At 48.2% G+C, this 130,000-nt stretch overlaps 1 protein-coding gene, 4 long non-coding RNA genes and 1 pseudogene across 7 annotated transcripts in view; 1 reads left to right on the top strand and 5 right to left on the bottom strand.

The window, feature by feature from the left end:
* The window catches only part of LOC130368221 (uncharacterized), an 18,046-nt gene extending 8,791 nt beyond the window's left edge, over positions 1–9,255 (bottom strand). Inside the window, exon 1 of one of the 3 annotated variants that reach the window (XR_008892374.1) lies at positions 8,889–9,255. This is a non-coding gene — a long non-coding RNA (uncharacterized LOC130368221). Of the gene's footprint in view, positions 1–6,560; positions 6,788–8,888 lie in introns of those variants that run through there. The other 2 variants (XR_008892373.1, XR_008892375.1) reach the window with 2 other exon arrangements.
* Positions 9,256–29,730: 20,475 nt separating this feature from the next.
* Positions 29,731–56,967, bottom strand: LOC130368220 (uncharacterized). Its single transcript, XR_008892372.1, has 3 exons — positions 56,817–56,967; positions 30,142–30,306; positions 29,731–30,039 (listed from the first exon to the last, which is right to left on the bottom strand). It is a non-coding gene; the product is annotated as an uncharacterized LOC130368220 (long non-coding RNA).
* A 21,102-nt stretch (positions 56,968–78,069) lies between these two features.
* Positions 78,070–78,207, top strand: LOC130267910 (U2 spliceosomal RNA; annotated as a pseudogene).
* Positions 78,208–83,804: 5,597 nt separating this feature from the next.
* LOC130368223 (uncharacterized) lies at positions 83,805–84,653 on the bottom strand. Its single transcript, XR_008892377.1, has 4 exons — positions 84,612–84,653; positions 84,451–84,517; positions 84,186–84,350; positions 83,805–84,083 (listed from the first exon to the last, which is right to left on the bottom strand). It is a non-coding gene; the product is annotated as an uncharacterized LOC130368223 (long non-coding RNA).
* Positions 84,654–91,123: 6,470 nt separating this feature from the next.
* On the bottom strand, positions 91,124–94,718 carry LOC130368219 (collagen alpha-2(I) chain-like). Its single transcript, XM_056571541.1, has 2 exons — positions 93,783–94,718; positions 91,124–91,181 (listed from the first exon to the last, which is right to left on the bottom strand). Exons 1-2 carry the CDS (start codon positions 94,614–94,616, stop codon positions 91,146–91,148), a joined length of 870 nt encoding a protein of 289 aa, XP_056427516.1. The 5' UTR covers positions 94,617–94,718; the 3' UTR covers positions 91,124–91,145.
* A 10,584-nt stretch (positions 94,719–105,302) lies between these two features.
* LOC130368222 (uncharacterized) lies at positions 105,303–106,154 on the bottom strand. The gene is made up of 4 exons (XR_008892376.1): positions 106,132–106,154; positions 105,971–106,037; positions 105,706–105,870; positions 105,303–105,603 (listed from the first exon to the last, which is right to left on the bottom strand). It is a non-coding gene; the product is annotated as an uncharacterized LOC130368222 (long non-coding RNA).
* Positions 106,155–130,000: the final 23,846 nt, after the last annotated feature.

Genomic DNA, 130,000 nt, shown 5'->3' with positions numbered 1-130,000 from the left:
GAGGGTCCACTACCTGCCAGCCGGCATCGTGACAGTAGATCCGGCCATGGATCCCGCTGAAGTTCCTCTGCCAGTTGTCGCTGACCTCACCACGGTGGTCGCCCAGCAGTCACAACAGATAGCGCAACAAGGCCAACAGCTGTCTCAACTGACCGTTATGCTACAACAGTTGCTACCACAGCTTCAGCAGTCATCTCCTCCGCCAGCTCCTGCACCTCCTCCGCAGCGAGTGGCCGCTCCTGGGATACGCTTATCCTTGCCAGATAAATTTGATGGGGACTCTAAGTTTTGCCGTGGCTTTCTCTCCCAATGTTCCCTGCATCTGGAGATGATGTCGGACCTGTTTCCCACTGAAAGGTCTAAGGTGGCTTTCGTAGTCAGTCTTCTGTCCGGAAAAGCCCTGTCATGGGCCACACCGCTCTGGGACCGCAATGACCCCGTCACTGCCTCTGTACACTCCTTCTTCTCGGAAATCCGAAGTGTCTTTGAGGAACCTGCCCGAGCCTCTTCTGCTGAGACTGCCCTGTTGAACCTGGTCCAGGGTAATTCTTCCGTTGGCGAGTACGCCGTACAATTCCGTACACTTGCTTCAGAATTGTCCTGGAATAATGAGGCCCTCTGCGCGACCTTCAAAAAAGGCCTATCCAGCAACATTAAAGATGTTCTGGCCGCACGAGAAATTCCTGCTAATCTACATGAACTTATTCACCTAGCCACTCGCATTGACATGCGTTTTTCTGAAAGGCGTCAGGAACTCCGCCAAGATATGGACTCTGTTCGCACGAGGCGTTTCGTCTCCTCGGCTCCTCTCTCCTCTGGTCCCCTGCAATCTGTTCCTGTGCCCCCCGCCGTGGAGGCTATGCAGGTCGACCGGTCTCGCCTGACACCTCAAGAGAGGACACGACGCCGTATGGAGAACCTCTGCCTGTACTGTGCTAGTACCGAACACTTCCTGAGGGATTGTCCTATCCGTCCTCCCCGCCTGGAAAGACGTACGCTGACTCCGCACAAAGGTGAGACAGTCCTTGATGTCTACTCTGCTTCTCCACGTCTTACTGTGCCTGTGCGGTTGTCTGCCTCTGCCTTCTCCTTCTCTACAGTGGCTTTCTTGGACTCTGGATCTGCAGGAAATTTTATTTTGGCCTCTCTCGTCAACAGGTTCAACATCCCAGTGACCGGTCTCGCCAGACCCCTCTACATCAATTGTGTAAATAATGAAAGATTGGACTGTACCATACGTTTCCGCACGGAGCCCCTTCTTATGAGCATCGGATCTCATCATGAGAGGATTGAACTTTTGGTCCTCCCCAATTGTACCTCGGAGATTCTCCTTGGACTTCCCTGGCTTCAACTTCATTCCCCAACCCTGGATTGGTCCACTGGGGAGATCAAGAGTTGGGGGTCCTCTTGTTCCAAGAACTGTCTAAAACCGGTTCCCAGTAACCCTTGCCGTAACTCTGTGGTTCCTCCAGTAACCGGTCTCCCTAAGGCCTATATGGACTTCGCGGATGTTTTCTGCAAAAAACAAGCTGAGACTCTACCTCCTCACAGGCCTTATGATTGCCCTATCGACCTCCTCCCGGGTACTACTCCACCCCGGGGCAGAATTTATCCTCTCTCTGCCCCAGAGACTCTTGCCATGTCCGAATACGTCCAGGAGAATCTAAAAAAGGGCTTTATCCGTAAATCCTCCTCTCCTGCCGGAGCCGGATTTTTCTTTGTGTCCAAAAAAGATGGATCCCTACGTCCTTGCATTGACTACCGCGGTCTTAATAAAATCACGGTTAAGAACCGCTACCCCTTACCCCTCATCTCTGAACTCTTTGATCGCCTCCAAGGTGCCCACATCTTCACTAAATTGGACTTAAGAGGCGCCTATAACCTCATCCGCATCAGAGAGGGGGACGAGTGGAAAACGGCATTTAACACCAGAGATGGACACTTTGAGTATCTGGTCATGCCCTTTGGACTGTGTAATGCCCCTGCCGTCTTCCAAGACTTTGTCAATGAAATTTTTCGTGATCTGTTATACTCCTGTGTTGTGGTATATCTGGACGATATCCTAATTTTTTCTGCCAATCTAGAAGAACACCGCCAGCATGTCCGTATGGTTCTTCAGAGACTTCGTGACAACCAACTCTATGCCAAAATTGAGAAATGTCTGTTTGAATGCCAATCTCTTCCTTTTCTAGGATATTTGGTCTCTGGCCAGGGACTACAGATGGATCCAGACAAACTCTCTGCCGTCTTAAATTGGCCACGCCCCTCCGGACTCCGTGCTATCCAACGCTTTTTGGGGTTCGCCAATTATTACAGGCAATTTATTCCACATTTTTCTACCATTGTGGCTCCTATCGTGGCTTTAACCAAGAAAAATGCTGATCCCAAGTCCTGGCCTCCTCAAGCAGAAGACTCCTTTAAACGACTCAAGTCTGCCTTTTCTTCGGCTCCCGTGCTCTCCAGACCTGACCCTTCCAAACCCTTCCTATTGGAGGTTGATGCCTCCTCAGTAGGAGCTGGAGCTGTTCTTCTACAAAAAAATCCTTCCGGGCATGCTGTCACTTGTGGTTTTTTCTCTAGGACCTTCTCTCCAGCGGAGAGGAACTACTCCATCGGGGATCGAGAGCTTCTAGCCATTAAATTAGCACTTGAGGAATGGAGGCATCTGCTGGAGGGATCAAGATTTCCTGTCATTATCTACACCGACCACAAGAACCTCTCCTACCTCCAGTCGGCCCAACGGCTGAATCCTCGCCAGGCCCGGTGGTCTCTGTTCTTTGCCCGATTTAATTTTGAGATTCACTTTCGTCCTGCCGATAAGAACATTAGGGCCGATGCTCTCTCTCGTTCCTCGGATGCCTCAGAAGTTGATCTCCCTCCGCAACACATCATTCCACCTGACTGCCTGATCTCCACTTCTCCTGCCTCCATCAGGCAGACTCCTCCAGGAAAGACCTTTGTTTCTCCACGCCAACGCCTCGGAATCCTCAAATGGGGTCACTCCTCCCATCTCGCAGGTCATGCGGGTATCAAGAAATCTCTGCAACTCATCTCCCGCTTCTATTGGTGGCCGACTCTGGAGACGGATGTTGGGGACTTTGTGCGAGCCTGTACTATCTGTGCCCGGGATAAGACTCCTCGCCAGAAGCCCGCTGGTTTTCTTCATCCTCTGCCTGTCCCCGAACAGCCTTGGTCTCTGATTGGTATGGATTTTATTACTGATTTACCCCCTTCCCGTGGCAACACCGTTATTTGGGTGGTCGTTGATCGATTCTCCAAAATGGCACATTTCATCCCTCTTCCTGGTCTTCCTTCTGCGCCTCAGTTGGCTAAACAATTTTTTGTACACATTTTTCGTCTTCACGGGTTGCCTACGCAGATTGTCTCGGATAGAGGGGTCCAATTCGTGTCTAAATTCTGGAGGGCTCTCTGTAAACAACTCAAGATTAAATTAAATTTTTCCTCTGCATATCATCCCCAGTCCAATGGACAAGTAGAAAGAATTAACCAGATCCTGGGTGATTATTTGCGACATTTTGTTTCCTCCCGCCAGGATGACTGGGCAGATCTCCTTCCATGGGCCGAATTTTCGTATAACTTCAGGGTCTCTGAATCTTCCTCCAAATCCCCATTTTTCGTGGTGTACGGCCGTCACCCTCTTCCCCCCCTCCCTACCCCCTTGCCCTCTGGTCTGCCCGCTGTGGATGAAATTTCTCGTGACCTTTCCATTATATGGAGAGAGACCCAAAATTCTCTCTTACAGGCTTCTTCACGCATGAAGAGGTTCGCGGATAAGAAAAGAAGAGCTCCCCCCGTTTTTTCCCCTGGAGACAAGGTATGGCTCTCCGCTAAATATGTCCGCTTCCGTGTCCCTAGCTACAAGTTGGGACCACGCTATCTTGGTCCTTTCAAAATTTTGTGTCAAATTAATCCTGTCTCTTATAAACTTCTTCTTCCTCCTTCTCTTCGTATCCCTAATGCCTTTCACGTCTCTCTTCTCAAACCACTCATCCTCAACCGTTTTTCTCCCAAATCTGTTCCTCCCACTCCTGTTTCCGGCTCCTCGGACGTCTTCTCGGTCAAGGAAATTTTGGCTGCCAAAAAGGTCAGAGGGAAAAATTTTTTTTTAGTTGACTGGGAGGGTTGTGGTCCTGAAGAGAGATCCTGGGAACCTGAGGACAACATCCTTGACAAAAGTCTGCTCCTCAGGTTCTCAGGCTCCAAGAAGAGGGGGAGACCCAAGGGGGGGGGTACTGTTACGCCGAGCGCTCCGGGTCCCCGCTCCTCCCCGGAGCGCTCGCTTCACTCCCTCCGCTGCAGCGCTCCGGTCACGTCCTCTGACCCGGGGCGCTGCGATCCTGCTGCCAGCCGGGATGCGATTCGCGATGCGGGTAGCGCCCGCTCGCGATGCGCACCCCGGCTCCCCTACCTGACTCGCTCCCCGTCTGTTCTGTCCCGGCGCGCGCGGCCCCGCTCCCTAGGGCGCGCGCGCGCCGGGTCTCTGCGATTTAAAGGGCCACTGCGCCGCTGATTGGCGCAGTGGTTCCAATTAGGGTTTTCACCTGTGCACTTCCCTATATATCCTCACTTCCCTTGCACTCCCTTGCCGGATCTTGTTGCCTTAGTGCCAGTGAAAGCGTTCCTTGTGTGTTCCTTGCCTGTGTTTCCAGACCTTCTGCCGTTGCCCCTGACTACGATCCTTGCTGCCTGCCCCGACCTTCTGCTACGTCCGACCTTGCTTCTGCCTACTCCCTTGTACCGCGCCTATCTTCAGCAGCCAGAGAGGTGAGCCGTTGCTAGTGGATACGACCTGGTCACTACCGCCGCAGCAAGACCATCCCGCTTTGCGGCGGGCTCTGGTGAAAACCAGTAGTGGCTTAGAACCGGTCCACTAGCACGGTCCACGCCAATCCCTCTCTGGCACAGAGGGTCCACTACCTGCCAGCCGGCATCGTGACATATACATACACACACATACACACATATATACATACATATACATACACACACATACACACATATATACATACACACACATACATACACACATATATACATACATACACACACATACACACATATATACATACACACACAGTGGTGTGGAAATTGAAAAAAAAAACTACTTGTCCAAGGGACTAAAGCGGAACACAATCTACTTGTCCCTCAAGAAAATCTACTTGTCCTGGTTGATGAAATAATTTCAACCAAAATAGTCTGATCCCCCCCCACTAGACCACCAGGGATGGATATAAGATCCCTTTAGACACTGCTGACAGCGGTGATCTAATGGGTTAATAGGTGATCGCAGCATGCCAGGCTATTAGCGGAGGGAGAGCTGTAGCTCCTCTTACACCCCAGACAAGCCCAGAAAAGTCTAGATGTAACTTTTTGATCACCTTATAAAACATTTCTCATATGAAGTGACCAAAAATTAGCAATTCTGGACTATTCTTTACATTTACACCGTTCACTGTACGGTTTAATTAACATTATATTTTAATAGTCTGGACATTTCCACATGTAGCGATACCACTTATGTTTATTTTTATACATTATTTTTATTTAAAGAAAATTGGAAACTTTTATTAGGAAAGGGGCTTATTCACATGTATACGCACTTTATAAAATATTTTAATCACTATTTTTCAGTCTCAATAGGGACTTATGTGTTACTGGGGGGGGGGGGGTTCTGCTTCTCCAGTTTATGTGCTGCATTTTGTGTCAGAAAATGCTGGAAGTTGCATTTAGTTACTAGATAACTACAACACCCAGCATGCCCTGATGCAGCCTATGGCTCTGCAGCTGGGGGATTCTGGCGGTGCAATTTAGTGCGGGTGCCACTAAAAATAAATAAAATTAGATGGCACAACTGCCCTAATGCCCGACGTGACAGTCCGCTCCTACACCCGCCACACACACACCCGCCACTGCACCCCCCCCCAACATCATACATTACATACACTCACACCATACATATACACCATACATATGCACACATCATACATACACCTGCCGCTGCCCCCCCACATCATACATCACATACACACACATCACACTTAGACATTATACACACATCATACATTACATACACATCACACATAGACAGACATCATACACACATCATGCATTACATACACATCACACATAGACATTATACACACATTATACATTACATACACATCACACATAGACATCATACACACATACACTCACACCATACATATCCACCAGTGTTTCCCAACCAGGGTGCCTCCAGCTGTTGCAAAACTATAACTCCCAGCATGCCCAGGGCATGCTGGGAGTTGTAGTTTTGCAACAGCTGGAGGCACCCTGGTTGGGAAACACTGATATACACCATACATTTATATCATATACATCATATACATATACATATCATATCATATATATCATACATATCATATATCATATACATCATATACATCATACATACACCTGCCCCCCATCATACATTACATACACACATCACACATCCACTCACACCCTACATATACAACCACCCTTCCTGCCGCCGCCGCCTGTATTCTCGGTCTCCTCACCTGAGCCGCCATGAGTGGACATCAGAGCTGTAGTCCCGGCCGGTGTGAGGTCAGATTTCCGTCCTCCCCCTCCCCCCCTGCTCTGTGTTTTCCCCGTGCAAACAAGCAACCTCCCCGTGGTGGATTAGGTCCTGTGGAGACAGGGGGAGGGGGAGGGATAGAGCTGTGTGCGGGGGATGGAGCTGTGCACGGAGCTGTCTACATCCTCTCTCTCCCCCTGCTGTGTCTTCTGAGCTCCGTCCATCCTCCGGGAGGGGAGATAAGGGGGCTCTGCAGTCAGCTGGAGGCCGCCGCCCCCTCCATACACTCTGAGCGCCGGTGTGAGGTGTAGACTTCCATCGGCTCCTGCGCCTCACACCGACATTAAAGAAAAATAAGGGGGGGGAAGTCTGTCTGTCCCTGCCCGATACAGGGCTAAATCTATAAACAATTCACCTGCCCGGCGCCCAAAACTACTTGTCCCGGGCGTCGGGCTATAGGATTTCCACATCCCTGACACACATACATACACACATATACACATAGATACACACATATATACATACATACACATACATACATATACACATAGATTCACTTGCTCACATATATACATACACACACACACTGACATACAATCACTCACATATATACACACACACTGACATACAATCACTCACATATATACATACACACTGACATACAATCACTCACATATATACATATACACACTGACATACAATCACTCACATATATATATACATGCACACACACACACTGACATACAATCACTCACATATATACATATACACACACTGACATACAATCACTCACATATATACATACACACACACTGACATACAATCACTCACATATATACATATACACACACACTGACATACAATCACTCACATATATACATACACACACTGACATACAATCACTCACATATATACACACACACACTGACATACAATCACTCACATATATACATACACACACACTGACATACAATCACTCACATATATACATATACACACACACTGACATACAATCACTCACATATATACATATACACACACACACTGACATACAATCACTCACATATATACACACACACACACTGACATACAATCACTCACATACATACATATACACACACTGACATACAATCACTCACATATATACATACACACACACTGACATACAATCACTCACATATATACATATACACACACTGACATGCAATCACTCACATATATACATACACACACTGACATACAATCACTCACATATATACATATACAAACACTGACATACAATCACCCACATATATACATATACACACACTGACATGCAATCACTCACATATATACATACACACACACACACACTGACATGCAATCACTCACATATATACATACACACACTGACATACAATCACTCACATATATACATACACACACACACACTGACATACAATCACTCACATATATACATATACACACACACTGACATACAATCACTCACATATATACATACACACACACACACTGACATACAATCACTCACATATATACATACACACACTGACATACAATCACTCACATATATACATACACACTGACATACAATCACTCACATATATACATATACACACACACTGACATACAATCACTCACATATATACATATACACACACTGACATACAATCACTCACATACATACACACACACTGACATACAATCACTCACATATATACACACACACTGACATACAATCACTCACATATATACATACACACACTGACATACAATCACTCACATATATACATACACACACTGACATACAATCACTCACATATATACATACACACACTGACATACAATCACTCACATATATACATACACACACTGACATACAATCACTCACATATATACATACACACACTGACATACAATCACTCACATATATACATATACACACACTGACATACAATCACTCACATATATACATATACACACACTGACATACAATCACTCACATATATACATACACACACTGACATACAATCACTCACATATATACACACACACACTGACATACAATCACTCACATATATTTACAGTTACTTACAGTAAGGCCCCATCCATCCCTCTCTGCACATACATAGAGATAGACACACACACATATATGTATATATATATATATATATATATATATACACACACACACTGACATACAATCACTCACATATATATATATACACACACTGACATACAATCACTCACATATATATATATACACACACTGACATACAATCACTCACATATATTTACAGTTACTTACAGTAAGGGCTGCTTAGACTGGTTTGTGGCCGGACATGTTGTGGGCGGGGCCTCCCTCTGCCTCCTCTGCTCCTGTCTCCTCCGTGTGGAGAGAAGCAAAGAAATGGCAGATAATGACAGGGTGAGTGGCGCCCCCTTGCTGCAGGGAGGGCACAGCACCCTCCATTAAACCACATACAAATCTCCAGCAATGGATCCTTTTTACTTCACTTGTCAGCCTGAGTCTGCACCTCCTTTTGTGAGGGCACTAGAGGGGCAGGTGAGGAAAAGGGCAGGGGCTCCAGCCCCCTTTCACTCCTATGTGTGCACGTCCCTGCTGCAGACCCTCATTAAATATTCCCTTTTCTCTGACCCCCCTCCTCCTAACAGTGGCGCATATCCTGTTTCCATAATCCCCTGGACCCTGAGCATACCCTTACTTACAGTATGCAGGCCGCAGGGACGGGTCCTCCAGGCGCCGGCGCGATGATGTGACGTCATCACGCCGGCCTTTAGTGGATCTCGTCCCCGCAGCTCACACGCTGTGTACTCACAGCGTGTGTGTAAGGTTAGTGCAGTGTTTCCCAACCTTTTTCGGGTCGGGGCACACCTCGGAAATTTTTTTTTTCGCGGGGCACCGCTACCGAGGTTGACGAGCAAAAAAAAAGAGGGAAAAAACGCACTGCACTATATCTATTTATCTGTCTCACTGTCACTCAGTACTTACTGCACTTGTCTCCTTGGAGGACCGGACTATAGTAAAAAAAAAATATATATATATATATGAACAAATTCCTATGCACACTGCATATATCTTATCTTGCATATATCTTATTTTCCCCCACATTAGGTTGGCAGTATAGTCCCCACACATTAGGTTGGCAGTATAGTCCCCCCACATTAGGTTGGCAGTATAGTCCCCCCACATTAGGTTGGCAGTATAGTCCCCCCCACATTAGGTTGGCAGTATAGTCTCCCCACATTAGTTTGGCAGTATAGTCCCCCCACATTAGGTTGGCAGTATAGTCCCCCCACATTAGGCCCCGCATAGTCCCCCCACATTAGGCCCCCGCTTAGTCCCCCCACATTAGGCCCCCGCATAGTCCCCCCACATTAGGCCCCCTATAGTCCCCCCACATTAGGCCCCGCATAGTCCCCCCACTTTAGGCCCCGCATAGTCCCCCCACATTAGGCCCCGCATAGTCCCCCCACATTAGGCCCTGCATAGTCCCCCCACATTAAGCCCCGCATAGTCCCCCCACATTAGGCCCCGCATAGTCCCCCCACATTAGACCCCGCATAGTCCCCCCCCACATTAGGCCCCGTATAGTCCCCCCACATTAGGCCCCGCATAGTCCCCCCACATTAGGCCCCGCATAGTCCCCCCACATTAGGCCCAGTATAGTCCCCCCACATTAGGCCCCGTATAGTCCCCCCACATTAGGCCCCGTATAGTCCCCCCACATTAGGCCCAGTATAGTCCCCCCCCACATTAGGCCCAGTATAGTCCCCCCCACATTAGGCCCAGTATAGTCCCCCCCCACATTAGGCCCAGTATAGTCCCCCCACATTAGGCCCAGTATAGTCCCCCCACATTAGGCCCAGTATAGTCCCCCCCACATTAGGCCCAGTATAGTCCCCCCCACATTAGGCCCAGTATAGTCCCCCCACATTAGGCCCAGTATAGTCCCCCCACATTAGGCCCAGTATAGTCCCCCCCACATTAGGCCCAGTATAGTCCCCCCCACATTAGGCCCAGTATAGTCCCCCCACATTAGGCCCAGTATAGTCCCCCCACATTAGGCCCAGTATAGTCCCCCCCACATTAGGCCCAGTATAGTCCCCCCACATTAGGCCCAGTATAGTCCCCCCACATTAGGCCCAGTATAGTCCCCCCACATTAGGCCCAGTATAGTCCCCCCACATTAGGCCCAGTATAGTCCCCCCACATTAGGCCCAGTATAGTCCCCCCCACATTAGGCCCAGTATAGTCCCCCCACATTAGGCCCAGTATAGTCCCCCCACATTAGGCCCAGTATAGTCCCCCCACATTAGGCCCAGTATAGTCCCCCCACATTAGGCCCAGTATAGTCCCCCCACATTAGGCCCCGTATAGTCCCCCCACATTAGGCCCAGTATAGTCCCCCCACATTAGGCCCAGTATAGTCCCCCCACATTAGGTCCAGTATAGTCCCCCCCACATTAGGCCCAGTATAGTCCCCCCACATTAGGCCCAGTATAGTCCCCCCACATTAGGCCCAGTATAGTCCCCCCACATTAGGTGCAGTTCCCCCACAAACATACAGCCTTCAGCCATACAGTGTATTACTGAAGGCTGTATGCCTGTGTACTGCCCCACTTCGGTGTTCCGAGCACCACTCCTCCGGTCCGGCTATACAAGTAGGTCCCGGGACCGGAGGAGCGGTGCTCGGAACACCAAAGGTGACGCGCCGCTGGAAACACTTACCAAGTAGACAGCGCGCGTCCTCCTCGCTGCTCCGGTCCTCTGCGATTGTTGCTATGGGTGCACCCATGGGACGTCAGTGACGTCCTGCGTGCGCTACCTCCCGGCGGTCCCCGCGTTTTTAAAGTAAACTCGGGGCCGCAGGGACTTAGAGGCATCCCTGTGTCCCAAAAGCATCTTTCGGGACACAGAGGTGTCCCGCGGCAAAAACACCCGGCGGGTGTTTTTCCCACGGCACATCTTACACTATGTCACGGCACACTAGTGTGCCGTGGCACAGTGGTTGAAAAACACTGGGTTAGTGAATGGTGGAGCCGGAGCTTACAGCTTCGGCTCCACCATGCTAGGGAGCGGGGGGGCAGCAATCTCGGTGGGGGGGGGGGGCAATTGCCCCGTTGCACCCCCCCTGGATCCGCCACTGGCTGGGAGTTGTAGCTTTGCAATAGCTGGACAGACGTCTGTCGAAAGGGGGGAAAAGCACCAGAAATAAAGCAATGTGGGCTTTGAAAAACACCATTTATATGTTGTTTTTAATCACAGCCTAAGCCTAGGAACAAACACAATTCTTGTTTGATGTTTTTTTCTTTTTTTGCAAAAAAACAAACAAACATCAAAATCTTCCCCCTCATGTCTTTTCTCAGCTATCTTTGTGTTATTTTTGCTAAAAGCACTGGGGGGGGGGGGGGGGTGTCTTACAGATTTGTGAAAGAAGCGATCTGATTGGTTGCTATGGGCAACTGGTCCACTTGACCTCTGCACAGGTTTTCATACATCTGTCCCAATGTGTATTATTATTATCATCATCATCATCATTATTATTATTATTATTATAGGAAGTGTTTTTTCTTTAGTGTTTTTTTTCCCTCTGGCTTTTCTAATTACAAGTCATGTGATTATTTCATCATTTGACTGAAGGATTTCTATAGAAAAAAAATTGTGAGAAAATACCCCCCCAAAAATAAAAAAAAAACATGCTCTCGGCATCCCACAGATTTGATAGCCTAAAAACACCATAAAAGGATGAAGAAACCCCCATTAGTGTCTGGTGTTTCATATTACCCTATTGATTCCAACCTAACATGTGCCCGCAGCGAGCATGGTGTTTTTTATGACAAACACGCCAAGTGTAATCCCAGCTGAAATGAATGTTTTCACAATAGGTGTGAACAGGCTGCAGGCTGTGCTATATATATTTGCATAGTTGCGGCATACAGCACGTGCAGCATTTATGTGGCGGCTTTCCGCTGGCATATATGGCTTTCTGTGCTGGTGAATGCAGCCGGCACTTACTGGCGGTTTTTTCCTAGCTGCACAGTTTTGCACCACAACCACTCCGGTTGGGACCAGGCTGACCGATCTAATGACCAAGATGCCGCAGTGAACGGCTTTCTTTCTGTGAAAGTTCTGGCGAACTACAATGCTCAGAAGAGGAGGAGCGCCATTGAGCTTTTGGAAAGAGAATTAGTTTGGAATGGTCAGGGCCATGTGCGTTTACAAAGCCCCCCGTGGTACCAGAACAGTGGACCCCCCACATGTGACCCCATTTTGGAAACTACACCCCTCACAGAATTTAATAAGGGGTGCAGTGAGTATTTACACCCCACAGCTCGTTGGAACAGTGGGCTGTGCAAATGAAAAATTTAATTTTTCATTTTTACGGACCACTGTTCCAAAAATCTGTCAGACACCTGTGGGGCGTAAATTCTCAATGTACCCCTTATTACATTACGTGAGGGGTGTAGTTCCAAAATGGGGTCACATGTGTCGGGGGTCCATTGTTCTGGCACTATGGGGGCTTTGTAAACACATGTGGCCTTCAATTCCAGACAAATTTTCTCTACAAAATCCCAATGGCGCTCCTTCTCTTCTGAGCATTGTAGTTCACCCGCAGAGCACTTAAAATTCACATATGGGGTATGTTCTTACTCAGAAGAGATGGGGTTACAAATTTTGGGGGGCTTTTTTCCTATTTTCCCTTGTGAAAATGAAAATTTTAGGGTAACACCAGCATTTTAGTGAAAAAATATTTTTTTTTTCATTTTCCCATCCAACTTTAAAGAAAATTCGTCAAACACCTGTGGGGTGTTCATGCTCATTATACCCCTTGTCACGTTCGGTGAGGGGTGTAGTTTCCAAAATAGGGTCACATGTGGGTATTTATTTTTTTGCGTTTGTCAGAACCGCTGTACAATCAGCCACCCCTGTGCAAATCACCAATTTAGGCCTCAAATGTACATGGTGCGCTCTCATTCCTGAGCCTTGTTGTGAGCCCGCAGAGCATTTTTTGCTCACATCTGGGGTATTTCCGTACTCAGGAGAAATTGCGTTACAAATTTTGGGGGTCTTTTTTTCCTTTTACCGCTTATGGAAATAAAAAGTATGGGGCAACACCAGCATGTTAGTGTAAATTTTTTTAAAATTTTTTTAAAATTACAGGCTGGTGTAGCCCCCAACTTTTCCTTTTCACAAGCGGTAAAAGGAAAGAAAGACCCCAAAAATTTGTAGTGCAATTTCTCCCGAGTACGGAGATACCCCATATGTGGCCCTAAACTGTTTCCTTGAAATACGACAGGGCTCCGAAGTGAGAGAGCGCCATGCGCATTTGAGGACTAAATTAGGGATTGCACAGGGGTGGACATAGGGGTATTCTACGCCAGTGATTCCCAAACAGGGTGCCTCCAGCTGTTGCTAAACTCTCAGCATGCCTGGACAGTTAGTGGCTGTCCAGAAATGCTGGGAGTTGTTGTTTTGCAACAGCTGGAGGCTCCGTTTTGGAAACCCTGCCGTACAAGACGTTTTTAATTTTTTATTGGGGGGGGGGGGGGGACAGTGTAAGGGGGTGTACATGTAGTGTTTTACCCTTTATTATGTATTAGTGTAGTGTGTTGTAGTGTTTTTAGGGTACATTCACACTGGCGTGCTACGGTGAATTTCCCGGTAGGAGTTTGCGGTGCGGCAAAAAATTTGCCGCAGCCCAAACTTGAAGCAGGAAATTTACTGTAAACCTGTCTTTGTGAATGTACCCTGTGCATTCACATGGGGGGTCAAACCTCCAGCTGTTTCAAAACCACAACTCCCAGCATGTACTGACAGACCGTGCATGCTGGTACTTGTACTTTTGCAACAGCTGGAGGCACACTGGTTGGAAAACCTTCAGTTAGGTTCTGTTACCTAACTCAGTATTTTCCAACCAGTGCGCCTCCAGCTGTTGCAAAACTACAATTCCCAGCATGTACTAATCACCGAAGGGCATGCTGGGAGATGTAGTTATGCAACAGCTGGAGGTACCCAACTATAATTCCCAGCATGCCGAGACAGCTGTTTGCTTTCTGGGCATGCTGGGGATTGCAGTTTTGCAACATCTGGAGAGCTACAGTTTTTTGACCACTGCACAGTGATCTCCAAACTGTGGACCTCCAGATGTTGCAAAACTACAACTCCCAGCATGCCCAGACAACAAACAGCTATGTGGGCATGCTAGGAGTTGTAGTTTTGCAAGATCTGGAGGGATATAGTTTAGAGACCACTGTATAGTGGTCTCAAACTGCAGCCCTCCAGCTGTTGCAGAACTACATATTCCAGCATGCCCAAACAGCTGTCTGGGCATGCTGGGAGTTGCAGTTTTGCCACATCTGGAGGGCTACAGTTAGAGACCACAGTCTCAGACTGTAGCCCTCCAGATCAACTTATCGGCTTTTGTAGGATCCCGGGAGCCGTCCTCTTCAGAAGCACATGACGCCGGCCGCCGATCAACGTCGCCACAGCCTCCGGACGGGTAAGTGGACGTCGGCGCCCGGTCCCCTTCGGTTCCCCGTTCTGCCCCGCCTATTGTGGGTGGACAAGACGGGGAAAACGAAAGTTAACCCCCCCGCCCCCGGTCTGCTATTGGTCGTCGCCTCTGACGATCAATAGCAGACCAATAGCAAGGATAGGAGGGGTGGCAACCCTGCCACCTCACTCCTATGCCTACAGGGGGATCGTGGGTGTCTTAGACAACCGCAATCCCCCTTCTATTCCTTGTCACCGGGTCACAATAGACCCGTATGACCCGGAATCGGCGCAAATCGCAAGTGTGAATTCACTTGCGATTTGCGCCGATCACCGATGGGCGGGGGGGGGGGGGGTGTCTGATGACCCCCCTGGGCATTTGCGCGGGGTGCCTGCTGATTGATATCAGCAGTAACCCCGGCCCGGTCCCCGCCCGGCGCGCGGCGGGGACTGAAATTCCCACGGGCGTATGAATACGCCCTGGGTCCTTAAGTACCAGGACGTCAAAGCGTATCCAAACGCCCTAGGTCCTTAAGTGGTTAAACACTAACCTTGAGGTTGGGGAAATTTGCCAGATTTGTAAATTATTTCTATTTAAAAATCTTAATCCTTCCAATACTTATCAGCTGCTGTATTCTACAGAGGAAGTTATTTTCTTTTTGGATTTCTTTCCAGTCTGACCACAGTGCTCTCTGCTGACACTCTTTTTATTAGAAAAATACAAAACTTATCAAATACAAAACACAAAGCAAGCTTAACCAGCTATAACATAAATAAGAAATACTCTAGAACCAAAAACAAAACCTCATAAACAAAACCCTGCCTAACCGGCCAGCCCAGCTTTACTAAGATACTAAAATACTAAGATATTAACCCCTTCCCGCAGAATGTCATATTTAAACGCTGGGTTGTGCAGTGCGTTCGCGCATCCCGACGTTTATAAATGACATTCCGATTAACCCGGCGATGCGCAGCATCGCACGGGTTAACTGGCAGAAGTCCCGCTGTTTCCAGCAGGGGACAACTTCTGCTTCACCCCCAGGACCATCCATTGATGGTCCTGGTCAGCGATCACTGTGATTGGTCCCTGTGGACCAATCACAGTGATCTAGGGTGAAAGTTCAGATCCCCCGCCGCACTGCCCGCCCCTGGAAGTCAGGCAGAACGGGGGACGATGGCTGCGGGGGCTCGGGGCATAGGTGGGGGAACACTCGGGGACCGGCGGCCTTACCCGAACCAGCGGTGGGACCGAGGAGCAGCGCGGGACCGGCCACGTTGACGAGCAGCGACGGGACCGGCAGGTAAGTACATGGTCCTCAGAAGCAGCAGTGAAGATCTTCACTGCTGCTTCTAGGAGTCTGAAAACTACAACTCCCAGCATGCCTAGACAGCCTTTGGCTGTCTGGGCATGCTGGGAGTTGTAGTTTTGCAACATCTGGAGGGCCCCAGTTTGGAGACCATTGTATAATGGTCTCCAATCTGTGCTCTTCCAGCTGTTGCAAAACTACAACTCCCAGCATGAACTGACTGTCCAGGAATGCTGGGAGTTTTAGTTCAGCAACATCTGGCCCTTCAGATGTTGCCGAACTACAACTCTCAGCATGCCCTTCAGCTGTCTGGGCATGCTGGGAGTTGTAGTTTTGCAACAACTGGAGACACACTGGTTGGGAAACATTGTTTCTAACTCAGTGTTTCCTAACCTGTGTGCCTCCAGCTGTTGCAAAACTATAACTCCCAGCATGCACTAACAGACCATGCATGCTGGGAGTTGTAGTTTTGCAACATCTGGAGGGCCCCAGTTTGGAGACCATTGTATAATGGTCTCCAATCTGTGCTCTTCCAGCTGTTGCAAAACTACAACTCCCAGTATGCACTGACTGTCCAGGAATGCTGGGAGTTTTAGTTCAGCAACATCTGGCCCTTCAGATGTTGCCGATCTACAACTCCCAGCATTCCCTTCAGCTGTCTGGGCATGCTGGGAGTTGTAGTTTTGCAACAACTGGAGACACACTGGTTGGGAAACATTGTCTGTTTCTAACTCAGTGTTTCCTAACCTGTGTGCCATATACACATACCCCTACACAGCCCCCCTCCCCTAATAAGAACATCCGGTACACCACTGTTTCCAAAGCAGAGCCTCCAGCTGTTGAAAAACAACAACTCCCAGTATTGCCGGACAGCCGTTGACTGTCCACGCATGCTGGGAGTTTTGCAACAGCTGGAGGCACCCTGTTTGGGAATCACTGGCGTAGAATACCCCTATGTCCACCCCTATGCAAATCCCTAATTTAGGCCTCAAATGCACATGGCGCTCTCACTTTGGAGCCCTGTCGTATTTCAAGGCAACAGTTTAGGGTCACATATGGGGTATCGCCGTACTCGGGAGAAATTGCGTTACAAGGTTTGGGGGGTATTTTCTTCTTTAACCCTTCATGAAAAGGAAATGTTGGGGTCTACACCAGAATGTTAGTGTAAAATTTTTTTATTTTTTACACTAACATGCTGATGTTGCCCTATACTTTACATTTTCACAAGAGGTAAAAGGGAAAAAAAGCCCCCCAAAATTTGTAACGCAATTTCTCCTGACTACGGAGATACTCCATATGTGGGCGCAAAGTGCTCTGGGGGCGCACAACAAGGCCTAGAAGGTAGAGCGCACCATGTACATTTGAGGTGATTTGCACAGGGGTGGCTGATTGTTACAGCGGTTTTGACAAACGCAAAAAAAAAAAAAAACACATGTGACCCCATTTCGGAAACGACACCCCTCAGGGAATGTAATGAGGGGTGCAGTGAGAATTTACCCCCCACAGGTGTCTGACGGATCTTTGGAACAGTGGTCCGTGAAAATGAAAACTTGTACAGCCCACTGTTCCAAAGATCTGTCAGACACCAGTGGGGGGGCAAATGCTCACTGTACCCCTTGTTACGTTCCTCAAGGGGTCTAGTTTCCAAAATGGTATGCCATGTGGGTTTTTTTTCTGTCCTGGCACCATAGGGGCTTCCTAAATGCGACATGCTCCCCGAGCAAAATTTGCTCTCAAAAAGCCAAATATGACTCCTTCTCTTCTGAGCATTGTAGTTCGCCCATAGTGCACTTCAGGTCAACTTATGGGGTACCTCCATACTCAGAAGAGATGGGGTTACAAATTTTGGGGGGTATTTTCACATATTAACGCTTGTAAAAATGTGAAATTTGGGGGGAAACACACATTTTAGTGGAAAAATTATTATTTTTTTTTACATATGCAAAAGTCGTGAAACACCTGTGGGGCATTAAGGCTCACTTTATTCCTTATTACGTTCCTCAAGGGGTCTAGTTTCCAAAATGGTATGCCATGTGTTTTTTTTTTTGCTGTTCTGGCACCATAGGGGCTTCCTAAATGCGACATGCCCCCCGAGCAAAATTTGCTCTCAAAAAGCCAAATATGACTCCTTCTCTTCTGAGCATTGTAGTTCGCCCATAGTGCACTTCAGGTCAGCTTATGGGGTATCTCCATACTCAGAGGAGAAGGGGTTAGAAATATTGTGGGGGGATTTCCTGCTATTAACCCTTGGGAAAATGTGAAATTTGGGGGGAAACACAATTTAGTGAAAAAAAATATATTTTTTTTATATATGCAAAAGTCGTGAAACACCTGTGGGGTATTGAGGCTCACTTTATTCCTTATTACGTTCCTCAAGGGGTCTAGTTTCCAAAATGGTATGCCATGTGTTTTTTTTTTTTTTGCTGTTCTGGCACCATAGGGGCTTCCTAAATGCGACATGCCCCCCGAGCAAAATTTGCTCTCAAAAAGCCAAATATGACTCCTCTTCTGAGCATTGTAGTTCGCCCGTAGTGTACTTCAGGTCAACTTATGGGGTACCTCCATACTCAGAAGAGAAGGGGTTACAAATATTGGGGGGGTATTTTCTGCTATTAACCCTTGGAAAAATGTGAAATTTGGGGGGAAATACACATTTTAGTGAAAAAAAATAATTATTTTTTTACATATGCAAAAGTCGTGAAACACCTGTGGGGTATTAAGGCTCACTTTATTCCTTGTTATGTTCCTCAAGGGGTCTAGTTTCCAAAATGGTATGCCATGTGAGGTTTTTTTTTTGCTGTTCTGGCACAATAGGGGCTTCCTAAATGCAACATGCCCCCCAAAAACCATTTCAGAAAAACATACTCTCCAAAATCCCCTTGTCGCTCTTTCCCTTCTGAGCCCTCTACTGCGCCCGCCGAACACTTTACATACACATATGATGTATGTGCTTACTCAAGAGAAATTGGGCTACAAATATAAGTATACATTTTCTCCTTTTACCCCTTGTAAAAATTCAAAAATTGGGTCTACAAGAACATGCGAGTGTAAAAAATGAAGATTGTGAATTTTCTCCTTCACTTTGCTTCTATTCCTGTGAAACACCTAAAGGGTTAAAATGATGACTGAATGTCATTTTGAATACTTTGGGGGGTGCAGTTTTTATAATGGGGTCTTTTGTGGGGTATTTCTAATATGAAGACCCTTCAAATCCACTTCAAACCTGAACTGGTCCCTGAAAAATAGTGAGTTTGAAAATTTTGGGAAAAATTGGAAAATTGCTGCTGAACTTTGAAGCCCTCTGGTGTCTTCCAAAAGTAAAACCTCATCACTTCTATGATGCAAACATAAAGTAGACATATTGTATATGTGAATAAAAAATTTTTTTATTTGTAATATACATTTTCCTTACAAGCAGAGAGCTTCAAAGTTAGAAAAATGCAAAATTTTCAAATTTTTCATCAAATTTTAGGATTTTTCACAAGGAAAGGATGCAAGTTACCACAAAAATTTACCACCATGTTAAAGTAGAATATGTCACGAAAACACAATCTCGGAATCAGAATGATAACTAAAAGCATTCCAGAGTTATTAATGTTTAAAGTGACAGTGGTCAGATGTGCAAAAAACGCTCTGGTCCTTAAGGCCAAAATGGGCTTGGTCCTGAAGGGGTTAAAATATGCCCAAAATATCTAATCAAACACTCACATGCTTACCGAAAATGAACATAAGAAAAATAAATAAATAAATAAAATAGCACAACTTGGCTTGTCAAAATATAAACATAAAAGTTATCATTACCCGACTATAAATCAAAACCATCCATACTTGGGAACACGCAACAAGAAAAGTAAACAGAAAAGTAGCAAGCACACCTAAAAAAAAAAAAAATGAATAAATAAATAAAATAAAAAATAATTATTGTATGTTTTTTTACATTTTATTTTTTTATATATTTTTTAATTTATTTTTTACATTTTTTATATTTTTTTAATCTATATATATATATTTTTTTCTCATATATTAAAATAATAAATAGATAAATAAATAAATAAAAAAATTACAAAAAAAATGTATATTGCAATAATAATAATAATAATAATAATAATAATAAAAATAATCAAAATAATCATATCACACATACATTCACTTACAAAACGTCCAAAGTAACTGGATCCTCTATCCGGGACTAATGAAAATACCAAAGAAAACATAAAACAGACCAAATAACTGAAATAAACAAAATAAACAACAAATCAACACAACAACTGGTCCGGCTACCATAACGCTATAACATGAAACAATATGAAACAATATAGATATAACACAATATAGGTACAAAATTACTAAATTTACTATATAAATAAAATATAATATAAACAAAATATATGCACTACAGAAAACACCTACAAAATCAATAGAAAACCCTAGGAAAAACCCTACACTAAAACTGTACCCTCACCCACCCCCCGGTCATCAGAGTTCCTACACTTCAAATTATCCCTCACATATAGCTTCCCCTGAAAGCAGCGCCAGGCCAAGTCCCAAAACTTCTGGGGGATCCTTTTCATGTTTAAAAGGTACAACCCCACCCTCAGATCCCGACCTGGGCAGTCCCTGAGCGCCAGAGGCTTCTGGAAGTGGGTCAACAGAACCCTTTTGTCAAGGAACTGCCTTCACTGGGTCCTGATCTCCCACACTCCCAGACCCCACCGACGTATCGCCTTCAGAGTCGGGGTAGCGTAAGCCGGAAGATATCCATGGGGCGTAGGGAGGTCCTTCACTTGCCCTCCTGTCTCCCATTCCTGGAAGAAAGGCCGAAACCATTCCCTGCAGGAGAGTACCCACGGAGAAGCCCTCTCTGACCAGAGGTTTGAGATGTTAGCTTTCAAGAAGGTGTTGGTTAAGAACACCACAGGGTTTACCATAGATAAACCCCCTAGTCTCCTAGTGCGGTACGTAACCTCCCTCTTGACTAGGTTCATCCTGTTTCCCCATAACAGTTGGAAAAACAGGCTGTAGATTCTAATGTAGTAAGCTTCTTTCAAGATACATACGCTGCAGATAGATAAACAAGGGGAGCAGGTACGATTTAATCAGGTGTACCCTTTCCCTGAGGGTCATAGACCAACCCTTCCATTGGTCCACCTTCTGAGCGGCATCCTGGAGCTTACCATCCCAGTTTTTGGTTGGATAATCATCCTGGCCGAATATGATGCCCAAAACTTTTGCTGACTCTTGGGGCCCGGGAAGAGTGTCCGGGAGATCAAACGTGGGATCTCCCCCTCCCAGCCAGAGACTCTCACACTTATCCCGGTTGATCTTAGACCCAGATGCCTCCGATTAGCGGTCCACTTCCGACATCACCACATCGACCTCCTCTCGCGAGAAGACAAAAATAGTGACATCGTCAGCGTACGCCACCACTCTCTGGGCGACATCCAGCTCCGCCAGACTCATCCTGACTCCCGCCAACGGCCCACAATGTACCCTCCGGACGAAGGGATCGATCGCAAACACGTATAAAAGCAGGCTCAAAGGACAACCCTGACGGACTCCGGACCCCACCTCAAAACAGCGGCCAGACCAACCGTTCACCAGTGGGAAACTCTCTGCCCCTGCATACAAGATCTTAAGCCAATTAACAAAAGTACTCGGTAAGCCATATCTCAGGAGGACGGACCAGAGGTATTCGTGGTTCACCCGATCAAACGCTTTGGCCTGATCCAGCGACAGCAAGTACCCCTTCCAGAAACCCGCTCTACTCCGCTCCACTGCCTCCCTGACACTAAGGACCGCACTTAAGGTGCTTCGGCCTGGAACAGAGCAGTGCTGAGCCCCCGAAAGGAGCCGGGGTGCAAACTTCACCAGCCGATTAAACAGTATCTTAGCCAGAAGCTTCCTGTCCGTATTGAGAAGAGCTATGGGCCTCCAATTCTCAATACGGCTGGGATCTTTACCCTTTGACAGAAGAATCAGGGCTGACCTCCTCATTGAATTCGGCAGACTGCCCGAGGAGAGACACTCATTGAATACCTCAGTCAAGAGGGGAGCTAAAGACTCCTTAAAGGTCCTGTACCACTCGGATGTTAAGCCATCCGGACCTGGCGACTTCTTAGGAGCGAGCCCCTCGATCGCCAGCCTCACTTCCTCTTCCCTGATTTCTTCTGCCAAAACATAAAGAGAGGGGTCTACCCCTGGCTCAGGAATGGTTTCAGCCAGGAAAGCCGACATCTTGTCTTGATCTAGATCCTTCCTTCCCAAGAGGTGCGAGTAGAAGGATCTGACGACCTCCAAGATCCCTGATCTGGACCGATTCAGAGATCCTGTACTATCAATCAGTCCTGAAATGACTTTACTACTCACTGACATCTTACAGTTTGTGTAAGGGTCGGGCGAGCGGTACTTCCCGAAATCCCTCTCAAAAACCAAAGATGCGTGCCTATCGTACTGACACCCCATCAGCAAGGATTTCACTCTGGAGATATCCTCACGGCTACCTCCAGTCGAGACAAGAAGCTCGAGTTTCCTACTCAGACCCTGATACAGGCGATACCTGTTCAGGGACCTGAGGCTCGAGAGCTGGTGGAAGAACCCCGCAACCCGCTTCTTGAATATCTCCCACCACTCTGACTTACTACTACATAGGCCCAGTAAAGGTACCTGACTCTGAAGAAAATCCTCAAAGGACTGTCTTATCTCCGCTTCCTCCAGGAGGGACAAATTCAGCTTCCAATAACCTTTTGCCATCCGGGGGGGTCTCTGAAACATTCAGGGAAAACAAAATCATACAGTGGTCGGAGAACTCCACCTCAACCACGGACACTGCGGAAGCTACGGCTTCCTCCTTTAAATAAAACCTATCTATCCTAGACCTGCGACTACCTTGATGATAGGGGAAACCCGTGTGGCCTGAGGGGCTCCGGATGTGGGCATCCTCTAGGCGAGCTTCTCTAGCTATGCTAATCAGTGCAACACTATTGCAAGTCAGCGGACCATTGGAGCCTCTCCTATCTTGAGACCTCGTGACATTATTGAAGTCCCCTCCAAAGATCACTTGCCGACTCGTAAAAAGAAAGGGCTTAATCCTCATAAAGAGATCTTTACGGCCCCGCTTAGTTTGCGGGGCGTAGATGTTAATGAGCCGGAGCTCTTGTCCCTTCATGAAGACATCTAAGATCAGGCACCTCCCCATTTCTAACTCAATAACCCGTCTGCATTCAACAGGAGCAGTAAAAAGGACCGCCACCCCACTATACGGCTCAGCCGCAAGAGACCAGTGGGAGGGACCGCGCCTCCACTCTCTTCTGGCTTTTACCAGGGAGGCTAGATCTGACAACCTGGTCTCTTGTAAAAAGAAAATGTCAGTTTCAACACGGCCGAGAATATCAAAGGCTGCGAATCTAGCCGTATCTGATTTTATGCTGGCACAGTTAATGGATGCCAACGTCAGTGGGGTGAGTGCCGCCATCCTAGGTGATTGAGTTAGATGGCCTCACCCCTTAAACCTTCTTCCTCTCCTTCCCTCGACACCCATCTGAATCGGAGGAAGACCCTTTGCCTCTTTTTAAACTCAGGGATATATCCATCCCAGGATCTTTACCTCCAGCATCTGGTGTTACCTCAGCCCCTGAGGAAACTGCCCCAGAGGAAGGAGGCTCGGCACCTCCTGGAGGCCGCACTGCCTCCGGACCCTCGAGAAGAGGAGGGGAGATGGTATCCCCAAGGGCCTCATATCGATTTGAAAGGACGATCAGAGGGTCAGAGACTGAGTTGTTCCTTCTATGGTCTGAGGCTACAACTGAAGAGGAGGACTGCGCAGCCTTACTCTTATCCTTCTTCTTCTTCCTCCTCTTCTTCTTTTCCTGGCCACCATTTACTGTCTGCCCCTCCTTCTCCTGCTCATCCACAGTTTCGGATTCAGAGGCATGACTGGAGGAAGGAGCATCTTGACCTTCTTCCCTACGCAGTCTCCCTATCTCCTCATCCAGTTCGGCCCCACCCAAAGCCTCAGAGTTATTCTGACCTCCTTCTGAGCCAGTGTCTGGAGTGGGACCCCGAGCCACCCCTGACACCTGGGCATTCTCAAGGGCCCTCTCCAACCTGCGCTTCTCCTCTCGCCTCCGCATAGAGGGGGTCTTATATTTTTCCTTCACTGGCTTTGGTGCCCCCTCTCCTCCACTAGTCCCCTCCCCCGCTGGGGCAACCGTTAGGCTCTCCCCAGCCGGGGCGGTCACAGTGTTAGAGAACGAGCGTGGACACCGGCTGAACGGGTGACCTAGGTCACCACACAAGTTACACCGAATCTGCCCACAGGTGGCCGCCAGAGGACCCACCCCACAGCAGAGGGCGCATATCTGCTGAGTGCAGTTGGCACTAAAGTGGTTTGGGTCACCACACCTGTGACACAGCCTCGGCTGCCCCTCGTAGAAGATCTGAATCCTGTCGCGTCCCAGAAAGGCGGCCGAAGGGATGTGGGTGACCGTGTTCCCTGAACGCCTGAGACGAACGGAAAACGTCCAGGCCCCAGACCATATATTGTGCTCGTCAAAGTTCTTCCGGGGGACGTCCGTCACCTCCCCGTACCTACCCAGCAAGGTCATAATGTCATAACAAGAAAGTGACTTGTTACGGGTCAAAACGGTCACTTTCTTTACCATACTCTGGCGAGATACCGCTTTTACAGCGAAATCTCGCCATCCGGGCTCGTTTTTCATCAGCTCATAATTAGACCAAAAGAGATCTAGTCCTTCCGGCCTAACAAAGCTGACGTCAAACTCGGAGGAGCCGAAGGGGTGAATCAGGTCAAAGATGTCCCCAGCCCTGAAACCCATCTGTAAAAGAAGCTCCACCACCACCACGCATCTTCGCCTTTCCAGACCAAACGGGCCACATTCCTGCGACCTACCTCCTGCCCGGGTGTCTGGAGGGACCATACGGCCTACCCATTCCTCTCTCGGAACGCTCCCAGACCGTGTCTCTCAACCCAAAAAGACAGGTCCATCTCCTTTCCCTCTACCTGGAGCATCCTTTCTCCTCTCTTTAGTGCCTCCAGGAGGCGCCGTTGCAACTGACCTTCACCAGATGCAGGAGGTAAAGATCCTACTGAACCCCCAGCTGCCACACTTGCATAACTCCTGACGACCGGGGGGGCAGCGGGACCAGACACCGTCCCTACATCCCCGCGTAGGCCACCTGTACTGCCACAAAAGCCACTCTTATTCCTACCATCCACACCACTACTACTACTCTCATTCACACCACTACTCCTCCCATCTGCACCACTACCACTCCTCTCATTCACACCACTACCACCCCTCCTCTTCACTCCACTATCACCACTCTTATTCACTTCACTGCCACTCCTCCCAATCACTCCACTACCACTCCTCCCATCTGCACCACTACCACTCCTCTCATTCACTCCACTATCACCACTCTCATTCACACCACTACCACTCCTCCCATCCACAACACTACCACTCCTCCCATCTACACCACTACCACTGCTCCCATCTACACCACTACCACTCCTCCCATCTGCACCACTACCACTCCTCCCATCTGCACCACTACCACTCCTCCCATCTACACCACTACCACTCCTCCCATTTGCACCACTACAACTGCCACATACACCCCTCTCATCCACAGCACTACCACTCCCATCTTTCAAACACCTTGTATTAACATTGCTTTTATTGACAGTATTTTTGGGATCAGCAGCTGCTTCACCCACTACCTCTGGGCTGGCCTGGACATGCTTTAGCTTGGCCTTTTTGTACATTCTCAGGTCACCGGCTGCTGCCATTATCGGCGACGCTGACTCCTCCTCCATTCGAGATGTTACCACCGACATCACCTCCCGAAGCTGAGGCTGCCCCTCCGGGCGCAACTTCACCCCTCCTCGTGCCACTGATGTGCAGGGACTCCCCTCTCTCACAGGGGAGATCCCTGCAGTGTCCAAACACTGTGCCCAACCGCACGGGCTCAGCAGCAGGTTCTGACACCTGGACGCTCCCCCCCCCCTCTCAGGGGAGTGCTCCGCAGCACCGACACTACTAGCAGCGCCCAGGGGACCGCCCCCCGAGCAGAAGATCTCACCACACACCTCAGGTGCCTGGACACTCCCCCCCCCCTCTCAGGGAAGTGCCCCGCAGGGCTAGTAAAATTGCCCACAATACTCGGGGAACCACTCCCCTTGCAAACTGCCGCATAACTATTGCGCACCATTAGCCCGTCCTGCTCTTCCCTACCAGCAGGACGCGTGACTGTAGCACCTGCGGCCATGTTGGATGCAGCACTGTACCCCCCGTGCTGGTCCCGTTCCACAGCAGAAGCGGGATCTGGCTGGGTGGGAGGCCCAGCAGCCTGAATCAACTTTTCAGGTGGCCCAGACTGCTGGATTGGAGAGAAAACAAACTTTATCTGCTCCTCAGCCTTTTTCTTCTTCTTCTTTTTTTTTCCTCTTCCTCCTCTCAGGGCCCAGGTCCTGGCCAAAACTGCAATTTTCCAGACGGTTAGGTGACTCCTGCATCACTATGGCCCGCAGGAGCCCCCCACAGACCAGTCCACTGTCACCGCCATCACTACTGTCACTTTCCTCAGAGGTGGCTGGTAAGGCGACTTGGGCAGGGTTGATGTAATCTGCACTCGGGGTGACAGAGGTCTTAGGGGTATACGGGGTATCACACATATCCCCCTCACTCTCATCTCCCTCACTGCCGCCATCTCCCTCACCACCTTCCTCCATCTTCTCCTCCGTGACACACAAGCACTCTTCCTCCCCCTGACTATCCTCTTCCTCCTTCACAGGGGTACGCATGGTTTTATAGCGGTCTTCATTCTTTAATTTTTCTTTAAACATGCCTGCACCCTCTACAATCAGCATTCGGGCTCTCAACACCTCCTGCTCCTCTGCCTTCAGCTGACACACCCTGGCAGCGAACCTTGCCCTCATGGCCTTGGCAGAGTTATCTGTTTGGTAGCGAGCAAACTTCAGGTCTTCCCTTATGATTTTCAGCTTTTTTCCCAGCTACTCATATTCTACTAGATTTGCCTGCATGCGGGAACCGAAAGTAGCTAGCGACTCCCTGGGACCCTTCACCCCCTATTGCTGGGGTTCCATAGTATCAGACACAGTCCCCGAAGACATAACCATAAGCTTCTTACCGGACGCCTTGCGGTTTCCAGCGACGGACGGGGGAGTGGGCTCCACATTACTGCGGAGCCTGCTGGATCTTCTCACCCTGTCCTGGGAATCGGCCGTAGCTCTCTCACTCCCACCCCCCGCCGTCCTAGTTCGAGGGGTGGAAGTCTGGGGCTCCATAGCAGGAGGCTCTCCCAAGGAAGCTGCCACCCTCCTGGGGAAAAGGCTGTAGGAAACACTGCTTCAATCCTCTCTCTCTGGAAAACTCTGGAAGTCAGACACACCCAACAGCTGCTGTGTTCCACAGGAAGTGCTCTCTGCTGACACCTCTGTCCATGTCAGGAACTGTCCGGAGTAGGAGAAGTTTACTATGGAGATTTGCTCCTACTCACAGAGAGCACTGTAGTCAGACCGAAAAGAACTATACAACTTCCTCTGTAGCATACGGCAGCTGATAAGTACTGTAAGGATTAAGATTTTTAAGAAGTAATTTACAAATCTGTTTAACTTTCTTGCACCAGTTGATTTAAAAAAACTAAAATAAAATAATGTTTTCCCCCGGAGTACCCCTTTTACGTAACACCTGTAAATTCTGCACTACGAATATCAGCAGCCACTGAAGAGAGGTCATCCAACAACTGAAGTCCCAAAAAAATCTGCCACTAAATCCCTCAAGCAACCGTTCAGCCCCAGTCCAGAACCATCTGACCGGACCACAGGGACCAGTGTGGAGGAGAACAGTGTCCAGGCTGTAAAATAGAAGAACACTGGAGCAGCCAGATACACTGACTCTAAGGCTGAGCCTCATACTTCTACCGAAGCTGCAGAGTTATAGGGGAACTGTAATAATGAAAGTACTACAACCCCCAGTGTGGTCAGTCTGTGCCCCCCTAAGGGTCAGGGTTGGAGGAGGCACAGGTTGAAAAGACACACTACAATGGGAGTTGTAGTACTGTAGTTGTTAAAGAAAAAAAAGATGTTTTCATCAGGTTGCCCATAGCAACCAATCAGATTACTTCTTTCATTCTTGAGAAGACCTCTGAAAAATAAAAGAAGTGATCTGATTGGTTGCTAAGAGCAACTGGACAACATTTCCTCTCCACAGGTACATTTCCCCGATTGTCTTCATATATAGGATGAGAATCTACTGACAAAGTGAGTAGCCAACCATTTCTGGGCATAAAACTCTGTAAGAGACAGCAGTCTGGGGGCGTCTGTGGTGGACATGAAGGAAGGGGGGGGTCCAGGGAAATTGAGATTTGACGTCTGCAGCGAGCGCTTCTCACTGAGCGACGGGTCTCATCCCAGGTGTTGCAGGGGGACCCCCCACGATCAGCTACTTATCCCATAACCCATGGATAGGGGATAAGTTAATTTTTGCCATAGTTTTCCTTTAATTGGCCAGAACACACCCAAAATCGGTCCCAGCCAAATATTGCTTTGTGTCCTGTCATTTCTCCCAGCTGTTCTTTTTCTACCTGCTTGTAAGGCATGCCTACACTCTCTAATTCCTTAAAGTGGTACTCCGCCCCTAGATATCTTATCCCCTACCTTAAGGATAGGACAAAAGATGACTGATCACTGGGACCCCCGCAATCTTCATGCAGCACCAGGCGTTCCAAATAATATATTTAGAACTCTGGGTTCTCGTGGTGCGGGTCGTGACCTCCCGCCACGCCCTTTCCATTTATGTCTATGGGAGGTGGTGTGATGTCACAAGAAGGTGTGGCATGATGTCACGAATCCCACCACAGGAACCAGTGAGCTAAACATACTATTTAGAATTTTGGTTGCTGCGTGGAGATTGCTGGGGTCCCAGCAGCAGGATCCCATTGATCAGACATCTTATCCCCTATCCTTTACATAGGGGATAAGATATCAAGAGGCGGAGTACCCCTTTAAGGGACAGTTCATGTACCCAAAAGTTGATCCTTTGCAACCGTATGACCCCTAGCAAGTTCCCTGCATGAGTCCCATTCATCAGAAAAAGGCTTGTGCATGGAACTTGCTGGGTGTTCTACGTTTGCCTCATAAACTGAACCAGCCAGCACCAGTTGCCTCTCTCCGCACCGCATTATGCAGATCGTGCAGGAGAGCAGCTTTGGTCATCCATGTTTTGCTAACTCTATTTTCACACACAGAAATAAATAAATGAGTCGAACAAGTCAAAGAACAGTTTAAAAAAAGGGGAACTTTATTTATTATTTATTAAAATGTTTGTGTAGGGGATTTTTTGTAACCTCCCATCACTCACAAAGAGCGTACAGTAACTAATACTCAGGACAGGAAAAACCTCCAGAGGGGAGGAAACCTGTAGGGAATCCATGGCTACTGTATGGCCCTTCCTCTGGGCATACTAAAGGAGGTTACCGCTAGAATTTGGGCAAATGTTTCTGTGTATGTGCATGATTCCTAGGCCTGTGCCTTCATCCAACGTCTTGCTGTAGGTCCCGAAATGCTACTCCATGTCCTGGAAATAGTGCATCTAAGATAGGGGACAAAAAAGATAGATTATTTACATGTTTATCATAGAAATACACATGGAACTGCAATAAAGACCTTTTGGACAAAACAATGTAACACTTACCAGTCACAGTCATGTGCATGACTTTGCATTCCCGTGTCCCTACACAGTGTCCAGCACCGGCCCCTCACTGATGAACAGGACCAGTGTTATTTCTGGGGCTATGCCTTCATCCAACGTCTTGCTGTAGGTCCGGAAATGCTACTCCATGTCCTGGAGATAATGCATCTAAGATAAGAAAAAAAAGATAGATTATTTACATGTTTATCATAGAAATACACATGGAACTGCACTAAAGATCTTTTGGACACAACAATGTAACACTTACCAGTCACAGTCATGTGTATGACTTTGCATTCCCACGTCCCTACACAGTGTCCAGCACCGGCCCCTCACTGATGGAGAATGAACAGGAGCCGTGTTATTTCTGCTCAGTGCTGCCCTTTGGTGGACAATGGTTATGACATCACATGTGTGACACGCTGTTACCTCCTGGGAGTTCTATTTCAGTAGTGCTGCTCTCTGATTGGCTGAAAATCAAAAAAGCTTTCTAATATATTCTGTATGACTGTTATCTAAGGTTTTTGACAATTTTTATTAAAATGGCGCCACTCCCTGTGGGTGTGTTATATTTGTTTCTCCTAACCAGACATTCTGTATAAGTAATATCATTTGGTGGCCCCAACAGCCTGGGCCCATAGGTTTCTTACATAGATCAATGCTACTCCGGTAGGCTCAATGAGCAGCACTGGCCGCCGGGACGTCTGACGAGTGACGTCCCTGACGTTGCGGTCTGGAGCGAAGGATGTCACTAGTCATACGTCCCAGCAGCCATTGATTTAAAGTGGTCGTGGCTCCTGCTGCCAGTTCAAGATCAGACACCATGGCCCTAGATTGACATACTGCAACACCGATCCCCTGTGGCTGCCCACCTGTTGCAAAACTACAACTCTCAGCCTTCGGCTGTCAGGGCATGCTGGGAGTTGTAGCTTTGCAATAGCTGGACAGACGTCTGTCGAAAGGGGGGAAAAAGCACCAGAAATAAAGCAATGTGGGCTTTGAAAAACACCATTTATATGTTGTTTTTAATCACAGCCTAAGCCTAGGAACAAACACAATTCTTGTTTGATGTTTTGGTTTTTTTTTGCACAAAAAAACAAACATCAAAATCTTCTCCCTCATTTCTTTTCTCAGCTATCTTCTTTGTGTTATTTTTGCTAAAAGCACTGGGGGGGGGGGGGGGGGGGGGGGGGGGGGAGGGGTTGTCTTAGAGATTTATCAAAACCAGGGAAGAGGGAAAGTGGACCAGTTGCCCATAGCAACCAATCAGGTAGTTTCTTTCATTTTTAAAAAGGCCTCTGAAAAGTGAAAGAAGCGATCTGATTGGTTGCTATGGGCAACTGGTCCACTTGACCTCTGCACAGGTTTTCATACATCTGTCCCAATGTGTATTATTATTATCATCATCATCATCATTATCATTATTATTATTATTATTATTATGGGAAGTGTTTTTTCTTTAGTGTTTTTTTTCCCTCTGGCTTTTCTCATTACAAGTCATGCGATTCTTTCATCATTTGACTGAAGGATTTCTAAAAAAAAAAATTGTGAGAAAATACCCCCCCCCCCCAAAAAAAAATTAAAAAAAAAAACATGCTCTCGGCATCCCACAGATTTGATAGCCTAAAAACACCATAAAAGGATGAAGAAACCCCCATTAGTGTCTGGTGTTTCATATTACCCTATTGATTCCAACCTAACATGTGCCCGCAGCGAGCATGGTGTTTTTTATGACAAACACGCCAAGTGTAATCCCAGCTGAAATGAATGTTTTCACAATAGGTGTGAACAGGCTGCAGGCTGTGCTAGATATATTTGCATAGTTGCGGCATACAGCACGTGCAGCATTTATGTGGCGGCTTTCCGCTGGCATATATGGCTTTCTGTGCTGGTGAATGCAGCGGGCACTTACTGGCGGTTTTTTCCTAGCTGCACAGTTTTGCACCACAACCACTCCGGCTGGGACCAGGCTGACCGATCTAATGACCAAGATGCCGCAGTGAACGGCTTTCTTTCTGTGAAAGTTCTGGCGAACTACAATGCTCAGAAGAGGAGGAGCGCCATTGAGCTTTTGGAAAGAGAATTAGTTTGGAATGGTCAGGGCCATGTGCGTTTACAAAGCCCCCCGTGGTACCAGAACAGTGGACCCCCCCACATGTGACCCCATTTTGGAAACTACACCCCTCACAGAATTTAATAAGGGGTGCAGTGAGTATTTACACCCCACAGATCTTTGGAACAGTGGGCTGTGCAAATGAAAAATTTAATTTTTCATTTTTACGGACCACTGTTCCAAAAATCTGTCAGACACCTGTGGGGGTAAATTCTCAATGTACCCCTTATTACATTACGTGGCGGGTGTAGTTTCCAAAATGGGGTCACATGTGTCGGGGGTCCATTGTTCTGGCACTATGGGGGCTTTGTAAACACATGTGGCCTTCAATTCCGGACAAATTTTCTCTACAAAATCCCAATGGCGCTCCTTCTCTTCGGAGCATTGTAGTTCGACCGCAGAGCACTTTAAATTCACATATGGGGTATGTTCTTACTCAGAAGAGATGGGGTTACAAATTTGGGGGAAGCTTTTTTCCTATTTTCCCTTGTGAAAATGAAAAATTTAGGGTAACACCAGCATTTTAGTGAAAAAAATATTTTTTTTTCATTTTCCCTTCCAACTTTAATGAAAATTCATCAAACACCTGTGGGGTGTTCAGGCTCATTATACCCCTTGTCACGTTCGGTGAGGGGTGTAGTTTCCAAAATGTGGTCACATATGGGTATTTTTATTTTTTTTGCGTTTGTCAGAACCGCTGTACAATCAGCCACCCCTGTGCAAATCACCAATTTAGGCCTCAAATGTACATGGTGCGCTCTCATTCCTGAGCCTTGTTGTGAGCCCACAGAGCATTTTACGCTCACATCTGGGGTATTTCCTTACTCAGGAGAAATTGCATTACAAATTTTGGGGGTCTTTTTTTCCTTTTACCGCTTGTGGAAATAAAAAGTATGGGGCAACACAAGCATGTTAGTGTAAACATTTTTATTTTTTTACACTAACAGGCTGGTGTAGCCCTCAACTTTTCATTTTCACAAGCGGTAAAGGGAAAAAAAGACCCCAAAAATTTGTAGTGCAATTTCTCCCGAGTACGGAGATACCCCATATGTGGCCCTAAACTGTTTCCTTGAAATACGACAGGGCTCCGAAGTGAGAGAGCGCCATGCGCATTTGAGGACTAAATTAGGGATTGCACAGGGGTGTACATAGGGGTATTCTACGCCAGTGATTCCTAAACAGGGTGCCTCCAGCTTTTGCTAAACTCCAAGCATGCCTGGACAGTCAGAGGCTGTCCAGAAATGCTGGGAGCTGTTGTTTTGCAACAGCTGGAGGCTCCATTTTGGAAACCCTGTCGTACAAGACGTTTTTAATTTTTTATTGGGGGGGGGGGGGGCAGTGTAAGGGGGTGTATATGCAGTGTTTTACCCTTTATTATGTGTTAGTGTAGTGTAGTGTTTTTAGGGTAAATTCACACTGGCGTGTTACGGTTAATTTCCCGCTAGGAGTTTGCGCTGCGGCGAAAAATTTTAAGTAGGAAATTTACTGTAAGCCTGTCCGTGTGAATGTACCCTGTACATTCACATGGGGGGCAAACCTCCAGCTATTTCAAAACTACAACTCCCAGCATGTACTGACAGACCGTGCATGCTGGGAGTTGTACTTTTGCAACAGCTGGAGGCACACTGGTTGGAAAACCTTCAGTTAGGTTATGTTACCTAACTCAGTATTTTCCAACCAGTGTGCCTCCAGCTGTTGCAAAACTACAACTCCCAGCATGTACTAATCACCGAAGGGCATGCTGGGAGATGTAGTTATGCAACAGCTTGAGATACCCAACTACAATTCCCAGCATGCCGAGACAGCTGTTTGTTTTCTGGGCATGCTGGGAATTGCAGTTTTGCAACATCTGGAGAGCTACAGTTTTTAAATCACTGCACAGTGATCTCCAAACTGTGGACCTCCAGATGTTGCAAAACTACAACTTCCAGCATGCCCAGACAACAAACAGCTATGTGGGCATACTAGGAGTTGTAGTTTTGCAAGATCTGGAGGGATATAGTTTAGAGACCACTGTATAGTGGTCTCAAACTGCAGCCCTCCAGCTGTTGCAAAACTACATATTCCAGCATGCCCAAACAGCTGTCTGGGCATGCTGGGAGTTGTAGTTTTGCAACATCTGGAGGGCTACAGTTAGAGACCACAGTCTCAGACTGTAGCCCTCCAGATCAACTTACCGGCTTCCATACCATCCCGGGAGCCGTCCTCTTCAGAAGTAAGTGACGGGTAAGTGGACGTCGGCGCCCGGTCCCCTTTGGTTCCCCGTTCTGCCCCGCCTATTGTGGGTGGACAAGACGGGGAAAATGAAAGTTAACCCCCCCCGCCCCCGGTCTGCTATTGGTCGTCCCATCTGACGATCAATAGCAGACCAATAGCAGGGATAGGAGGGGTGGCAACCCTGCCACCCCACTCCTATGCCTACAGGGGGATCGTGGGTGTCTTAGACAACCGCGATCTCCCTTCTATTTCGGGTCACCGGGTCACAATAGACCCGTATGACCCGGAATCGGCGCAAATCGCAAGTGTGAATTCACTTGCGATTTGCGCCGATCACCGATGGGTGGGGGGGGTCATCACAAATGCACCACTGGGCATTTGTGCGGGGTGCCTGCTGATTCATATCAGCAGTCACCCCGGCCCGGTCCCCGTCCGGCGCGCAGCGGGGACTGAAATTCCCACGGGCGTATGGATACGCCCTGGGTCCTTAAGTACCAGGACGTCAAAGCTTATCCATACGCCCTAGGTCCTTAAGTGGTTAAACACTAACCTTGAGGTTGGGGAAATTTGCCAGATTTGTAAATTATTTCTATTTAAAAATCTTAATCCTTCCAATACTTATCAGCTGCTGTAATCTACAGAGGAAGTTATTTTCTTTTTGGATTTCTTTCCAGTCTGACCACAGTGCTCTCTGCTGACACCTCTGTCCATGTCAGGAACTGTCCGGAGTAGGAGAAGTTTACTATGGAGATTTGCTCCTACTCACAGAGAGCACTGTAGTCAGACCGAAAAGAACTATACAACTTCCTCTATAGCATACGGCAGCTGATAAGTACTGTAAGGATTAAGATTTTTAAGAAGTAATTTACAAATCTGTTTAACTTTCTGGCACCAGTTGATTTAAAAAAATAAAATAAAATAATGTTTCCCCCCGGAGTACCCCTTTTACGTAACACCTGTAAATTCTGCACTACGAATATCAGCAGCCACTGAAGAGAGAGGTCATCCAACAACTGAAGTCCCAAAAAAATCTGCCACTAAATCCCTCAAGCAACCGTTCAGCCCCAGTCCAGAACCATCTGACTGGACCACAGGGACCAGTGTGGAGGAGAACAGAATGCCCTGGAAGGGAAAGCATTGGACTGTAGGGGCACATGACAGGGGGATTAGGCAGCGAGGAAAGGGTTAATGGGTTAGAGCGGGAGGTTCAAGGAGGAAAGGGAGGAGCTAGGTACAGGGGTCATAAGTAGGTAGGCAGGTAGTTAGGGCCAGTCGGGACACGAGGAGGAACGTGAGAAGAGCTCCCTACCTGATGGAGGACATGGACGCGATCTTGAGGCGAGTGAGGGAGGAGGCGCTGCTCCGTGGGCCCCAGTGGTTCGCGGAGCAGTTTCCGGGATTCGCGGCGCAGTCGGTGGGGGAGATCGGGCCCTGGTCCAGCAGCCGGCGCTCTCGCCCTCCGGAGCGCCTTTCACCTGCGGCCTCTCCCTCTGCTAGACGCCGGCGGGTGAGCCCTTCGGCCGTTGCCGGTGGCCTGAGGTCCGTGGCGGCCAGCGGTGTGCTGTCGGGGGGGAACGCCTGCCGGTTCGGATGCTGCGCTAGTGGGGACCGTGGGGCGTGCGGGCGGCGCGCCTCGCTCACTGCAATGGGAGCGTGGTGCGGCGGCCTGCTCCATGGGAGTGACGGTGATGGGGGAGCAGGCCAGGGGGAGGAGGACGACACGTGCCCCAGCTGACCCCGCCCCCCAGTCGGGGGGGGCGGGCTCCTGCGGGCCTGGCAGTCACCCAGGCCTTGATTCATGCTGCACCTGCGGCCTCCTCCACTAGAGGGGGCAGGCGGCATACTAGATTGTCGCAGGCTGCTGCTGCTGCAGGGGGAGCTGCAGTGTACGGGGGGAATGAAATTAGCCCCGCCCCTAGCGATGCCAGCGGTGATGAGCTGCTGCTGGCTGATGGTCCTGCTGTTGCCCTGGACCCGTTGGCCAATCCCCTGCTTCCCCTCGGGGTCGCAGGCACGGAGGTTAGCGGGGGCCGGAGTTCTTCGGCACATCGCAGACCGGGTTGACAGGTTGCTGGGCGGGGCTGGAGAGGACCCAGCAGTCATGGTACATATTGGCACCAATGACAAAGTAAGAGGTAGGTGGAGTGTCCTTAAAAATGATTCCAAGGACTTAGGCGGCAAGCTTAAGGCAAGGACCTCCAAGGTAGTGTTTTCTGAAATACTACCAGTACCACGAGCCGCACCAAAGAGGCAGCGGGAGATCAGGGAGGTAAACAAGTGGCTCAGAAGCTGGTGTAGGAAGGAAGGGTTTGGGTTCATGGAGAACTGGGCTGACTTCGCTGTCGGTTACCGGCTCTACCGTAGGGACGGGCTGCACCTCAATGGGGAGGGTGCAGCTTTGATTGGGGAGAAGATGGCTAGAAGGGTGGAGGAGTGTTTAAACTAGGGACTTGGGGGGAGGGAACCTACAGCAAAGAGGGGGAAGATAGTGTAGATAGAGAGGTGGGAATTATAAATGTACCTGGGGGTGGAGCGGAGGGAGGGGTTAGAATAGTTAATAGGAATAGGCTTCATAGGAAAATAAAACTTACACTCTTGAATCCCATTAACCCCAATAACATAAAGGATGGAAATGTAAAGTGTATGTTCACAAATGCCAGAAGCCTAGCAAATAAAATGGGGGAGCTTGAGGCCTTGATACTGGAGGAACATATTGATATAGTTGGGGTCTCTGAGACATGGCTGGACTCCTCGCATGACTGGGCTGTCAATCTGCAGGGGTTTACATTGTTTCGCAAGGATAGAATGAACAGAAAAGGTGGTGGAGTCTGTCTGTATGTAAGAAGTGGTATGAAAGTCAGTGTGAACGATGCCATAGTGTGTGATGATTCTGAGGAGGTGGAATCACTGTGGGTAGAATTACAAAAGGAGGGAAATACTGAAAAAATAATATTTGGTGTAATCTACAGACCCCCTAATATCACTGAAGAGATAGAAGGTCGGCTGCATAAACAAATAGAGAGGGCCGCCCGGGCAGGTACAGTGGTAATAATGGGAGATTTTAACTATCCAGATATAGATTGGGGTCCGGGGTTGGCTAAAACTACAAAGGGGCGACAATTTCTAAATTTATTGCAGGATAATTTTATGGGCCAGTTTGTGGAGGACCCAACAAGAAGTGATGCCTTGTTGAATCTGATCATTTCCAACAAAGCAGAGCTGGTTGGTAATGTAACTGTGCGGGAAAACCTTGGTAATAGCGACCACAATATAGTTACTTTTGACTTAAAATGTAGAAAACAAAGACAGGCGGGGAAGGCAAAAACATATAACTTTAAAAAGGCAAACTTCCCTGGGCTGAGGGCTGCACTACAGGACATAGACTGGGGGGAGGTGTTCTCAAATACTGATACAGAAGGTAAATGGGACATCTTTAAATCAACTCTAAATAACTATACAGCTAAATATATACCAAAGGGGAACAAATATAAACGATTAAAACTAAATCCTACATGGCTGACAAATGATGTTAAAAGAGCAATAAACAACAAAAAAATTGCCTTCAAAAAATTCAAATCTGATGGGTCAGCTATAACATTTAAACAGTACAAGGAGCTTAATAAAATCTGTAAAAATGTAATAAAAACAGCAAAAATTCAAAACGAGAGACAGGTGGCCAAAGAAAGCAAAACTAATCCTAAATATTTTTTTAGATATATAAATACAAAAAAATCAAGGACATAGTATGTAGGACCCCTTAATAATGATAATGGGGAGGTTGTCACGGGCGATCAAGAGAAAGCGGAGCTACTGAATGGGTTCTTTAGTTCTGTATACACTATGGAAAAAGGAGCTGACATTGGACAGGTCAGTGCTGGTAACACATCATGTAATGTACTGAACTGGCTTAATGTAGAGATGGTACAAGGTAAGTTAAGTAATATAAATGTAAGCAAATCTCCAGGGCCAGATGGATTGCACCCAAGAGTTCTTAGAGAGGTAAGTTCAGTAATATCTGTACCCCTGTTCATGATATTTAGAGAATCTCTGGTGTCTGGTATTGTGCCAAGGGACTGGCGCAAGGCGAATGTGGTGCCAATCTTCAAAAAGGGCTCTAGGTCTTCCCCAGGAAACTATAGACCGGTAAGTTTAACGTACATTGTGGGTAAATTGTTTGAAGGACTTATAAGGGATTACATACAGGAATACATAGGGGATAATTGTATTATAAGTGATAACCAGCATGGGTTTACTAAGGATAGAAGTTGTCAAACCAATTTAATTTGCTTTTATGAAGAGGTGAGTAGAAGCCTTGACAGAGGAATGGCTGTGGATATAGTGTTTCTGGATTTTGCTAAAGCATTTGATACTGTCCCTCATAGACGTCTGACAGGTAAGTTAAGGTCTTTGGGTTTGAAAATTTTAGTTTGTAACTGGATTGAACACTGGCTCATGGATCGTACCCAGAGAGTGGTGGTCAATAATTCGTACTCTGATTGGTTCACGGTTATTAGTGGTGTACCCCAAGGTTCAGTACTGGGACCGCTGTTGTTTAATTTATTTATCAATGATATAGAGGATGGTATTAACAGCTCTGTTTCTATCTTTGCAGATGACACCAAGCTTTGTAGCACGGTACAGTCTATAGAGGATGTGCATAAGTTACAAGATGACTTGGATAGACTAAGTGTCTGGGCATCCACTTGGCAAATGAGGTTCAATGTGGATAAATGTAAAGTTATGAATCTGGGTACTAATAACCTGCATGCGTCATATGTCTTAGGGGGGGATTAAACTGGCAGAGTCACTGGTAGAGAAGGATCTGGGTGTACTTGTAGATCACAGACTACAGAATAGCATGCAATGTCAGGCTGCTGCTTCCAAAGCCAGCAGGATATTGTCATGTATCAAAAGAGGCATGGACTCAAGGGACAGGGACATAATACTCCCCCTTTATAAAGCATTGGTACGGCCTCACCTGGAGTATGCTGTTCAGTTTTGGTCGCCTGTACATAAAAGGGACACTGTGGAGCTGGAAAGGGTGCAGAGACGCGCAAATAAACTAATATGGGGCATGGAACATCTTAGCTATGAGGAGCGATTAAAGGAGTTACAATTGTTTAGTCTTGAGAAGAGACGTTTAAGGGGGGATATGATAAACGTATATAAGAATATTAATGGCCCATACAAAAAATATGGAGAAAAACTGTTCCAGGTTAAACCCCCCCAAAGGACGAGGGGGCACTCCCTCCGTCTGGAGAAGAAAAACTTTAGTCTCAAGGGGCGACACGCCTTCTTTACCATGAGAACTGTGAACTTATGGAACAGTCTACCTCAGGAACTGGTCACAGCAGGAAAAATTAACAGCTTTAAAACAGGATTAGATACATTCCTGGAACAAAATAACATTAATGCTTATGAAGAAATATAAAATCCCATCCCTTCCCCAATATCGCGCCACACCCCTACCCCTTAATTCCCTGGTTGAACTTGATGGACATATGTCTTTTTTCGAACATACTAACTATGTTACTATGTTACTATGATGCCGCTGTTGGGGGTGATTTGACTGGTGTTGCTGCATTCCGCACGGAGGGGGTTCTTCGGGTCCAGCCTCCTGTCGTCGATGGTAGCCGAGTCCGTGATGTCCGGAGCCGTCCCGCAGCTGGAGTTACGGCCGCTGGTCCAGAGCCGGTAAGGTCGGGTGAGTACACCACTGTCTCCACTGCTGCGGGTTCAGGGGGGGTGGGGGGGTTGGAGGGTTTGCAATATTTCGTAGATGGGTTGCAAGCGTTGCTGCGCAGTAGCGGGTTGTCTGCGGGTGGGTCGCCGGTACCTGTGTGGGGCGCAGCGACTTTGTCCAAGGGGCTGGTGGATATAGTCGGGGTCCTGGGGTTGCTCGGGCGAGCTCACCCCAGGTGGTGGGGGCGTCGGGATCCGGTGGGGGGGTTCGTTTGGCTGCTTCTGCTCAGGGGGAGGTGTACGTGTGTTTCGAGGGCCCCTTGGGCGCGCACCTTAAGGCTGAGGTGCGGGAAAGGATTTGGAAGCGGGAGTATGTGGATATTTTTTCGCTACTCCTGCTTGAAAAATTTAATCTGGACAGGGTTAGGCCGGATGAGTCGAAGCGTATGGAGAAGGTTGAGGAGGAGGAGCGCCGGCGGTATCGGCTGATACCGCGGACCTTCTCCAACTGGCTTCAGGCGTTCGCTATTTTGGCCAGCGTTGTGGGAGAAAAGTCGCCGGAGCATTGCTCTGGTCTCTTTTGTTATTTGGAAGCTGTTGGGGAGGCGTATTGGGTGTATGGGGGTTCGGCGTGGCTTTGGTACGATGAACAGTTTAGGCAGCGGATGGCGGTGCGTCATGATTTGAGGTGGGACCATAAGGACATAGGGCTGTGGATGCGGCTTATGGCGGCTCCACGCAGTGGGGGTGGCCTGCAGTCCTTTCGGGACAGCGCCGGAGGTGCAGGGCCGGGGTCAGGGTGTTTGCTGGCAATTCAATAAAGGGAATTGCAAGTTCGGAGCAGAGTGCCGTTTTAAGCACGAATGCTCCGGGTGCGGAGTGGGTGGCCACGGGCTGTCGTGCTGTTTCTGGCGAGGTAAAGGCAAATTGGGGGAGGTTGATGCGAAGAGGGGCGACCCCGGTGCAGGTGGCAAGGATGGAGCCTTTCCTCGCCAAGTACCCAAATAGGGCGGCGGCGGAATTTTTGAGGGCGGGGTTTACGGACGGATTCCGTATCACCTTTGAGGGGGTTCTGGATGGGAATGGGGAGGTTAGGAATTTGGTCTCGGCTCTTGTCCGGCCAGATTTGGTGGAGGAGAAACTGATGAAAGAGGTGTCTTTGGGTCGGATGGCTGGTCCTTTTGACTCGCCTCCGTTGGTGGGCCTAATAAGTTCCGCCTGTTTCACCACCTTTCACATCCTTCTGGAGGGTCGGTGAATGACGGCATTGACCCAGCTATCTGTGCTGTGACTTATACTTCTTTTGATGCGGCATTGGCGTGGGTCCGGAGGTACGGCCAGGGGGCCTTGTTGGCCAAGACGGACATTGAGGCCGCTTTTCGTCTGTTGCCGGTACACCCGGACAGTTTTGCGTTATTGGGGTGCTGTTTGGGAGGGCGTTTTTTTGTAGACATGTGTTTGCCCATGGGCTGCTCAGTTTCATGTGCGTTTTTTGAGCAGTTTAGCTCCTTTTTGGAGTGGGTGGTGCGGGTAGAGTCGGGTTTGGATTCGGTTTTGCACTACCTTGATGACTTCCTGTTTTTGGGCCCGGCGGGGTCTAGGGTGTGTGCTATTTTACTACAGGAAATGGAGAGGGTGTCGGGCTGGTTTGGCGTTCCGTTGGCGCCTGACAAGACTGAGGGCCCGTCTACGTCGGTGAAGTTTTTGGGCATAGTGATCGACACTGTGGCCATGGAGTGCCGGCTGCCAGAAGATAAGCTGGGCGATCTGAGGGAGGAGGTGGCGAGGGCGTGTCGGGTTCGGAAGCTGCAGCTGCGGGAGGTCCAGTCTTTGCTGGGGCGTCTCAATTTTGCGTGCCGGATCATGCCTATGGGGAGGGTTTTTTGCAGACGTCTCGCGGCGGTCACGGTGGGTGTTTCTCGGCCTAATCACTATGTGCGGTTGCCGGTGGGGTTGCGTGAGGACCTGAGGGTGTGGCAGGATTTTTTGGGTCGGTATAATGGGCGCTCTGTGGTGATGGGGAGGCCGGTATCGAGCGTTGACCTGGATCTGTATACCGATGCGGCTGGGGCCTGCGGGTTTGGGGCTTACCTTCAGGGTCAGTGGTGTGTGGAGGTATGACGGGAGACTGGGCTGACTAGGAACCTTGCATTCCTGGAATTGTTGCCGATCGTGGTTGCAGTGTTTGTATGGGGGGAGCTGTTTCGCAATAGGAATGTGTGCTTCCATTGTGACAACCTGGGGTGGTTTTGGCTATCAACAACCAGACGGCGAGTTCTCCGCCAGTGGTCACGTTGCTGAGGCGATTAGTGTTGAGGGTGCTAGAGCTTAATTCTCAGGTGGTGGCGTTGCATGTGCCGGGGGTGGATAATTCGGTGGCTGACGCTCTCTCTCGCTTACAGTGGGACCGTTTCCGGGAACTGGCGCCGGAGGCCGAGGTGACCGGCCTTCCGTGTCCGGAATGGCATCTGGTTTAGAGTTGGCGCTCGCTTTAGTCTGTCGGTCAGTAAGCCAGGCTACTTGGGCTTCTTATCGACGCTGGTGGTCGGACTGGGAGACGCTACTGGGACAATTGTCGTTTATGGGCGCCCCTGCAGATTGGGAGGCGGCCCTATTGTATTATGTTGGTAGGCCGTTTTGCGAGGACATGTCTCCGGCGGGGATTGGCCGTCGGATGTCGTCTTTTGCGTTCTGGTTCAAAGTTCGTGGTTTGCCGGACGTCTCTAAGTCGTTTTTGGTGCGTTAGGCACTGCGGGGGTTTCGGAGGGGGGCGGTGTCCAGGGATTCAAGGCGTCCGGTGACTTTTCCGCTTTTGTGTCGGTTGGGGACGGCGTTGGATGGGATTTCTATTTCGGATTACGAGCGTTGTTTGTTATGATTGGCGTTTGTTTTGGTGCTTTTTGGGGCATTTCGGATGTTAGTTTGGAAGGTGGGGTTTTGCGTTCTTTGCTGCGCCGTTCCAAAACGGATCAGGAGGGTCGTGGGGTTACTGTGCGTTTGGCGGCCTTACGGGGCCTCGGCTATGTGTCCGTTTTTTGCTATGCGGCTTTTTTGGAGGTGAGGGTGGGGGTTGTGGGTCCTTTATTGGTACACGCAGACGGGAGTTTTTTATTGCGTTTTCAATTCGTGGTTTTTTTTTGGATGTGTTTGGCGGTGGTGGGTTTTGTGGCACGGGATTATAGCTCGCATGCGTTCCGCATTGGGGCGGCTACCGAGGCGTCTCGTTGGGGCTTGGGACCCGAGATCATTAGGCGGATTGGGAAGTGGGAGTCAGAGAGGTTTCAGTTGTATGTTCGTCCTCATTTGCTGTGATTGTTGTGTGTTGGGGGAGTGCGGTTTGTATTTTGTTATTGTTTTTTGTCTTTCAGGTGGCGGCCCGGGACTTGTGTGGATTATCGGCCACTCCTATGTGGTGAGGGGTGGGGTGCGGGCTGGTGTTCGTCCAGCGGGCCAGCAGTTGGGCTTGACGAGTTCGGCAGGTCAGGTCCACTGGTTGGGGAAGAGCGGAATGCGGAATTGTTGGCCAGGGTTCAGTTTTTTGTACACTTGGACAGAGCCCCCAACGACCTTGTCATACACCTAGGAGGGAATGATTTGGGTGTGAGGAGATCCCGGGATCTGACCTGGGACATCAAGCTGGACTTGATGCGATTGTGGTCGTCCTTTCCAGGCCTGATCATCGTGTGGTCTGAAATGGTGGCCAGGAGGAAATGGAGGCAGGCCAGGTCTGTGGTTGCCATTAATAGAGCACGGATTAAACTCAATAAGGTGGTGGGCAAATTCGTGGCCCGTAATGGGGGCCTGGTGGTGCGTCATAGAGAATTGGAGGGGAGCTCTTCGGAGTTCTTGGATGATGATGGCGTTCATCTGAATATTTTTGGTATGGATCTGTGGATCTTTGAGATTCGGGAGGTGGTGGAGCGAGCACTTAGTCTGTGGTGGAACGGGGACAAGTGAGGAGTCACTTGTCGCCATTGTGGCGGTGGCAGGAGAGAGACCTGGAGGTACAAGTGGATGGCATGGAGGTGATGGGATACAGTGTGGAGGTGGGCTGGGAGCGGTCCCAGCCCGATGGAAAATTCTGCAAGGGAACATGGGTTCCCAGGATTGTTGGGGGGCCTCACAAAATGGTGCTCCTGTGCAGGCGCTAACGGCTAGGAGCAAGTGAGGCCCCATTCTAGCTTGGGCTCGGTAACAGTGCCTTCAGGTCCTCCTCCTGTGTTAGGGACATGTTAATTGGTTAACTTATGTTAAGAATGTTTTATTCAGGGCGTGACTGGACTCGCTAGAGAGAGGAAGCATGGTGTGAGAGCTCCCGCCGGACTGGACTGAAAACGGGCTAATCTGAAGGTTATGGGTGGTAGATCTCTTGCCAAACGGAAGAAGAAGCAACCTGCACCCACTGTGCCTCCTCTGAGCGGTATCGCCCGCTATTTCGCATCTCAGCCATCCGATCGGACCGACCAACCTGTGGTGCGGCCTTCAGACGCCATTCCCCAACAACAGCAGTGCGAGGCGGGGAGAAGGAGTGAGCAGGCGCTCCACGCGGCGTCTGCAGCAAGTGACCCCGCTGACAGTGCAACTCACACGGCCTGCAGACAGAGAGAGACCGGCGACAATACACAGGACTCTGCTCCGGGCTTTGACAACGCGCCGTGCGCGATACTGAAAGTAAGTGCCGCCGCCTCCCTCCAGCACCAGTGCTCGGCTACCTCACGGCCTCCACTGCTGCCATCTCCTGCTGCGCCACAGCGTCCGGCACAGACCTGTGCCGTCCAGCACCCGGTCACCTACTGGTGCGGAACTGCACTTAACTTAGAGACTCCTTCCCCACTTACCTCCACATCCCTACCTGAGTGCTTATCTGCCTCTGTCAGACCACCAATGCCCGGGCATCAACCCGCTAAGAAGCTAGGCCCTGCCATACAGCCTATATCCACCAACCTCTATGTGACACAGATAGGGATGGGATCCTCACAGTCTACTGATGACAAACCAGTAGGGCAGTCTGCAATACCTGCCTCCCCGGCTCCTGACCACAGCTTGATGCCATAACCTGAACATCAGGTACTTCCTGCACCTGAATTTCGCCAGGGCTTGCAGCCTGAGTCCCCAACTCCCAATAATACATCACCCGACACAATAGCCTCCTCCATGGCTGCCGGTCCTGCCGCAATGAATCCACAGGCTGCTGGCCCCTCGCCATCCTTGCCGTCTCCTGCCACTGGCCAACACGTTTCACGTGAGATCCAGTATACAAATCCTGCATCTATGACACCTTTATTACCTACCTGCCAGGACTCGGGGAATGCCCAGCAGTCACAAGATGGCGATTGGAGGCTGGTTGAGAAACGACATAAATCGCAAGGGACTTTACGTACACCACCTGTACGCGGAGCGGCTGCGCCACCCCAGCTACCTGTGCTCCCAGAAAAGGTTCCTGGCCCTCCGGCATGCGACATAACTGACTGGGCCAATGAAATGTACTCTGATGGCTCCAACTCTGATAGAGACTCTCAAGACTCATCTGTGGATAGTGACGCCCCTGAGTACTGGGGTAAAAGTCCCCCTGCAAAGAAAAAATTATTCAAGACCCCGATGAAAGTGAGACATAATAAACGCCGTTCCCGTGACCATTCATCCTCTGAGGACTCTCATACTCCAACGGAGGATGCCCCTCATAGGTCTGCACCCTCTAGACAGCAGATGCCAGCCATAACTGCCACGCTTCAGTCACATGTGCCGCCTCCTACCTTTCCACTTACTCCTGAGATGGCGCTCTCGACATTGCAGGGACACCCTGAATTGCAAGCACTCTTGACCCTGATCCCCACTAAAGCTGACTTGGCAACGCTGGCGACCGATCTCAAACTTGCTTGGAACCGTGACCTGGAACCCGTTAAGGCTGAGGTGTCTAACTTACATAAGAAGGTCCAGAGACTGGAGGATTTTTGCTCTACTACTACAACCCACCTCCAGAAACTACAGGAAGCCACAGAGAAATTGACATTACAGCAAATCCACACAATTGATCACTTGGACGATCTTGATAATAGGAATCGGCGCAATAATCTTAGGATCAAGGGCCTTCCGGAAACAGTTCTACCTCAGAACTTGCCAGATACATTGCAACTTCTCTTTAATGAACTACTAAAGAAACCGCCGTATTCGAACATAGAACTGGATCGTGCTCACAGGGCTCTCAGAGCGAAACATCCTGATCCGAAAAAGCCCCGTGATGTTGTCTGCAGAGTGCATCATTTTCTCCAGAAAGAGGCAATCCTGAGAGGTGCTAGACAGGTTAAAAACCTTTCCTATAATGGTTCCCCTATACAGATATACCCAGATCTTTCTCTACGGACCCTCTGTTTGAGAGCCTCCTTGAAACCGTTGCTGACTCTGTTACAAAATGCTAAAATTGTTTACAGATGGGGCTTCCCCTTCTCTCTGATTGCAAAGTATGGATCCAATATCTCTACGCTCAAGAGACCGGAAGATTTGCCTGCCTTCCTTGAAGCCTTCCGTATCCCCCATGTCAGTCTGCCTGAGTGGGAAGCCTTGTTCTTATCTCCCCTTCCTGCTGCACCGCAAAACCGTCCTGATCGATCTCCGAGAGACCGTCCATCCGAGGTCACCACAAGTGTCCCGCTGCAGCAAAGATCGAAACGTAAAACCTGAGCTGCCTATCTGAGATATTAGTGTATTACCTCATATGTAGTTTAACACTGTCAAATGTGGTTGCATTATGTCACCGCAGATAGATTACTGATATTTCTTGTCTTTTATAGCTTGTCCTCATATGGTCACTGTTTCCTGGCCTGTTAGTCTTATATTCTTAACTTGTTTATTTTATGTCTCCTTTGCTCCCATGGTACCCACTCTTCCTAAATATAATTTACTACCTGCTTACATAATGCCCATAACCTACCAACTACCATTGTTCCCCTAATTTAGTTGCTACTGTTGTCTCACTTAGCCCGTTTCATACTCGCCTCATCCCCTTAAGCGGGGATGAAGCTCTGACCTGTTACTCATAAGTCCAACCCAGGACCACTAAATGCTGTCCTTTCTGGCTTGTCTACCACGTTACCCCACTAGTATGTACATCGGACTGGTTCCGTTGGTACCTCTGACCCTTATGGTCTATTCCTTTAGTCCCTTTGCTTCTGTGTCTGTGCAGAAGCTTCTCTTCCCTTGCTTTCCTCCCTTTTCCCTTCCTCCCCACTTACTTGTGCTCTCTTCTATACGCAGACTTGAATCCTTGGACACTTGCCTGACTGATGGGCTGGACCCTCCACCTGTCTACCAACGGTGTGGTGAATATTGGCAATTATTCGCGAAATTAATAGCAAATAGATTGGCACCCTACATGAGCTCCCTCATCCACCCGGATCAGGTGGGCTTCGTCCGCGGAAGGGAGGCAAGAGATAATACTCTATGAGCATTCTCTGCAGTGCATTGTGCTCGATTACACGCTTCTCCCCTATTCTTGCTCTCTCTGGACGCGGAGAAGGCCTTTGACTGGGTGGACTGGGAATTTTTGGGATCGACTCTGAGACAAATAGGTTTGGGCCCCCATATGTTTGCCAGAATCATGGCGCTGTATTCCTCACCCCAGGCTAGAATCAGAATCAATGGACAGCTGTCGGCTCCCTTTAGCATTCGCAACGGTACGAGGCAAGGCTGCCCATTATCACCTATCCTTTATGTCCTATGCATGGAGCATTTGCTCAATGCAATACGCTCGAATCCAGATATAAGAGGCCTCTCCTCTCCCTCGTGCAGTTGCAAATGCTCAGCGTTCGCTGACGATATCCTTCTATTTCTCTCCTCCCCGCTCACTACCCTCCCTTCCCTCCTCTCCACCATAGCACAATATTCGGCTTATAGTAACTATAAACTGAACCCATCCAAAAGCGAAGCTTTGAATATCACACTGCCCTCCCAAATGATCACTCACATTTCTTCCACTTACCCTTTTAAATGGCAGAGGTCATCACTGAAATATCTTGGGATCCTAGTCCCTAGTGATCTGGCTAGCACTTTTCAATTAAATTTTCCCCCATTGTTCCACACCCTGAGAACTGACTTGTCGAAATGGGACAATAAAAACTTCTCAAGGATTGGCAGGGTAAATATTTTTTAAATGAACATCCTACCCCGCTTACTCTATCTCTTTGCCTGTATCCCCTGTCATATCCCCTGTTCTTTCTTTAAGGACCTCTCTGCAATGCAGTCTCACTTTGTTTGGAGTAAGAAACATCCCCGCTTGGCAGGGAAGGTGCTTTATAGACGCAAGAGGGAGGGTGGCCTCGCACTGCCAGACTGCCTATCGTATTACAAGGCGATCATATTAGCCAGAATGCTAGACTGCTACCACAGTCAGACTGCTAAGCAATGGGTTGTCTTTGAAAGAAATCTCTGTGGTATGGATGCTAGGTCTACCTTGTGGACCAAAAGACTGCCCGCCCCCTTGCACCCACCTGACCATTTACCCCCGGTAACACATTCAATACTGCGAGCACATCAGTCCTACCTGAAAAATACATCTCACTATTTCCCGGATGGCCCCCCTTATGCCCCTGTTTGGCAATGTGCTCTTCCCGCCAGCGCAGACTTCTGCCACTTTCTTAACGCGTAAAAAGTCTGATTATGTCCTATTCTCTTCCTTACTGCAACCCACAGGCTTGAAATCCCTCTCCGACCTTTTGGGTGGAACTCAGCCTTCAACTATACATAGGTTCCAATATAGTCAACTTCTACACTTCTATAACACCAACAAAGCCGCACTCCGTCTTCATAGACAACTGACCCCCTTTGAAACCCTTTGTGCGGCCTCCGCTCCTGTCCCCCATGCAATCGGAACTCTCTATGCCCTGATCATAGGGGAACGCTCTGAAATTCCCCTGCCCTATCGAGTGGCATGGGAAAGGGAACTACAATGTTCTATTCCTGACAATGACTGGTCTCGTGCCCTGCTACTTTGTCACAAATCTAGTATCTCATGCAAGGCACAAGAAACTAACTATAAAATCATCACGAGATGGTACAGAGTGCCGTCTCTTTTGGCGCAGATGTTCCCACAGGCTTCTGATGCATGTTGGAGGTGCGGACGCTCAAAAGGGACAATGTCCCATATCTGGGTGACATGCCCGACATTGAATACGTTTTGGACACAAGTTTTATCTACCGTAAATAGGCTGACGACCCTTTCCATCGATAAGGACCCACGACCTATCCTCCTGTCCATATTCCCTAACACATGCCCCCGTCTGTCAGCCACTTTAGCACACTATTTACTTATCTCGGCTAGAGCTGTGATCCCTCGCCTTTGGAAATCTCCACTACCCCCGACCTACTCCTCATGGCTGAGGGAAGTTACCTATACTTGTAGGATGGAAGAACTCCGGGCAGACTCTACCCGACAGTTCGATAAATACCATGCTGTTTGGTCGCCTTGGCTATCCTATGTTGCCTTTCAGGAGTTCACTGATGATAACCTGGATCTGTCACCACGCACGCTCATCCCCCTCTGTCCAACTCCGCAATAGCTCACCCACAGTTGCTGTTTACTGCTTAGACAGGTGGAGAGGTTCAGTCCGAACAGGTAAGACTCTCTGCCATATTACACTAAGTCTGCTGCATCCTATCTCCCCCTCTTCGATTTTTCTACACCCCCCCCCTCCTTCCTCTATCCCCCCCTGTATCTTTTCCTCTCTCTCCCTCCTCTCCTATCTTCCAGTTCCCTCTACCGCTATTGTGTTTCCTTTGTCTGCCCTGGTTCGCTGCTTCACTACTGGCGATGTTTGAATTTTCGCTATAGTTATCGAATTTATACGTAGTTCTGAATCCTGTTAGCTACTCACAACCTCTGTTCTCTGGAGTTCATTTATGATGTGAGGCTCGGACTGCTGTAATGTTTAACTTCGCTGAGTGACCCAAACTCCTTGTTTACTTGAGCCATGTGGGCTTTGTTGCCTGACCAGTGTAGACACTTCTCATGTTGTAATTTTCATTTTACCTTGTATGTTGAAAACCTTAATAAAACTTTACTTTGAAAAAAAAAAGAATGTTTTATTCAATGTTATGTATGATGTTCATACAAGGTTGCCTTACAATGTTTTATTGTTATTTATTGTTTGATATTTAATAAAGGGGCTGCTGTGGCCTTGTTACCACCAACACTGTGTCTGTCATGTTTAAGGTAAGGGATTCCTCGTTACAAAGGGGGCTTTTGGGGGTTGGTGGATGGTAGGTTTTAGCAGCTATAATATCCCCTAGTCAAGGGTCCAGGCTGTAAAATAGAAGAACACCGGAGCAGCCAGATACACTGACTCTAAGGCTGAGCCTCATACTTCTACCGAAGCTGCAGAGTTATAGGGGAACTGTAAAAATGAAAGTACTACAACCCCCAGTGTGGCCAGTCTGTGCCCCCCTAAGGGTCAGGGTTGGAGGAGGCACAGGTTGAACAGACACACTACAATGGGAGTTGTAGTACTGTAGATGTTAAAGAAAAAAAAAATGTTTTCATCAGGTTGCCCATAGCAACCAATCAGATTGCTTCTTTCATTCTTGAGAAGACCTCTGAAAAATAAAAGAAGTGCTCTTCTGAGTGTTGCTGTGTAAGAGGGGGCGTGAAAGAGGAGTTACAAAAACAGGAGTTTGAAAGCAGGAGGTTGAGATCGCTGTGAGTGTTAATTTCTGAACCCACAAGGTCTACAAAAAATTTTAAGTGTCATTTTGACTGTCTGTTTTTTCCTATACATTTGTGAAATCCCCATAACTAGATGGCCTCCATGTTGGAAAATGCAGTCCAATGTACATCCTGTTCAATGTATGCAATCCTTGAACAACAGTTTGAGGGTGCATATTGTTGTGCGAGATGTGTGCTAGTTGTCCGTTTGGAAGCCCAGATCCTGGATCTAGAGGGGCGACTGGCAACAATGAGAAGCATTAACAACATGGAGAGGAGTCTCGTGCTCACTGAGCAGGCACTCTCGGGAATAGAGGTGGGGGAGGACAGTGGGACGGAGTTGCAGGACAGTCAGGCAGTTAGCTGGGTTACAGTTAGAAAGAGGGGTAGGGGAAAAAGTGTCAGGGAGGCTAGTCCTGAACTGGCACACCCCAACAAGTTTGCCCGCTTGGCAGATGAGGGGGATGCCATTACAGAGCTAGCAGAACTGCAGCAGGATACCGCCTCTGACCGCCAGGGGGGTGTCTGCTCCAGTAAGGAGGGAGGGAGGAGTACAGGGCAGGCCAGACAGGTACTAGTGGTGGGGGACTCAATTATTAGGGGGACAGACAGGGCAATCTGTCACAAAGACCGGGATCGCCGAACAGTGTGTTGTCTGCCTGGCGCACGAGTTCGGCACATCGCGGATCGGGTTGACAGGTTGCTGGGCGGGGCTGGAGAGGACCCAGCAGTCATGGTACATATTGGCACCAATGACAAAGTAAGAGGTAGGTGGAGTGTCCTTAAAAATGATTTCAGGGACTTAGGCCGCAAGCTTAAGGCAAGGACCTCCAAGGTAGTATTTTCTGAAATACTACCAGTACCACGAGCCACACCAGAGAGGCAGCGGGAGATCAGGGAGGTAAACAAGTGGCTCAGAAGCTGGTGTAGGAAGGAAGGGTTTGGGTTCATGGAGAACTGGGCTGACTTCGCTGTCGGTTACCGGCTCTACCGTAGGGACGGGCTGCACCTCAATGGGGAGGGTGCAGCTTTGCTTGGGGAGAAGATGGCTAGAAGGGTGGAGGAGTGTTTAAACTAGGGACTTGGGGGGAGGGAACCTACAGCAAAGAGGGGGAAGATAGTGTAGATAGAGAGGTGGGAATTATAAATGTACCTGGGGGTGGACCGGAGGGAGGGGTTAGAATAGTTAATAGGAATAGGCTTCATAGGAAAATAAAACTTACACCCTTGAATCCCATTAACCCCAATAACATAAAGGATGGAAATGTAAAGTGTATGTTCACAAATGCCAGAAGCCTAGCAAATAAAATGGGGGAGCTTGAGGCCTTGATACTGGAGGAACATATTGATATAGTTGGGGTCACTGAGACATGGCTGGACTCCTCGCATGACTGGGCTGTCAATCTGCAGGGGTTTACATTGTTTCGCAAGGATAGAATGAACAGAAAAGGTGGTGGAGTCTGTCTGTATGTAAGAAGTGGTATGAAAGTCAGTGTGAACGATGCCATAGTGTGTGATGATTTTGAGGAGGTGGAATCACTGTGGGTAGAATTACAAAAGGAGGGAAATACTGAAAAAATAATATTTGGGGTAATCTACAGACCCCCTAATATCACTGAAGAGATAGATGTTCGGCTTCATAAACAAATAGAGAGGGCCACCCGGGCAGGTACAGTGGTAATAATGGGAGATTTTAACTATCCAGATATAGATTGGGGTCCGGGGTTGGCTAAAACTACAAAGGGGCGACAATTCCTAAATTTATTGCAGGATAATTTTATGGGCCAGTTTGTGGAGGACCCAACAAGAAGTGATGCCTTGTTGGATCTGATCATTTCCAACAACGCAGAGCTGATTGGTAATGTAACTGTGCGGGAAAACCTTGGTAATAGCGACCACAATATAGTTACTTTTGACTTAAAATGTAGAAAACAAAGACAGGCGGGGAAGGCAAAAACATATAACTTTAAAAAGGCAAACTTCCCTGGGCTGAGGGCTGCACTACAGGACATAGACTGGGGGGAAGTGTTCTCAAATACTGATACAGAAGGTAAATGGGACATCTTTAAATCAACTCTAAATAACTATACAGCTAAATATATACCAAAGGGGAACAAATATAAACGATTAAAATTAAATCCTACATGGCTGACACATGATGTTAAAAGAGCAATAAACAACAAAAAAATTGCCTTCAAAAAATACAAATCTGATGGGTCAGCGATAACATTTAAACAGTACAAAGAGCTTAATAAAATCTGTAAAAATGTAATAAAAACAGCAAAAATTCAAAATGAGAGACAGGTGGCCAAAGAAAGCAAAACTAATCCTAAATATTTTTTTAGATATATAAATGCAAAAAAAAAAAGGACAGAGCATGTAGGACCCCTTAATAATGATAATGGGGAGGTTGTCACAGGCGATCAAGAGAAGGCGGAGCTACTGAATGGGTTCTTTAGTTCTGTATATACTAGGGAAAAAGGAGCTGACATTGGCCAGGTCAGTGCTGGTAACACATCATGTAATGTACTGAACTGGCTTAATGTAGAGATGGTACAAGGTAAGTTAAGTAATATAAATGTAAGCAAATCCCCAGGGCCGGATGGACTACACCCAAGAGTTCTTAGAGAGGTAAGTTCAGTAATATCTGTACCCCTGTTCATGATATTTAGAGATTCTATGGTGTCTGGTATTGTGCCAAGGGACTGGCGCAAGGCGAATGTGGTGCCAATCTTCAAGAAGGGCTCTAGGTCTTCCCCAGGAAACTATAGACCGGTAAGTTTAACGTGCATTGTGGGTAAATTGTTTGAAGGACTTATAAGGGATTACATACAGGAATACATAGGGGATAATTGTATTATAAGTGATAGCCAGCATGGGTTTACTAAGGATAGAAGTTGTCAAACCAATCTAATTTGCTTTTATGAAGAGGTGAGTAGAAGCCTTGACAGAGGAATGGCTGTGGATATAGTGTTTCTGGATTTTGCCAAAGCATTTGATACTGTCCCTCACAGACGTCTGACAGGTAAGTTAAGGTCCTTGGGCTTGGAAACTTTAGTTTGTAACTGGATTGAACACTGGCTCATGGATCGTACCCAGAGAGTGGTGGTCAATGATTCGTACTCTGATTGGTCCCCGGTAATTAGTGGTGTACCCCAAGGTTCAGTACTGGGCCTGCTGTTGTTTAATTTATTTATCAATGATATAGAGGATGGTATTAACAGCTCTGTTTCTATCTTTGCAGATGACACCAAGCTTTGTAGCACAGTACAGTCTATAGAGGATGTGCATAAGTTACAGGATGACTTGGATAGACTAAGTGTCTGGGCATCCACTTGGCAAATGAGGTTCAATGTGGATAAATGTAAAGTTATGCATCTGGGTACTAATAACCTGCATGCATCGTATGTCTTAGGGGGGATTAAACTGGCAGAGTCACTGGTAGAGAAGGATCTGGGTGTACTTGTAGATCACAGACTACAGAATAGCATGCAATGTCAGGCTGCTGCTTCCAAAGCCGGCAGGATATTGTCATGTATAAAAAGAGGCATGGACTCAAGGGACAGGGACATAATACTCCCCCTTTATAAAGCATTGGTACGGCCTCACCTGGAATATGCTGTTCAGTTTTGGGCACCTGTCCATAAAAGGGACACTGCGGAGTTGGAAAGGGTGCAGAGACGCGCGACTAAACTAATATGGGGCATGGAACATCTTAGCTATGAGGAGCGATTAAAGGAGTTACAATTGTTTAGTCTTGAGAAGAGACGTTTAAGGGGGGATATGATAAACGTATATAAGTATATTAATGGCCCATACAAAAAATATGGAGAAAAACTGTTCCAGGTTAAACCCCCCCAAAAGACGAGGGGACACTCCCTCCGTCTGGAGAAGAAAAAGTTTAGTCTCAAGGGGCGACACGCCTTCTTTACCGTGAGGACTGTGAATTTATGGAACGGTCTACCTCAGGAACTGGTCACAGTAGGAACAATTAACAGCTTTAAAACAGGATTAGATACATTTATGGAACAAAATAACATTAATGCTTATGAAGAAATATAAAATCCCATCCCTTCCCCAATATCGCGCCACACCCCTACCCCTTAATTCCCTGGTTGAACTTGATGGACATATGTCTTTTTTCGACCGTACTAACTATGTAACTATGTAACTATGTAACTATGATTGGTTGCTAAGAGCAACTGGACAACATTTCCTCTCCACAGGTACATTTCCCCGATTGTCTTCATATTTAGGATGAGAATCTACTGACAAAGTGAGTAGCCAACCATTTCTGGGCATAAAACTCTGTAAGAGACAGCAGTCTGGGGGCGTCTGTGGTGGACATGAAGGAAGGGGGGGGTCCAGGGAAATTGAGATTTGACGTCTGCAGCGCGCGCTTCTCACTGAGCGACGGGTCTCATCCCAGGTATTGCAGGGGGACCCCCCACGATCAGCTACTTATCCCATAACCCATGGATAGGGGATAAGTTAATTTTTGCCATAGTTCTCCTTTAATTGGCCAGAACACACCCAAAATCGGTCCCAGCCAAACATTGCTTTGTGTCCTGTCATTTCTCCCAGCTGTTCTTTTTCTACCTGCTTGTAAGGCATGCCTACACTCTCTAATTCCTTAAAGTGGTACTCCGCCCCTAGATGTCTTATCCCCTACCTTAAGGATAGGACAAAAGATGACTGATCACTGGGACCCCCGCAATCTTCATGCAGCACCCGGCGTTCCAAATAATATATTTAGAACTCTGGGTTCTCGTGGTGCGGGTCGTGACCTCCCGCCACGCCCTTTCCATTTATGTCTATGGGAGGTGGTGTGATATCACAAGAAGGTGTGGCATGATGTCACGAATCCCACCACAGGAACCAGTGATCTAAACATACTATTTAGAATTTTGGTTGCTGCATGGAGATTGCTGGGGTCCCAGCAGCAGGATCCCCTTGATCAGACATCTTATCCCCTATCCTTTACATAGGGGATAAGATATCTAGAGGCGGAGTACCCCTTTAAGGGACAGTTCATGTACCCAAAAGTTGATCCTTTGCAACCGTATGACCCCTAGCAAGTTCCCTGCATGAGTCCCATTCATCAGAAAAAGGCTTGTGCATGGAACTTGCTGGGTGTTCTACGTTTGCCTCATAAACTGAACCACCCAGCACCAGTTGCCTCTCTCCGCACTGCATTATGCAGATCGTGCGGGAGAGCAGCTTTGGTCATCCATGTTTTGCTAACTCTATTTTCACACACAGAAATAAATAAATGAGTCGAACAAGTCAAAGAACAGTTTAAAAAAAGGGGAACTTTATTTATTATTTATTAAAATGTGTGTGTAGGGGACTTTTTGTAACCTCCCATCACTCACAAAGAGCGTACAGTAACTAATACTCAGGACAGGAAAAACCTCCAGAGGGGAGGAAACCTGTAGGGAATCCATGGCTACTGTATGGCCCTTCCTCTGGGCATACTAAAGGAGGTTACCTCTATAATTTGGGCAAATGTTTCTGTGTATGTGCATGATTCCTAGGCCTGTGCCTTCATCCAACGTCTTGCTGTAGGTCCCGAAATGCTACTCCATGTCCTGGAAATAGTGCATCTAAGATAGGGGACAAAAAAGATAGATTATTTACATGTTTATCATAGAAATACACATGGAACTGCAATAAAGACCTTTTGGACAAAACAATTTAACACTTACCAGTCACAGTCATGTGCATGACTTTGCATTCCCGTGTCCCTACACAGTGTCCAGCACCGGCCCCTCACTGATGAACAGGACCAGTGTTATTTCTGGGGCTATGCCTTCATCCAACGTCTTGCTGTAGGTCCAGAAATGCTACTCCATGTCCTGGAAATAGTGCATCTAAGATAAGAAAAAAAAGATAACTTATTTACATGTTTATCATAGAAATACACATGGAACTGCACTAAAGATCTTTTGGACACAACAATGTAACACTTACCAGTCACAGTCATGTGTATGACTTTGCATTCCCGCGTCCCTACACAGTGTCCAGCACCGGCCCCTCACTGATGGAGAATGAACAGGAGCAGTGTTATTTCTGCTCAGTGCTGCTCTTTGGTGGACAATGGTTATGACATCACATGTGTGACACGCTGTTACCTCCTGGGAGTTCTATTTCAGTAGTGCTGCTCTCTGATTGGCTGAAAATCAAAAAAAGCTTTCTAATATATTCTGTATGACTGTTATCTAAGGTTTTTGACAATTTTTATTAAAATGGCGCCACTCCCTGTGGGTGCGTTATATTTGTTTCTCCTAACCAGACATTCTGTATATGTAATATCATTTGGTGGCCCCAACAGCCTGGGCCCATAGGTTTCTTACATAGATCAATGCTACTCCGGTAGGCTCAATGAGCAGCGCTGGCCGCCGGGACGTCTGACGAGTGACGTCCCTGACGTTGCGGTCTGGAGCGAAGGATGTCACTAGTCAGACGTCCCAGCAGCCATTGATTTAAAGTGGTCGTGGCTCCTGCTGCCAGTTCCAGATCAGACACCATGGCCCTAGATTGACATACTGCAACACCGATCCCCTGTGGCTGCCCACCTGTTGCAAAACTACAACTCTCAGCCTTCGGCTGTCAGGGCATGCTGGGAGTTGTAGCTTTGCAATAGCTGGACAGACGTCTGTCGAAAGAGGGGAAAAGGGACCAGAAATAAAGCAATGTGGGCTTTGAAAAACACCATTTATATGTTGTTTTTAATCACAGCCCAAGTCTAGGAACAAACACAATTCTTGTTTGATGTTTTTTTCTTTTTTTTGCAAAAAAAAACAAACATCAAAATCTTCCCCCTCATTTCTTTTCTCAGCTATCTTTGTGTTATTTTTGCTAAAAGCACTGGGGGGGGGTCTTAGAGATTTATCAAAACCAGGGAAGAGGGAAAGTGGACCAGTTGCCCATAGCAACCAATCAGGTAGTTTCTTTCATTTTTTAAAAGGTCTCTGAAAAGTGAAAGAAGCGATCTGATTGGTTGCTATGGGCAATTGGTCCACTTGACCTCTGCACAGGTTTTCATACATCTGTCCCAATGTGTATTATTATTATCATCATCATCATCATCATCATCATCATCATCATTATTATTATTATTATTACAGGAAGTGTTTTTTCTTTGGTGTTTTTTTCCCCTCTGGCTTTTCTCATTACAAGTCATGTGATTCTTTCATCATTTGACTGAAGGATTTCTATAAAAAAAAATTGTGAGAAAATACCCCCCCCCCCCCCAAAAAAAAAAAAAAAACATGCTCTCGGCATCCCACAGATTTGATAGCCTAAAAACACCATAAAAGGATGAAGAAACCCCCATTAGTGTCTGGTGTTTCATATTACCCTATTGATTCCAACCTAACATGTGCCCGCAGCGAGCATGGTGTTTTTTATGACAAACACGCCAAGTGTAATCCCAGCTGAAATAAATGTTTTCACAATAGGTGTGAACAGGCTGCAGGCTGTGCTAGATATATTTGCATAGTTGCGGCATACAGCACGTGCAGCATTTATGTGGCGGCTTTCCGCTGGCATATATGGCTTTCTGTGCTGGTGAATGCAGCGGGCACTTACTGGCGGTTTTTTCCTAGCTGCACAGTTTTGCACCACAACCACTCCGGCTGGGACCAGGCTGACCGATCTAATGACCAAGATGCCGCAGTGAACGGCTTTCTTTCTGTGAAAGTTCTGGCGAACTACAATGCTCAGAAGAGGAGGAGCGCCATTGAGCTTTTGGAAAGAGAATTAGTTTGGAATGGTCAGGGCCATGTGCGTTTACAAAGCCCCCCGTGGTGCCAGAACAGTGGACCCCCCCACATGTGACCCCATTTTGGAAACTACACCCCTCACAGAATTTAATAAGGGGTGCAGTGAGTATTTACACCCCACAGATCTTTGGAACAGTGGGCTGTGCAAATGAAAAATGTAATTTTTCATTTTTACGGACCACTGTTCCAAAAATCTGTCAGACACCTGTGGGGCGTAAATTCTCAATGTACCCCTTATTACATTATGTGAGGGGTGTAGTTTCCAAAATGGGGTCACATGTGTCGGGGGACCATTGTTCTGGCACTATGGGGGCTTTGTAAACATATGTGGCCTTCAATTCCGGACAAATTTTCTCTACAAAATCCCAATGGCGCTCCTTCTCTTCTGAGCATTGTAGTTCACCCGCAGAGCACTTTAAATTCAAATATGGGGTATGTTCTTACTCAGAAGAGATGGGGTTACAAATTTGGGGGGGCTTTTTTCCTATTTTCCCTTGTGAAAATGAAAAATGTAGGGTAACACCAGCATTTTAGTGAAAAAATGTATATTTTTTCATTTTCCCATCCAACTTTAATGAAAATTCGTCAAACACCTGTTGGGTGTTCAGGCTCATTATACCCCTTGTCACGTTCGGTGAGGGGTGTAGTCTCCAAAATAGGGTCACATGTGGGTATTTTTTTTTTCCGTTTGTATGAACCGCTGTACAATCAGCCACCCCTGTGCAAATCACCAATTTAGACCTCAAATGTACATGGTGTGCTCTCATTCCTGAGCCTTGTTGTGAGCCCGCAGAGCATTTTACGCTCACATCTGGGGTATTTCCGTACTCAGGAGAAATTGTGTTACAAATGTTGGCGGTCTGTTTTTTCCTTTTACCGCTTGTGGAAATAAAAAGTATGGGGCAACACCAGCATGTAATTGTAAAAAAATTTATTTTTTTACACTAACAGGCTGGTGTAGCCCCCAACTTTTCCTTTTCACAAGCGGTAAAAGGAAAAAAAAGACCCCCAAAATTTGTAGTGCAATTTCTCCTGAGTACGGAGATACCCCATACGTGGCCCTAAACTGTTTCCTTGAAATACGACAGGGCTCCGAAGTGAGAGAGCGCCATGCGCATTTGAGGACTAAATTAGGGATTGCACAGGGGTGGACATAGGGGTATTCTACGCCAGTGATTCCCAAATAGGGTGCCTCCAGCTGTTGCTAAACTCCCAGCATGCCTGGACAGTCAGTGGCTGTCCAGAAATGCTGGGAGTTGTTGTTTTGCAACAGCTGGAGGCTCCGTTTTGGAAACCCTGCCGTACAAGACGTTTTTAATTTTTTATTGGGGGGGGGGGCAGTGTAAGGGGGTGTATATGTAGTGTTTTACCCTTTATTATGTGTTAGTGTAGTGTAGTGTTTTTAGGGTACATTCACACTGGCGTGCTACAGTGAATTTCCCGCTAGGAGTTTGCGCTGCGGCAAAAAATTTGCCGCAGCCCAAACTTGAAGCAGGAAATTTACTGTAAACCTGTCCGTGTGAATGTACCCTGTACATTCACATGGGGGGGGGGGCAAACCTCCAGCTGTTTCAAAACGACAACTCCCAGCATGTACTGACAGACCGTGCATGCTGGTAGTTGTACTTTTGCAACAGCTGGAGGCACACTGGTTGGAAAACCTTCAGTTAGGTTCTGTTACCTAACTCAGTATTTTCCAACCAGTGTGCCTCCAGCTGTTGCAAAACTACAACTCCCAGCATGTACTAATCACCGAATGGCATGCTGGGAGATGTAGTTATGTAACAGCTGGAGGTACCCAACTACAATTCCCAGCATGCCGAGACAGCTGTTTGCTTTCTGGGCATGCTGGGGATTGCAGTTTTGCAACATCTGGAGAGCTACAGTTTTTAGACCACTGCACAGTGATCTCCAAACTGTGGACCTCCAGATGTTGCAAAACTACAACTCCCAGCATGTCCAGACAACAAACAGCTATGTGGGCATGCTGGGAGTTGTAGTTTTGTAACATCTGGAGGGCTACAGTTAGAGACCACAGTCTCAGACTGTAGCCCTCCAGATCATCTTACCGGCTTCTGTAGGATCCCGGGAGCCGTCCTCTTCAGAAGCACATGACGCCGCCCGCCGATCAACGTTGCCGCAGCCTCCGGACGGGTAAGTGGACGTCGGCGCCCGGTCCCCTTCGGTTCCCCGTTCTGCCCCGCCTATTGTGGGTGGGCAGGACGGGGAAAACGAAAGTTAACCCCCCCGCACCCGGTCTGCAATTGGTCGTCGCCTCTGACGATCAATAGCAGACCAATAGCAAGGATAGGAGGGATGGCAACCCTGCCACCTCACTCCTATGCCTACAGGGGGATCGTGGGTGTCTTAGACAACCGCGATCCCCCTTCTATTCCGAGTCACCAGGTCACAATAGACCCGTATGTCCCGGAATTGGCGCAAATCGCAAGTGTGAATTCACTTGCGATTTGCGCCGATCGCCGATGGGGGGGGACGGGGACGTCTGATGACCCCCCTGGGCATTTGCGCGGGGTGCCTGCTGATTGATATCAGCAGGCACCCCGGCCCGGTCCCCGCCCGGCGCGCGGCGGGGACTGAAATTCCCACGGGCGTATGAATACGCCCTGGGTCCTTAAGTACCAGGACGTCAAAGCGTATCCATACGCCCTAGGTCCTTAAGTGGTTAAACACTAACCTTGAGGTTGGGGAAATTTGCCAGATTTGTAAATTATTTCTATTTAAAAATCTTAATCCTTCCAATACTTATCAGCTGCTGTATTCTACAGAGGAAGTTATTTTCTTTTTGGATTTCTTACCAGTCTGACCACAGTGCTCTCTGCTGACACTCTTTTTATTAGAAAAATACAAAACTTATCAAATACAAAACACAAAGCAAGCTTAACCAGCTATAACATAAATAAGAAATACTCTAGAACCAAAAAAAAAAACTCATAAACAAAACCCTGCCTAACCGGCCAGCCCAGCTTTACTAAGATACTAAAATACTGAGATATTAAAATATGCCCAAAATATCTAATCAAACACTCACACGCTTACCGAAAATGAACATAAGAAAAATAAATAAATAAATAAAATAGCACAACTTGGCTTGTCAAAATATAAACATAAAAGTTATCATTACCCGACTATAACTCAAAACCATCCATACTTGGGAACACGCAACAAGAAAACTAAACAGAAAAGTAGCAAGCACACCTAAAAAAAATTTAAAAAAAATAAATAAATAAAAAATAAATTATTATATGTTTTTTTACATTTTATTTTTTATATATTTTTTTATTTATTTTTTAAATTTTTTATATTTTTTTAATCTATATATATATATATATATATATATATATATATATATATTATTTTTTTTTCTTATAAAAAAAAATTATAAATAAATAAAAAAAATAAAAAATAAATTAAAATAAAAAAAAACAAAAAAACAAAACAATTATATTGTAATAATAATAATAATAATAATCAAAATAATCATATCACACATACATTCACTTACAAAACGTCCAAATTAACTGGATCCTCTATCCGGGACTAATGAAAATACCAAAGAAAACATAAAACAGACCAAATAACTGAAATAAACAAAATAAACCACATATCAACACAACAACTGGTCCGGCTACCATAACGCTATAACATGAAACAATATGAAACAATATAGATATAACACAATATAGGTACAACATTACTAAATTTACTTTATAAATAAAATATAATATAAACAAAATATATGCACTACAGAAAACACCTACAAAATCAATAGAAAACCCTAGGAAAAACCCTACACTAAAACTGTACCCTCACCCACACCACCCCTCCTGTACATTGGTCAGAGTCCATACCGTTCTTACAGTTCACAAAGTCCAGTCCTTAACTGACCCATGTCAGGTCCCCCAAAGATGAACACCACCACCCACAAGCACACCCTCCCCACCTAGCACTCCTCCCAACCAACTTATACACAAACTTATACACACTGAACCACAACCCACTTTAGGCCCAAGTTTGGTCGCCTGTAAGCCCTTCATACCATATCAGCTTAAAAACAAAACAAAGAGGACTTCCGGTTCCGGCGTCCGATGTAGGAGCCTCTGCAGTGAGCTCCCGCACCTCCCCAGCTTGTACCTGCCTGTACCTGGCTCCATACGTCCTCTCGTCCCGGTGACAGGCCCCCGGAGACGCTGCTCACCTCCAGGTATGGAGCGCTTCATTCAGCGCAGTGGAGGTCCGCCCGCAACGCCGCCACTGGCCTCCGCCATGAAATCAGCCGGCGGCTCACTCAAAATGGCCGCGGCCGCGACTGATAATACCGCAGTGCCGCTGGCGGCCTGCGCTGCACTCCCACAGCCTCTTCAGCCCTCTCCACACACTGAGGACTCTCAGGGGGAAATGGAGGTCACTTTGTCAGCCCCCTCACCTGCCAGTGCCTTACCTCCAGGACAGGTGGATAATGCAGATAGCAGGGGCATACATAACACCTGTCCTGTCATAACCTCCTGTCTCACAAGGACTGCCAGTCCACTTTGACTATCAAATGCTGGCCACTGAAATGGCACTCCGCATTACCCCTAATGTGCAACAGATAGTGGAGGAGGTTCTTAAAGCTACCTTACAGAACCTGACTTTGGAAGTGTCTGCTCATACAGGGCGAATCACTGACGTGTAGCAGAGGGTGTCCCACTTGGAGGATGGTGATTCTCTTATGGAATGACGATTGAAAGCGGCAGAAGTTGAACTGTCCAGAGTATCGGAGAAAATGGAGGACCTTGAAAACAGGTCCAGAAGAAATAACCTGCGTATAGTGGGTGTACAGGAATCTATACACCCCGCTGATCTGCAATGGTTCTGTGAGAGGGACTTACCCAAAACACTGGGCCTGTCGCACCACTGCTGGGTGGAAAGGGCACACAGGATCGGCCCGCCTCCAGATCCTCCTTCAAATGGTCCTGCAGCTTTGGCACATCGCCCTCGGCAAGTAATTTTGAAACTCCTGGACTTCAATGATAAGGTGGAGATATTACGTGCTTACAGACGACTGTCCCAACCCCTTGTAGTCCAGGGTATGAGCCTTCTCATATTTGAAGATTTCTCTGTGGAGGTGGCTAAACGGAGACGAGCTTTCAGCGCCATCTGTACTGCACTCTTTAAAGCCAAATACAGATTCCAGTTACAGTATCCTGCTATATTGAGAGTGTTCCACCCTGACGGATCTATTTCCACCTATAAATCTCCAGAAGCCGCTTCCTCATCTTTGGAACAAATCCTGAATTCCTCATCCAGAAGATCTGCACGCGCTACCCCTAGTAGGAGATCCCGCTCTTCCAGGCGAGACGACCGCTCCAGATCACCTGCCAGAGATGTAGCATGCTCTCCTGCGCCGAGAAGTCGCCGACGTAGACAACACTCTCCAAGGAATGGACACGGCGGGGAACGCACCTCCTCACCAGACTGAGACTTGTATTCCTTTTTGCACTGCCTCGCTGACTGATCCTCCCTTTCGGACAGACCGACCGCTACGCGAGCCACTGGGAACAGGTTTTTCTTCTCCTCTCCTATTACTCTGTTATGTGTGTATATTTTTCTTTTTGGGGAGGGGGCATACCATTGCAAGAGGCCAAGATTGGAGACTACTTCTCCCTGGGTTAGCGTGTCTCTAACATGTGTTCTAACGTTGATATCACCGGGTCTCGGAGCCGACTAGTGAGGGGGAGGGGGCGGGGGGCCTCATTGTCCTGCTGTTTTTGATGCTACCTATGTCGTCAGAAAAAAGGAAGTCCCTTAACCCGACCTGGTGCGACTGGTTCCATCTGTCGGCCCACTGGGTTCTCATTAGTGTTTTTTTGATTGTTTTAGTTTATGTTTTCATTATGATGACTATGTTGCATTATTCTCCACGCTGTTTTTCTTTACAGGACATGGGTTTCATACCACACACTAAGGCTACACATTATTGTCAGAACACACATTGGTTTCTTTTAGTCACTACTATGACATGCCTTCTTCCGACTGCATATTCTTTAGTGTTTTCTGATATATATCTGCCGGTCTCATTAGCAGGGTATTGTTATACTTAAAATTATATCCTGGAATGTGAAGGGCCTTAGGTCCCCACACAAGCGGAGATTGTTTTTACGCTTCCTGAAGAGGTCCTATTCTCCGGATATTGTGTTATTACAAGAAACCCACCTAACAGACCAGGATTTCTTCAGGATGCGTCAACAATGGGTGGGTCAGGTTTACGGGTCCTCCGCCAAAGACGGCAAAGCGGGAGTCCTCACACTATTGCACAAGTCATTTGCCTTTTCTCTTATCTCTCACAGTACTGACTCGGACGGCAGAGTATCACACCTCACCATAGAACACAATGGGGACATCCTGAGCCTATACAATATTTACGCACCTAATGGGGAGAATGGATCTTTTTTTAGGGAATTGGCTAGTGAGATCCAATCGGATACAGTAGACAGGAAACTGATAGGGGGCGACCTTAATACCGTTCTGGATGTCCGAGTAGACCGGAACAACCCTAATGTTCACAACCCATTACCGAGAGCTCGGGATTGTGTTCTCGCACCCTTCATGGACCAATTGGGCTTAGTGGATACCTGGAGACTTGTTCATCCGGACGATAGAGAGTTTACGCATTTCTCCAGTGTCCACGGATCATGGTCGAGATTAGATTATTTTCTTATGAGCATGGAGTTGAGCTATCGGTTGTGTTCGGTGGACTTTGGAGATCTGGCATTATCAGACCATGCCCCAATAATCTTACACCTATTTCCCTCTTGCCCCAAGCGAATTGATATACTCTGGAGATTTCCTTCCTATCTGACAAAAGACGAGGACTTCGTGGAGTTGCTCAGGGCCTGGTGGTTAGAATTTGCGACTACAAATGACTCACACAGGCAAAACCCGGTATTGTTCTGGGAAACAGGGAAGGCAGTCCTCAGGGGACGGTTGATAGCCCATATCTCGGCACTAAAGCGCAAATCCCGCACACAACTTCTAGCCACCAGCTCTCGCCTAAAGGAAGCCTACGCTCTTTTTCTTAATTCCCCGAACGAATCACATAAGGAGGCATGGAAACAGGCCAAATCTGACTACGAGATATGGCTAGACAGACATGAGCGTATGAAAAGATCCCAATTTGAGGTTGATCTCTTCCGTCACGGCAACAAAGCTGGACGTCTTTTGGCTTGCCTGGCGAAAGGGAGACAGCCCCCCTCCCACATAACTACACTTACCGACTCCACGGGTACTTTAAAACACGACCCTCACGCCATTAATAAAATTTTAGAAAACTTTTATGCCACTTTATATGCAGACTCCCCTTCTAACCTACTGGCAGGAGAAACATTTTTGAGGAGTCTTGATCTCCCCTCTCTGTCGGATGACCAGAGGGAGGTGCTTAATGCTCCAGTCACAGAGGCAGAAATTCAGGCTGTCATCCGCAATTTACATAACAATAAAGCGCCAGGCCCTGACGGGTACACCGGGGAATTCTTTAAATCGCTTTTACCACAACTTTCACCACTACTTACCGATGTATACAAGGAATTTCTATCTACGGGCAATATCCCTGATGAAGCTTCTATGGCCTATATTAAAGTATTGCCTAAAAAGGGTAAAGACTTAAGGGATCCCGGCTCATACAGGCCCATATCATTGATAAACCAGGATGTCAAAATCTTGTCCAAAATTCTAGCAGACAGACTGGCGAGGTTCATGCCGACACTAGTGGATACCCACCAGGTAGGCTTTATCAGACAATGATCCGCAACCATGAATATCAGAACGGTCGTGGCCGTCTTGGACCGGCTCCAGCATAGCCCTCAACCAGGAGATCGACCAGCTCTACTGGCTCTTGACGCCGAAAAGGTCTTCGATAATTTGAGATGGGACTGGTTGGGGATGGTGCTAGACCGGGCGGGCCTGCACGGTGCGTTTCGTAATTATTTAACGGGAGTATATAGGGCGCCCACGGCCAGGATCTACACGCCAGGGATACTGTCATCACCCATTGCATTATTTGAAGGAACGAGACAGGGTTGCCCTCTTTCGCCCCTTCTCTTCGACCTTGTATTGGAACCTCTAGCGCGATCATTACTGACATCCCCAGTGTACGAGGGCATCAAGGTCGGAGAGCGGGAGGTGAAACTTACCATGTTCGCAGACGACATTTTGCTCTTCTTAAATGACCCAGACACCTCACTGCATGTTATTCTTGACCACCTAACCCTCTTTGGCACCTTCTCGGGATATAGGGTCAACGTCTCCAAATCGGAACTACTTCCATTGGGTGTACACCCGCCGCGATGGGTGGCTAACATAACTCAATTGGGTATACGCATAGCGGATTCCTCGGTTACCTATTTGGGGATCAAAGTGGGAAAAACTCCTAATACGATTTATTTTCTTAACTTCCCCCCAATCATATCCAAAATATGCACAGAACTGACAAGATGGCATGGCCTTCCTCTAACCTTCATGGGGAGATGTCATTTAGTTAAAATGATTAGTTTCGCGCGGCTCCTATATCCACTCCAGACCTTACCACTACTCCTTAAACACGCAGATATACATAAATTAAATTTGGCCTTCACTAAATTTATATGGGTGGGCAAGCGTCCCCGCATTGCTCTACACAAATTAATGCTAGACAAGCAGGAGGGGGGACTGAATTTCCCTAACGTGAGGGGATACAATCTTTCTTGCTTGTTTGGTTTTGTGATCGATTGGATCCATGGCTCTTCCATTCATGTGGTAGGCGATTTGGAAAGGGCGCTCGCGCACCCCTGGGATCTGCGGATCCTGTTACACATCGCTTATGCGAAAATGCCCAGCTTAATGAAACGATCTGTCCTTCTAAGGGACACCGTGGCCACATGGAAGGAAGTTCGTAAATTATTTAAGCTACCATTCCTGGTCTCTAAATATCACCCGTTGACTTGTCATCCCGAATTGCCTGCAACCATCCCTACACACACATTCACTTTGTGGGCACACCAGGGTCTATCTTCTGCATGCGATCTTATTGATAAACCCAACAAACGCTGGCTATCTCCTCAAACCTTATTGAACACCTTTCAACTGCCACCCTCCCATATATTCCCTTTAAATCAGTTATATTCTTTTTTTTTCTCACGCTTACGCAACCCTAAGATAGAAACACATGACCATGCCCTAGATTACCTTATTGGTTCGGTCCCTCATAAGCTGTCGATATCCTCCATATACGTGACACTTAAAAAGATGTTGATCAAGACGGACCCCTCTAAAATATTTGCTTCCTGGTCCAAATGGATCCCTGATGTGGATATCTCTGACTGTATATTACGTGGGTGGTCGATCATACGTAGGTGTGTCATTAATGAACGATGGCGAGAAACGTACTTTAAACTTGCTCATAGGGCGATCTATGGTTTTAACATCTTACCGACTCCCAATTTCCCGGATAGGATCACTGCCTGCCCCAAATGTTCCACTCCCCTAACTGACCTTTGGCATGGCGTTTGGACTTGCTCTCACATAGTACCCTACTGGAGAATACTGCTCACCTATATTACACAAACATGGAATGTGACTCTGTCTAACTCTCCAAGAGCTCTACTGTTTCATCAATTCAGACCACCTGACCACTCACGACACTCCCTACCGAAAGTACCCCAATTGGTCCATATTATACTATTGGTGGCATTGAGATGTATTTTTGATTCATGGCTGTCATCCTCACCACCTACTATTTTTATGGTGACTTCCCAAATGAAGCGTCTATGCAACCTCGATAGGCTTGACTCGGAGAGACATGAGACCACACGCACTACCAAATTCTTTGATAAGTGGGAAGTGTTTATTCTAGAGCATTATTCAACAGACGAAATTGCAGAAATAGTTAGGCCCTTCAGTTCCACTGAGTGGTACTGTTTGGGAGTCATCGGGTATACCTTGGGGGCCCTACAACTTCCATCATGAATACACCATTGCTATATCTGTCAAGGGGGTACACGTTTACAATGTTTATGCATACACGTTTGAATGGGATTCTTAAAGTGTGTAGCTCTACTGTTGATATGATGAAATACTGTTCTGACTACATACTGCTCATGTATCAGTCCATATGTCCACATGTCCTAATGACCCTATTTCACAGCTCTGTATCCAAATGGCGAATGTTTTGCTCTATCGTTGGATTTTTATACTGTTTTTCTTTTCTTTTTCTTGAAAAAGTGCACATGCATTAGCCCTCCACCAGGAAGAAGGATGGCAGACTTGATTCATTCAAAATAATTTTACACTCTTTCCCTAACTCCCCCTACAATTCTCCCTAATCCTATCCCTCCATTCAAACTAACCCTGTTCTCATCCTATCTCTATCCCTATAACACTGTCCCTAACCATAATAAAGGTACTCTACCTAAAAGGTCTAGTACCTAGGGCACATCAAAAGAAAACCCTCTCCATAGGAGAGAAGCCCTACTGTTACCAAGACTGCCATACTCCAAAGACCTGATCTTCCCGAGGTCACCGATGATGTTCCTACAGACCTCCACCTCGGAGAGGATTTTCTGTTGGGTCGACACTAAGCACCGTGCATTCCACGTGTAGTACCTAACCACTAAACTAACTAAGTATAAAGTGCCCCGATCTTGGCCACCCAGGTTCCTGAATGCCCCATAAGCCCAGGCCGGCAAGTTGATTCCAGCCGATGGAAGCACCCACCCTGTTGTAAACCCCTATATTAAAGGGACAATGAAGCAGGAAATGGTCCATGCTTTCCAGCGTGTCCCCGCACTCTTCTCGGGGACATCCCCGGTCATCAGAGTTCCTACACTTCAAATTGTCCCTCACATATAGCTTCCCCTGAAAGCAGCGCCAGGCCAAGTCCCAAAACTTCTGGGGGATCCTTTTCATGTTTAAAAGGTACAACTCCATCCTCAGATCCCGACCTGGGCAGTCCCTGAGCGCCAGAGGCTTCTGGAAGTTGGTCAAGTCGTTTGTCAAGGAACTGCCTTGACTGGGTCCTGATCTCCCACACTCCCAGACCACACCGACGTATCGCCTTCAGAGTCGGGGTAGCATAAGCCGGAAGATATCCATGGGGCGTACGGAGGTCCTTCACTTGCCCTCCTGTCTCCCATTCCTGGAAGAAAGGCCGAAACCATTCCCTGCAGGAGAGTACCCACGGAGAAGCCCTCTCTGACCAGAGGTTTGAGATGTTAGCTTTCAAGAAGGTGTTGGTTAAGAACACCACAGGGTTTACCATAGATAAACCCCCTAGTCTCCTCGTGCGGTACATAACCTCCCTCTTGACTAGGTTCATCCTGTTTCCCCATAACAGTTGGAAAAACAGGCTGTAGATCCTAGTGTAGTAAGCTTCTGGCAAGATACATACGCTGCCCAGATAGATAAACAAGGGGAGCAGGTACGATTTGATCAGGTGTACCCTTTCCCTGAGGGTCATAGACCAACCCTTCCATTGGTCCACCTTCTGAGCGGCATCCTGGAGCTTACCATCCCAGTTTTTGGTGGGATAATCATCCTGGCCGAATATGATGCCCAAAACTTTTGCTGACTCTTGGGGCCCTGGAAGGGTGTCCGGGAGATCAAACGTGGGATCTCCCCCTCCCAGCCAGAGACTCTCACACTTATCCCGGTTGATCTTAGACCCAGATGCCTCCGAGTAGCGGTCCACTTCCGACATCACCACGTCGACCTCCTCTCGCGAGGAGACGAAAATAGTGAAATCGTCAGCGTACGCCACCACTCTCTGGGCGACATCCAGCTCCGCCAGACTCATCCCGACTCCCGCCAACGGCCCACAATCTACCCTCCGGACAAAGGGATCGATCGCAAACACGTATAAAAGCAGGCTCAAAGGACAACCCTGACGGACTCCGGACCCCACCTCAAAAGAGCGGCCAGACCAACCGTTCACCAGTGGGAAACTCTCTGCCCCTGCATACAAGATCTTAAGACAATTAACAAAAGTACTCGGTAAGCCATATCTCAGGAGGATGGACCAGAGGTACTCGTGGTTCACCCGATCAAACGCTTTGGCCTGATCCAGGGACAGCAAGTACCCCTTCCAGGAACCAGTACTACTCTGCTCCACTGCCTCCCTGACACTAAGGACCGCACTTAAGGTGCTTCGGCCTGGAACAGAGCAGTGCTGAGCCCCCGAAAGGAGCCGGGGTGCAAACTTCACCAGCCGATTAAACAGTATCTTGGCCAGAAGCTTCCTGTCCGTATTGAGAAGAGCTATGGGCCTCCAATTCTCAATTCGGCTGAGATCTTTACCCTTTGAGAGAAGAATCAGGGCTGACCTCCTCATTGACTTCGGCAGAGTGCCCGAGGAGAGACACTCATTGAATACCTCAGTCAAGAGGGGAGCTAAAGACTCCTTAAAGGTCCTGTACCACTCGGATGTTAAGCCATCCGGACCTGGCGACTTCTTGGGGGCGAGCCCCTCGATCGCCAGTCTCACTTCCTCTTCCCTGATTTCTTCTGCCAAAACATCAAGAGAGGGGTCTACCCCTGGCTCAGGAATGGTTTCAGCCAGGAAAGCCGACATCTTGTCTTGATCTAGATCCTTCCTTCCCAAGAGGTGCGAGTAGAAGGATCTGACGACCTCCAAGATCCCTTGTCTGGACCGATTCAGAGATCCTGTACTATCAATCAGTCCTGAAATGACTTTACTACTCACTGACATCTTACAGTTTCTGTAAGGGTCAGGCGAGCGGTACTTCCCGAAATCCCTCTCAAAAACCAAAGATGCGTGCCTATCGTACTGACACCCCATCAGCAAGGATTTCACTCTGGAGATATCCTCACGGCTACCTCCAGTCGAGACAAGAAGCTCGAGTTTCCTCCTCAGACCCTGATACAGGCGATACCTGTTCAGGGACCTGAGGCTCGAGAGCTGGCGGAAGAACCCCGCAACCCGCTTCTTGAATATCTCCCACCACTCTGACTTACTACTACATAGGCCCAGTAAAGGTACCTGACTCTGAAGAAAATTCTCAAAGGACTGTCTTATCTCCGCTTCCTCCAGGAGGGACAAATTCAGCTTCCAAAACCTTTTCCCATCCGGGGGGTCTCTGAAACATTCAGGGAAAACAAAATCATACAGTGGTTGGAGAACTCCACCTCAACCACGGACACTGCGGAAGATACGGCTTCCTCCTTTAAATAAAACCTATCTATTCTAGACCTGCGACTACCTTGATGATAGGTGAAACCCATGTGGCTTGAGGGGCTCCGGATGTGGGCGTCCTCTAGGCGAGCTTCTCTAGCTATGCTAATCAGTGCCACACTATCGCAAGTCAGCGGACCATTGGAGCCTCTCCTATCTTGGGACCTCGTGACATTATTGAAGTCCCCTCCAAAGATCACTTGCCGACTCGTAAAAAGAAAGGACTTAATCCTTATAAAGAGATCTTTACGGCCCCGCTTAGTTTGCGGGGCGTAGATGTTAATGAGCCGGAGCTCTTATCCCTTCATGAAGACATCTAAGATCAGGCACCTCCCCATTTCTAACTCAATAACCCATCTGCATTCAACAGGAGCGGTAAAAAGGACCGCCACCCCACTATACGGCTCAGCCGCAAGAGACCAGTGGGAGGGACCACGCCTCCACTCTCTTCTGGCTTTTACCAGGGAGGCTAGATCTGACAACCTGGTCTCTTGTAAAAAGAAAATGTCGGCTTCAACACGGCCGAGAAAATCAAAGGCTGCGAATCTAGCCGTATCTGATTTTATGCTGGCACAGTTAATGGATGCCAACGTCAGTGGGGTGAGTGCCGCCATCCTGGGTGATTGAGTTAGATGGCCTCACCCCTTAAACCTTCTTCCTCTCCTTCCCTCCACCCCCATCTGAATCGGAAGAAGACCCTTTGCCTCTTTTTAAACTCAGGGATATATCCATCCCAGGATCTTTACCTTCAGCATCTGGTGTTACCTCAGCCCCTGAGGAAACTGCCCCAGAGGATGGAGGCTCAGCACCTCCTGGAGGCCGCACTGCCTCCGGACCCTCGAGAAGAGGAGGGGAGATGGTATCCCCAAGGGCCTCATATCGATTTGAAAGGACGATCAGAGGGTCAGAGACTGAGTTGTTCCTTCTATGGTCTGAGGCTACAACTGAAGAGGACGGCGCTGCCTTACTCTTACCCTTCTTCCTCCTCTTCTTCTTTTCCTGGCCACCATTTACTGTCTGCCCCTCCTTCTCCTCCTCATCCACAGTTTCGGATTCAGAGGCATGACTGGAGGAAGGAGCATCTTGACCTTCTTCCCTACGCAGTCTCCCTATCTCCTCATCCAGTTCGGCCCCACCCAAAGCCTCAGAGTTATTCTGACCTCCTTCTGAGCCAGTGTCTGGAGTGGGACCCCGAGCCACCCCTGGCACCTGGGCATTCTCAAGGGCCCTCTCAAACCTGCGCTTCTCCTCTCGCCTCCGCATAGAGGGGGTCTTAGGTTTTTCCTTCACTGGCTTTGGTGCCCCCTCTCCTCCACTAGTCCCCTCCCCCGCAGGGGCAACCGTTAGGCTCTCCCCAGCCGGGGCGGTCACAGTGTTAGAGAACGAGCGTGGACACCGGCTGAACGGGTGACCTAAGTCACCACACAAGTTACACCGATCTGCCCACAGGTGGCCGCCAGATGACCCACCGCACAGCAGAGGGCGCATATCTGCTGAGTGCAGTTGGCACTAAAGTGGTTTGGGTCACCACACCTGTGACACAGCCTCGGCTGCCCCTGGTAGAAGATCTGAATCCTGTCGCGTCCCAGAAAGACGGCCGAAGGGATGTGGGTGACCATGTTCCCTGAACGCCTGAGACGAACGGAAAACGTCCAGGCCCCAGACCATATATTGTGCTCGTCAAAGTTCTTCCGGGGGACGTCCGTCACCTCCCCGTACCTGCCCAGCCAGGTCATAATGTCATAACAAGAAAGTGACTCGTTACGGGTCAAAACGGTCACTTTCTTTACCATACTCTGGCGAGATACCGCTTTTACAGCGAAATCTCGCCATCCGGGCTCGTTTTTCATCAGCTCATAATTAGACCAAAAGAGATCTAGTTCTTCCGGCCTAACAAAGCTGACGTCAAACTCGGAGGAGCCGAAGGGGTGGATCAGGGCAAAGATGTCCCCAGCCCTGAAACCCATCTGGAAAAGAAGCTCCACCACCATGCCCCTTTGGGGGCACGCATCTTCGCCTTTCCAGACCAAACGGGCCACATTCCTGCAACCTACCTCCTGCCCGGGTGTCTGGAGGGACCATACGGTCTCCCCATTCCTCTCTCGGAACGCTCCCAGACCATGTCTCTCCACCCAAAAAGACAGGCCCATCTCCTTTCCCTCTACCTGGAGCGTCCTTTCTCCTCTCTTTAGTGCCTCCAGGAGGCGCCGTTGCAACTGACCTTCACCAGATGCAGGAGGTAGAGATCCTACTGAAACCCCAGCCGCCACACTTGCATAACTCCTGACGACCGGGGGGGGGGCAGCCGGACCAGACACCGTCCCTACATCCCCGCCTAGGCCACCTGTACTGCCACAAAAGCCACTCTTATTCCTACCATCCACACCACTACTACTACTCTCATTCGCAACACTACTCCTCCCATCTGCACCACTACCACTCCTCTCATTCACACCACTACCACCCCTCCTATTCACTCCATTATCACCACTCTTATTCACTTCACTGCCACTCCTCCCGATCACTCCACTACCACTCCTCCCATCTGCACCACTACCACTCCTCTCATTCACTCCACTATCACCACTCTCATTCACACCACTACCACTCCTCCCATCTACACCACTACCACTCCTCCCATCTGCACCACTACCACTCCTCCCATTTGCACCACTACCACTGCCACATACACCCCTCTTATCCACAGCACTACCTCTCCCATCTTTCACACACCTTGTATTAACATTGCTTTTATTGACAATATTTTTGGGATCAGCAGCTGCTTCACCCACTACCTCTGGGCTAGCCTGGACATGCTTTAGCTTGGCCTTTTTGTACATTTTCAGGTCACCGGCGGCTGCCATTGTCGGCGACCCTGACTCCTCCTCTATTCGAGATGTCACCGCCGACATCACCTCCCGAAGCTGAGGCTGCCCCTCCAGGCGCACCTCCACCACTCCTCCTGCCACTGATGCGCAGGGACTCCCCTCTCTCACAGGGGAGATCCCTGCAGTGCCTGCGCCACACACTGCGCCCAACCGCACGGGCTCAGCAGCAGGTTCTTACACCTGGACGCTCCCCCCCCTCTCAGGGGAGTGCCCCGCAGCACCGACACTACTAGCAGCGCCCAGGGGACCGCCCCCCGAGCAGAAGATCTCACCACACACCTCAGGCGCCTGGACACTCCCCCCCCTCTCAGAGAAGTGCCCCGCAGGGCTAGTAACATTGCTCACAATACTCGGGGAACCGCTCCCCTTGCAAACTGCCGCATAGCTATTGCCCACTATTAGCCCTTCCTGCTCTTCCCTACCAGCAGGAGGCTTGACTGTAGCACCCGCGGCCATATTGGATGCAGCACTGTACCCCCCGTGCTGGTCCCGTTCCACAGCAGAAGCGGGATCTGGCAGGGTGGGGGGCCCAGCAGCCTGAACCAACATTTCAGGTGGCCCAGACTGCTGGATAGGAGAGAAAACAAACTTTATCTGCTCCTCAGCCTTTTTTTTCTTCTTCTTTTTCTTCCTCTTCCTCTCCTCAGGGCCCAGGTCCTGGCCAAAACTGAAATTTTCCAGATGGGTGGGTGACTATTGCATCACTATGGCCCGCAAGAGCCCCCCACAGACCAGTCCACTGTCACCGCCATCATTACTGTCACTTTCCTCAGAGGTGGCTGGTAAGGCGACTTGGGCAGGGTTGATGTAATCCGCACTCGGGGTGACAGAGGTCTTAGGGGTACACAGGGTATCACACATCCCCCTCACTCTCATCACCCTCACTGCCGCCATCTCCCTCACCACCTTCCTCCATCTTCTCCTCCGTGACACACAAGCACTCTTCCTCCCCCTGACTATCCTCTTCCTCCTTCACAGGGGTCCGCATGGTTTTATAGCGGTCTTCATTCTTCAATTTTTCTTTAAACATGGCCGCTCCCGCTACAATCAGCATTCGGGCTCTCACCACCTTCTGCTCCTCTGCCTTCAGCTGACACACCCTGGCAGCAAACTTAGCCCTCATAGCCTTGGCAGAGTTATCTGTTTTGTAGCGAGCAAACCTCAGGTCTTCCCTTATGATTTTCAGCTTTTTCCCCAGCTGCTCATATTCTACTAGATTTGTCTGCATGCGGGAACCGAAAGTAGCTAGCGACTCCCTGGGACCCTTCACCCCTCATTGCTGGGGTTCCATAATATCAGACACAGTCCCCGAAGACATAATCATAAACTTCTTATCGGACGCCTTGCGGTTTCCAGCGACGGACTGGGGAGTGGGCTCCACATTACTGCGGAGCCTGCTGGATCTTCTCACCCTGTCCTGGGAATCGGCCGTAGCTCTCTCACTCCCACCCCCTGCCGGCCTAGTTCGAGGGGTGGAAGTCTGGGGCTCCATAGCAGGAGTCTCTCCCAAGGAAGCTGCCACCCTCCTGGGGAAATGGCTGTAGGAAACACTGCTACAATCCTCTCTCTCTGGAAAACTCTGGAAGTCAGACACACCCAACAGCTGCTGTGTTCCACAGGAAGTGCTCTCTGCTGACACCTCTGTCCATGTCAGGAACTGTCTGGAGTAGGAGAAGTTTACTATGGAGATTTGCTCCTACTCACAGAGAGCACTGTAGTCAGACCGAAAAGAACTATACAACTTCCTCTATAGCATACGGCAGCTGATAAGTACTGTAAGGATTAAGATTTTTAAGAAGTAATTTACAAATCTGTTTAACTTTCTGGCACCAGTTGATTTAAAAAAAAATTAAAAAAAATTTCCCCTGGAGTACCCCTTTTACGTAACACCTGTAAATTCTGTACTACGAATATCAGCAGCCACTGAAGAGAGAGGTCATCCAACAACTGAAGTCCCAAAAAAATGTGCCACTAAATCCCTCAAGCAACCGTTCAGCCCCAGTCCAGAACCATCTGACCGGACCACAGGGACCAGTGTGGAGGAGAACAGGGTCCAGGCTGTAAAATAGAAGAACACCGGAGCAGCCAGATACACTGACTCTAAGGCTGAGCCTCATACTTCTACCAAAGCTGCAGAGTTATAGGGGAACTGTAAAAATGAAAGTACTACAACCCCCAGTGTGGTCCGTCTGTGCCCCCCTAAAGGTCAGGGTCGGAGGAGGCACAGGTTGAACAGACACACTACAATGGGAGTTGTAGTACTGTAGTTGTTAAAGAAAAAAAAGATGTTTTCATCAGGTTGCCCACAGCAACCAATCAGATTGCTTCTTTCATTCTTGAGAAGACCTCTGAAAAATAAAAGAAGTGATCTGATTGGTTGCTTAGAGCAACTGGACAACATTTCCTCTCCACAGGTACATTTCCCCGATTGTCTTCATATTTAGGATGAGAATCTACTGACAAAGTGAGTAGCCAACCATTTCTGGGCATAAAACTCTGTAAGAGACAGCAGTCTGGGGGCGTCTGTGGTGGACATGAAGGAAGGGGGGGGGTTCAGGGAAATTGAGATTTGACGTCTGCAGCGAGCGCTTCTCACTGAGCGACGGGTCTCTTCCCAGGTATTGCAGGGGGACCCCGCACGATCAGCTACTTATCCCATAACCCATGGATAGGGGATAAGTTAATTTTTGCCATAGTTCTCCTTTAATTGGCCAGAACACACCCAAAATCAGTCCCAGCCAAACATTGCTTCGTGTCCTGTCATTTCTCCCAGCTGTTCTTTTTCTACCTGCTTGTAAGGCATGCCTACACTCTCTAATTCCTTAAAGTGGTACTCCGCCCCTAGATATCTTATCCCCTACCTTAAAGATAGGACAAAAGATGACTGATCACTGGGATCCCCGCGATCTTCATGCAGCACCCGGCGTTCTGAATAATATATTTAGAACTCTGGGTTCTCGTGGTGCGGGTCATGACCTCACGCCACGCCCTTTCCATTTATGTCTATGGGAGGTGGTGTGATGTCACAAGAAGGTGTGGCATGATGTCACGAATCTTACCACAGGAACCAGTGATCTAAACATACTATTTAGAATTTAGAATTTTGGTTGCTGCATGGAGATTGCTGGGGTCCCAGCAGCAGGATCCCCTTGATCAGACATCTTATCCCCTATCCTTTACATAGGGGATAAGATATCTAGAGGCGGAGTACCCCTTTAAGGGACAGTTCATGTACCCAAAAGTTGATCCTTTGCAACCGTATGACCCCTAGCAAGTTCCCTGCATGAGTCCCATTCATCAGAAAAAGGCTTGTGCATGGAACTTGCTGTTTGTTCGCTTCTCGGCCTTTTGGCTAAGATCAAGTGTAGTATCTGTTCTTAACAGTTTTTCATGTCGGTGTACGGTGACGCCGGTATGGGGCTGGTGGGGATGGGTGCTGCATGAAGGATGCAGGTGTACCAGGGCTTTCCGGGGCTGGTTCTGAGGAATCAGCTCGACGGCTGCCCCGATGTGACCTGTTCCCTCCGGGTCTCGCCATGAGGCTGAGAGGGTCTAGAGCCGAGGTACTTTTGTGCCTCGGGGAGTGGTGACCCCGAGGTGCCGAAGCTCACTGGGAGGATAGGCTCACTGAGTTGAAGCACGGGCACCATAATCTCTTCACCTTGTGGTAGACATGTGCAATTCGGTTCGGCACGAATGTCTAATTTACCGAATTTTACCGTTTTCGTGCATTCGGACCGATCCGAATGCACGAAAACATATTTTGAACATTCCCGAATTGCCACGACAATACGAATAGCAAAGTAACGAATACATTCGTTATTTCCAGAACATTCGGTAAATCTTTTTATTCTTTTTTTGGACTTTAGCGATCCTATAAAATTATGGAGATACCTTTTTTTATTAAAATTTCGTAGGGTATCATAAAAAAATCATAATAAAAAAGATACAGTAGTGATGAAAAAAATTGTATCTAACGAAATGTATCATTTTTATTATGAAATGTTTATTCATTTTTAAACAGGGATCAATTTATGTGAGCGGGTAAAGCACTAAAAATGTAGCCGACAATAGTAAAAATGTAGTGTGTGCGTGTTTTTCACTTTAAAAAAAAATATTTTTTAGGTAGTACTACTACTCCCAGCATGGAACACCCTGTTCCATGATGGGAGTAGTAGTTACCTGTACTAATTGACAGATCGCAGGGGTCCCTTGCGATCCTCTTGTATAATGTATAGATGCGGCGGCTGCTCTTCTATGGTCCCCTGCACTCACGTATATATACACATATTCATATTTCCCGCAGAGCTGTGATTGGCCAGATCATTCCAGCCAATCACAGCTCTCTGTGAGAAATAGGAATATGTGTATATATACGGCCATGCAGGGGACCATAGGAGAACGGCCGCCGCATTCATACATTATACTGGAGGATCGCAGCGGCTGTCAGGAGTGATACCCGCAGTGATCTTTCCTTTACTACAAGTACGACCACTCCCAACATGGAGTACACTCTGCTCCATGCTGGGAGCTGTAGTACCTGCATTAATAGACAGATCGCAGTGGGTGTCAGAAGTTACACTTGCTGCGATATGTCTATTAATGCAGGTACTACAGCTCCCAGCATGGAGCAGAGTGTTCTCCATGTTGGGAGTATTAGTACCTGCAGTAAGGGACAGATCCCAGGGATGTCACTCCTCCTGACACCCGCTGCGATCCTCCTGATGTGAATGTCGGGATCAGCTGTTCTCAGGGCTACAGAGCCGGGAGAACAGCTGACGCTGAGCCGTAGGTATACATCGTATATCTACTGCCCAGCAAGAACTTACAGTGAGCCTGCAATGTGTATATAGTATACACATTGCTGGCGCACTTAACCCCTTGCTGAGCTGTGCACTATGCGCAAGCCCAGCAAGGGAAGAGTTAACTTACACTGCTGGACAGTGTAGGTTAACCCTTTGGGCGGTATACACTATATACAGCTATCTACAGATAGCTGTATACAGTGTATACAGAAGACGAAGTCCAGCTTACTTCCCTCGAGTCCCGGGCATACTGGGAGTTGTAGTTTTGCACCAATTGGTGGCTCCCTGTTTGGGTAGACATTGCATCATGGGTGCTCTCCCCAGCAGACAGCGCCAGATATGTCATAACCATTTTTTTTGTGTTTTTTTTCGTTTCAGATCCGTGTATGCAGAGGATTACTGCGGATTCGATGGATTACGGCGGATTATTTTTTTTTCCTTTAATAAAATGGTTAACGAGGGCTGTGGGGGAGTGCTTTTTTAAATAAAATAATTTTTCCAATGTGTTGTGTTTTTTTTTTTTATTGAATTTTCAGGGTTAGTAGTGGAAGCTGTCTTATTGACGGAATCCATTACTAGGCCAGGGCTTAGTGCTCGCCACAAAAACAGCTAGCGCTAACCCCCAATTATTACCCCGGTACCCACCGCCACAGGGGTGCCGGGAAGAGCCGGTACCAACAGGCCCGGAGCGTCAAAAATGGCGCTCCTGGGCCTAGGCGGTAACAGGCTGGCGTTATTTAGGCTGGGGAGGGCCAGTAACAATGGTCCTCGCCCACACTGGTAACGTCAGGCTGTTGCTGTTTGGTTGGTATTGTGCTGAGAATGAAAATACGGGGAACCCTATGCGTTTTTATTTTTTATTTTTTTTTTATTTAAATTTTAAAAAAAAACGCATAGGGTTCCCCGTATTTTCATTCTCAGCACAATACCAACCAAACAGCAACAGCTCCGGGCCTGTTGGTACTGGCTCTTCCCGGCACCCCTGTGGCGGTGGGTACCGGGGTAATAATTGGGGGTTAGCACTAAGCCCTGGCCTAGTAATGGATTCAGTCAATAAGACAGCTTCCACTACTAACCCTGAAAATTCAATAAAAATAAAAAAAAACACAACACATTGGAAAAATTATTTTATTTAAAAAAAACACTCCCCCACAGCCCTCGTTAACCATTTTATTAAAGGAAAAAAAAATAAAAAATCCACCGTAATCCATCGAATCCGCAGTAATCCTCTGCATACACGGATCTGAAACGAGAAGAAAAAAAACACAAAAAATTGGTTATGACATTTTTGGCGCTGTCCGCTGGGGAGAGCACCCATGATGCAATGTCTACCCAAACAGGGAGCCACCAATTGGTGCACAACTACAACTCCCAGCATGCCCAGACAGCCTTTGGCTGTCTGGGCATGCTGGTAGTTGTAGTTTAGCAACAGCTGGAGTCTCCCTGTCTGGGTAGACACTGCCAGAAGGGTCTGTTCACATTATACAAAACGTACAATGTGAACAGAGCTTCAGATAAACTAGCCCTGTTCCCTTCTGTAGCTCCGCCCCTAATGACGTCATCACTAGGGGGCGGAGCTACACGGACCTGCCCGGGACTCGGGGGAAGTAAGCTGGACTTCGTCTTCTGTATACACTGTATACAGCTATCTATAGATAGCTGTATATAGTGTATACCGCCCAAAGGGTTAACCTACACTGTCCAGCAGTGTAAGTTAACTCTTCCCTTGCTGGGCTTGCGCATAGCGCACAGCTCAGCAAGGGGTTAAGTGAGCCAGCAATGTGTATACTGTATACACATTGCAGGCTCACTGTAAGTTCTTGCTGGGCAGTAGATATACGATGTATACCTACGGCTCAGCGTCAGCTGTTCTCCCGGCTCTGTAGCCCTGAGAACAGCTGATCCCGACATTCACATCAGGAGGATCGCAGCGGGTGTCATGAGAAGTGACATCCCTGGGATCTGTTCCTTACTACAAGTACTACCACTCCCAACATGGAGTACACTCTGCTCCATGCTGGGAGCTGTAGTACCTGCATTAATAGACATATCGCAGCAAGTGTAACTTCTGACACCCGCTGCGATCTGTCTATTAATGCAGGTACTACAGCTCCCAGCATGGAGCAGAGTGTACTCCATGTTGGGAGTGGTAGTACTTGTAGTAAAGGAAAGATCACTGCGGGTATCAATCCTGACAGCCGCTGCGATCCTCCAGTATAATGTATGAATGCGGCGGCCGTTCTCCTATGGTCCCCTGCACGGCCATATATATACACATATTCCTATTTCTCACAGAGAGCTGTGATTGGCTGGAACCATCTGGCCAATCACAGCTCTGCGGGAAATATGAATATGTGTATATATACGTGAGTGCAGGGGACCATAGAAGAGCAGCCGCCGCATCTATACATTATACAAGAGGATCGCAAGGGACCCCTGCGATCTGTCAATTAGTACAGGTAACTACTACTCCCATCATGGAAGAGTGTGTTCCATGCTGAGAGTAGTAGTACTACCTAAAAAATGTTTTATAAAAAAGTGAAAAACACGCACACACTACATTTTTACTATTGTCGGCTGCATTTTTAGTGCTTTACCCGCTCACATAAATTGATCCCTGTTTAAAAATGAATAAACATTTCATAATAAAAAAGATACATTTCGTTAGATACAATTTTTTCCATCACTACTGTATCTTTCTTATTATGATTTTTTTATGGTACCCTACAAAATTTTAATAAAAAAGGTATGGCCATATTTTTTTAGGATCGCTAAAGTCCAAAAAAAAATAAAAAATTTACCGAATGTACCCGAATACCGAATGTATCTGAAAAAAATCAACCCGAATACCCGAATACCGAATGTATCCGAAAAATCTAAACCGAAAATATTGCCGAACCAAAATTTTTTTCCAAAACGAAAAAACGAAACGAAATGAAACAAAACTTTTTCTAATGCACAAGTCTACCTTGTGGCACTCACCTCTTGATTCCCGGCCTTCTGGCTAGGATCAGAGAAATTTTTATAGATCCGGCCGGATGTCCGGGCAGTATATCTGCACACATTCACTTATTTATTTCTTTTTGTCTCACTGTGTCACTTTTTGCGTGTTGTGTGTTCACAGGATTTGTCAGGATGCGGTAGCCCTTCTGGGTGTCCCTCCTGGCGGTCTAGGGGAGGTGTGTGGCCATTAGGTTCCACACCTCCCTGCAAACACCCCGGGTACTCCTGCTTTGGCAGGGTACCTACCGTTATCGGCTCTGCGGGCAAATATCTTGGCTAACGCCAAGGGGGATGCCGGGAGCATTTGTGGTCCCCTAGTAGCTTCGGCGAAAAGGGACATTGAACCTGGAACGTCGCAGGTACCTTTTGGTCCGGAGGTGAAGGGTAAGGTTTGTTGGGGGGCCTCTCTCCTATCGGAGAAGGGCTTGCGATAGACCGCATCCTTTGTGCATGTTTTTTTAGTGTAACACGTTTGCACTTTTTCTTGCACTTTGGGTGAATCGAGAGCACGTTCCTCGGCTTTAAAAAAAAAAAAAGTAAGGCATGCCTACACTCTCTAATTCCTTAAAGTGGTACTCCGCCCCTAGATATCTTATCCCCTACCTTAAGGATAGGACAAAAGATGACTGATCACTGGGACCCCCGCGATCTTCATGCAGCACCCGGCGTTCCAAATAATATATTTAGAACTCTGGGTTCTCGTGGTGCGGGTCGTGACCTCACACCACGCCCTTTCCATTTATGTCTATGGGAGGTGGTGTGATGTCACAAGAAGGTGTGGCATGATGTCACAAATTCTGCCACAGGAACCAGTGATCTAAACATACTATTTAGAATTTTGGTTGCTGCATAGAGATTGCTGGGGTCCCAGCAGCAGGATCCCCTTGATCAGACATCTTATCCCCTATCCTTTACATAGGGGATAAGATATCTAGAGGCGGAGTACCCCTTTAAGGGACAGTTCATGTACCCAAAAGTTGATCCTTTGCAACCGTATGACCCCTAGCAAGTTCCCTGCATGAGTCCCATTCATCAGAAAAAGGCTTGTGCATGGAACTTGCTGGGTGTTCTACGTTTGCCTCATAAACTGCACCACCCAGCACCAGTTGCCTCTCTCTGCACCACATTATGCAGATCGTGCAGGAGAGCAGCTTTGGTCATCCATGTTTTGCTAACTCTATTTTCACACACAGAAATAAATAAATGAGTCGAACAAGTCAAAGAACAGTTTAAAAAAAAGGGGAACTTTATTTATAATTTATTAAAATGTTTGTGTAGGGGATTTTTTGTAACCTCCCATCACTCACAAAGAGCGTACAGTAACTAATACTCAGGACAGGAAAAACCTCCAGAGGGGAGGAAACCTGTAGGGAATCCATGGCTACTGTATGGCCCTTCCTCTGGGCATACTAAAGGAGGTTACCTCTAGAATTTGGGCAAATGTTTCTGTGTATGTGCATGATTCCTAGGCCTGTGCCTTCATCCAACGTCTTGCTGTAGGTCCCGAAATGCTACTCCATGTCCTGGAAATAGTGCATCTAAGATAGGGGACAAAAAAGATAGATTATTTACATGTTTATCATAGAAATACACATGGAACTGCAATAAAGACCTTTTGGACAAAACAATGTAACACTTACCAGTCACAGTCATGTGCATGACTTTGCATTCCCGTGTCCCTACACAGTGTCCAGCACCGGCCCCTCACTGATGAACAGGACCAGTGTTATTTCTGGGGCTATGCCTTCATCCAATGTCTTGCTGTAGGTCCGGAAATGCTACTCCATGTCCTGGAGATAGTGCATCTAAGATAAGAAAAAAAAGATAAATTATTTACATGTTTATCATAGAAATACACATGGAACTGCACTAAAGATCTTTTGGACACAACAATGTAACACTTACCAGTCACAGTCATGTGTATGACTTTGCATTCCCGCGTCCCTACACAGTGTCCAGCACCGGCCCCTCACTGATGGAGAATGAACAGGAGCCGTGTTATTTCTGCTCAGTGCTGCTCTTTGGTGGACAATGGTTATGACATCACATGTGTGACACGCTGTTACCTCCTGGGAGTTCTATTTCAGTAGTGCTGCTCTCTGATTGGCTGAAAATCAAAAAAGCTTTCTAATATATTCTGTATGACTGTTATCTAAGGTTTTTGACAAATTTTATTAAAATGGCGCCACTCCCTGTGGGTGCGTTATATTTGTTTCTCCTAACCAGACATTCTGTATATGTAATATCATTTGGTGGCCCCAACAGCCTGGGCCCATAGGTTTCTTACATAGATCAATGCTACTCCGGTAGGCTCAATGAGCAGCGCTGGCCGCCGGGACGTCTGACGAGTGACGTCCCTGACGTTGCGGTCTGAAGCGAAGGATGTCACTAGCCAGACGTCCCGGCAGCCATTGATTTAAAGTGGTCGTGGTCGTAGAGATTTATCAAAACCAGGGAAGAGGGAAAGTGGACCAGTTGCCCATAGCAACCAATCAGGTAGTTTCTTTCATTTTTAAAAAGGCCTCTGAAAAGTGAAAGAAGCAATCTGATTGGTTGCTATGGGCAACTCTTCCACTTGACCCTTGCACAGGTTTTCATACATCTGTCCCAATGTGTATTATTATTATCATCATCATCATCATTATTATTATTATTATTATTATTATAGGAAGTGTTTTTTCTTTGGTGTTTTTTTTCCCTCTGGCTTTTCTCATAACAAGTCATGTGATTCTTTCATCATTTCACTGAAGGATTTCTATAGAAAAAAAATAGTGAGAAAATACCCCCCCCCCCCCAAAAAAAAAAAAAAAAAAAAAACATGCTCTCGGCATCCCACAGATTTGATAGCCTAAAAACACCATAAAAGGATGAAGAAACCCCCATTAGTGTCTGGTGTTTCATATTACCCTATTGATTCCAACCTAACATGTGCCCGCAGCGAGCATGGTGTTTTTTATGACAAACACGCCAAGTGTAATCCCAGCTGAAATGAATGTTTTCATAATAGGTGTGAACAGGCTGCAGGCTGTGCTAGATATATTTGCATAGTTGCGGCATACAGCACGTGCAGCATTTATGTGGCGGCTTTCCGCTGGCATATATGGCTTTCTGTGCTGGTGAATGCAGCCGGCACTTACTGGCGTTTTTTTCCTAGCTGCACAGTTTTGCACCACAACCACTCCGGCTGGGACCAGGCTGACCGATCTAATGACCAAGATGCCGCAGTGAACGGCTTTATTTCTGTGAAAGTTCTGGCGAACTACAATGCTCAGAAGAGGAGGAGCGCCATTGAGCTTTTGGAAAGAGAATTAGTTTGGAATGGTCAGGGCCATGTGCGTTTACAAAGCCCCCCGTGGTGCCAGAACAGTGGACCCCCCCACATGCAACCCCATTTTGGAAACTACACCCCTCACAGAATTTAATAAGGGGTGCAGTGAGTATTTACACCCCACAGATCTTTGGAACAGTGGGCTGTGCAAATGAAAAATTTAATTTTTCATTTTTATGGACCACTGTTCCAAAAATCTGTCAGACACCTGTGGGGCGTAAATTCTCAATGTACCCCTTATTACATTACGTGAGGGGTGTAGTTTCCAAAATGGAAATCACATGTGTCCGGGGTCCATTGTTCTGGCACTATGGGGGCTTTGTAAACACATGTGGCCTTCAATTCCGGACAAATTTTCTCTACAAAATACCAATGGCGCTCCTTCTCTTCTGAGCATTGTAGTTCACCCGCAGAGCACTTTAAATTCACATATGGGGTGTGTTCTTACTCAGAAGAGATGGGGTTACAAATTTGGGGGGGGCTTTTTTCCTATTTTCCCTTGTGAAAATGAAAATTTTAGGGTAACACCAGCATTTTAGTGAAAAAATATATATTTTTTCATTTTCCCATCCAATTTTAATGAAAATTCGTCAAACACCTGTGGGGTGTTCATGCTCATTATACCCCTTGTCACGTTCGGTGAGGGGTGTAGTTTCCAAAATAGGGTCACATGTGGGTATTTATTTTTTTGTGTTTGTCAGAACCGCTGTACAATCAGCCACCCCTGTGCAAATCACCAATTTAGGCCTCAAATGTACATGGTGCGCTCTCATTCCTGAGCCTTGTTGTGAGCCCGCAGAGCATTTTACGCTCACATCTGGGGTATTTCCGTACTTAGGAGAAATTGCGTTACAAATTTTGGGGGTCTTTTTTTCCTTTTACCGCTTGTGGAAATAAAAAGTATGGGGCAACACCAGCATGTTAGTGTAATTATTTTTTTTTTTTTACACTAACAGGCTGGTGTAGCCCCCAACTTTTCCTTTTCACAAGCGGTAAAAGGAAAGAAAGACCAGCAAAATTTGTAGTGCAATTTCTCCCGAGTACGGAGATACCCCATATGTGGCCCTAAACTGTTTCCTTGAAATACGACAGGGCTCCGAAGTGAGAGAGCGCCATGCGCATTTGAGGACTAAATTAGGGATTGCACAGGGGTGGACATAGGGGTATTCTACGCCAGTGATTCCCAAACAGGGTGCCTCCAGCTGTTGCTAAACTCTCAGCATGCCTGGACAGTTAGTGGCTGTCCAGAAATGCTGGGAGTTGTTGTTTTGCAACAGCTGGAGGCTCCGTTTTGGAAACCCTGCCGTACAAGACGTTTTTAATTTTTTATTGGGGGGGGACAGTGTAAGGGGGTGTACATGTAGTGTTTTACCCTTTATTATGTGTTAGTGTAGTGTAGTGTTTTTAGGGTACATTCACACTGGCGTGCTACGGTGAATTTCCCGCTAGGAGTTTGCGCTGCAGCGAAAAATTTGCCGCAGCCCAAACTTGAAGCAGGAAATTTACTGTAAACCTGTTTGTGTGAATGTACCCTGTACATTCACATGGGGGGGGGCAAACCTCCAGCTGTTTCAAAACTACAACTACCAGCATGTACTGACAGACCGTGCATGCTGGTAGTTGTACTTTTGCAACAGCTGGAGGCACACTGGTTGGAAAACCTTCAGTTAGGTTCTGTTACCTAACTCAGTATTTTCCAATCAGTGTGCCTCAAGCTGTTGCAAAACTACAACTACACCCAGCATGTACTAATCACCGAAGGGCATGCTGGGAGATGTAGTTATGCAACAGCTGGAGGTACCCAACTACAATTCCCAGCATGCCGAGACAGCTGTTTGCTTTCTGGGCATGCTGGGGATTGCAGTTTTGCAACATCTGGAGAGCTACAGTTTTTAAACCACTGCACAGTGATCTCCAAACTGTGGACCTCCAGATGTTGCAAAACTACAACTCCCAGCATGCCCAGACAACAAACAGCTATGTGGGCATGCTAGGAGTTGTAGCTTTGCAAGATCTGGAGGGATATAGTTTAGAGACCACTGTATAGTGGTCTCAAACTGCAGCCCTCCAGCTGTTGCAAAACTACATATTCCAGCATGCTCAAACAGCTGTCTGGGCATGCTGGGAGTTGCAGTTTTGCAACATCTGGAGGGCTACAGTTAGAGACCACAGTCTCAGACTGTAGCCCTCCAGATCAACTTACCGGCTTCTGTAGGATCCCGGGAGCCGTCCTCTTCAGAAGCACGTTACGCCGCCCGCCGATCAACGTCGCCGCAGCCTCCGGACTAAATAAAATAAAATAAAATAAAATAGCACAACTTGGCTTGTCAAAATATAAACATAAAAGTTATCATTACCCGACTATAACTCAAAACCATCCATACTTGGGAACACGCAACAAGAAAACTAAACAGAAAAGTAGCAAGCACACCTAAAAAAAAAAAAATGAATAAATAAATAAAATAAAAAATAATTATTGTATGTTTTTTTACATTTTATTTTTTTTATATATTTTTTAATTTATTTTTTACATTTTTTATATTTTTTTAATCTATCTATATATATTTTTTTTCTCATATATTAAAATAATAAATAAATAAATAAATTAAAAAAAAATTACAAAAAAAAATGTATATTGTAATAATAATAATAATAATAAAAATAATAAAAATAATCATATCACACATACATTCACTTACAAAACGTCCAAAGTAACTGGATCCTCTATCCGGGACTAAAGAAAATACCAAAGAAAACATAAAACAGACCAAATAACTGAAATAAACAAAATAAACCACATATCAACACAACAACTGGTCCGGCTACCATAACGCTATAACATGAAACAATATGAAACAATATAGATATAACACAATATAGGTACAAAATTACTAAATTTACTATATAAATAAAATATAATATAAACAAAATATATGCACTACAGAAAACACCTACAAAATCAATAGAAAACCCTAGGAAAAACCCTACACTAAAACTGTACCCTCACCCACACCCCGGTAATCCGAGTTCCTACACTTCAAATTGTCCCTCACATATAGCTTCCCCTGAAAGCAGCGCCAGGCCAAGTCCCAAAACTTCTGGGGGATCCTTTTCATGCTTAAAAGGTACAACCCCACCCTCAGATCCCGACCTGGGCAGTCCCTGAGCGCCAGAGGCTTCTGGAAGTGGGTCAACAGAAACCCGTTTGTCAAGGAACTGCCTTCACTGGGTCCTGATCTCCCACACTCCCAGACCCCACCGACGTATCGCCTTCAGAGTCGGGGTAGCGTAAGCCGGAAGATATCCATGGGGCTTACGGAGGTCCTTCACTTGCCCTCCTGTCTCCCATTCCTGGAAGAAAGGCCGAAACCATTCCCTGCAGGAGAGTACCCACGGAGAAGCCCTCTCTGACCAGAGGTTTGAGATGTTAGCTTTCAAGAAGGTGTTGGTTAAGAACACCACAGGGTTTACCATAGATAAACCCCCTAGTCTCCTAGTGCGGTACGTAACCTCCCTCTTGACTAGGTTCATCCTGTTTCCCCATAACAGTTGGAAAAACAGGCTGTAGATTCTAATGTAGTAAGCTTCTTTCAAGATACATACGCTGCAGATAGATAAACAAGGTGGAGCAGGTACGATTTGATCAGGTGTACCCTTTCCCTGAGGGTCATAGACCAACCCTTCCATTGGTCCACCTTCTGAGCGGCATCCTGGAGCTTACCATCCCAGTTTTTGGTTGGATAATCATCCTGGCCGAATATGATGCCCAAAACTTTTGCTGACTCTTGGGGCCCGGGAAGAGTGTCCGGGAGATCAAACGTGGGATCTCCCCCTCCCAGCCAGAGACTCTCACACTTATCCCGGTTGATCTTAGACCCAGATGCCTCCGAGTAGCGGTCCACTTCCGACATCACCACATCGACCTCCTCTCGCGAGGAGACAAAAATAGTGACATCGTCAGCGTACGCCACCACTCTCTGGGCGACATCCAGCTCCGCCAGACTCATCCTGACTCCCGCCAACGGCCCACAATCTACCCTCCGGACGAAGGGATCGATCGCAAACACGTATAAAAGCAGGCTCAAAGGACAACCCTGACGGACTTCGGACCCCACCTCAAAACAGCGGCCAGACCAACCGTTCACCAGTGGGAAACTCTCTGCCCCTGCATACAAGATCTTAAGCCAATTAACAAAAGTACTCGGTAAGCCATATCTCAGGAGGACGGACCAGAGGTACTCGTGGTTCACCCGATCAAACGCTTTGGCCTGATCCAGGGACAGCAAGTACCCCTTCCAGAAACCCGCTCTACTCCGCTCCACTGCCTCCCTGACACTAAGGACCGCACTTAAGGTGCTTCGGCCTGGAACAGAGCAGTGCTGAGCCCCCGAAAGGAGCCGGGGTGCAAACTTCACCAGCCGATTAAACAGTATCTTAGCCAGAAGCTTCCTGTCCGTATTGAGAAGAGCTATGGGCCTCCAATTCTCAATACGGCTGGGATCTTTACCCTTTGACAGAAGAATCAGGGCTGACCTCATCATTAAATTCGTCAGAGTGCCCGAGTAGAGACACTCATTGAATACCTCAGTCAAGAGGGGAGCTAAAGACTCCTTAAAGGTCCTGTACCACTCGGATGTTAAGCCATCCGGACCTGGCGACTTCTTAGGGGCGAGCCACTCGATCGCCAGTCTCACTTCCTCTTCCCTGATTTCTTCTGCCAAAACATCAAGAGAGGGGTCTACCCGTGGCTCAGGAATGGTTTCAGCCAGGAAAGCCGACATCTTGTCTTGATCTAGATCCTTCCTTCCCAAGAGGTGCGAGTAGAAGGATCTGACGACCTCCAAGATCCCTGATCTGGACCGATTCAGAGATCCTGTACTATCAATCAGTCCTGAAATGACTTTACTACTCACTGACATCTTACAGTTTCTGTAAGGGTCGGGCGAGCGGTACTTCCCGAAATCCCTCTCAAAAACCAAAGATGTGTGCCTATCGTACTGACACCTCATCAGCAAGGACTTCACTCTGGAGATATCCTCTCGGCTACCTCCAGTCGAGACGAGAAGCTCGAGTTTCCTCCTCAGACCCTGATACAGGCGCTACCTGTTCAGGGACCTGAGGCTCGAGAGCTGGCGGAAGAACCCCGCAACCCGCTTCTTGAATATCTCCCACCACTCTGACTTACTACTACATAGGCCCAGTAAAGGTACCTGGCTCTGAAGAAAATCCTCAAAGGACTGTCTTACTTCCGCTTCCTCCAGGAGGGACGAATTCAGCTTCCAATAACCTTTTCCCATCCGGGGGGTCTCTGAAACATTCAGGGAAAACAAAATCATACAGTGATCGGAGAACTCCACCTCAACCACGGACACTACGGAAGAGACAGCTTCCTCCTTTAAATAAAACCTATCTATACTAGACCTGCGATTACCTTGATGATAGGTGAAACCCGTGTGGCCTGAGGGGCTCCGGATGTGGGCGTCCTCTAGGCGAGCTTCTCTAGCTATGCTAATCAGTGCCACACTATCACAAGTCAGCGGACCATTGGAGCCTCTCCTATCTTGGGACCTCGTGACATTATTGAAGTCCCCTCCAAAGATCACTTGCCGACTCGTAAAAAGAAAGGGCTTAATCCTCATAAAGAGATCTTTACGGCCCCGCTTAGTTTGCGGGGGGTAGATGTTAATGAGCCGGAGCTCTTGTCCCTTCATGAAGACATCTAAGATCAGGCACCTCCCCATTTCTAATTCAATAACCCGTCGGCATTCAACAGGAGCGGTAAAAAGGACCGCCACCCCACTATACGGCTCAGCCGCAAGAGACCAGTGGGAGGGACCGCGCCTCCACTCTCTTCTGGCTTTTACCAGAGAGGCTAGATCTGACAACCTGGTCTCCTGTAAAAGGAAAATGTCGGCTTCAACACGGCCGAGAAAATCAAAGGCTGCGAATCTAGCCGTATCTGACTTTATACTGGCACAGTTAATAGATGCCAGCGTCAATGGGGTGAGTGCCGCCATACAGGGTGATTAAATTAGACGGCCACACCCTTTACTTTCTCTTTCCCTTCTTTTTTGCCCCCTCATCCCCTGAAGAAGACGAGAGGGCAGGACCACTCTTGGATCTTTTTTTACACTCCGATTGATCCATATGGTCCCCGTCTCTGTCCGGCTCCGGTCTAGCCCTGCCCTCTGAGGAAGGTGCCTCAACAGGACAGGGCCCAGTTCCCCCCAGAGGCTCCTTCTCCCTAGGCACCCCGTCCTCACCTTCCCCCTCCAAGGAGGGGGAGGAGATGGTATCGAGGACGAGGTATCGGTTTGACAGGTCAATCAGAGGGGGGGCAGTCAGGCTTCCGTTTTGGACCTACCCCGTAGTACAAGGAACTTCAGAGGGCTCTGACCTCTTCTTTCTCCCTTTCCTTTTGCCCTTATCTTTCTTTTTGGGCCTCACCCCACTTTCCTCATCCACACTTTCATAGTGGGAGGAATCGGAAGGGTCGGCCATATTGCCTTTCTCTCTGTGAAGTCTCCTGATCTCCTCATCCAGCACGTTCTCTTCTAGGGCTTCAGCGGTTACAGGGCCAGCTTCAGGAGCAGGGGCTGAAGCTACCCCCGTCACCTGGGCACTCTCCAGCTCCCTACTCCTTCTACGATTTTCCTCCCGCCTTAGTTTGGCGGGGCTCTTTTTCCTCCTCACTAGCCCTGTTGCGCCCCCATCCCTGCCCGTACCCTCCCCAGCTGAGGCAACTTCGCAGCTCTCCTCAGCCGGAGCGGCCGCCGCACGGGCGAAGGCGCTAGGACAACGGCTAAAGGGGTGCCCGAGGACACCACACAGGTGGCACCGGATCTGCCTACAGGATGCGGCCAGATGACCCACCCCACCACACAAAGCGCAGACCTGCACAGTACAGGCTGCGCTAAAGTGGGTGGGGCTGCCACACCTGTGACAGACCTTGGGTTGCCCCTGGTAGAAGACCTGGATCCTATCGCGTCCAAGGAAGGCGGCTGACGGAATGTGGGCAACTGTACTCCCTGAACGCTTGAGTTTGACGGAAAACGTCCAGGCCCCGGACCAGATCCCGTGCTCATCCAAGTTTTTCTTGGGCATATCCGTCACATCCCCATACCGACCAAGCCAGGTCATAATGTCATAACAAGAAAGTGACTCGTTACGGGTCAAAACGGTAACTTTCTTGACAGAGTTCTGACGGGAAATCGCCTTGACGGCAAAATCCCGCCAGCCGGGCTCGTTCTTTGCCACTTCGTAGTTTGACCAGAAGAGTTCGAGACCCTCTGGCCGTACGAAACTGACATCAAACTCGGATGAACCGTAGGGGTGAATGAGGGCAAAGATGTCACTTGCCCTGAATTCCATCTGAAGGAGGAGCTCAACCACTTTAGAGCGAGGTGGGCACGCATCCTCGCCCCTCCAAATCAGACGGACCACATTCCTACGGTTACTGTCCTGCCCGGTTGTCGGGAGGGACCAGACCACCTCCCCATTCCGCTCTCGGAAAGCCCCCAAACCGTGCCTCTCTATCCAGAAAGACAGGTCGACCTCACCCCTTCCCTCTACCTGGATCGACCTGTCGCCCCTGCGTAAAGCCTCCAGGAGGCGCTGTTGCAAGTGTTCTCCAGAGCCGGACAGAGATGGGGACCCCCCTGAACCCCCCGGCAGTGACATTGGCATAGCTCCTAGAAGCAGTCACTACCGGGGGGGCAGCCAGACCAGACCCAGAACCGTCAGTACAGCCACTCACACCACTACTCCCATCTTTATTCCCATTCATACCCGACTTTCCACTCTTACCACTACTAGTCCCACCATCATTCACTCCACTTACACTCCCACATGCACTCCTCTCATCCACAACACTACTACACTCAGCATTCTCACATCCTCCACTCATTACCTGCCTAACAGATTCTGGGCTGGCTGGGACTTGTAGTATAGCTGGTTTAATAATGTTCTTTGCTGTCTTAGCTGTTGCTGGGGTTGACGCCAAGGGCTCCTCCTCCATGGGCGATGTCCCTTCTGGAGTCTGGAGCTGCCCCCCCGGGCGCACCCCAGCTCCGCCCACACTCTCTGACACGCAGGGAATCCCCACCGTGCCAGCTGTGCCCGTCCGCACGGGCTCTGCAGCAGACTCTGACACCCGGACACTCCCCTCCCTCACAGAGGAGTGCCCCGCAGCGCCCACAGAACATATAGTACTCGGAGGACCGCCCCCCGAGCACCTGGACCCACCATTCTCTGCCAACGGCGCCTGGACACTCCCCCCCCTCACAGGGGAGTGCCCCGCAGCGCCGGTAATGCCCACAGCACTCGGGGAACCGCCCCCCGAGCACGCGGCGGCATAGCTTGCCTCGCCACTTCCCACCATGAGCCCATCCTGCCCCTCCCTACCGGCAGGATGGGTGGGCTTCACATCTATTGCGCCTACAGCCTTTTCAGACGCCATGCTGTACCCCCCTTGCTGGCCCCGGTCCATGACAGGAACGGGGTCTGGCAGTTTGGGGGGCCCAGCAGCCTGAACCAACTTCACAGCTGGCCCAGACTGCTTGAATGAATGAAAAACAAAAGATACCGTTTCCTGAACTTTCTGCTTCTTCCTTTTCTTCACTACATCATTCTTGCCAAGATCTTCACCAAAGGCAAAATCCTCAAAGCGGGTAGGTGACTCCTGCTGCACAATAGCTCTCAGCAAACCCCCACTAGCTGCGTCCTCTTCACAGCTATCCTCCATCTCCCCATCACTGGAAGGTAACGCCACTTGATAGGGCTCTGGGTAGCTATCTTGGGGGGGCTGGGGGTCACATGCACCAGGGGCAGCATCCCCCTCACTCTCCACAGCTTCACCTGACTCTCCATCACCTTCCTCCTCTCCATCTTCCTCCTCACTGCTGTCCTCATGGCTGTCTGCACATGCATGCGGGTTTTTAAATCTTTCATTGTTAGTAAGTTTTTCCTTAAAGAACCCTGCATCCTCAGCAATGTTCCTTCTGGCCTCCTCCACCTCAGCCACCTTTGCCTTAAGAGCCCGCACCTGAGCAGTAAACTTCTGCCTCTTACCTGCAGAGGCATTGTCAGCCTGGTAGCGTGAAAACTTCAGGTCTTCCCTCAGGCTCCTAAGTTTTCTTCCCAACTCTTCATACTCCGCCATCTTGGATTGGATCCGTGACCCATACATCTCCAGAGACTCCCTTGGACCCCGTACCCCCCATTGCTGGGGTTCAGGGGTAGCAGAAGGTCCGCTGTTCTTGGCTGTAGCCTTGCGTCCTTCGGGTTTGGACGGGGGAGCGGGCTCCGCATTTCTGCGGGCCCTGCTGGAACGCCTCACCCCGACCTTGGAACCGGCTGTAGATGCTATCTTCCCCCCTCTCGCCAGCCGGGAACGAGAGGTAGAAGCCCGAGACTCCCTTGGCTCCATGCAGGAAAGCTCTCCCCAGGGGCCTGCCACACCCCTGGGAAGGCAGGTGAAAAACGCTGCTTCTCTCTGTGTGGAAGTCTGGAGCTCAAAGGAGACACACCCGACAACTTCACACACTGAAACTGCTGTGTTCAGAGGATGTGCTCTCTGCTGACACTCTTTTTATTATAAAAATACAAAACTTATCCAATACAACAAAAAACAAGCTTAACCAGCTATAATATAAATCAAAAACAAAACCCTGCCTAACCGGCCAGCCCAGCTTTGCAAAGCAAAAAGAAAACAAACAAACAAAAACACACTGACACACATACCAAAAATGAACATAAAAACAGCACAACTTGGCTTAAACATAAACATAAAATTAGCACTACCTGGCTGTAACTCAAACCATCCATACTCGGGGGGGGGGGGGGGATAAAAAAAAAAAAAAAAATTATAATAAATAAATAAATAAATAATAATAATTATAAAAATAAAGAAATAAATAAATAAAAATAAACAGCACAACTTGGCTTAAACATAAACATAAAATTAGCACTACCCGGCTGTGACTCAAAACCATCCATACTCGGGAAACAAAACAAAAGGGGAAAATAAATAAATTAAAAATATAAAAATAAAAAATATAAATAAATAAACAAACACATAACACAACAACTGGTCCGACTGCCATAACTATAATATGAGACAATATAAAACGATGTAGATACAAAACCAAATAGATACAAAATCACTAATAGAAATTAATAAAATATAGTATATAAACATAACTATATGCACCCTATTTACAGAAACCTACAAAAAGAAAAAAAAAATAATAAATAAATAAATACAGGAAATCCCTATACTAGAACTGTGCCCTCACCCACACCACCCCTCCTGCACATGGGTCAGAGTCCATACCGTTCCTCTACAGTTTACAAAGTTCTGTCCTTAACTGACCCATGTCAGGTCCCCCAAAAACACGAAAACACACCACCACCCACAAATACACCCTCCCCACCTAGCACTCCACCCAACCAACTTATACACAAACTTATACATACTAACTAACAGACACTGAACCACAACCCACTTTAGGCCCAAGTTTGGTCGCCTGTAAGCCCTTCATGCCATATCAGCTTAAAACAAAACAAAAAAGCTAGCGTGCACATGCATTAGCCCACCACCAGAAAGAAGGATGGCAGACTTGATACACCAAAATAATTTTTAACTCTTTTCCTAACTCCCCCTACAATTCTCCCTAATTCTATCCCTCCATTAAAGCTAACCCTACTCTCACCCTATCTCTATCCCTATCACACTTCCCCTATCCAAAATAAAGGTACTCTACCCAAAAGATCTAGTACCTAGGGCACATCAAAAGAAAACCCTCTCCACAGGAGAGAAGCCCTACTGGTACCAAGACTGCCATACTCCAAAGACCTGATCTTCCCGAGGTCACCGGTGATATTCCTACAGACCTCCACCTCGGAGAGGATTTTCTGCTGGGTCGACACTAAACACCGTGCATTCCACGTGTAGTACCTAACCACTAAACTAACTAAGAATAAAGTGCCCCGGTCTCGGCCACCCAGTGTCCTGAATGCCCCATAAGCCCACTCCGGATAGGTAAGGCCGGCAAGTTGACTCCAGCCGATGGAAGCGCCCACCCGGTTGTAAACCCCTATATTAAAGGGACAATGAAGCAGGAAGTGGTCCATGCTTTCCAGCGTGTCCCCGCACTCTTCTCGGGGACATCCCCGGTCATCAGAGTTCCTGCACTTCAGGTTGTCCCTTACATATAGCTTCCCCTGAAAGCAGCGCCAGGCCAAGTCCCAAAACTTCTGGGGGATCCTTTTCATGTTTAAAAGGTACAACCCCACCCTCAGATCCCGACCTGGGCAGTCCCTGAGTGCCAGAGGCTTCTGGAAGTGGGTCAACAGAACCCGTTTGTCAAGGAACTGCCTTGACTGGGTCCTGATCTCCCACACTCCCAGACCCCACCGACGTATCGCCTTCAGAGTCGGGGTAGCGTAAGCCGGAAGATATCCATGGGGCGTACGGAGGTCCTTCACTTGCCCTCCTGTCTCCCATTCCTGGAAGAAAGGCCGAAACCACTCCCTGCAGGAGAGTACCCACGGAGAAGCCCTCTCTGACCAGAGGTTTGAGATGTTAGCTTTTAAAAAGGTGTTTGTTAAGAACACCACAGGGTTTACCATAGATAAACCCCCTAGTCTCCTCGTGCGGTACGTAACCTCCCTCTTGACTAGGTTCATCCTGTTCCCCCATAACAGTTGAAAAAACAGGCTGTAGATCCTAGTGTAGTAAGCCTCTGGCAAGATACATACGCTGCCCAGATAGATAAACAAGGGGAGCAGGTACGATTTGATCAGGTGTACCCTTTCCCTGAGGGTCAAAGACCAACCCTTCCACTGGTCCACCTTCTGAGTGGCAACCTGGAGCTTACCATCCCAGTTTTTTGTGGGATAATCATCCTGGCCAAATGTGATGCCTAAGACTTTTGCTGATTCTTGGGGCCCTGGAAGGGTGTCCGGGAGATCAAACGTGGGATCCCCCCCTCCCAGCCAGAGACTCTCACACTTATCCCGGTTGATCTTAGACCCGGATGCCTCCGAGTAGCGTTCCACCTCCGACATCACCACATCAACCCCCTCTCTCGAGGAGACGAAAATAGTGACATCGTCGGCGTACGCCACTACCCCCTGGATGGCCCCCGGCTCCGCCAAACTCATCCCGACTCCCACCAATGGTCCGCAACTCACCCTCCTAAGGAAGGGATCGATCACGAACACATATAACAGCGGGCTCAAAGGACAACCCTGACGGACTCCAGACCCCACTCCAAAAGAGTGGCCAGACCACCCGTTCACCAGTGGGAAACTCTCTGCCCCTGCATACAAGATCTTAAGCCAATTAACAAAAGTACTCGGTAAGCCATATCTCAGGAGGACGGACCAGAGGTACTCGTGGTTCAACCGATCAAATGCTTTGGCCTGATCCAAGGACAGCAAGTACCCCTTCCAGAAACCCGCACTACTCCGCTCCACTGCCTCCCTGACACTAAGGACAGCACTTAAGGTGCTTCGGCCTGGAACAGTGCAGTGCTGGGCCTCCGAAAGGAGCCGGGGTGCAAACTTCACCAGCCGATTAAACAGTATCTTGGCCAGAAGCTTCCTGTCCGTATTGAGAAGAGCTATGGGTCTCCAATTCTCAATACGGCTGGGATCTTTACCCTTTGAGAGAAGAATCAGGGCTGACCTCCTCATTGACTTTGGCAGAGTGCCCGAGGAGAGACACTCATTGAATACCTCAGTCAAGAGGGGAGCTAAAGACTCCTTAAAGGTCCTGTACCAATCAGATGTTAAGCCATCCGGACCTGGCGACTTCTTGGGGGCAAGCCCCTCGATCGCCAGTCTCACTTCCTCTTCCCTGATCTCTTCTGCCAAAACGCCAAGAGAGGGGTCTACCCCTGGCTCAGGAATGGTTTCAGCCAGGAAACCCGACATCACATCCCGATCCAGATCCTTCCTTCCCAAGAGGTGAGAGTAGAAGGATCTGACGATCTCCAAGATCCCTGATCTGGACCGATTCAGAGATCCTGTACTATCAATCAGTCCTGAAATGACTTTACTACTCACTGACATCTTACAGTTTCTGTAAGGGTCGGGCGAGCGGTACTTCCCGAAATCCCTCTCAAAAACCAAAGATGCGTGCCTATCGTACTGACACCTCATCAGCAAGGATTTCACTCTGGAGATATCCTCCCGGCTACCTCCAGTCGAGACAAGAAGCTCGAGTTTCCTCCTCAGACCCTGATACAGGCGATACCTGTTCAGGGACCTGAGGCTCGAGAGCTGGCGGAAGAACCCCGCAACCCGCTTCTTGAATATCTCCCACCACTCTGACTTACTACTACATAGGCCCAGTAAAGGTACCTGACTCTGAAGAAAATCCTCAAAGGACTGTCTTATCTCCGCTTCCTCCAGGAGGGACGAATTCAGCTTCCAATAACCTTTTCCCATCCGGGGGGTTTCTGAAACATTCAGGGAAAACAAAATCATACAGTGATCGGAGAACTCCACCTCAACCACGGACACTGCAGAAGAGACGGCTTCCTCCTTTAAATAAAACCTATCTATCCTAGACCTGCGACTACCTTGATGATAAGTGAAACCCGCGTGGCCCGAGGGGCTCCGGATGTGGGCATCCTCTAGGCGAGCTTCTCTAGCTATGCTAATCAGCGCCACACTATCGCAAGTCAGCGGACTATTGGAGCCTCTCCTATCTTGGGACCTCGTGACATTATTGAAGTCCCCTCCAAAGATCACCTGCCGACTCGTAAAAAGAAAGGGCTTAATCCTCATAAAGAGATCTTTACGGCCCCGCTTACTTTGCGGGGCGTAGATGTTAATGAGCCGGAGCTCTTGTCCCTTCATGAAGACATCTAAGATCAGGCACCTCCCCATTTCTAATTCAATAACCCGTCGGCATTCAACAGGAGCGGTAAAAAGGACCGCCACCCCACTATACGGCTCAGCCGCAAGAGACCAGTGGGAGGGACCACGCCTCCACTCTCTTCTGGCTTTTACCAGAGAGGCTAGATCTGACAACCTGGTCTCCTGTAAAAAGAAAATGTCGGCTTCAACGCGGCCGAGAAAATCAAAGGCTGCGAATCTAGCCGTATCCGACTTTATGCTGGCACAATTAATAGATGCCAGCGTCAATGGGGTGAGTGCCGCCATACAGGGTGATTAAATTAGACGGCCACACCCTTTACTTTTGTTTTCCCTTCTTTTTTGCCCCCTCATCCCCCGAAGAAGACGAGAGGGCAGGACCACTCTTGGATCTTTTTTTCGATTCAGATAGATCCATATTATCTCCGTCTCCGTCCGGCCCCGGTCTAGCCCTGCCCTCTGAGGAAGGTGCCTCAATAGGACAGGGCCCAGTTCCTCCCAGAGGCTCTTTCTCCCTAGGCACCTCGCCCTCACCCTCCCCAGCCAAGGAGGGGGAGGAGATGGTATCGAGGACGAGGTACCGGTTTGACAGGTCAACCAGAGGGGGGGCAGTCAGGCTTCCGTTTTGAACCTGGCCCGAAGTACAAGGAACAGAGGGCTCTGACCTCTTCTTTCTCCCTTTCCTTTTGCCCTTGTCTTTCTTTTTAGGCCTCTCCCCACTCTCCTCATCCACACTTTCATAGTGGGAGGAATCGGAAGGGTCGGCCATATTGCCTTCCTCTCTGTGAAGCCTCCTGATCTCCCCATCCAGCACATCCTCCTCCAGGGCTTCAGCGGTTACAGGGCCAGCTTCAGGAGCAGAGGCCGGGGCTACCCCCGTCACCTGGGCACTCTCCAGCTCCCTACTCCTTCTACGATTTTCCTCCCGCCTTAGTTTGGCGGGGCCCTTTTTCCTCCTCACGAGCCCTGTTGCACCCCCATCCCTGCCCATACCCTCCCCGGCCGAGGCAACTTCACAGCTCTCCTCAGCCGGAGCGGCCGCTGCACGGGCGAAGGCGCTAGGACAACGGCTAAATGGGTGCCCAAGGACACCACACAGGTGGCACCGGATCTGTCTACAGGATGCGGCCAGATGTCCCACCCCACCACACAAAGCGCAGACCTGTACAGTACAGGCTGCGCTAAAGTGGGTGGGGCTGCCACACCTGTGACAGACCTTAGGCTGCCCCTGGTAGAAGACCTGGATCCTATCACGTCCAAGGAAGGCGGCTGACGGAATGTGGGCAACCGTACTCCCTGAACGCTTGAGTTTGACGGAAAACGTCCAGGCCCCGGACCAGATCCCGTGCTCATCCAAGTTTTTCTTGGGCATGTCCGTCACATCCCCATACCGTCCGAGCCAGGTCATGATGTCATAACAAGAAAGTGACTCGTTACGGGTCAAAACGGTCACCTTCTTGACAGCATTCTGACGGGAAATCGCCTTTACGGCGAAATCCCGCCAGCCGGGCTCGTTTTTTGCCACTTCGTAATTCGACCAGAAGAGTTCGAGACCCTCTGGCCGAAAGAAACTGACGTCAAACTCAGACGATCCATAGGGGTGAATCAGGGCAAAGATATCACTCGCCCTGAATTCCATCTGAAGGAGGAGCTCAACCACTTTAGCGCGAGGTGGGCACGCATCCTCGCCCCTCCAAATCAGACGGACCACATTCCTACGGTTATTGTCCTGCCCGGTTGTCGGGAGGGACCAGACCACCTCCCCATTCCGCTCTCGGAAAGCCCCCAAACCGTGCCTCTCTATCCAGAAAGACAGGTCGACCTCACCCCTTCCCTCTACCTGGATCGACCTGTCACCCCTGCGTAGAGCCTCCAGGAGGCGCTGTTGCAAATGGCCCCCAGGGCCGGACGGAGACGGGGACCCCCCTGAACCCCCGGCAGCGACATTAGCATAGCTCCTAGGAGCAGTCACTGCCGGGGGGGCAGCCGGACCAGACCCAGAGCCAGAACCACTTACAACACCATTCACACCACAACTCTCAACCTCTTTATTTCCAGCCATACTACTACCACTCCCATCAACATTCAATCCACTGACACTCCCACATACACTCCTCTCACCCACAACACTACTACACCCATCAATATCACATCCTACATTCTTGTCCTGACTAACAAATTCTGGGCTGGCTGGGACTTGTAGTATGGCTGGCTTTAGTAAAGTCCTTTGTGCTGGCTTAGCCGCTGCTGGGGTCGACGCCGATGGTTTCGCCTTCATGGCTGATATCATATCTTGATTCTGGGGCTGCCCCACCGAGCGCACCCCAGCTCCTCCCACAGCGCCAGCACCTGCTTCACCCATCTTCACAGGCTCTGTGGATAATCCCGGCGCCCGGACACTCCCCCCCCTCACAGGGGAGTGCCCCGCAGTGCCGGTAATGCCCACAGTACTCGGGGAACCGCCCCCCGAGCACACAGGGGCATAACTCGCGCTTCCCACCATAAGCCCATCCTGCCCCTCCCTACCGGCAGGATGGGTGGGCTTCACATCTATTGCGTCTGCAGCTTTTACTGACGCCATGCTGTACCCCCCATGCTGGCTCCATTCCACCACAGAAACGGAGTCTGGCAGTCTGGGGGGCCCAGCAGCCTGAACCAGCTTTGCAGCTGGCCCAGACTGCTGGAAAGGAACAAACACGTACTTCACTGATTCTTGTGTCTTTTGCTTTTTCCTCTTAACTGCCACATCATCACAGAGATCATCACCAAAGGTGAAATGCTGGAGGTGGGCTGGGGACTCCTGCATGACTATCGCCCTTAGCAATCCCCCAGCCTCACTCTCCACATCATCCTCACCGCTCTCACTTGAAGGAAGAGCCACCTGGGCTGGTTCAATATAGCTGTCCTGGGTGGCCTGGGTGTCACAGGGAGCAGCCACAGGCACAGCGTCTTCCTCCACATTCTCATCCTTTTCCTCATCACCACCATCCTCACTTTGTTCACCGCCACTACTCTCCCCATCATCCACCTCCACCTTACCTGGGGATTTCGTGGCGGCAAACCGGTCTTCATTAATCAGCTTTTCCTGGAAAAGACCGCTTCCCTCCAGGATCTCGTCTCTCCTCTCCTCCAGCTTCACAATCTCGCTTTTCAGCGCTGTGATCCTCTTTCTTAGCTCTGGCCTGTTCTTTTTGGACCCCGTGCTCACCAGATTCTGAGCCACACGTAGATCCTCCCTGGCCATCCTCAGCTCCTTACCGCACTGGTCATATTCCGCAAAGCGTGCGGCCATGCGGGAGCAGTATGTATCGCTCGACTCCTTGGGCCCACATCTCCACTTTTTTCCTCCTCGCCTTGCTTCCTCCAGATCTCTGGTTGGCACCCGTCGCCGTGGAAGCAGAGCTTGCATTGCTGCAGACTCTGCCAGATTTTCTTCCTCCGGCCGGAACAATGGCTGTTGCAGTTTTCTCTCCACCCCCCGCCAGCCTGGAAGAACGGGAAGTGGAGGCTCGAGATTTCCGGGGCTCCATGCAGGGGAGGCTCTCCCCAGGAGTCTGCCACCCTCCTGGGAAAAGCAGTTAGAACACCTGCCTCTGTAGTTCTCTTGGAAGTCCTGGAGAGCTCAAACAGGGACACACCCGCACACTTCTCACACTGAACAGCTGTGTTTCACAGGATGTGCTCTCTGCTGACACCTCTGTCCATGTTAGGAACTGTCCGGAGTAGGAGAAGTTTACTATGGAGATTTGCTCCTACTCACAGAGAGCACTGTAGTCAGACCGAAAAGAACTATACAACTTCCTCTGTAGCATATGGCAGCTGATAAGTACTGTAAGGATTAAGATTTTTAAGAAGTAATTTACAAATCTGTTTAACTTTCTTGCACCAGTTGATTTAAAAAAACTAAAATAAAATAATGTTTTCCCCCGGAGTACCCCTTTTACGTAACACCTGTAAATTCTGCACTACGAATATCAGCAGCCACTGAAGAGAGGTCATCCAACAACTGAAGTCCCAAAAAAATCTGCCACTAAATCCCTCAAGCAACCATTCAGCCCCAGTCCAGAACCATCTGACCGGACCACAGGGACCAGTGTGGAGGAGAACAGTGTCCAGGCTGTAAAAGAGAAGAACACTGGAGCAGCCAGATACACTGACTCTAAGGCTGAGCCTCATACTTCTACCGAAGCTGCAGAGTTATAGGGGAACTGTAAAAATGAAAGTACTACAACCCCCAGTGTGGTCCGTCTATGCCACCCTAAGGGTCAGGGTTGGAGGAGGAACAGGTTGAAAAGACACACTACAATGGGAGTTGTAGTACTGTAGTTGTTAAAGAAAAAAAAGATGTTTTCATCAGGTTGCCCATAGCAACCAATCAGATTGCTTCTTTCATTCTTGAGAAGACCTCTGAAAAATAAAAGAAGTAATCTGATTGGTTGCTAAGAGCAACTGGACAACATTTCCTCTCCACAGGTACATTTCCCCGATTGTCTTCATATTTAGGATGAGAATCTACTGACAAAGTGAGTAGCCAACCATTTCTGGGCATAAAACTCTGTAAGAGACAGCAGTCTGGGGGCGTCTGTGGTGGACATGAAGGAAGGGGGGGTCCAGGGAAATTGAGATTTGACGTCTGCAGCCAGCGCTTCTCACTGAACGACGGGTCTCATCCCAGGTATTGCAGGGGGACCCCACCCGATCAGCTACTTATCCCATAACCCATGGATAGGGGATAAGTTAATTTTTGCCATAGTTCTCCTTTAATTGGCCAGAACACACCCAAAATCGGTCCCAGCCAAATATTGCTTTGTGTCCTGTCATTTCTCCCAGCTGTTCTTTTTCTACCTGCTTGTAAGGCATGCCTACACTCTCTAATTCCTTAAAGTGGTACTCCGCCCCTAGATATCTTATCCCCTACCTTAAGGATAGGACAAAAGATGACTGATCACTGGGACCCCCGCGATCTTCATGCAGCACCCGGCGTTCTGAATAATATATTTAGAACTCTGGGTTCTCGTGGTGCGGGTCGTGACCTCACGCCACGCCCTTTCCATTTATGTCTATGGGAGGTGGTGTGATGTCACAAGAAGGTGTGGCATGATGTCACGAATCCCACCACAGGAACCAGTGAGCTAAACATACTATTTAGAATTTTGGTTGCTGCATGGAGATTGCTGGGGTCCCAGCAGCAGGATCCCATTGATCAGACATCTTATCCCCTATCCTTTACATAGGGGATAAGATATCTATACCCCTTTAAGGGACAGTTCATGTACCCAAAAGTTGATCCTTTGCAACCGTATGACCCCTAGCAAGTTCCCTGCATGAGTCCCATTCATCAGAAAAAGGCTTGTGCATGGAACTTGCTGGGTGTTCTACGTTTGCCTCATAAGCTGCACCACCCAGCACCAGTTGCCTCTCTCCGCACCGCATTATGCAGATCGTGCAGGAGAGCAGCTTTGGTCATCCATGTTTTGCTAACTCTATTTTCACACACAGAAATAAATAAATGAGTCGAACAAGTCAAAGAACAGTTTAAAAAAAGGGGAACTTTATTTATTATTTATTAAAATGTTTGTGTAGGGGATTTTTTGTAACCTCCCATCACTCACAAAGAGCGTACAGTAACTAATACTCAGGACAGGAAAAACCTCCAGAGGGGAGGAAACCTGTAGGGAATCCATGGCTACTGTATGGCCCTTCCTCTGGGCATACTAAAGGAGGTTACCTCTATAATTTGGGCAAATGTTTCTGTGTATGTGCATGATTCCTAGGCCTGTGCCTTCATCCAACGTCTTGCTGTAGGTCTCGAAATGCTACTCCATGTCCTGGAAATAGTGCATCTAAGATAGGGGACAAAAAAGATAGATTATTTACATGTTTATCATAGAAATACACATGGAACTGCAATAAAGACCTTTTGGACAAAACAATGTAACACTTACCAGTCACAGTCATGTGCATGACTTTGCATTCCCGTGTCCCTACACAGTGTCCAGCACCGGCCCCTCACTGATGAACAGGACCAGTGTTATTTCTGGGGCTATGCCTTCATCCAACGTCTTGCTGTAGGTCCGGAAATGCTACTCCATGTCCTGGAGATAGTGCATCTAAGATAAGAAAAAAAAGATAAATTATTTACATGTTTATCATAGAAATACACATGGAACTGCACTAAAGATCTTTTGGACACAACAATGTAACACTTACCAGTCACAGTCATGTGTATGACTTTGCATTCCCGCGTCCCTACACAGTGTCCAGCACCGGCCCCTCACTGATGGAGAATGAACAGGAGCAGTGTTATTTCTGCTCAATGCTGCTCTTTGGTGGACAATGGTTATGACATCACATGTGTGACACGCTGTTACCTCCTGGGAGTTCTATTTCAGTAGTGCTGCTCTCTGATTGGCTGAAAATCAAAAAAGCTTTCTAATATATTCTGTATGACTGTTATCTAAGGTTTTTGACAATTTTTATTAAAATGGCGCCACTCCCTGTGGGTGCGTTATATTTATTTCTCCTAACCAGACATTCTGTATATGTAATATCATTTGGTGGCCCCAACAGCCTGGGCCCATAGGTTTCTTACATAGATCAATGCTACTCCGGTAGGCTCAATGAGCAGCGCTGGCCGCCGGGACGTCTGACGAGTGACGTCCCTGACGTTGCGGTCTGGAGCGAAGGATGTCACTAGTCAGACGTCCCAGCAGCCATTGATTTAAAGTGGTCGTGGCTCCTGCTGCCAGTTCCAGATCAGACACCATGGCCCTAGATTGACATACTGCAAAACCGATCCCTTGTGGCTGCCCACCTGTTGCAAAACTACAACTCTCAGCCTTCGGCTGTCAGGGCATGCTGGGAGTTGTAGCTTTGCAATAGCTGGACAGACGTCTGTCGAAAGGGGGGAAAAAGCACCAGAAATAAAGCAATGTGGGCTTTGAAAAACACCATTTATATGTTGTTTTTAATCACAGCCTAAGCCTAGGAACAAACACAATTCTTGTTTGATGTTTTGTTTTTTTTATGCAAAAAAAAACAAACATCAAAATCTTCTCCCTCATTTCTTTTCTCAGTTATCCTTGTGTTATTTTTGCTAAAAGCACTGGGGGGGGGAGGGGTTGTCTTAGAGATTTATCAAAACCAGGGAAGAGGGAAAGTGGACCAGTTGCCCATAGCAACCAATCAGGTAGTTTCTTTCATTTTTAAAAAGGCCTCTGAAAAGTGAAAGAAGCGATCTGATTGGTTGCTATGGGCAACTGGTCCACTTGACCTCTGCACAGGTTTTCATACATCTGTCCCAATGTGTATTATTATTATCATCATCATCATCATTATTATTATTATTATTATAGGAAGTGTTTTTTCTTTAGTGTTTTTTTTCCCTCTGGCTTTTCTAATTACAAGTCATGTGATTCTTTCATCATTTGACTGAAGGATTTCTAAAAAAAAAAATTGTGAGAAAATAACCCCCCCCCCCCCCCCCAAAAAAAAAAAAAAACATGCTCTCGGCATCCCACAGATTTGATAGCCTAAAAACACCATAAAAGGATGAAGAAACCCCCATTAGTGTCTGGTGTTTCATATTACCCTATTGATTCCAACCTAACATGTGCCCGCAGCGAGCATGGTGTTTTTTATGACAAACACGCCAAGTGTAATCCCAGCTGAAATGAATGTTTTCACAATAGGTGTGAACAGACTGCAGGATGTGCTAGATATATTTGCATAGTTGCGGCATACAGCACGTGCAGCATTTATGTGGCGGCTTTCCGCTGGCATATATGGCTTTCTGTGCTGGTGAATGCAGCGGGCACTTACTGGCGGTTTTTTCCTAGCTGCACAGTTTTGCACCACAACCACTCCGGTTGGGACCAGGCTGACCGATCTAATGACCAAGATGCCGCAGTGAACGGCTTTCTTTCTGTGAAAGTTCTGGCGAACTACAATGCTCAGAAGAGGAGGAGCGCCATTGAGCTTTTGGAAAGAGAATTAGTTTGGAATGGTCAGGGCCATGTGCGTTTACAAAGCCCTCCGTGGTACCAGAACAGTGGACCCCCCACATGTGACCCCATTTTGGAAACTACACCCCTCACAGAATTTAATAAGGGGTGCAGTGAGTATTTACACCCCACAGCTCGTTGGAACAGTGGGCTGTGCAAATGAAAAATTTAATTTTTCATTTTTACGGACCACTGTTCCAAAAATCTTTCAGACACCTGTGGGGGTAAATTCTCAATGTACCCCTTATTACATTACGTGAGGGGTGTAGTTCCAAAATGGGGTCACATGTGTCGGGGGTCCATTGTTCTGGCACTATGGGGGCTTTGTAAACACATGTGGCCTTCAATTCCGGACAAATTTTCTCTACAAAATCCCAATGGCGCTCCTTCTCTTCGGAGCATTGTAGTTCGACCGCAGAGCACTTTAAATTCACATATGGGGTATGTTCTTACTCAGAAGAGATGGGGTTACAAATTTGGGGGAAGCTTTTTTCCTATTTTCCCTTGTGAAAATGAAAAATTTAGGGTAACACCAGCATTTTAGTGAAAAAAAAATTTTTTTTTTCATTTTCCCTTCCAACTTTAATGAAAATTCATCAAACACCTGTGGGGTGTTCAGGCTCATTATACCCCTTGTCACGTTCGGTGAGGGGTGTAGTTTCCAAAATGGGGTCACATATGGGTATTTTTATTTTTTTTGCGTTTGTCAGAACCGCTGTACAATCAGCCACCCCTGTGCAAATCACCAATTTAGGCCTCAAATGTACATGGTGCGCTCTCATTCCTGAGCCTTGTTGTGAGCCCGCAGAGCATTTTACGCTCACATCTGGGGTATTTCCGTACTCAGGAGAAATTGCATTACAAATTTTGGGGGTCTTTTTTTCCTTTTACCGCTTGTGGAAATAAAAAGTATGGCGCAATACAAGCATGTTAGTGTAAACATTTTTATTTTTTTACACTAACAGGCTGGTGTAGCCCCCAACTTTTCCTTTTCACAAGCGGTAAAGGGAAAAAAAGACCCCAAAAATTTGTCGTGCAATTTCTCCCGAGTACGGAGATACCCCATATGTGGCCCTAAACTGTTTCCTTGAAATACGACAGTGCTCCGAAGTGAGAGAGCGCCATGCGCATTTGAGGACTAAATTAGGGACTGCACAGAGGTGGACATAGGGCTATTCTACGCCAGTGATTCCTAAACAGGGTGCCTCCAGCTTTTGCTAAACTCCCAGCATGCCTGGACAGTCAGTGGCTGTCCAGAAATGCTGGGAGCTGTTGTTTTGCAACAGCTGGAGGCTCCATTTTGGAAACCCTGCCGTACAAGACGTTTTAAATTTTTTATTGGGGGGGGGGGGGGGGGACAGTGTAAGGGGGTGTATATGCAGTGTTTTACCCTTTATTATGTGTTAGTGTAGTGTAGTGTTTTTAGGGTAAATTCACACTGGCGTGTTACGGTTAATTTCCCGCTAGGAGTTTGCGCTGCGGGGAAAAATTTTAAGTAGGAAATTTACTGTAAACCTGTCCGTGTGAATGTACCCTGTACATTCACATGGGGGGCAAACCTCCAGCTGTTTCAAAACTACAACTCCCAGCATGTACTGACAGACCGTGCATGCTGGGAGTTGTACTTTTGCAACAGCTGGAGGCACACTGGTTGGAAAACCTTCAGTTAGGTTATGTTACCTAACTCAGTATTTTCCAACCAGTGTGCCTCCAGCTGTTGCAAAACTACAACTCCCAGCATGTACTAATCACCGAAGGGCATGCTGGGAGATGTAGTTATGCAACAGCTTGAGATACCCAACTACAATTCCCAGCATGCCGAGACAGCTGTTTGTTTTCTGGGCATGCTGGGAATTGAAGTTTTGCAACATCTGGAGAGCTACAGTTTTTAAATCACTGCACAGTGATCTCCAAACTGTGGACCTCCAGATGTTGCAAAACTACAACTCCCAGCATGCCCAGACAACAAACAGCTATGTGGGCATACTAGGAGTTGTAGTTTTGCAAGATCTGGAGGGATATAATTTAGAGACCACTGTATAGTGGTCTCAAACTGCAGCCCTCCAGCTGTTGCAAAACTACATATTCCAGCATGCCCAAACAGCTGTCTGGGCATGCTGGGAGTTGTAGTTTTGCAACATCTGGAGGGCTACAGTTAGAGACCACAGTCTCAGACTGTAGCCCTCCAGATCAACTTACCGGCTTCCATACCATCCCCGGAGCCGTCCTCTTCAGAAGCAAGTGACGGGTAAGTGGACGTCGGCGCCCGGTCCCCTTTGGTTCCTCGTTCTGCCCCGCCTATTGTGGGTGGACAAGACGGGGAAAATGAAAGTTAACCCCCCCGCCCCCGGTCTGCTATTGGTCGTCCCCTCTGACGATCAATAGCAGACCAATAGCAGGGATAGGAGGGGTGGCAACCCTGCCACCCCACTCCTATGCCTACAGGGGGATCGTGGGTGTCTTAGACAACCGCGATCTCCCTTCTATTTCGGGTCACCGGGTCACAATAGACCCGTATGACCCGGAATCGGCGCAAATCGCAAGTGTGAATTCACTTGCGATTTGCGCCGATCACCGATGGGGGGGGGGTCATCACAAATGCACCCCTGGGCATTTGTGCGGGGTGCCTGCTGATTCATATCAGCAGTCACCCCGGCCCGGTCCCCGTCCGGCGCGCGGCGGGGACTGAAATTCCCACGGGCGTATGGATACGCCCTGGGTCCTTAAGTACCAGGACGTCAAAGCTTATCCATACGCCCTAGGTCCTTAAGTGGTTAAACACTAACCTTGAGGTTGGGGAAATTTGCCAGATTTGTAAATTATTTCTATTTAAAAATCTTAATCCTTCCAATACTTATCAGCTGCTGTAATCTACAGAGGAAGTTATTTTCTTTTTGGATTTCTTTCCAGTCTGACCACAGTGCTCTCTGCTGACACCTCTGTCCATGTCAGGAACTGTCCGGAGTAGGAGAAGTTTACTATGGAGATTTGCTCCTACTCACAGAGAGCACTGTAGTCAGACCGAAAAGAACTATACAACTTCCTCTATAGCATACGGCAGCTGATAAGTACTGTAAGGATTAAGATTTTTAAGAAGTAATTTACAAATCTGTTTAACTTTCTGGCACCAGTTGATTTAAAAAAAAAAAAATGTTTTCCCCCGGAGTACCCCTTTTACGTAACACCTGTAAATTCTGCACTACGAATATCAGCAGCCACTGAAGAGAGGTCATCCAACAACTGAAGTCCCAAAAAAATCTGCCACTAAATCCCTCAAGCAACCATTCAGCCCCAGTCCAGAACCATCTGACCGGACCACAGGGACCAGTGTGGAGGAGAACAGAATGCCCTGGAAGGGAAAGCATTGGACTGTAGGGGCACATGACAGGGGGATTAGGCAGCGAGGAAAGGGTTAATGGGTTACAGCGGGAGGTTCAAGGAGGAAAGGGAGGAGCTAGGTACAGGGGTCATAAGTAGGTAGGGCCAGTCGGGACACGAGGTGGAACGTGAGAAGAGCTCCCTACCTGATGGAGGACATGGACGCGATCTTGAGGCGAGTGAGGGAGGAGGCCCTGCTCCGTGGGCCCCAGTGGTTCGCGGAGCAGTTTCCGGGATTCGCGGCGCAGTCGGTGGGGGAGATCGGGCCCTGGTCCAGCAGCCGGCGCTCTCGCCCTCCGGAGCACCTTTCACCTGCGGCCTCTCCCTCTGCTAGACGCCGGCGGGTGAGCCCTTCGGCCGTTGCCGCTGGCCTGAGGTCCGTGGCGGCCAGCGGTGTGCTGTCGGGGGGGAACGCCTGCCGGTTCGGATGCTGCGCTAGTGGGGACCGCGGGGCGTGCGGGCGGCGCGCCTCGCTCACTGCAACGGGAGCGTGGTGCGGCGGCCTGCTCCATGGGAGTGACGATGATGGGGGAGCAGGCCAGGGGGAGGAGGACGACACGTGCCCCAGCTGACCCCGCCCCCCAGTCGGGGGGGCGGGCTCCTGCGGGCCTGGCAGTCACCCAGGCCTTGATTCATGCTGCACCTGCAGCCTCCTCCTCTAGAGGGGGCAGGCGGCATACTAGATTGTCGCAGGCTGCTGCTGCTGCAGGGGGAGCTTCAGTGTACGGGGGGAATGAAATTAGCCCCGCCCCTAGCGATGCCAGCGGTGATGAGCTGCTGCTGGCTGATGGTCCTGCTGTTGCCCTGGACCCGTTGGCCAATCCCCTGCTTCCCCTCGGGGTCGCAGGCACGGAGGTTAGCGGGGGCCGGAGTTCTTCGGCACATCGCGGACCGGGTTGACAGGTTGCTGGGCGGGGCTGGAGAGGACCCAGCAGTCATGGTACATATTGGCACCAATGACAAAGTAAGAGGTAGGTGGAGTGTCCTTAAAAATGATTCCAAGGACTTAGGCGGCAAGCTTAAGGCAAGGACCTCCAAGGTAGTGTTTTCTGAAATACTACCAGTACCACGAGCCGCACCAGAGAGGCAGCGGGAGATCAGGGAGGTAAACAAGTGGCTCAGAAGCTGGTGTAGGAAGGAAGGGTTTGGGTTCATGGAGAACTGGGCTGACTTCGCTGTCGGTTACCGGCTCTACCGTAGGGACGGGCTGCACCTCAATGGGGAGGGTGCAGCTTTGATTGGGGAGAAGATGGCTAGAAGGGTGGAGGAGTGTTTAAACTAGGGACTTGGGGGGAGGGAACCTACAGCAAAGAGGGGGAAGATAGTGTAGATAGAGAGGTGGGAATTATAAATGTACCTGGGGGTGGAGCGGAGGGAGGGGTTAGAATAGTTAATAGGAATAGGCTTCATAGGAAAATAAAACTTACACTCTTGAATCCCATTAACCCCAATAACATAAAGGATGGAAATGTAAAGTGTATGTTCACAAATGCCAGAAGCCTAGCAAATAAAATGGGGGAGCTTGAGGCCTTGATACTGGAGGAACATATTGATATAGTTGGGGTCTCTGAGACATGGCTGGACTCCTCGCATGACTGGGCTGTCAATCTGCAGGGGTTTACATTGTTTCGCAAGGATAGAATGAACAGAAAAGGTGGTGGAGTCTGTCTGTATGTAAGAAGTGGTATGAAAGTCAGTGTGAACGATGCCATAGTGTGTGATGATTCTGAGGAGGTGGAATCACTGTGGGTAGAATTACAAAAGGAGGGAAATACTGAAAAAATAATATTTGGTGTAATCTACAGACCCCCTAATATCACTGAAGAGATAGAAGGTCGGCTGCATAAACAAATAGAGAGGGCCGCCCGGGCAGGTACAGTGGTAATAATGGGAGATTTTAACTATCCAGATATAGATTGGGGTCCGGGGTTGGCTAAAACTACAAAGGGGCGACAATTCCTAAATTTATTGCAGGATAATTTCATGGGCCAGTTTGTGGAGGACCCAACAAGAAGTGATGCCTTGTTGAATTTGATCATTTCCAACAAAGCAGAGCTGGTTGGTAATGTAACTGTGCGGGAAAACCTTGGTAATAGCGACCACAATATAGTTACTTTTGACTTAAAATGTAGAAAACAAAGACAGGCGGGGAAGGCAAAAACATATAACTTTAAAAAGGCAAACTTCCCTGGGCTGAGGGCTGCACTACAGGACTAGTGTTGCTCGCGAATATTCGCAATTCGAATATTATTCGCGAATATCGCATATTCGCGAATTCGCGAATTTCGCGAATATAGCGCTATATATTCGTAATTACGAATATTCGTTTATTTATTAATTTTTTTCTTCACAGCACACATCACAGTGATCATCCCTCTCTGCTTCCAGCTTGTGTGGTGTAAAGAAGGCTCTAATACTACTGTGCGAGACTGCCGGACGAAAATTTGCATATGCGAAAATTTGCATAAGCTACTTTTCGCATATGCGAATTTTCGCGTATGCTAATTTTGGGTATGCTAATTTTCGCATATGTTAATTTTCGCATACGCGAATGTTCGTATATGCGAAAATAAAACAAGATTATTACGAATATGCGAATATTCGCGAATATATGACGAATATTCGTCCATATATTCGCGAATATTCGCGAATTCGAATATGGCCTATGCCGCTCAACACTATACAGGACATAGACTGGGGGGAGGTGTTCTCAAATACTGATACAGAAGGTAAATGGGACATCTTTAAATCAACTCTAAATAACTATACAGCTAAATATATACCAAAGGGGAACAAATATAAACGATTAAAACTAAATCCTACATGGCTGACAAATTATGTTAAAAGAGCAATAAACAACAAAAAAATAGACTTCAAAAAATTCAAATCTGATCGGTCAGCTATAACATTTAAACAGTACAAGGAGCTTAATAAAATCTGTAAAAATTTAATAAAAACAGCAAAAATTCAAAACGAGAGACAGGTGGCCAAAGAAAGCAAAACTAATCCTAAATATTTTTTTAGATATATAAATACAAAAAAATCAAGGACAGAGCATGTAGGACCCCTTAATAATGATAATGGGAAGGTTGTCACGGGCGATCAAGAGAAGGCGGAGCTACTGAATGGGTTCTTTAGTTCTGTATACACTATGGAAAAAGGAGCTGACATTGGCCAGGTCAGTGCTGGTAACACATCATGTAATGTACTGAACTGGCTTAATGTAGAGATGGTACAAGGTAAGTTAAGTGATATAAATGTAAGCAAATCTCCAGGGCCAGATGGATTGCACCCAAGAGTTCTTAGAGAGGTAAGTTCAGTAATATCTGTACCCCTGTTCATGATATTTAGAGAATCTCTGGTGTCTGGTATTGTGCCAAGGGACTGGCGCAAGGCGAATGTGGTGCCAATCTTCAAAAAGGGCTCTAGGTCTTCCCCAGGAAACTATAGACCGGTAAGTTTAACGTACATTGTGGGTAAATTGTTTGAAGGACTTATAAGGGATTACATACAGGAATACATAGGGGATAATTGTATTATAAGTGATAACCAGCATGGGTTTTCTAAGGATAGAAGTTGTCAAACCAATCTAATTTGCTTTTATGAAGAGGTGAGTAGAAGCCTTGACAGAGGAATGGCTGTGGATATAGTGTTTCTGGATTTTGCTAAAGCATTTGATACTGTCCCTCATAGACGTCTGACAGGTAAGTTAAGGTCTTTGGGTTTGGAAATTTTAGTTTGTAACTGGATTGAACACTGGCTCATGGATCGTACCCAGAGAGTGGTGGTCAATAATTCATACTCTGATTGGTTCACGGTTATTAGTGGTGTACCCCAAGGTTCAGTACTGGGACCGCTGTTGTTTAATTTATTTATCAATGATATAGAGGATGGTATTAACAGCTGTTTCTATCTTTGCAGATGACATCAAGCTTTGTAGCACGGTACAGTCTATAGAGGATGTGCATAAGTTACAAGATGACTTGGATAGACTAAGTGTCTGGGCATCCACTTGGCAAATGAGGTTCAATGTGGATAAATGTAAAGTTATGCATCTGGGTACTAATAACCTGCATGCGTCATATGTCTTAGGGGGGGTTTAAACTGGCAGAGTCACTGGTAGAGAAGGATCTGGGTGTACTTGTAGATCACAGACTACAGAATAGCATGCAATGTCAGGCTGCTGCTTCCAAAGCCAGCATTATATTGTCATGTATCAAAAGAGGCATGGACTCAAGGGACAGGGACATAATACTGCCCCTTTATAAAGCATTGGTACGGCCTCACCTGGAGTATGCTGTTCAGTTTTGGTCGCCTGTACATAAAAGGGACACTGTGGAGCTGGAAAGGGTGCAGAGACGCGCAAATAAACTAATATGGGGCATAAAACATCTTAGCTATGAGGAGCGATTAAAGGAGTTACAATTGTTTAGTCTTGAGAAGAGACGTTTAAGGGGGGATATGATAAACGTATATAAGAATATTAATGGCCCATACAAAAAATATGGAGAAAAACTGTTCCAGGTTAAACCCCCCCAAAGGACGAGGGGGCACTCCCTCCGTCTGGAGAAGAAAAACTTTAGTCTCAAGGGGCGACACGCCTTCTTTACCATGAGAACTGTGAACTTATGGAACAGTCTACCTCAGGAACTGGTCACAGCAGGAAAAATTAACAGCTTTAAAACAGGATTAGATACATTCCTGGAACAAAATAACATTAATGCTTATGAAGAAATATAAAATCCCATCCCTTCCCCAATATCGCGCCACACCCCTACCCCTTAATTCCCTGGTTGAACTTGATGGACATATGTCTTTTTACGAACGTACTAACAATGTTACTATGTTACTATGATGCCGCTGTTGGGGGTGATTTGACTGGTGTTGCTGCATTCCGCACGGAGGGGGTTCTTCGGGTCCAGCCTCCTGTCGTCGATGGTAGCCGAGTCCGTGATGTCCGGAGCCGTCCCGCAGCTGGAGTTACGGCCGCTGGTCCAGAGCCGGTAAGGTCGGGTGAGTACACCACTGTCTCCACTGCTGCGGGTTCAGGGGGGGTGGGGGGGTTGGAGGGTTTGCAATATTTCGTAGATGGGTTGCAAGCGTTGCTGCGCAGTAGCGGGTTGTCTGCGGGTGGGTCGCCGGTACCTGTGTGGGGCGCAGCGACTTTGTCCAAGGGGCTGGTGGATATAGTCGGGGTCCTGGGGTTGCTCGGGCGAGCTCAACCCCGGTGGTGGGGGCGTCGGGATCCGGTGGGGGGGGTTCGTTTGGCTGCTTCTGCTCGGGGGGAGGTGTACGTGTGTTTCGAGGGCCCCTTGGGCGCGCACCTTAAGGCTGAGGTGCGGGAAAGGATTTGGAAGCGGGAGTATGTGGATATTTTTTCGCTACTCCTGCTTGAAAAATTTAATCTGGACAGGGTTAGGCCGGATGAGTCGAAGCGTATGGAGAAGGTTGAAGAGGAGGAGCGCCGGCGGTATCGGCTGATACCGCGGACCTTCTCCAACTGGCTTCAGGCGTTCGCTATTTTGGCCAGCGTTGTGGGAGAAAAGTCGCCGGAGCATTGCTCTGGTCTCTTTTGTTATCTGGACGCTGTTGGGGAGGCGTATTGGGTGTATGGGGGTTCGGCGTGGCTTTGGTACGATGAACAGTTTAGGCAGCGGATGGCGGTGCGCCATGATTTGAGGTGGGACCATAAGGACATAGGGCTGTAGATGCGGCTTATGGCGGCTCCACGCAGTGAGGGTGGCCAGCAGTCCTTTCGGGACAGGGCCGGAGGTGCAGGGCCGGGGTCAGGGTGTTTGCTGGCAATTCAATAAAGGGAATTGCAAGTTCGGAGCAGAGTGCCGTTTTAAGCACGAATGCTCCGGGTGCGGAGTGGGTGGCCACGGGCTGTCGCGCTGTTTCCGGCGAGGTAAAGGCAAATTGGGGGAGGTTGATGCGAAGAGGGGCGACCCCGGTGCAGGTGGCAAGGATGGAGCCTTTCCTCGCCAAGTACCCAAATAGGGCGGCGGCGGAATTTTTGAGGGCGGGGTTTACGGACGGATTCCGTATCACCTTTGAGAGGGTTCTGGATGGGAATGGGGAGGTTAGGAATTTGGTCTCGGCTCTTGTCCGGCCAGATTTGGTGGAGGAGAAACTGATGAAAGAGGTGTCTTTGGGTCGGATGGCTGGTCCTTTTGACTCGCCTCCGTTGGTGGGCCTAATAAGTTCCGCCTGTTTCACCACCTTTCACATCCTTCTGGAGGGTCGGTGAATGACGGCATTGACCCAGCTATCTGTGCTGTGACTTATACTTCTTTTGATGCGCATTGGCGTGGGTCCGGAGGTACGGCCAGGGGGCCTTGTTGGCCAAGACGGACATTGAGGCCGCTTTTCGTCTGTTGCCGGTACACCCGGACAGTTTTGCGTTATTGGGGTGCTGTTTGGGAGGGCGTTTTTTTGTAGACATGTGTTTGCCCATGGGCTGCTCAGTTTCATGTGCGTTTTTTGAGCAGTTTAGCTCCTTTTTGGAGTGGGTGGTGCGGGTAGAGTCGGGTTTGGATTCGGTTTTGCACTACCTTGATGACTTCCTGTTTTTGGGCCCGGCGGGGTCTAGGGTGTGTGCTATTTTACTACAGGAAATGGAGAGGGTGTCGGGCTGGTTTGGCGTTCCGTTGGCGCCTGACAAGACTGAGGGCCCGTCTACGTCGGTGAAGTTTTTGGGCATAGTGATCGACACTGTGGCCATGGAGTGCCGGCTGCCAGAAGATAAGCTGAGCGATCTGAGGGAGGAGGTGGCGAGGGCGTGTCGGGTTCGGAAGCTGCAGCTGCCGGAGGTCCAGTCTTTGCTGGGGCGTCTCAATTTTGTGTGCCGGATCATGCCTATGGGGAGGGTTTTTTGCAGACGTCTCGCGGCGGTCACGGTGGGTGTTTCTCGGCCTAATCACTATGTGCGGTTGCCGGTGGGGTTGCGTGAGGACCTGAGGGTGTGGCAGGATTTTTTGGGTCGGTATAATGGGCGCTCTGTGGTGATGGGGAGGCCGGTATCGAGCGTTGACCTGGATCTGTATACTGATGCGGCTGGGGCCTGCGAGTTTGGGGCTTACCTTCAGGGTCAGTGGTGTGTGGAGGTATGACGGGAGACTGGGCTGACTAGGAACCTTGCATTCCTGGAATTGTTCCCGATCGTGGTTGCAGTGTTTGTATGGGGGGAGCTGTTTCGCAATAGGAATGTGTGCTTCCATTGTGACAACCTGGGGGTGGTTTTGGCTATCAACAACCAGACGGCGAGTCCTCCGCCAGTGGTCACGTTGCTGAGGCGATTAGTGTTGAGGGTGCTAGAGCTTAATTCTCAGGTGGTGGCGTTGCATGTGCCAGGGGTGGATAATTCGGTGGCTGACGCTCTCTCTCGCTTACAGTGGGACCGTTTCCGGGAACTGGCGCCGGAGGCCGAGGTGACCGGCCTTCCGTGTCCGGAATGGCTGTGGCATCTGGTTTAGAGTTGGCGCTCGCTTTAGTCTGTCGGTCAGTAAGCCAGGCTACTTGGGCTTCTTATCGACGCTGGTGGTCGGACTGGGAGACGCTACTGGGACAGTTGTCGTTTATGGGCGCCCCTGCAGATTGGGAGGCGGCCCTATTGTATTATGTTGGTAGGCCGTTTTGCGAGGATGTGTCTCCGGCGGGGATTGGCCGTCGGATGTCGGCTTTTGCGTTCTGGTTCAAAGTTTGTGGTTTGCCGGACGTCTCTAAGTCGTTTTTGGTGCGTTAGGCACTGCGGGGGTTTCGGAGGGGGGCGGTGTCCAGGGATTCGAGGCGTCCGGTGACTTTTCCGCTTTTGTGTCGGTTGGGGACGGCGTTGGATGGGATTTCTATTTCGGATTACGAGCGTTGTTTGTTTTGATTGGCTTTGGTTTGGCGTTTTTTGGGGCATTTCGGATGTTAGTTTGGAAGGTGGGGTTTTGCGTTCTTTGCTGCGCCGTTCCAAAACGGATCAGGAGGGTCGTGGGGTTACTGTGCGTTTGGCGGCCTTACGGGGCTCGGCTATGTGTCCGGTTTTTTGCTATGCGGCTTTTTTGGAGGTGAGGGTGGGGGTTGTGGGTCCTTTATTGGTACACGCAGACGGGAGTTTTTTATTGCGTTTTCAATTCGTGTTTTTTTTTTGGAAGTGTTTGGCGGTGGTGGGTTGTGTGGCACGGGATTATAGCTCGCATGCGTTCCGCATTGGGGCGGCTACCGAGGCGTCTCGTTGGGGCTTGGGACCCGAGATCATTAGGCGGATTGGGAAGTGGGAGTCAGAGAGGTTTCAGTTGTATGTTCGTCCTCATTTGCTGTGATTGTTGTGTGTTGGGGGAGTGCGGTTTGTATTTTGTTATTGTTTTTTGTCTTTCAGGTGGCGGCCCGGGACTTGTGCGGATTATCGGCCACTCCTATGTGGTGAGGGGTGGGGTGCGGGCTGGTGTTCGTCCAGCGGGCCGGCAGTTGGGCTTGACGAGTTCGACAGGTCAGGTCCACTGGTTGGGGAAGAGCGGAATGCGGAATTGTTGGCCAGGGTTCAGTTTTTTGTACACTTGGACAGAGCCCCCAACGACCTTGTCATACACCTAGGAGGGAATGATTTGGGTGTGAGGAGATCCCGGGATCTGACCTGGGACATCAAGCTGGACTTGATGCGATTGTGGTCGTCCTTTCCAGGCCTGATCATCGTGTGGTCTGAAATGGTGGCCAGGAGGAAATGGAGGCAGGCCAGGTCTGTGGTTGCCATTAATAGAGCACGGATTAAACTCAATAAGGTGGTGGGCAAATTCGTGGCCCGTAATGGGGGCCTGGTGGTGCGTCATAGAGAATTGGAGGGGAGCTCTTCGGAGTTCTTGGATGATGATGGCGTTCATCTGAATATTTTTGGTATGGATCTGTGGATCTTGGAGATTCGGGAGGTGGTGGAGCGAGCACTTAGTCTGTGGTGGAACGGGGACAAGTGAGGAGTCACTTGTCGCCATTGTGGCGGTGGCAGGAGAGAGACCTGGAGGTACAAGTGGATGGCATGGAGGTGATGGGATACAGTGTGGAGGTGGGCTGGGAGCGGTCCCAGCCCGATGGAAAATTCTGCAAGGGAACATGGGTTCCCAGGATTGTTGGGGGGGCCTCACAAAATGGTGCTCCTGTGCAGGCGCTAACGGCTAGGAGCAAGTGAGGCCCCATTCTAGCTTGGGCTCGGTAACAGTGCCTTCAGGTCCTCCTCCTGTGTTAGGGACATGTTAATTGGTTAACTTATGTTAAGAATGTTTTATTCAGGGCGTGACTGGACTCGCTAGAGAGAGGAAGCATGGTGTGAGAGCTCCCGCCGGACTGGACTGAAAACGGGCTAATCTGAAGGTTATGGGTGGTAGATCTCTTGCCAAACGGAAGAAGAAGAAACCTGCACCCACTGTGCCTCCTCTGAGCGGTATCGCCCGCTATTTCGCATCTCAGCCATCCGATCGGACCGACCAACCTGTGGTGCGGCCTTCAGACGCCATTCCCCAACAACAGCAGTGCGAGGCGGGGAGAAGGAGTGAGCAGGCGCTCCACGCGGCGTCTGCAGCAAGTGACCCCGCTGACAGTGCAGCTCACACGGCCTGCAGACAGAGAGAGACCGGCGACAATACACAGGACTCTGCTCCGGGCTTTGACAACGCGCCGTGCGCGATACTGGAAGTAAGTGCCGCCGCCTCCCTCCAGCACCAGTGCTCGGCTACCTCACGGCCTCCACTGCTGCCATCTCCTGCTGCGCCACAGCGTCTGGCACAGACCTGTGCCGTCCAGCACCCGGTCACCTACTGGTGCGGAACTGCACTTAACTTAGAGACTCCTTCCCCACTTACCTCCACATCCCTACCTGAGTGCTTATCTGCCTCTGTCAGACCACCAATGCCCGGGCATCAACCCGCTAAGAAGCTAGGCCCTGCCATACAGCCTATATCCACCAACCTCTATGTGACACAGATAGGGATGGGATCCTCACAGTCTACTGATGACAACCCAGTAGGGCAGTCTGCAATACCTGCCTCCCCGGCTCCTGACCACAGCTTGATGCCACAACCTGAACATCAGGTACTTCCTGCACCTGAATTTCACCAGGGCTTGCAGCCTGAGTCCCCAACTCCCAATAATACATCACCCGACACAATAGCCTCCTCCATGGCTGCCGGTCCTGCCGCAATGAATCCACAGGCTGCTGGCCCCTCGCCATCCTTGCCGTCTCCTGCCACTGGCCAACACGTTTCACGTGAGATCCAGTATACGAATCCTGCATCTATGACACCTTTATTACCTACCTGCCAGGACTCGGGGAATGCCCAGCAGTCACAAGATGGCGATTGGAGGCTGGTTGAGAAACGACATAAATCGCAAGGGACTTTACGTACACCACCTGTACGCGGAGCGGCTGCGCCACCCCAGCTACCTGTGCTCCCAGAAAAGGTTCCTGGCCCTCCGGCATGCGACATAACTGACTGGGCCAATGAAATGTACTCTGATGGCTCCAACTCTGATAGAGACTCTCAAGACTCATCTGTGGATAGTGACGCCCCTGAGTACTGGGGTAAAAGTCCCCCTGCAAAGAAAAAATTATTCAAGACCCCGATGAAAGTGAGACATAATAAACGCCGTTCCCGTGACCATTCATCCTCTGAGGACTCTCATACTCCAACGGAGGATGCCCCTCGTAGGTCTGCACCCTCTAGACAGCAGATGCCAGCCATAACTGCTACGCTTCAGTCACATGTGCCGCCTCCTACCTTTCCACTTACTCCTGAGATGGCGCTCTCGACATTGCAGGGACACCCTGAATTGCAAGCACTCTTGACCCTGATCCCCACTAAAGCTGACTTGGCAACGCTGGCGACCGATCTCAAACTTGCTTGGAACCGTGACCTGGAACCCGTTAAGGCTGAGGTGTCTAACTTACATAAGAAGGTCCAGAGACTGGAGGATTTTTGCTCTACTACTACAACCCACCTCCAGAAACTACAGGAAGCCACAGAGAAATTGACATTACAGCAAATCCACACAATTGATCACTTGGACGATCTTGATAATAGGAATCGGCGCAATAATCTTAGGATCAAGGGCCTTCCGGAAACAGTTCTACCTCAGAACTTGCCAGATACATTGCAACGTCTCTTTAATGAACTACTAAAGAAACCGCCGTATTCGAACATAGAACTGGATCGTGCTCACAGGGCTCTCAGAGCGAAACATCCTGATCCGAAAAAGCCCCGTGATGTTGTCTGCAGAGTGCATCATTTTCTCCAGAAAGAGGCAATCCTGAGAGGTGCTAGACAGGTTAAAAACCTTTCCTATAATGGTTCCCCTATACAGATATACCCAGATCTTTCTCTACGGACCCTCCGTTTGAGAGCCTCCTTGAAACCGTTGCTGACTCTGTTACAAAATGCTAAAATTGTTTACAGATGGGGCTTCCCCTTGTCTCTGATTGGAAAGTATGGATCCAATATCTCTACGCTCAAGAGACCGGAAGATTTGCCTGCCTTCCTTGAAGCCTTCGTATCCCCCATGTCAGTCTGCCTGAGTGGGAAGCCTTGTTCTTATCTCCCCTTCCTGCTGCAACGCAAAACCGTCCTGATCGATTTCCGAGAGACCGTCCATCCGAGGTCACCACAAGTGTCCCGCTGCAGCAAAGATCGAAACGTAAAACCTGAGCTGACTATCTGAGATATTAGTGTATTACCTCATATGTAGTTTAACACTGTCAAATGTGGTTGCATTATGTCACCGCAGATAGATTACTGATATTTCTTGTCTTTTATAGCTTGTCCTCATATGGTCACTGTTTCCTGGCCTGTTAGTCTTATATTCTTTACTTGTTTATTTTATGTCTCCTTTGCTCCCATGGTACCCACTCTTCCTAAATATAATTTACTATCTGCACACATAATGCCCATAACCTACCAACTACCATTGTTCCCCTAATTTAGTTGCTACTGTTGTCTCACTTAGCCCGTTTCATACTCGCCTCATCCCCTTAAGTGGGGATGAAGCTCTGACCTGTTACTCATAAGTCCAACCCAGGACCACTAAATGCTGTCCTTTCTGGCTTGTCTATCACGTTACCCCACTAGTATGTACATCGGACTGGTTCCGTTGGTACCTCTGACCCTTATGGTCTATTCCTTTAGTCCCTTTGCTTCTGTGTCTGTGCAGAAGCTTCTCTTCCCTTGCTTTCCTCCCTTTTCCCTTCCTCCCCACTTACTTGTGCTCTCTTCTATACGCAGACTTGAATCCTCGGACACTTGCCTGACTGATGGGCTGGACCCTCCACCTGTCTACCAACGGTGTGGTGAATATTGGCATTTACACATTACATCTGATGGCGGTTGACCTTCACATTACTACCCTTAATGTCAAGGGTTTCAACACCCCCGAAAAGCGTGCCCAGACGTTGTTCTCCATTCATAAGCAAAGATCCCATATCATAGCTCTACAGGAAACACATTTTAAAAAAGGTCACCTCCCTACCATACCAACCAGGCACTACGATAAATGGATACATAGTGTTAACCCTGATTCCAGGACTAAGGGTGTATCCATAGTTTTTCACAGGACGCTTCCCATTACGATCCAGACCTCCCTAGTTGACACAGACGCTCGATTTGTCTTCGCCAATTGCCTCCTTGCGGGACGTAATCTGACGGTGGCCTCTATATACGCTCCGAACCATAACCAAATTCAGTTCTTACTGAAGACTTTGGAGAGACTCTCCTCCTTTGCCAGGGGTCAGATTCTCCTGTGTGGAGACTTTAACACACCTCTATTCCCTCAGGTGGACACCTCATCAGGACACTCATACATCTCTCATAGTAAACTCAGGGCCCTTAGGCATAAGCTACATCTATTACAGTTAATTGATACCTGGAGAGCCTTCCATCCACAAGGACGAGATTATACCTTCTTCTCACACCCTAGACAAACATACAGTAGAATAGACTACATTCTCTGTTCACACTCCCTCCTCCCCTCTTTTACTTCTGTTACGATTGGTGTTGTCTCTATGTCTGATCATGCCCCAGTTCAGGGTACATTTACGCTTCCGACCTTGGCCAAGCCACATGCCTCTTGGAAGCTTAATGAAGTGGGATCCGTCGTCACCGCTAATCAAGTGGGAAACATTGAAATGTGTCTTGAGGGGAGTTTTGATGAGGCATGGGGCTCGGCTGAAAAGGGAAGCCTCAGCTAAGCTGATGACATTATACCGAGAGCTGCACATCCTAGAGACACGGCACAAACAACACCAACAGGACTCAACTTACCGTGAACTTATCAGAGTCAGGAGTGATCTGTTAGAGACGCTCAACAAAAAACACTGCCACTATAGACAACTAACGGGTAGACTGTTCTACGAGTGGAGTAATAAATCGGGGAAGATGCTGGCGAGGGCCCTTAGGGCGACACGCTCGACCCTCTATGTCCCCTCCATTCGCACTCGATCAGGCACCCCTTCTTCCCTCACGCCGGAAATACTGGAAACTTTTCAGAAATATTATACAGACCTATATAACCTCCCTTAACCTACCGCTCTCTCCTCTCACACTGACACTCAACCCTCCTTACAGAATTACTTACATGAAACGGCATTGCCCATCCTAACTGCTGAATCTATCTCGGACTTGGAGGCTCAGTTCACCCCTGAGGAACTCCACCTGGCGATATCGGCCCTACCTGCTGGTAAAAGTCCGGGACCAGATGGCTATACTGCCAAGTTCTATAAGACCCTCAGGGATGACCTGTCCTCCACACTCCTGCTGACTTTTAATGCTATCTCATCTTCCTCCTCAATCCCCCAGGCCTTCCTTGACGCATATATCCCAGTCATTCCAAAAGATGGGAGGGACCCCCTGCAGTGCTCTAACTACCGACCAATATCTCTCCTTAACACTGACACAAAATTATTCGCGAAATTAATAGCAAATAGATTGGCACCCTACATGAGCTCCCTCATCCATCCGGATCAGGTGGGCTTCGTCCGCGGAAGGGAGGCAAGAGATAATACTCTATGAGCATTCTCTGCAGTGCATTGTGCTCGATTACACGCTTCTCCCCTATTCTTGCTCTCTCTGGACGCGGAGAAGGCCTTTGACTGGGTGGACTGGGAATTTTTGGGATCGACTCTGAGACAAATAGGTTTGGGCCCCCATATGTTTGCCAGAATCATGGCGCTGTATTCCTCACCCCAGGCTAGAATCAGAATCAATGGACAGCTGTCGGCTCCCTTTAGCATTCGCAACGGTACGAGGCAAGGCTGCCCATTATCACCTATCCTTTATGTCCTATGCATGGAGCACTTGCTCAATGCAATACGCTCGAATCCAGATATAAGAGGCCTCTCCTCTCCCTCGTGCAGTTGCAAATGCTCAGCGTTCGCTGACGATGTCCTTCTATTTCTCTCCTCCCCGCTCACTACCCTCCCTTCCCTCTTCTCCACCATAGCACAATATTCGGCTTATAGTAACTATAAACTGAACCCATCCAAAAGCGAAGCTTTGAATATCACACTGCCCTCCCAAATGATCACTCACATTTCTTCCACTTACCCTTTTAAATGGCAGAGGTCATCACTGAAATATCTTGGGATCCTAGTCCCTAGTGATCTGGCTAGCACTTTTCAATTAAATTTTCCCCCATTGTTCCACACCCTGAGAACTGACTTGTCGAAATGGGACAATAAAAACTTCTCATGGATTGGCAGGGTAAATATTTTTAAAATGAACATCCTACCCCGCTTACTCTATCTCTTTGCCTGTATCCCCTGTCATATCCCCCCGTTCTTTCTTTAAGGACCTCTCTGCAATGCAGTCTCACTTTGTTTGGAGTAAGAAACATCCCCGCTTGGCAGGGAAGGTGCTTTATAGACGCAAGAGGGAGGGTGGCCTCGCACTGCCAGACTGCCTATCGTATTACAAGGCGATCATATTAGCCAGAATACTAGACTGCTACCACAGTCAGACTGCTAAGCAATGGGTTGTCTTTGAAAGAAATCTCTGTGGTGTGGATGCTAGGTCTACCTTGTGGACCAAAAGACTGCCCGCCCCCTTGCACCCACCTGACCATTTACCCCCGGTAACACATTCAATACTGCGAGCACATCAGTCCTACCTGAAAAATACATCTCACTATTTCCCGGATGGCCCCCTTATGCCCCTGTTTGGCAATGTGCTCTTCCCTCCAGCGCAGACTTCTGCCACTTTCTTAACGCGTAAAAAGTCTGATTATGTCCTATTCTCTTCCTTACTGCAACCCACAGGCTTGAAATCCCTCTCCGACCTTTTGGGTGGAACTCAGCCTTCAACTATACATAGGTTCCAATATAGTCAACTTCTACACTTCTATAACACCAACAAAGCCGCACTCCGTCTTCATAGACAACTGACCCCCTTTGAAACCCTTTGTGCGGCCTCCGCTCCTGTCCCCCATGCAATCGGATCTCTCTATGCCCTGATCATAGGGGAACGCTCTGAAATTCCCCTGCCCTATCGAGTGGCATGGGAAAGGGAACTACAATGTTCTATTCCTGACAATGACTGGTCTCGTGCCCTGCTACATTGTCACAAATCTAGTATCTCATGCAAGGCACAAGAAACTAACTATAAAATCATCACGAGATGGTACAGAGTGCCGTCTCTTTTGGCGCAGATGTTCCCACAGGCTTCTGATGCATGTTGGAGGTGCGAACGCTCAAAAGGGACAATGTCCCATATCTGGGTGACATGCCCGACATTGAATACGTTTTGGACACAAGTTTTATCTACCGTAAATAGGCTGACGACCCTTTCCATCGATAAGGACCCACGACCTATCCTCCTGTCCATATTCCCTAACACATGCCCCCGTCTGTCAGCCACTTTAGCACACTATTTACTTATCTCGGCTAGAGCTGTGATCCCTCGCCTTTGGAAATCTCCACTACCCCCGACCTACTCCTCATGGCTGAGGGAAGTTACCTATACTTGTAGGATGGAAGAACTCCGGGCAGACTCTACCCGACAGTTCGATAAATACCATGCTGTTTGGTCACCTTGGCTATCCTATGTTGCCTTTCAGGAGTTCACTGATGATAACCTGGATCTGTCACCACGCACGCTCATCCCCCTCTGTCCAACTCCGCAATAGCTCACCCACAGTTGCTGTTTACTGCTTAGACAGGTGGAGAGGTTCAGTCCGAACAGGTAAGACTCTCTGCCATATTACACTAAGTCTGCTGCATCCTATCTCCCCCTCTTCGATTCTTCTACACCCCCCCCCTCCTTCCTCTATCCCCCCCCTGTATCTTTTCCTCTCTCTCCCTCCTCTCCTATCTTCCAGTTCCCTCTACCGATATTGTGTTTCCTTTGTCTGCCCTGGTTCTCTGCTTCACTACTGGCGATGTTTGAATTTTCGCTAAAGTTATCGAATTTATACGTAGTTCTGAATCCTGTTAGCTACTCACAATCTCTGTTCTCTGGAGTTCATTTATGATGTGAGGCTCGGACTGCTGTAATGTTTAACTTCGCTGAGTGACCCAAACTCCTTGTTTACTTGAGCCATGTGGGCTTTGTTGCCTGACCAGTGTAGACACTTCTCATGTTGTAATTTTCATTTTACCTTGTATGTTGAAAACCTTAATAAAACTTTACTTTGAAAAAAAAAAGAAAAATGTTTTATTCAATGTTATGTATGATGTTCATACAAGGTTGCCTTACAATGTTTTATTGTTATTTATTGTTTGATATTTAATAAAGGGGCTGCTGTGGCCTTGTTACCACCAACACTGTCTGTCATGTTTAAGGTAAGGGATTCCTCGTTACAAAGGGGGCTTTTGGGGGTTGGTGGATGGTAGGCTTTAGCAGCTATAATATCCCCAAGTCAAGGGTCCAGGCTGTAAAATAGAAGAACACCGGAGCAGCCAGATACACTGACTCTAAGGCTGAGCCTCATACTTCTACCGAAGCTGCAGAGTTATAGGGGAACTGTAAAAATGAAAGTACTACAACCCCCAGTGTGGCCAGTCTGTGCCCCCCTAAGGGTCAGGGTTGGAGGAGGCACAGGTTGAACAGACACACTACAATGGGAGTTGTAGTACTGTAGTTGTTAAAGAAAAAAAAAATGTTTTCATCAGGTTGCCCATAGCAACCAATCAGATTGCTTCTTTCATTCTTGAGAAGACCTCTGAAAAATAAAAGAAGTGATCTGATTGGTTGCTAAGAGCAACTGGACAACATTTCCTCTCCACAGGTACATTTCCCCGATTGTCTTCATATTTAGGATGAGAATCTACTGACAAAGTGAGTAGCCAACCATTTCTGGGCATAAAACTCTGTAAGAGACAGCAGTCTGGGGGCGTCTGTGGTGGACATGAAGGAAGGGGGGGGGGGGGGGTCCAGGGAAATTGAGATTTGACGTCTGCAGCGAGCGCTTCTCACTGAGCGACGGGTCTCATCCCAGGTATTGCAGGGGGACCCCCCACGATCAGCTACTTATCCCATAAACCATGGATAGGGGATAAGTAAATTTTTGCCATAGTTCTCCTTTAACCCCTTAAGGACTCAGCCCATTTTGGCCTTAAGGACTCAGACAATTTAATTTTTACGTTTTCATTTTTTCCTCCTCGCCTTCTAAAAATCATAACTCTTTTATATTTTCATCCACAGACTAGTATGAGGGCTTGTTTTTTGCGCGACCAGTTGTCCTTTGTAAAGACATCACTCATTATATCATAAAATGTATGGCGCAACCAAAAAACACTATTTTTGTGGGGAAATTAAAACGAAAAACGCAATTTTGCTAATTTTGGAAGGTTTTGTTTTCACGCCGTACAATTTATGGTAAAAATGACATGTGTTCTTTATTCTGAGGGTCAATACGATTAAAATGATACCCATTATTACATACTTTTATATTATTGTTGCGCTTAAAAAAAAATCACAAACTTTTTAACCAAATTAGTAAGTTTATAATCCCTTTATTTTGATGACCTCTAACTTTTTTATTTTTCCGTATAAGCGGCGGTATGGGGGCTCATTTTTTGCGCCATGATCTCTACTTTTTTTTGATACCACATTTGCATATAAAAAACTTTTAATACATTTTTTATAATTTTTTTTTAATAAAATGTATTAAAAAAGTAGGAATTTTTTACTTTTTTTATTTTTTTTCGTTCACGCCGTTCACCGTACGGGATCATTAACATTTTATTTTAATAGTTCGGACATTTACGCACGCGGCGATACAAAATATGTCTATAAAAAATGTTTTTTACACTTTTTGGGGGTAAAATAGGAAAAAACTGACGTTTTACTTTTTTATTGGGGGAGGGGATTTTTCACTTTTTTTTTACTTTTACTTTTACATTTTTTTACATTTTTTTTACACTTGAATAGTCCCCATAGGGGACTATTCATAGCAATACCATGATTGCTAATACTGATCTGTTCTATGTATAGGACATAGAACAGATCAGTATTATCGGTCATCTCCTGCTCTGGTCTGCTCGATCACAGACCAGAGCAGGAGACGCCGGGAGCCGCACGGAGGAAGGAGAGGGGACCTCCGTGCGGCGTTATGAATGATCGGATCCCTGCAGCAGCGCTGCGGGCGATCCGATCGTTCATTTAAATCGCGAACTGCCGCAGATGCCGGGATCTGTATTGATCCCGGCACCTGAGGGGTTAATGGCGGACGCCCGCGAGATCGCCATTGCCGGCGGGTCCCTGGCTGCGATCAGCAGCCGGGATCAGCCGCACATGACACGGGCATCGCTCCGATGCCCGCGGTTATGCTTAGGACGTAAATGTACGTCCTGGTGCGTTAAGTACCACCTCACCAGGACGTACATTTACATCCTGCGTCCTTA

The sequence above is a fragment of the Hyla sarda genome, chromosome 4, assembly GCF_029499605.1.
Source record: "Hyla sarda isolate aHylSar1 chromosome 4, aHylSar1.hap1, whole genome shotgun sequence".
Taxonomy (NCBI): Eukaryota; Metazoa; Chordata; class Amphibia; order Anura; family Hylidae; genus Hyla; species Hyla sarda.
The sequence above is the reverse complement of the archived record's forward strand: the minus strand, read 5'-3'. Positions and strand labels throughout refer to the sequence as shown.

Bases quoted from the DNA above. Each gene is read 5' to 3' on its own strand.
- LOC130368219 (XM_056571541.1), bottom strand. From the start codon at position 94,616: ATGGAGGATAGCTGTGAAGAGGACGCAGCTAGTGGGGGTTTGCTGAGA. The intron at 91,182-93,782 runs GTAATGAGTGGA...TGAATGTTTCAG, and splicing joins GCCCAGAATCTGTTAGGCAG to AGACCCCCCGGATGGGAAAA.